Consider the following 144,179-nt stretch of genomic DNA (forward strand, 5'->3'; position numbering starts at 1 on the left):
GAATAGAAGCATTTTAGCATGCTGCCTCACTGTACATGGAAAACTGGGGCATCTTCAGACACTAAAGCTAGGGAAGAAAATGGGTTAATGCCATTTGTTGATGGGTTTATGAATCACTCAGCAGTATTACAGGCTGTCTTCACCTGAAAGCAGAACTGTAATCACTTGGTCAGCCCTGGACAATTCTGAAATGCATGTCTACAAAGGTGTAACAGCAAGCCAGGGACAGATACCATGTCCCGTTCTGAAAAGATTGATCTGGCCCCTGGCTCAGCCCATTTTAAGAGCTGATATAACCATCTTAATCATTTGAGTTTCCCTTACCACATACGTTGGCATCAGCATAACAGAATTTCTGAAACATCAGCTGAATAAGTCTAGGTTTAAAAAACAGGCCATTTAACAATTGCTACTTTATTGTCCATTTAACAATTGCTACTTCATAACTTCTGCTGTTATCCTACAAAAACCCCTTATCTGATGAATTTCAGTGAAAGCCTCTAGCAACTGTAACAGACCCAGCTCTAGGTAATAAGTATGAGGGAAAAAGTGCCTGCGAAATGGATGTGTCCATGGAAAAGTGGCAGTGTTTCTATTGGAGGTAAGTGTCAAGTTTCCTCTTGATGTTGTCAAAGGAATCTGCTCCCATGTAATCAGCCTGGCCCTGTTCCCACCTCTCCTTCCGTTCTTCTGAGGATACAAAAGGCTGTGCCGTAGCCGGGGTCTCCCCAACGGACAAATGTGACATGGCTCCAGAGACATCTTCCTAGAAAGGAGAGCATAATCAGAGACTCCTTGAGAGCTGAAAATCAGTTTTAGAGAATGCAATAAACTGAAGGTGAGAAAAGCCAGGATGAATTATCATGCAAAGTAGCAAAAACTGAAAAGTATTACATGAAACAAACAAAAAAGGACACAAAAAATACAAAGGTCATATGATTTTTTTCCCTAACAAAATGAAGACTTCTTGACTCAGTGAAAACATTAAGAGAACAAAGTAATTAAGGTCAATGTTTAAGTTCTGCATACCTTTCTAGAGAAGCCACAAGAGAAAGCCAGTGTAGTGTATAGACCAAGTCTGAAAGCTGCAAACAGTTCATTAGAAAGTGTAAGATGATGGACAAGGGAACACAGTCTCATGATACATAAGTCTTGATCTGTTAGCTCAGAAAGGTTGAGAACTTAAACAAAATGATTCTTTAGGGCAGTGGTTCTCATAATGGTTGGTGGTCACCACAACATGAAGAACTGTATTAAAGGGTCACAGCATTAGAAAGGTTGAGAACCACTGCCTTAGAGGCTAAGCTTCAGAAAGAACCTAAACAGAGAGCTGCACCACATACACAAGTTGTCACATCATAAAAGAGAGCTAAATGGTTTGAGACCATGCACCAAACTCATCTGCTTATTCAAGCTTATTACCATGTAGCATCTAATCTTGTAGCTTCTGTACATTTAATTAGCTTAGTTTTGAACTACTGTTTCAATTCCCAGCGTCACTTTTCTTGGTTCATAATTCTTAGTCCTTGAGTTGTGAAAGGAACAAAATGAATGTCCAGGAAATGGAGCAAACCTACTCTATATTAGATTCTTATAACATATAGAGACACAATTAACTTCAATTGTACCATTAAGGCATATCAAAGCTATCCTTCAAAAAAAAAACTCTAAGGTGAGAAGGTACTGGAAATCTTGGTAGAGAAAAAGCAAGGCGGATGAATACATGTAGGTATTGCTTTTAACAGAAACTGGCAGAACAAAACTTTTGGATTATTTTTTGTTGCTATATCTATATGTATGTGTAAATGCAATGATTCTCTTTCATCACTGATGTTTCTATCTCTCTCTCCCTTCTCCCTTTATCCCTGAAATCAATAAAAATATATTTAAAAAAAAAGTAAGAATGTAAGCAGTGAGTTATTTTTCCCATTCTCCTTTTCATATTTTGTTACAAGTGCTAATAAGTGAAATGACTAAAATCTATAACAGAGCAAAGAGAAGTATCTAGAAGTATCTAAGAAGTATCTATATGCTATTTAGACTGGGAGACCTTCCAGACAAAGCCATGGTGGCGGGGCTGAGGCAGGTGGTTAGGGGTGATCAGGCCAAGAGGTAAGGGCAGTTGGGGGCAAGCAGGCCAGCAGGGGGGGAGGGGGCAGTTGGGGGAGAGCAGGCCAGCAGACAGAGTGGTTAGGGGTGATCAGGCAGGCAGGTGAGCCGTTAGGAGCCAGCAGTCCTAGATTGTGAGAGGGATGTCGAATTGCTGGTTTAGGCCCGAGGGGTCCCAGATTGGAGAGGGTACAGGCCGGGCTGAGGAATACCACTCCCCCAGCATGAATTTCTTACACTAGGCCACTAGTCTCTTATAACCTTAACTAGAGGCCTGGTGCATGAAATTAGTGCAGTGTGTGTGTGTGTGTGTGTGTGTGTGTCCCTCAGCCCAGTCTGCACCTTCTCCAATCTGGGACCCCTTGGGGGACATCCCTCTCACAATCCAGGACTGCTGGTTCCCAACCACTCGCCTGCCTGCCTGCCTGCCTGCCTGCCTGATTGCCCCTAACTGCTTCTGCCTGCCAACCTGATCGATACATAACTGCTCCTCTGCCAGTCTGATTGCCCCTAACTGCCCTTCCCTGCAGGCCTGATCACCCACAACTGCCGTCTCCTGCTGGCCATCTTATGGCGGTCATCTTGTGTGTTGGAATGGTGGTCAATTTGCATATTACCTCATTATTATAGGATAAAAAGGCAATTAACTGATCACTTAGACTTGATTGTAATTCAACCACAGTTCTATTCTTTATAGCTTAATTTGTAACATGCAGGCTTTACTTTTTTTAAATTTATTGGGGCGACACTGGTTAATAAAATTATATAGGTTTCAGATGTACAATTCTATAATACATCATTTGTACTGTGTGTTCACCACCTCAAGTCAAGTCTCCATCCATCACCATCTATCCCCACTTTACCCACATATAAACTCCCAAAAATTCCATTGCTCATCCTTTCCCAATTCCTCCAAAAGAGCAAACCTTAGAGGAAGAACTTTAAAGTCAGAAATAGATGCTAAGCACTTTTTTATTGTAAATGTTAATATGTCAATTATTACCTTGTAAATCTTTTTACAAGATTTCTTTTTTAAGATCCTATATAACCATATAGGAGTACAAACATGGTATATCAAAATAATCCTGGAAAAGTATTTATTTATATGTCCATGCTATAATTTTCACTGAAAATACATTCTTCTGAGCAATTGGCAAACGTAAAATCACTATGTTTAAATGTATGCAATTTTTAAAACATGAAACGTGGCATTCACTGTTTTAGGAATAATCATAGGACAGTTGGACTAAGAGGCTTATGGTTACAAAATGTGGGAATATAGTAAAACCTCTAAAACCCTTTATGTTTTCTGATTTGAGAAAATTTGCCATAAACTCTACTTCTGCGTTAGTCTTTGCTGGTAACATTTCTCTCCTCTAAGATGAACATTGTTTTCTATCCACACAATCTTATTACTTGTTAACATACCATCAAATACTCCATGTCTACTGGTACACAAAACTTTAAAAAATACAGCATTGCCCAGCCAGTGTGGTTCAGTAGTTGAGCTTTGACCTATGAACCAGAAGGTCATGGTTGATTCCCAGTTAGGGCTCATGCTCAGGTTGTGGGCTTAATACCCAGTGGGGGGTGTGCAGGAGGCAGCCGATTAATGATTCTTTCTGATTTCTGATGTTTCTATTCCTCTCCCCCTCTCCCTAACTCTCTGAAATCAATAAAAATATATTTAAAATAAACAAAATAAAAACCACAGCATTAAATTACCTGAAAGAAGAAACAGAACCTACCACATTGAGGTGCAGGTGGGTGTCTGAGATGAGGCCAAACTGCTGCAGCAGAGGTGAAACACTGGTAGTGAAGATGTCCCACCACAAGCTGAGAAACTCAGGGTGAGTCATGGTGGGATCATGGGACTCACTTTTGACACTTTTTGTTTTAGGATCGTAGGTATAATTCCATGGTTTGATTCGTCCCAGGAAATGCACAACTTTGGCATTTGCACCAAACCTGCCAAGTGAACACAGTAGAAATGGTTAGTGGATTCTGAGCTGCTAACAAAAAGATACACTGCACTTTGTTCTGCAGACTTAATAGTGCAGCTTTCATCCCACAACAGTAGCTGGAAAGAAAATTGAGTTCCCTGAAAATACTTAGGCATGCTTTTTAAATTATTCAACTGTATGTTAAATATACACAAAATCAAAAATATCAGTGGTTCAGTGCAAGAAGCAAAACACAATTTACTGTGCAGGGCAAAGGTACATGTGATACTAGCTATTCAAGTTGAAAATGCTCAGCTTCTAGGCTTGTACTCTAAAGAAACTCTCACAAATGTGTGACAGGAGACATAATTCACAGAAGCAGTATAGGTGTGAACTGGAAACAACCTGATGACCATAAGTTTGGTGAGATGATTGTTGAGTGTGTTCACTCTGTTTCCCAGCCTCTGTGAGGAGTACATGTCCCTACCTCATTGATGTTGGGCATGTTCAGATGATCTGCTTTGGCAACTTTATGTGGGCAGCAGTGAAACCTCTCTAAGAAGCTGCCACTTCTACAGCAGAGAATGTGGCCTGAGTAGCCTGCAGGTTCCAGACTGAGATGCCTGGAGCAGACAAGGATCAAGCCTGTGGCCTGGCTGTAAACCCAGCTGAGGTGGCCAGAGCTGTCCAGGCCTACCCACCAAAACATGAGCAAGAAATATGTGCTTAATGCTGAATGTCACTGAGATTTTATGCTTATTTACCCATTCTATATTATTTTCATTACAAATATTTATTAAATACTAGAGGCATGGTGCATGAAATTCGTGCATGGGGGAGGGGGTGTCCCTTAGTCCAGCCTGCACCCTCTCAAATCTGGGACTCCTCCAGGGATATCTGACTGCCCGTTTAGGCCCTATCCTATTGGACATCCCTCTCACAATCCAGGATTGCTGGCTCCCAACTGCTCACCTGCCTGCCTTCCTGATTGCCTCTAACTGCTTCTGCCTGTTAGCCTGATCACCCCCTAACCACTCCTCTGCTAGCCTGATTGATGCCTAACTGCTCTCCTGCCAGCCTGTTTGCCCCTAACTGCCCTCCTCCCCTGTAGGCCTGGTTCTCCCCCAACTGCTCTCCCCTTCAGGCCTAGGTTCCTTGCAACTGCCATTCCCTGCAGGCCCGGTCACCCCCAACTTCCCTCCTCTGCTGACCTGATCACCCCTAACTGCCCTCCCCTGCAGGCTTGATCGCCCCTAACTGCCCTCCCCTGCAGGCTTGATCGCCCCCAACTGCCCTCCCTTGCAGACCTGGTCCCTCACAACTGCCCTCCCTTGCAGGCCTGGTCCCTCCCAACTCCCCTCCCCTTCTGGCCATCTTATGGTGGCCATCTTGTGTCCACATGGGGGCAGGATCTTTGACCACATGGGGGTAGCCATCTTGTTTGTTGGAGCAATGGTCAATTTGCATATTACTCTTTTATTAGATAGGATAAGTTCATTAAGTATTCCCACTTTATAACTGATCTTTAAACTTTTTAGGCTTCCATCATTTTTCTAGAAACAGACCCACATTCTCAGTTGGTTGAAAGGGATGGACAGAGAGGCGAAGGCTCATATACCTGCATTTCCATTTCTCTCTGGTAAAAAATTAGCCATGGATACTTTCGCCTGCAATTTCAAAAGCAAGTATCACCCCTTCACTTTAAAACAAATCTGTCCTGTGTAATAAAGTTGATCTATGATATATGATCTGATCCTTCATATCCTTTTTTTTTTTTTAAAGGACAACTTCAGGTACATTTATATCATTGAATACAATTCAGCAGTGAAAATAAATTTTTTAAATATGTTGAATAAAGAAACATACAAATTCAAATAGAAATACATATGAACCACTTATATAAGGGCAAAACAAAAAGTAGTCTTAAAAGAACAAAAGACTGTAATCATTAAAAATTTCATTTGGTTCTCTGGCAGAGAGGGAAGCTGTGATGGGAAAAAGGCCAAAAGGAGCTTTTAAGGTACTAGTTGTGTTACATAAACTTCTCTCATCGATGTTTCTAACTCTCTCTCCTCTCTCTTCCTCTCTGTAAAAAATCAATAAAATATTAAAAAAAAAAAAAAAAAGAATTAAGAATGGTCCTATTTTGGCTTAGAGCAGTGGTCGGCAAAATCATTAGTCAACAGAGCCAAATATCAACAGTACAGCGATTGAAAATTCTTTTGAGAGCCAAATTTTTAAAACTTAAACTTCTTCTAACACCATTTCTTCAAAACAGACTCGCCCAGGCTGTGGTATTTTGTGGAAGAGCCACACTCAAGGTGCCAAAGAGCCGCATATGGCTTGTGAGCTGCAGTTTGCAGACCACGGACTTAGAGGAAATCTATGACTAAAACTAAATAATGCGGGTGAATACAACAGGTGGCAATAGGGGGGGTGCTCCAGGCCCGGAGCGGCCGGGCCCGGAGCAGCCGGGTTGGGAGCAGCCTGGCCCAGAACAGCAGCAGCCAAGCCCGGAGCAGCCAGGCCGTGAGCGGCCGGCCCGGAGCAGCCGGGCCCTGAGCAGCGGGTAGGGAGCAGCCAGGCCCGGAGCAGCAGCAGCCAGGCCGGGAGTGGCCAGGCCCGGAGTGGCCGGGCCCGGAGCAGCAGCCACCAAGCCCGGAGCAGCCAGGTTGGGAGCGGCCAGGCCCGGAGCAGTCGGGTCCGAAGCAGCCAGGCCCAGAGCATCAACAGCTAGGCCCGGAGCAGCTGGGCCTGGAGTAGGCGAGCCCAGAGCATCCGGGTCGGGAGCAGCCAGGCCCGGAGCAGCTGCCAGGCTGGGAGCGGCCAGGCCGGGAGCAGCAGCGGCCAGACCCGGAGCAGCTGGTTGTGGAGCGGACCAGAGCAACAGAGGCCAGGCCCGGAGCAGCCAGGCCTGGAACAGCTCACTCCTCGCCTGCCCACGCCCCAGGGCTGCCTCTCAGACATGGCTGGAAACTTTTGGGGGAACTTGAGGGTCTGCTGAATCAAGTGATGAAGGCTTAGATCTGGATGTGTTGAGTTAGTATAGCGCTGGGGTATTGATCTGTGAGTGCCTTGTGTGGGGTTTGGATGAGGTTGGTTGATCTATTTGGAAATGTCTTGTGTGTGAAGTGTATCCTTGGGCATGTGGAGGTATTATTTGATTTGAGAAAATGCTAAGTAACTGATTTACTACCTGAAAAACTTGAAGTTCTGAAAATTTAAGGTCTCTTGCCAAAAAGAGGTTTTAAAGCTAACACCTTAATTTTAATGGAGAAAGGGGAGGACAAGCCCTTCCCACCCAGAACAGGTAATCCAGTTCCAACCAGCAGCTATCTTTAAACAATGTGTTCATTTACATTTGAATGGCTACACCTTTTGATAGCCTAAGGGCAAGTTTACATGTAAACAAGTTTGCTTCTCAATTCCCAGGGCAGAAAAAACAAGGTTTAAAATTATTAGATTTTAAAATTTATTCTTAGAAGTGTAAAAGTTTATTAATTTTAAAAAAACAAAACAACAACAACAAAAAAAGGAGATTGAAAAACCTGATGAACAATATTAGCTGTTGATTGTAGTAGAGTCAGCGATATGGGAGGGAAGTGGGCTGACAGTTCTCGGGGAAAGGGGGAGTGGTAGATGCAGGAAGAGACTGAATATAAACTGGGCACCTATGGATGAGGACAATGCAGGGTGGGGAGGGGGTAGATGGTGGGGTGGGAACCTGGTGGAGAGGGGAAGAAATGAGGAACCTTTGTAATAATATGAACAATAAAAATTGATTTAAACATGATTAAATAAATAAATAAATAAATAAATGAATAAATAAAAAAGAGAGGGTGCTCTAGTAATTCAGGGGCAGGAGGTCACTGCAAGCTAGGGCATTGGGCCAAGGTGCTGAGATGGTGGATGTGACTTGAAGTTTGTACAACTTTAGAACAGGAGGAAGCTTTAATAGCAAAAAATAAAATGGGACAGAATCCCTGAGTGATGGACTCATGTGTTAAGATTTTAGTGGATTTATCCTACAGGCAACAAAAGGATTTGATCATAATACACAGATCAAAACAACGCAAACTATCCATGTAAGCTTTCCTACTGCCTAAAGATTTTTTTAAATGTCGGAAACCTATTACATAGCTGTCGTTATCTGTGAGTTTACTATATTCAAGGCTCAAATTATGTAAGGACATAATTGGAAATAACAGTCCACAAGGTAGACTTTCCTAGTGTTAATAGAGGCTCCTAGAGCCATACAGCTATTAAGTGATAGAGATGGTATCTCGCACATTCTCTCTCTCCTATGCCTGAGCTCTTACCATCCTACCATGCCCTCATTCCAAACTACTTAAGAAAAATAGAGGCCATTGTCAATTCCCCTCTTAGGGTGACTATCCCACCGTGCATTTCTTCTGAAAATGAAGGATACCTGATATCCCCAAGCTAACTATTCATTTTATATACACAGAATATTTTACACACATACACTCACTCAAACTCACACAAGAACTTGCAATTCTATCCTTAAAAGGACAAAAATAATAATGCTCAAATTAGGTATGTATAAGGCACTATGCTCAGTGCATGGTCCCAAGAAGTTTTTGTCCAAACAGGGAGATGAGTCACCCAATAAAAATAATAAAGGACCAAGCAGGCAGGCATTTCCACAAGAGTTTTTGTGCAGAAGTGGCCAGACAAGGCCAGGGGAAATATGCAGGATTATGATAACTGCCTTCAACAAGTGCCCCAATGGTGATGGGGAAACCATCCCAGCAATACACACACTAACTGAAATCAGACAGTACATAGGTGATGCAGAGGTGCTCCCTCACCTTCTCAGACTTTCATTCCCGACTCAAGGTCCCATCTGTTTGCTCCTCCTGTCTTAACTGAACAGGAAGTCTACCCTCATTATTTTCTTAAAGTTAATATAAATGTCATATAGTCATTACATAAGAAGTAGAAATACTCATTAAAACATAAATATAGAATAAACTCTATTCCTTTCTAGTCTGTTCTTGACACTTCGAAAATAATTAAGCAGTAGTAACAGTAAAAGGGTGGGGCAAAAGTAGGTTTACAGTTGTTTGTATTGAACATAATACAATAAATAAGTAATCCTAATATTAAAAAAAAAAAAACAGGGTCTGTAATGACCGATCAAGGGCTCCACCTATCACCAGCAGTCAGTCCTGCAGTCAGTGCTGGGTTGCCATGGCGACCCAACACTGACTGCTACTGGTATGGGCACTGTGATCCAGCACTGACTGCAGAGGGGGCTGCGGATCAAGCCCAGAGAGAGGCCTGAAGAGAGAGGGAGGGTCTGATCTCCAGCTTCTGCAGCAGGTGTTGATCAGCAATTGCACCTCTCTTCCTCTCCGGGCTTCCCCAGCAACCCTGACTCTGATTCTCTCTGGGCCTCTGTGGGGGCTGATGATCGGCCCAGCCTATCTGATCAGGCCCGGAGATAGGCCCAGAGACACTGACTGGCATAAAAACTGACCAATCAGAATAACCAATCCGAACCAAATCTGTGTGAACTGTGAGGAACTAATGGCTGCCTAGGAGGCGGAGCTTTTGAAGCTGACTGGCATAGAAACAACCAATTAGAACCAAATTGGATAGCAGGGGAGGGCTGTTGGGGGTGAGATCAGGCTGGGAGGGGAGGGCCATTGGGGCCAAGATCGGGTCATCAGGGGAGGGAAGTTGGGGACAAGTAGGCCAGCAGGGAAGGGCAGTTAAGGGCAAGATCAGGGGAGGGCAATTGGGGGCAAGATCAGGCCAGCAAGGGAGGGTCATTGGGGGTGAGATTAGGCCAGCAGGGGAGGATAGTTGGGTGGTGAGATGAGGCCGGCAAGGAAGGGCAGTTAGGGGTAATCAGAAAGGCAGTCAGAGGCAGTTAGGGGTGATCAGGCAGGCAGGCAGCGGTGGTAGGGGTAATGAGCAGGCAGGCAGGTGAGCAGTTAGGAGCCAGCAGTCCCAGACTGCAAGAGAGATGTCTGATGGAAAGGGTGCAGGCTCTGTATTAGTGGCCCTGTGCACAAAATTTGTGCACCCTCTCCATGCACAAATTTTGTGCACTGGGCCACTAGTATAATAATAAACTGTTTTGCATACCATGACTGTAAACCTACTTCTGCCTTCCCTGTAAAGTGCCTCACACATGGCAGGCACTGCTAACATTTGCATGACCTGTCTCAGTTAATCTCCAAATCAGCTTTGTGAGGAAACCAGAGTGTGAATAAATAGCTTGTCTAGGATCACATGGCTGGTGAGTGGCAGAGATGGGATTCCACCCATGCCATTGCTCCAAAGCCAAGGTCCTTAACCACAACTAGGCTGTTATTAAAAGGGAACTACCAGAGTTATAAGGACACTAATGGCCCAGTGCACAAAATTCATGCACGGGGGTTGGGGGGGGGGTATGTCCCTCAGCCCAGCCTGCACCCTTTCCAATCTGGGACCCCTTGGGGGAGTCACATCCCTCTCACAATCCAGGACTGCTGGCTCCTAACCACTCTCCTGCCTGCCTGCATGCCTGACTGCCCCAACTGCTTTTGCCTGCCAGTCTGATTGCCCCCTAACCATTCCCCTGCAGTCCTGATTGATGCCTAACTGCTCCCCTGCCAGCCTGATCACCCCCAATTGCCCTCCCCTGCTGGCACCTGGAGAGTTTCTTAAGTGGAGGCACAGCTACTTCAACTAAGTGTATAATGTTGAATTAGGCCACCCGGAGTTCAGATACATAAGTTACTTCAAATAAACATTTTTGGGGTATGTGTGGAAATTTAGGTCTCTTGATATTGAGAGGAAAAAACTATTGCTTTAAAATAATTACAAAACCTATTTTAAATATTGTAATGAAGTATTTGGGGGTGGGGGGAGAGAAACCCTCATATAAAAAGGCTGCAAAAATGTTATTTTACACCAAAACTAGTTTGGCTCAGTGGATAGAGCATTGGCCTGCGGACTGAAGGGTCTCGGGTTCAATTCCGGTCAAGGGCATTTACCTTGGTTGCGGGCACATCCCCAGTGTGGGGTGTGCAAGAGGCAACTGATTGATGATTCTCTCTCATCGATGTTTCTAACTCTCTATCCTTCTCTCTTCCTCTCTGTAAAAAATCAATTAAAAAAAAAAATATATATTTTTAACGTTATTTTACTTTGAAAACAGTAATAATTGAAAATAACAGGTTTCTTTCAGGCCTTTTTTATATCTTTGGCCTATACAAAGGGCTTAAAAGATCCCTGACCCTGCCTTCTGAAGATTTTAGGTTGACATGTTTGTCTTAAAAACTATGAGGTGCCTAATTTTTAGAAACAACCGGCCACACCCCCTTCCTCAATTATACTATCACATCATCCAAGTTATCTATATATATAAAAGGCTAAGTGACCATTGCATCCAAAACCACCGAATGGACGACTGAACAGGCTGTGTGGGGCTACCAGGCCGTCAGTGGGATTAGTGAGGGGCAACCAAACAACTGAGCAGCAGGCTGCATGGGGTTACCAGGCCTACAGAGGGGACAGTTGGGGGCAACCAGACTGGCAGAGTGACCAGGCTGGTGTAAATGACTAAGGAGTGACCAGGCCAGAGGGGAGGGAGGCAGTTGGGAGCGACTACACCTGCAGGAAGGGCAGTTGGGGGTGACCAGGTCGGGTGGGGGGTGGGGGGGTGGGCGTTAGGTGTAATCAGGCAGGCAGATGAGCAGTTAGAAGCCAGTGGTTCCAGATTGTGAGAGGGTATAGGCTGGGCTGAGGGGACACATCCCCCCCCTCCCTGTGCATGAATTTCATGCACAGGCCTCTCGTATTTTATAAACAGCCTTGATGTGCTACACTCATGCAAAAACCTTTTGTGTGTGTGTTTAGTATCAAAAACCTTTTGTGTGTGTGTTTTCCCTACAGATCCCTTGCTCTACATTGCATTTTGAAAATCACCTATTACAAATAAAGGACTTTTCCAGGTACACTTCTGAGAAACAGATGTATTTATGCACACAAAGGTGTGTGCACACCTTTCCACACATAAATGTCCATATAATGCCTGTGCCATGCTCTCAGCACATGCCTACTGCATCTGTGTGGCCAAGCATCCCGAACACGCCAGAGCTGTCCCCAAACATGCCAGAGCCCCAAACATGCCAGAAACTTTTTTCCCAGCAAAAATTTTTTTTTAACTTATTTTGAAATAGTTTTACTGGCTCATAAGACCTCTGCATGTATATTAAAAAAAAAAAAAAACAAAAAACCCAGAACCCTATGCAGTATTAAATCACAATTACATTTTTTTTTACCAATTATAATAAAACTACCCAGAATATACATTTTTAAAGGGGAAAAAAAATCCTACAGAACTGAATTCTGAAATTATGAATTAAATCCTGTAACAAAATAAATAATTCCCTATAACATTAATTCATTGCACAAAGCTGCCAGACTCTTCCATACACATAACCATTACAGAGGGCAAATGAACCCAGTTCAATATTACACACTTAGCTGAAGTAGCTGTGCCTCCACTTAAACTCTCAAATTTCTGGCACAAAAAGTTGTGGTGTTTTAACTTTTACCTGGAAACCAACTTCACAATCCATTTACTCTCTTTCTGGCCATTTCTATTTAAAAAAGAAGAAGAAAAGAGAAAAGAAAGTAATATCCTTCTGCTGTCATACCCTCAAAGAGTCAGCATTGCCTCTGCTTGAAGAAATTTCAGAAAGGATATATGTACCCCTATGTTCAAAGCAGCACAACTTACAATAGCTAAGATTTGGAAACAGCCTAAGTGCCCATCAGCAGATTATTAGATTAAAAAACTGTGGTACATCTACACGATAGAATATTATGCTGCTATAAAAAGGAACTCTTACCATTTGCAACAACATGGATGGAACTGGACAGCATTATGCTAAACGAAATAAGCCAGTCAGAGAAAGATAAATATCACACCATCTCACTCATATGTGGGATATAATGACCAACATAATTTGATGAGCAAGAATAGATTGATCCAGAGACAATTGGTGGTGGGGGAGGGGGGTTTAGAGAGAGACCAAAGGACTTGAATGCATTCATATTAGCATAACCAATGGACACAGACATTGGCGGTGGGGGTCAATTGGGGAAAAAGGATACATATGTAAAACTTTAGATTAGGGGTGTCGAACTCAATCAGAGAAGGGGCCAAAATCTAAAATCCAGCCTAAATCGCGGGCCGAATGGTTTACTGAACAGTCATAAACTGTCATTGTGATGGAAACGCAGCGGAGTGCAGTGATGACAGCGCAGTGCGGGCCACATTGCAAGGCCTGGCGGGACGGATTTGGCCCGCGGGCCTTGTGTTTGACACATGTGCTTTAGATAATAAAAAATAACAGTAATTTTTAAAAAAGAAATCCACTCCTCTCAATTCTTCGGGCAGATATTCCTGGTCCACAGGCTCGCTGTACATGGGGTGGTATTTGTAGCCTTTGTCATAGCCCAGGTCCTTCATAAGCTGGGTTGGTGAGTTCCTCTGGTGCAGTGGGACAGGGGCAGCAGAGGCTCCGCAGGCAGGTTTTGACGTTGTTGTAGGTGCTATACATCTCAACAGACTTTGGAGCTCTGGCAAAATAGACTACAGACGGCCAGAAGCACCTCACATTCGGGCATGCCTATGAAGTGACAGCCCTGGTAGGCAGCCACTGCTTGTGGTAATGCGGATGGGTCTGCCAGACCTATGTCTTCCCTGGCAAACCTCACCAGTCTCCTTGCCACATACAGTGGGTCCTCTTCTCCTTCGAGCATGTGTGCCAGGCAGTAGTGGGAGGAGCTCGGGTCTGAGCCCTGCATTGAGTTACAAAGAGCAGAGATGCAGTTGTAGGCTCTTCTCCAGCTCCGTCATGTAAAATGTGAGACTTCTGGAGGCCTCCCTTCACATCATTCTCAGCTATCAGAACTCTTCGGGGAGAACAGGTTTGCCCACTCTTCATACAAAACATCTTCCTTGAGCTTAACCTGACCAGCACCACCAGCTGCGGTCCATTCAGTCCAACTTGGACTCTCCACAAAGTTAAACTGCGTTGCTACTCTGGTTGTGGCGTGAACTTCTCCACCCCCACGGGGTCTGGGACTGCGGCCCACACCCACCTGAGCTGCTCAGGGCAGCCAGTGCTGGGAGGTGCCTCAGAGTGCCAGCGGGTCTTTATTTTTAAAAGACTGCATCGCACATGCAGGGCCCCCAGCACCACACTGGCCTGGGCTAGGGGCCAGCGACTGTTTGGAGGCTGGCTATGCCCCCAATCATGGTGGGGGTCCCCTCTGGGGCACTGGACTGGCCTGGGCTAGGGGCCATCAGTGGTTTAAAGGCTGCCCTTGATCCAGGCAGGGGTTCCCTCAATGGTGATCAGTCATCTGGCCATTTAGGTTGTGACACCTCTTGGCCTTTTATTATTACGACTGTCTGAGGATACAACGTTTGTTCCTCCATGCATTAACTCACTGCCTAATGATACACCAGCTGCATGCTGGCAAACACCTCCTCATATGGCACATCTTCCCCTATATCAACAGGAATGCCATTTGGGGACAGTCCACACCCTGGGTTGTGCTGTGACTCGGGCCTGGGCTCCACCTTCATGAGTCTTCAAGCATCTCTTTAATGATAAATCAATGTTGCCCTCCCGGCCAGAGGGAGAACGCTTCTTTTTAAAAATTACTTTCTTTACCCATTCTACCCTAACAATGTGAAAAATTATATCCACTAGATCAAGCATGTCAAACTTGCATCCAGTGGGCTGCTACGAGGCATGTGACCCATTGGACGTGAGTTTGACATGCTTGCACTGATAGTCCTTTCATAGGCAGGGCAGTCCTAGTTTTAAGAAAGTTCTTAATAAGCCTGTTTGACACAGAAACCAAGATCTTAAGGGGCCCTAAATGTGGTTGGAACTGCCCTTTCCGCCCCTAGGTGAGGAATTCCTTGACTGCTAGCAAGATGGGGACATGTGGGAGGAACAAGAGACAAGCAGGACTGTGGGAGGTGCACAGTGTGAGTACCCTCACAACAGCTGCCCAAACTCAGCAACAAAATAAATCACAAATACACGATATAAGTAGGTTTCTTGAAAAAACGGGAAGACCAGAAAGCACTCATGAGGACCCAGAAGTGTGATGGCAGAGATGCATGAGAAGAAGAAAGAAAGGTACTGGGACATGTAGCAATCACGAACCAGCTTCAATGTTCTGGATTGGCTTCTGTCAGCCCTATATCCGTACAGTTAAGAAAAGGGAACTCTGTTTTGAGGAATGGAGGTATTACCGCCACACATCTAACAGATCTATAGAAATGAGTGGGGTATAGGAGGAAAACAGGTTTTCGAGCAAAGACTCTATAGAAAGGACCTGGACGAACCATGAAACCAGGGCTTTTTGAGAGTAAAAGGAGTGGGGAAAGGTGAGAAGTGAGGCAGCTGCTAACTGGGAAACATGGGTCAGGAAGGTGGGAGGGGAGTGGAGACAGGCTTGGAGGTTTTGCACAAGGCAGCCACCATAGCAGATCCCTGGGAACATGAGTGGGACTGGCAGGCCTCACACTGGCTACCTTACGTAAAGTTTGTGGTTATACAGTTAAGACTCACTAGGAACTAACTGTACAAACAGAGCAGTATTTATTCACATGGTGAAGGAGCCTGAAGGGCCAGCTCTCTTACCTTTCATAATAAAACATTTAGCAAACATAATGAGCAAAAGGTCTCAAATACTGTTTTTGAGTCTAGGATTTCAATTAAGTAGATATAAATTTCATGTAATCATTTTTATGTCTCAATCATATTGCCTGAGGAATGTTTTAAAAATTCATTTTCTATTATTTTAATCAATTTACTCCTCAGTCATTTATGAAAATCCAAATTACCATGTCAAAATAAGAGCTCCAATCATAAATATAAGAGGAAATTACTTACTTCTTACTTAAAAGAATATTTTAGCCTAAATACAAATCTGTGAGTATTCCTTATTGAAAGGTAAGCCATGATAATTTTCTGAAATTCTCTCACTCACCAAAGGCAACAATCAAGTATCTGCTGGAACTTATGTTGGCTGGCTAAAACCAAAATAACTGATGAATAAGAAGGGGAAATGTTGATGGCAGAAGATAGTCTTACCTAGCCTCGACCCAGAGCAAGGATAACCAGAAGATTCACTGACTCACTGCTGCTTAGCCATCAAAATACCAGCCAGGAACAATAAACAAGTTGGGAACATATCACAATTGTCTCCTAATCTCTGAGAGGCATTCATTCTGACCCAGTAGTGGGGATTTGTCTCAGTTTGCATGCATCTCTTAAAATAAGTATTCTAATTTTAACCAGCTAGAATCTCAAAAGAGACTTCCAGATCACAAGACACAGCCTGAACCCAAGCCAGCAACAATACTGCTTATGTTAGCCATTAAAATAATCCCAGTGACCTGATGTTACCAAAAGATCAGATAGAATTTTCTTGATTACTTAGCAGTTGAGAAATGCAGCTGGTAACGTGTGGACGAGACTACAGAACTATTCAGAATGGAAAAGGAACTAATACACACAGTGCCCACAGTAAGCTCATATGTGCAGCAGTGCTCAATTAGGCATGAGAGAGAAAGTACAGCTTGGGCAGCCTTCTCTGGAAAGCGCAGAGGCAGGTGGCTACCCTGCACCCACTTCAGCGACACATATTCTCTGGTGCACGGCCATCCTTGCAACTTCTTAGACTGATTCACACACAACAAATTAGTCACCTCTTCTTGCTCCTTAAAATGTCTCTTCTTACCCACTCAGTCTAAATCAAGAGTCATAAACCCAAGTGCCCAAGGACTGGGCTGATCATGCGGCAGTGGACCTGGTGGTGTAGGACTGGGGACCATGAGTGAGCGCATGTCTCATCATTTGAAGACAGCTGCTTCCCAGCAAACAATTGTGGCCATCAGGAATACACCAAATTTTCCCTTGCCTTTCAAGCTAAATAAACCTCCAAATCATGTTCTAGAAATCAGAACATGAGTACTCAAACCCAGTCTAGGACCTAGTTATCTATACTACCTACCAGCTGGCCACTCTTCACAAAGTAGGCCAGGAAAGCCCCAGAGGGGCAGGCCATCAGGAAGACTTCCTGGGCATTGTATGTAATTTTTGGTCTCACCTGGCTGATTGCTTGCACATTCACTCATTTATTAATTCTTTCATTCAACCAACACACTCTGCCTTCCTTCAGAAGCATTGTCCCAGTTCTTATCTGAAGCTGATCTCTCCACTTGTGCATGATGACATGTCCCCTTTCATCTACTCAGGACATCACTCTGGCAAGTCTCCCTTCAGTGTTCTGCATGATTAGTGTTTCTCTCTCCCTTCTTGATCCCTGCCACCAAAGAAACATGTTGTAACTTCTCATCTTTACAAAACCACCCTCACTGGCTCCTATATTCCTGTCCAGCTACCAACACATTTCCCTGCTCCCTTTTAAAGAAAATGCCAGCAGAGCTGTCTACATTCAGGATGTCCCATTATCCATTCTCTGGGACCCGCTTCAGCAGGCTTTCCGCTCCACTGGTCCACCAGAGGAGTTCTTGCCACGACATCAGTGACCACCACATTCCAGGTCCAGTGCCAGTCCTCAGCTGTCCTCTGCCTGACCTGCCATAGCCTGACACAGATGCATCGCACCCCTCCTCCTCTACAGGGTTTCTTTGCTTGGCTTGGACAATACCTCACTTTGCTGGGCTTCTGCTGTGCTGTTCTGACTTTTGTCCCTACTACTCCAAATTTTCCTGCCTCGGGGCTCAGTTTTCAGGACTTTCCTCATAATCACCCTCCTGGTCATATCAGCTTGTCTCATGGCTATAAATATCACTTATATGCTGACAACTCCTATAATTATATCTCACCAGACCTCTCCTATCTCCCAACTCTTACATCTATTTACTTATTCTACATTTTCACCAGGATGTTTAATATGTATCTCCAACCTAATATATCCAAAACTTAATAAATCTCTAGCAATCTGTCCACAAACCTGATTCACCCATGGTCTGTCCCATCTCAGGAGATGGCAACTCCTTTGTTCCAGCTGTTTAGGCCCCTAGTCATAAAAGTCATCTTTGACCTTTTTCCCCCTCATCCCACTGAATATCTGATTTTTTTCATAACAAGCTGGAAATCGGGGTTTCATGTGAAATTCCCTAATTTTTAAGCATTGACAACTCAAGAAAAACAAAACACCTAAATGAAAGAAACAAGGAGGCCACTCCATGGCTTCTCAATCCACCTACCATCGCCCTGCTGTGAGAGGGAAGGCCAGCCAACCCCGGGGCTTCTTGTCTGGAGACCACCACGGTTGTTCTGAGCCCAGCAGAGGGATTTTAATTCATGCTGAGCTCCCAGAGGCCCACAGGCTCTTTGGGAAGTATAATGGCCTGAATGTCCAGGATAGTCTATTTCAGCTTAAAAATCTGGATCACTATTTTACATGAACTTGAAACAAAAAAGAAATGTAACTATCTGCCTGAATTTTCAGCCCTTCTTAATTGTAGGGGGGGGGGGGGGAAGTAAGAAAAAAATGTTTCTAGAGATGGATCTCTGAAAAAAAAAAAAAAAATCAGAAAACAACCCAAAAATAAACAAACAGAAAAACCCACCAAAAGCATTTTCTGGCAGAGGGAAGGTAAAAAAATGCTCTATGATCTGGTTTCAACATTCCTAAAAAGGCAGCAAAGGGCTGAGAGAAGGCATTTCTTGGAACAGTGTTACCACAGAACAATAGCCCTGCTACCCCCAGGGGTGAGCTGCAAGGACACAGCACTAACTCCTGCCAGGCTGCAGGCCAACTGACTAACTGTGGAGCTGCTCCCCAGTTCCCCCTTCATCACATACTCTAGGACTATGCTAATAAACTAATGACATTTCCAAAATAGCACTATTTTGTTGAGCGAGGAAGACAGGACCATCCTAACCATTTTGATAATTTAGATCTCAAACTTGTTTTCTGAGAAATGTATTTAGGGAATATTAAAAAACAAAACAAACAACAACAAAAAACTGGGTTTCTGAGAGAGGAGCCAAGGTCTAGCAAACAAGTCTATCTTCCCCCTAAAAACTAACTGGTCTCCATCTGCTTGTTTTTCTTTGTCAAATAAAACAAATGTGAGAAGTGCCTGTGCAACCAGGCTATGACTGAAAAGGACAGTGTACTCAGTTGGGTAGTAAGGTAAAAGTCAGAATCCCAACGAACCAAGGGGATTTCTTGGCACTGGGGACCATGTTACAAGAAAACACGAATCTTTAAACACGAGGATGACCCTGTTTGAGAAGTGAAACCAACTGACAGGATGTCAGATTCTTATGTCTTAACATATTTATCCCAGGAGGAGTGCTCACTGTGCAGAACTCAGTGGGATGGTGGGTAGAACTGCTCATACTATTTTTTAAAATAATACTTTATTAAAAAAAATATATATATATAAATATATATATATATATATATTATTGATTTCAGAGAGGAACGGAGAGGGAGAGAGAAAATCATTGCTCAGCTGCCTCCTACATTACCCCTACTGGGGAGGAGCCTGCAAGCCGGGCATGTGCCTTTAACTGGAATCAAATCTGGGACCCTTCAGTCTGCAGGCCAACACTCTATCCACTGAGCCAAACTGGCTAGGGCTGCTCACACTATTTTTTAAAATATATTTTTATTGATTTCAGAGAGAAAGGGAGGGAGATATAGAAGCATCAATGATGACAGAGAATCAATGACTGGCTGCCTTCAGCATGCTCCACACTGAGGATTGGACCCTTAAGTAGGGCATGTGCCCTGACCAGGAATTGAACTGTGACCTCCTGGTTCATAGGTCGACACTCAATCACTGAGCTGAACCAGCCTGGCTGCTCACACTATTAACGATTACTTCGCCTTTGCACTCTCATCTTCTTGCTTGCTTAGCTGGATCCAGTCAAATTAAGCCACTGCCCTATTACACACAAATTCAGTTCTAGGGGTCAGCTATCATAGTTTGCCGGAACATGGTTCAAACAGGCAGGGTTATGAGACATTATTAAAATGAATCAGGCCCACATTGTCAAGCAAGACAGGTTACTTCATAAGGCCAAGGACTGAGAGGCAATTAATGCTTCTCTTATTCTATCCCTTGACAATGATACCTGTTGTTTGCTTTCCTCAAACCACAGTTGGTATATTTTTGAGTTTGCCTGTATTGTGCTATAAAGAGGAGAGAATCAAGAGACTACAGTATGTTGGAGAAACATGCCAAGATAATAGGTAGGGAGGAAAGCACACAACATACTTATAATCCTTATCTGGGGCCATGACAGAGTCTGTACAGAAAAGGAAACATTTCTACCATGAAGTCCATCCTCATTCCTGTGGTGCTAGACTATCGGGAGGACTTTGGCTAAGGAACCATGAAGAGCAAGTTTTCTGCTCACTCAGGAATGCTCTGGCGCGACAAACTGGAGAGCCAAGCCCAGCTCAGTGGGAGCTCGGCTGCTCATGGCTACGTTTCAGGATCAACCTGACAGCTTGGCCTCTGCTCAGGAAACCTGAGTCATCTTTCTGGTTCAACACAGTGAGTCAGAGGCTGAAGGATGGGACCCAAACACTCACAGTGAGACAAGTGTTGCAACTTGGCTGCATTGGTTGCTGAATTAGAACAGCACCAGGGACAGTGCCAAACAAGCACATTGCCAAAACAATGCCCTCCACTGAGCATGACTGAATTCACTTCATGACTGAATTCACTTCATCCTCATGACAACACTTTGAGGTTTTACTTTTCTCCTTATTTTGCGTATGAGGAACTAAGGCACAGAGCCTAAGCTAGACAGCAGGTAAGAGCAGAGTAAGCCACACACTCACCTTTCTTGCTTCAGAGATTATTACTTGAGATATTCCATCTGCACTCAGGTCTGTTCCTCCCACTTTACATGATTACCTCTCATACTGCTCACAGTATCCTCTGTGGACATGGAGGCAGAGAAGTCTAACTTCTGCTGAACCACAAGTTCAGTAACTATCAATCATCCAGGAAGTGGCTATTCCAGGATGTGACTGAGGGAGTCCACTCTTGGCCATGCCACCACACTGCTGTTAGCATCTTAACTCCCAGCACCACATGGAAAGAGCTATTAAGACCCTCATTTACAAATGAGGAAGCAGAAACTAAGCTAGCTGCAGAAGCTGGGTCTGTACCCAATCTGTTCCTGACTATGACATACAGATGGTTTATCAGAGGTCCAGGTAACCCAGGAACTGGTGGGTCCTTTCCCAATAGGCAGCTAAATGCCCTGAAGGTTATTCTAAGTAGAAAGGCATAGGGATCGATATCATCAAGGCCTCTCCCCATCACAGCCATGCTTCTTGCAAGAAAAAGACTTCCCTCAGTTTCCCATCTGTTACTGCCCTTAGACTGACCATGCACCCTAAAATCTTTTTTTTTAAATATAATTTATTGATTTTTTACAGAGAGGAAAGGATAGGGATAGAGAGCTAGAAACATCGATGAGAGAGAAACATCGACCAGCTGCCTCCTGTACACCCCTCACCGGGGATGTGCCAGCAACCAATGTACATGCCCTTGACCGGAACAGAACCTGGGACCTTTCAGTCCGCAGACCGACGCTCTATCCACTGAGCCAAACCAGTTTCAGCCACCCTAAAATCTTAAATCTACTCCCCTTCCCTTACCATCCCCATACTGTTGTTTCCACTTACGCTTTAAATGCTGGGAGGTAGGAGTATATAGAAATGCTGCTTAGGTTATAAATAAATGGCAGGTGTTTTCTGATATCTGTTGTTGCCCAGCTGCTAAAAAACATGTTCAGTAAACCCTGGTCCCCACCTGAAAGAAAAATAAAACAAAAACAAATTAAAGTCACAGACCCAAGGGACTATTCAATAACTTCATAGGACTACTAGGTGGACCGGTTAATAATGCAGATTTTGTAATTAAAAAACACATGATAATTTTAAGAGAAACATCAAAAGCACTTTACTCAAAGTAATGGCTATCGCTAGCTATGCATTTCCCCAATATTTCAGGTAATTTTTGGACACCATCCCAATAGGACTTTTCTTGTTTTGAGGCAAACTATTCAAAGACCCAATTTTCCACTTCTTCGTTTATTTTGAAGTGCTGCTCAGAAAGTGCATGTGCCATTGATCAGAACAAGTGGTAATCTGAAGGAGCAAGGTCTGATGAATATGGCGGGTGGATTAATACTTCCCAGGCAAGATCTTTTAATGTGTCTTTAACTGGTTTTGAAGTGTGTGACAGTGCATTATCATGAAGCAAAATTACTTTGCCATGTTTTCTGGCCCATTCTGGTTGCTTCAGGATCAAGGCATGGTTCAAATTGATTTATTTGTTGTTGGTTGTGATCTGTATTAATGGTTTTAGAAGCTCATAATACACCACACCTTCCTGATCCCACCAAATGCAGAACACTGTCTTCTTTCCGAAGTGATTTGGCCTTGCAGTCAGTGTTGATGGTTGACCTGGATCAACCCATCATTTTATGCGTTTGGAATTCTCAAAATAAATCCAGTGTTTACAAGTATCTTGAGATGAAGCATGTTCACCATAAGCTTCCCAAAGTATACAATAACTTTCAGCAGTACTTTTCTTCAAAATAAAGTAATGAATTAAAACTTTCTGCAAATGCTTTTTTGGCATGAAATTTAATATTTTTAAACATAAAAGTATGTATAATGTTAACACTTTCAGAAAATTTGACATATGAAGTTTTGAAGCTTGCTGTCAACACAACAAAACAGCATACACATCAAATTGTATATATATTAAAATATGTGTAACTCCATCTATTGAAAAAAAATCCACATTATTAACCAGTACATCTGGTATATACATAGACCTTTCAAAACAGATACTAATTCCATGTTAAACCTAAGGACATTTTAGGAAGTGGTCATTTCTCTAAGTTAATTCATTAATTCAACAAATATTTACTGAGCAACTACTATGTGCCAGACACTGCAGCAGGCACTGGAAAGTCATTATCTTCACCAGGATTTGGGAGGGGTGGGGTCAGGGGTACCAATACCAGCAAACCAAGAATTAATAAACATCATCAGAAACAGGGAAGAAGAAACAACCAAGATGGTGGCATAGGTAAACACCTCTTCTTGCTGCCTCTCACAATCACATCAAAACTCCAACTAAAAGACAAAACAAATATTCAGAACCATAGGAAAGCTGGTTGGGTGGAAGTTCTCAGGGGGATGTGGGAGGAGATTGGACAAAAATCTTACACCTATAGATGAGGACATTGTGGGGGAGGGTGTAAGGGCATGGTGTGGGAACTGGGTGGAGGGGAGTTATGGAGGGAAAAAAGAGGAACAACTGTAATAATCTGAACAATAAATATTTATTAAGCCCTAACAGGTTTGGCTCAGTGGATAGAGGGTTGGTCTGTGGAGTGAAGGGTTCCAGGTTTAATTCTGGTCAAGAGCATGTACCTTGGTTGCAGGCACATCCCCAGTAGGTAGTGTGCAGGAGGCAGCTGATCGCTGTTTCCCTCTCATTGATGCTTTTTTTGTTTTGTTTGTTTGTTTAAATATATTGTATTGATTTTTTTACAGAGAGGAAGGGAGAGGGATAGAGAGTTAGAAACATCGATGAAAGAGAAATATTGATCAGCTGCCTTTTGCACATATGGGGAATGTGCCTGCAACCAAGGTACATGCCCTTGACTGGAATTGAACCTGCAGCCAATGCTCTATTCACTGAGCCAAATGGGTTAGGGCAGGCAGAATACAGCTCTTTTGAAGTTCAAGGCTGGTGCACTGAACAGTTGTTTCTCTCCTCAGAATGCTTTGCCCTGAGACCCAATTTTCTTTGTAAACACACAGCTGGTCTCATTGGTTGGCATTACTATTTGTTTTTTCTTGGTTTTGAAAGGAACTTTTAAATAATGAGATTTATTTAATACTTGGAGCTAAGTAATAAGACCAGGGTATTAAGTTTAAAGTCCAACTGTCCCTTACCCATCCTCTGTGTGTTCCATCCTTTCCAAATGCCCTCAGTCAGCTCTTTGGATCAAGAGCATTTGTTCAACCAATGTCTATGGAGCAACCTCTTTGTACGAAGAGGCTCTCATAGGTCCTCATTCCTCAAGAGACAGACAGTTCAACAGAAAACTAGTTTTGCCCTTGTAACTTCTAAAGAATAATAAAGATGGCATCAGGATATATGCTCACTTGTTATTAGAACAAAAGAAGATTTTTAGATATATAGACAAATTAACATATTTTGAGAAATAAAATATTAAGGCTAAAACACCATATTCATTAGAAGCTCACTTTGGATTCCACACACACACAAAAAAAAGAGGTACAGAGACCTAAAGTCTTACTCATTTCCTTTAACACATAATCATCATAAATGACAAAATAACAGACATAGAATAGATGCAAAGTGGCAAGGGGTTAGATAGGGTGGCAGAGAGCATGAGGAATCCTGTGATGGACCTGCTCTTTACCCTGACTGCAGTGGTGTCATACAAATCTACACACAGGATAAAAATGCACAGAAGCACCTGTGAACACATACCAATGAATACATGCAAAACTGGTAAATCTAAATAAGGCTGGTGGATTGTATCAATGTCAAATTCCTGGCTCTGGAGTTATAATTATGTAAGATGTTGTTACCACTAGGGGAAACTGGTGAAGGGAATATGGGATCTCTATATTGTTTCTCACAACTACATGTAAATCTACAATTTGCTCAAAAGTTTTTGGTCTTTTTCTAAATCTAAGAGTTATGTTCTTAAAATGCAAAATGCAATCAAGAACTGATAGTCATTAGATTCTAAATTCCCAAGGACAGGGTGTATGGCTCTTTTTATTTAGCACTGTAAATTCGAGCAGCTAGCAGAATGCCTTACACATAGATAAAATATTTGTAGGATGAAAGTGAGAACCTTGAAGATATTCTGTAACAGTAGAAAAGTTGAAATAACTTAAATATTCCACCATAGAGGAACTGTTAGTACACTGTTATGCTAACCATTCATGGCAATATTATTTAGCCATTAAAACTAATGGGTTATAAAGATCACCATCCATCATGTAATATAAACAAATACTGTGACATACATCGCGATTATAATTAAAAGCATAAACATTCGTATGGGGGGGGGGGGAAAGTAAATACTATGTAAGAAGAATGGTATTACATATGTTCCCTCACCCTGACTTTTTCTTAATACTATTACATTTTTGTAATTTTAAAGTAACAATACAATCAGGGACAAGAATGAGAATTTTTTGAATTGTGTTAAGATCTTTCCTTTCTAAACATTCTTTGCTTGTTAATTTTTTCTTGTTATAAAGCATGATACTATCAAAGGAAAAATATATGTATATGTTATAAAACATATCCTACCTATCGATAATAAAAGAATAATATGCAAAAAACCAACATGGAGGCATAAGTAAACAACTAATCTCCCTCCTCACACAACAATTTTAAAACTACAACTAAAAGACAAAACATCTATCACTCAGAACCACGGGAAAGCTAGCTGAAAGAGAAAGGAGCACAAGCTCTGAAAAGCTGAAAAGCCTAGGTATGGAGGCACACGAATTGGGCTGGTAGCGGGTGACTGGGTGGTGGCTTTTTTTCAACCAGAAAGGAAACAAGCTTCCGATCACTTTGAAATCCAGTTTCTGGGGTGAGTCAGGGGTCCCAGATGCCTATGGGGAGAAGCTGGTCTGTCCTGTTGACCATTGGATCCAAAAGTGAGGGTGACTTTTTTGCAGAGATGCACACAGCAATCATTGTTTACTGCACTGGAGCGTGGGGACTTGGAAATACGGAAAGGCAGAGACAGCTGATGGCACCCATTGCTGTTTGCCACACCCCAGCCTAGTGACATCCTGAGGCCCCGACCCACACATTCTACAAACCTGCCCAGGCTCCACACAGCTGCTTTTGCATATAAATGGCCTATATTGTGGCAACTTAACAAAATAAACTGCAGCTCCAGCTCCAAAATGGCCAAATCCCAAGCAAAAAGGAGAAAACTGTAGTTCTTGCGGTAGCTCCTGCTGGGTGGCCTCAGGCAGTAGATGAATTGCACCCCATTGGAGATCCAGAAACTAGTGAATCTAGTGGTCAGTGTGAGTCGACACCAGTCAACTACTCTCATAAGGGAGACATTCAAGAGGCAGACTCAGTAAGCACCAAAGCCCTACGGGAACAAGTCCTCCTCCATAAACGTGGCTCTAACACAGAAATTCTTCCATTATAGACACAGCGGGTCCTCATAGCCAATTGGCCTAGAGGTCAATTCTACCCAGTGACACCAACAACAATCAAGACTTAACTACAACAAGGATGTACACACAGTCCACAAAAGGGTGCACCAAGAGTGTCCAAATCAGGCAACTGGAAGGCTGACCCATTGAACCATATAGGACACCCAGGCCCACAAAGCTACCCTATCAACTCAGGGAAGCAGCGAAAATGCCAAGAAAAGGAAGGAGATCTCAAACAAAAGAAATGGAGGAGGACAAAAGACTGGATATAGAGTTCAAAACCATGGTTATAAAGTTTTCCAAGAATTTCCTAGAAAAGGCTGATAAATTTAATGAGACGCTCAAGAATATGAAAAAGAAATTAAACCAACTAGAAATGAAACATACACTGACTGAAATAAAAAATATTATACAGAGACCCAACAGCAGACTAGAAGAACGCAAAAATCAAGTCAAAGATTTGGAATACAAAGAGGCAAAGGACACTCTTCCAGAAAAGCAAGAAGAGAAGAGAATCCAGAAATGAAGATAGTGTAAGAAGCCTCCTGGACAACTTTAAGCGTACAAACATCAGAATTATGGGGGTGCCAGAAGAAGAGAGAGCAAGACACTGAAAACCTATTTGAAGAAACTTCCCCCACCTGGTGAAAGAAATAGACTTACAAGTGTAGGAAGCACACAGAACCCCAAACAAAATGAATTCAAAGAGGACCACACCAAAACACATCATAATTAAAATACCAAGGGCAAAAGACAAAGAGAGAATCTTACAAGCAGCAAGAGAAAAGCAGTTAGTTTCCTATAAGGAAGCACCCATAGGATTATCAACTGATTTCCTCAAAAGAAACTACGAAGGCCAGACGGGAGTGGCAAGAAATATTCAAAGTGATGAATAGCAAGAACCTACAACCAAGATTACTCTACCCAGCAAAGTTATTCAGAACTGAAGGGCAGATAAAGAGCTTCACAGATAAGAAAAAGCTAAAGGAGCACATCACCACCAAACCAGTATTATATGAAATGCTAAAAGGTGTTCTTTAAAAAGATAAAAAAGAAGAAAAAAGTAAAGATAAAAATTATGAACAACAAATACATATTTATCAACAAGTGAATCTAAAAGTCAAGTAAATTAAAAATCTCATGAACAGAATAAACTGATGAATATAATAGAATCAGGGGCATAGAATGGGAGGGGATTGATAATTCTTAGGGAGAAAGGGGTGTCTGTGTGGGGGGTATGGGAAGAGACTAGACAAAAATCATATACCTATAGATGAGGACAGTAGGGGGGGAGGTAAGGGCAGAGGGTGGATGGGGACCAGGTGGAGGGAGCTACTGGGGGAAGGGGAGTGAAGAGAAACAATTGTAATAATCTGAACAATAAAGATTTATTTTAAAAAATTAAAAATAAATAAATAAGAATAATATGCAAACTAACCATCACTCTGCCATGCCCACAAGCCACGCCCACCAGCCCACAGAACAAATATGCAAATTAATCCCAACCAAGATGGCTGCAGACACAGGGTGCAGGAGAGAGGCTAGGGTTGCCCCTGGCAATAGAAGAAGCCAAACTTCTGTAGCCCTGGCTGGCCTAGGCCTCCACTCCAGGCTATCAAGTTTCAATTATAGAAAGTAAACAAATCCAAACAGAAATGGCGGCAGCCACAGAGCAAGCAGGAGGCTAGGCTCCACTCCAGGCTACAAAGTTTCAATTGTAGAAGGTAAATAAATTCCAGACCAGGGCTTCTGCTTGGGTCGCTGGGGGGCATGGCTGGCCTTCAAACCAGCACAGGCCCCTTGCCCAGGATGCCCCACGCCCCAAGGGAACCCCTACCCTGATCCGGGACACCCTTCAGGGCAAACCAGCTGGTCCCCACCCATGTACCTCTATCCTATCTAATAAAAGAGTAATATGCAGATTGACCATCACTCCAACACACAATATGACTGCCCCCATGTGGTCAAAGATCCTGCCCCCATGAGGACACAAGATGGCCACCACAAGATGGCCACCACAAGATGGCCAGCAGGGGAGAGCAGTTGGGAGGGACCAGACCTGCAAGGGAGGGCAATTGTGGGTGATCAGGCAAGCAGGGGAGGGCAGTTGGGAAGCACCAGGCCTGCAAGGGAGGGCAGTTAAAAGGGACCAGGCCTGCAAGGGAGGGCAGTTGGGGTTGATCAACCCTGCAGAAAAGGGCAGTTAGGGGTGAACTAGGCCAGCAGAGGAGGGAAGTTGGGGGCAAACAGGCTGACAGGGGAGCAGTTGGACATCAATCAGGCTGGCATGAGAGTGGTTAGGGGTGATCAGGCTGGCAGGCAGAAGTGGTTAGAGGCAATCAGGAAGGTAGGCAGATGAGCAGTTGGGAGCCAGCAGTCCTGGATTGTGAAAGGAATGTCTGACTGCCCGTTTAGACCGGATCCAGTGGGATCGGATCTAAACGGGAGTCGGACATCCCTTGGAAGGGTCCCAGATTGAAGAAGGTACAGGCTGGGCTGAGGGACAATCCCCCCGCACCCCACACAAATTTTGTGCACCGGGCCTCTAGTTAATAATAAACCTCTACACTCCCAACATCAATTTAAGAACTGAAACATTACCACTATTGTTTAAGTTCTCTATGTGGACTCCCCAATCCAATCTCATTGTCCCCAATCCCAGAAGTAACAACTAATCATGAATTTAGTTTGCAGAATTGTTTTGATTTCCTTTATTTTACCAACATGTATTTAATCTGACAACATATGAAGTTTTGTTGGTTCATGAACTTTGTAAAAGTGTATATCGTATTTTTTCTACTTATTTTTTTAAAATATATTTTATTGATTTTACACAGAGAGGAATTGAGAGGGACAGAGAATTAGAAACGTTGATGAGAGAGATACTAACCAGCTGCCTCTTGCACACCCCCCACTGGGGATGTGCCCGCAACCAAGGTACGTGCCCTTGACCGGAATCAAACCCGGGACCTTTCAGTCCGCAGGCCGACGCCCTATCCACTGAGCCAAACCAGTCCCGGCAACTTCTTATTTTCTTATGCCATACTATAATACTTTTGTTAAGCAATTCTAGTTTTACTATTTTCTATACGTAATCTAGTGAAGAAATCCATCTAATTTCAAGGAGTCAGAATAGCAATTGCAGAATATTAAACTCCACCCAGACTACAGAATCAGAATCCACATTTAAATCCCCAAATAGAAAATTGCAGAAGAAGCAGGCCTGCCAAGAATCTCAACTCAGGGCCAGGCTGAAAATATCACTAAATTGGAGAATATTCACCTGGAATTTTCAACTGTGGTCCAGCTGAGGAGGTGACTTATAACAAGGAAAAACAGAAGGAATTTAAGACCAGTAGGAAGGGCAAGGTTGAGAAAATAGGGAAGCCCAGAGAGTAGGGAACTAAACTACGGGAAGAATTGTTCCAGGAGCACAAGCAGGGCTCCATGCACCAGTGGCAGCAACCTGACTAGGTGTGCTTCCTGACATGGCGGTGTACCCTGAAGTGCCATTATCATCCAAACAGCTGTGAAAGATAACAGGCCTGCAGTGGAGTGTATACCCAGCAAACCAGAGCCAGTGTGGGAGAGAGCTGCAGTTTCTATTGCTTTTTTTTTTTTTTTTTTTTTTTTAATCTCTAAACCCAGAGCAGCACAGTTTTCATTTGCAACTGCACAACCAAGGTATTGGTGCAGGGAGGGAGGCACAGAATTGAGGTGCCTGAAGCCAGGCAGGGTTGGGAAGCAGGGCAGAGATGCTTGGAAAAGCAGAGGACAGAAAATCCTGCATTGGACTGTTCATACACTTCCAAACAGAAATGGCCATTCTCTCTGGGAGGAGCTATCTGCTCTCAACACTCAGGGCAGATTATGAAAAAAAAAAAACACAAAGCAAAGCAAAGCAAAACAAAACAAAACCAAAACAAAACACCTCTGCCCTAGGTAATACAGCCTGCCACATCCTGGACTTTGAGCTTTGCAGGGATCAAACCTGCATCCAAGGTACGTGCCCTTGACTGGAATCGATCCTGAGACTCTTCAGTCTGCAGGCTGATGCTCTATCCAGTGAGCAAAGAGGCTATGGCCATTCCTCTAATTCTTTCACCTTATTTAAGCTCTGTTTCTACAGATCCTACCCCCATCTCCTTTTTTTTCTGGGTGATTTTTGCTTGAGCTTTTTAGTTTCTTTGTATTTTCTCCCATATTTTATCTTTCTTTTTCTTTTTTTTAAATCATTCTTGCTCCCTTTTCTCTTTTCTAATTCTCTTTCCTCTGGTGGTCACTTTTGTTGGGGCTATAGAGGTCTTGAGTACATTCTTATTCTGCTCCTTCTGTGTTGTGTCTCATTTAGTTGTATTTTGTGTAGTTCAGATAGCTCCTCCACAATAGTTGCACAACATGGTAGGGAGTGAGCCAGATAATCAGACACTTTGAGAGGAGACTCCATCCACAAATGGGACAATAACATTCAAGTCCCAACTACAACAGGAGAACACAAATATCCTAAGTAGAGGGCCTTTCTATAGCATGAGAATACCCAGGCCAGGAGACCTGAGAGTCTGCACTACTGGGTCCCACAAACATCTACCATATGAGACCAACCAAAAAAATGTGGGTGGCATAGTAGTTTGATTTAATACATAGAAACAAATGCAAAGAAAAAGCAAAATTGAGGAGACAAAGAAACAACCCCCAAATGAAAGAAAAAAGAGGAATCAACCTAAAAGGAAATAAAGAAATGGATGCAAATAATTTGTCAGAGAAAGAATTCAGAGTAATGATTATAAGGGTATTCAAACATCTGAGTGAGAATTACAAGCAAATCAATGAGAATTATAAGGAGTAAGAATCAAGAGAAAATGAAGAACAACATAGCTGCAATAAAGAACACCCTGGAGGTTTCAACAGTAGGCTAGAAGAATCTGAGGGCTAAATCAGTGAGTTAGAAGACAAGATAGAGAAAAAAAAACCACACCCAAGCAGAGCAGCAACTGGAAAAAAAATTAAAAAGCAGGAGAGTTTAAGGGAGCTTTGTGACATAACATCACATAATAGGGGTGTCAGAAGGTAAGGAAGCTGAGCACAGATAAAAAACCTGTTGGAAGAAATACTGACAGAAAACTTCCCAGACTTGGGGAAGAAAAAGTCACACACGTCTCAGAAGCACAGAGAGACCCAATTAAGATGAATGCAAAAAGACCTATATCATGACATATCATAATTAAGTTGGCAAAAGTAAAAGACAAAGAATGAAACTTAAAATTGGAAAGAGAGACAGAAAGTACCTACAAGGGATCTCCCATTAGACCACATGTGTCAAACACAAGGCCCGCGGGCCAAATCCGTCCCGCCAGGCCTTGCAATGTGGCCCGCACCGCGCTGTCATCACTGCACTCCGCTGCGTTTCCATCACAATGACAGTTTATGACTGTTCAGTAAACCATTCGGCCCGCGATTTAGGCTGGATTTTAGATTTTGGCCCCTTCTCTGATTGAGTTCGACACCCCTACATTAGACTATCAACTGATTTCTCAACAAAACTCATCAGGCCAGAAGGAAATGGCATGAAATAATACAAAATGATGCAAAGCAAGGGACTGTATCCAAGAATACTCTATCCAGCAAGGCTATCATTTGAAATTGAAGGGGAATTCAGGAGCTAAGCAGACAAAAAAAGGGTAAGGGAGTTTATTGCCACCAAACCAGCAGTGCAAGAAATGCTAAAGGGACTGTTGTAAAAAGAAGAAATAGAAAGGGAAGAAGGGACACAGGCATAAAGAATACAGATGGTGACAAAGAAGAACCTATCAATAATAACTTTAAATGTAAACAGATTAAATGCTCCAATCAAAAGACAAGGGTAGCTGAATAGATTAAAAATCATGACCCATATATATGCTGTTTACAAGAGAACCACCTTAGAACAAAGGACTCACACTGACTGAAAGTGAAAGTATGGGGGAAAATTTCAGGCAAATGAAAGTGAAAAAAACCCCCAATACTTATATCTGACAAAATAGACCTCAAAGTGAAGGCCCTAAAAAGAAATAGGGAAGGCCCCTTCATAATATTAAAAAGATCGATTAAACAAGAGGCTGTAACTCTGATAAACACATATGCACCCTATATAGGAGCATCCAAATATATATAAAAAAAACTTCTGGAGGATATCAAGGGAGAGATCAGCAATAATACAATCATAGTAGGGGACTTTAGTACCCCACCGACATTATTGGCTGAATATTCTAGACAATAATCAACAAGAACAGCAATCCTAAATGACATTCTAAAACAGATGGAACTAATTGACATCTTCAGAACATTCCACGCCAAAGTTACAGAATATAAATTCTTCTCAAGTGCACATGGGGCATTTTCAAAGATAGACCACATGTTAGGACACAAGCTAAGACTCTACAATTTCAAGACTGAAATCATATGAAGCTTCTTCTCAGACCACAATGGCATGAAATTAGACATCAATACAATAAAAATGCTCAAAAACATTTGGAGATATATATATATGGAGGCTAATAGTATGCTATTAAATAATGAATGGGTTACCAAAGAGATCAAAGAAGAAATAAAAAACATCCTGGAAACAAATTAAAAAAAAAGCACACACAACAATCCAAATCTATGGGCCACAGTGGAAGTCCTGAGAAGGAAGTTCACTGCACTACATGCCTACATCAAGGGGAAAAAAAAATTGTAATAAATTATCTAACACTACAATTTAAAAAATTAGAGTACAAGAAGAAAAGGCCTTCTAAAGTAAGTTGAAGGAAAGAAAAAACAAAAATCAGAGTGTATATAAATGAAATAGAAACAAAAACAAACAAAATCCAAAAAAATCAATAAAACCAAGAGCTGGTTCTTTGAAAGAATAAATAAGATTGATGAACTTCTAGTCAGACTCATCAAGAAACAAAAAGAGGATCCAAACAAACAAAAATTAATAGGTGAAATAACAACTGATGCCACAGAAATACAAAGGATCGTAAAAAATATATATATATATTATATATATATATAATATATATGTATATGTATATATATATGTGTGTGTGTGTGTGTGTGTATATATACATATATATAAAACGACTTTATTCCACAAACATCAAATTGCATTAAGGCTGCTTTCTTCAAATTAAGCAACAAGTGCATAAGTTTCATCACACCTGAGTGTGTGGAGCCAGAACTACTGATTAGTATCTATGTATAATATCATGACCTCTCCCTCTCACTGCTAACAGGTCCTGAAGTTAACCTTATCTTGTCACATTTTATAAAATGTTAGTTTACAGTTATTTCACAAAAGCTATTGTTCAACTTTCAGGAAAACATGTAACTTCAGTTGTGAAGTAAATGGCAAGACAGTTTGCAAATACAAACACCAGTATAGGAACTTAAGACACTTAGCTATGGGAAGTTAGGTGCCAGCCAGTCATGAATCAGGTATTTAGTCACTGGCTCTAAATTCTTTTTTTTTTTTAAATATATTTTATTGATTTTTTACAGAGAGGAGGAGAGAGGGATAGAGCTAGAAACATCGATGAGAGAGAAACATCGACCAGCTGCCTCTTGCACACGCCCTATCGGGGATGTGCCCACAACCAATGTACATGCCCTTGACCGGAATCGAACCTGGAACCTTTCAGTCCACAGACCAATGCTCTACCACTGAGCCAAACCAGTTTCGGCCTCTAAATTCTAATACTCTAGATTCTGGGAGGAAAGAAGTCAAGGTACCTAGCATGATTTGCTGTATCAGTATTCTCTTGGCCAGCACTGGTGTTTGGGGGTAAGGGTGTGTGACTGAGGACCAGTGATTAGAAGCTTGACAGCCACATTCTTTCCCATTAGAAGAGCCATAAAAGCAGCTGAAAACGCTCAGTCATTAGCAGCCTTGTCAGTGGACAGCAGGCCCCATCACTTTTTGTATGCAAGAAATTAAGACTTGCAAGATGTTCAGACTAAGATACAGTCATGTGCAAACCAGTTTCCTTTAACACCAGCTTAAAAATTCGGGGGCTTAAGCCCCGTGTTCAGGAAAACTGGGCAAGAGAGAGGGGTTGGGCAGATACCTGTGAATGTTAGAAAATGTATGGTACGGTGAAAAGTCTGAAAATGTTCATCTCGCCTGTGGCATAACACTTAAACAAAATTAGGCACAGTATGGATAAACCTGAGGCAAAACAAGGTTACTGCCATTAAACAGGTTGTAGCTCACAAAGAAATATTCTATTAATATTAAGCATAAGTCCAATAAGTCTTTATGTTACACAGGTTTGGATTCAATAAGATAGTATAGTAGTCCCTCCTTATTTGCAGGGAATACATTCCAAGACCCCCAGTGGATGCCTGAAACTGCAAATAGTGCCAAACCCTATATACTGTCTTTTCCTATACATACATACATACATACATGCATACGTACATGTACACTTTATGGCTTCTCTTTGGCATTTCTGAATTGCCAGTCTCACTACTCTTGCACTTTGGGGCCATTTTTAAATAATATAAGGGTTACTTGAATACAAGCACAGCAACATCGACAGTCAATGTGATAACCAAGATGGCTAAAAAAGGGAAGCATATACAATGGAGAGATGCTGGAGAAAGGGATGACTCAGAATGGACTAGAACAGAATGAGATTTCTCATACTATTCAAAATGGCATACAATTTACAACTTATAAATTGTTTCTTTCTAAAATTTTCCATGTTTACTATTTTTAAATCATGGTTGACCACAGGTAACAAACCACAAAAGCAAAAGTGTGGAAAAAAGGAGACTACTGCAAACCCCTCCAAATAGGAGCAGGCTCCCACCACACGAGTGAATATTCTCTGATAAGTAAAGCTTATCAACACATTCAGTGAAAACAACCTTGCAGCTGGGAGCTCCTATTAATTTAAACAACATATTGAGAATAACTATACGTTCCATCTGCATAGTTACAATTTCAACTGTCAATTAAGCAGCATTATTAAGAGAGAAAATTCAACCCTTCACCACCAAGAGCTAGCACATGGAACACCTTCAGAAAGGCCAGCTTCTGGAACACTGCAGCTGAGAAAGAAGCATGCTACAGGCACAGATAACCTCTCAGTGGGTTGATATTCTGGCTGCAAAAGCAGAACGTAGTGTCTAGTAACTAGACTCTAGTTGAACACTTTTACATGTCCCTGCTTTTTAATAAATTCACCTACCCTTCTAGCATCTGTTTGTTTGTTTTTTACAACTAATGCAATATGATTTTTAACCCTTTATTTTTTTTAATATTAATTTTATAATTTATTTTAATTCTATAGAAAAGGAACTTTCACAGGGGCACCCCAGGAACACTGCTATTTTTCTTGCAGCACAAAGTATAAGAAAATATACTAGAATTCCTTCCAATGTACTCATTTTTTATTTTATTTATGTTTAATCAAATCTTTATTGTTGAAAATATTACATATGTTCCCTTTTCCCCCCCATTGACCCCTTCTAGCCCACCCTTGTCCCTTGCCCCAGGCCTTTACCACCCTATTGCCTGTGTCCCTGGGTTATGCATATATGCATACAAGTTCTTTGGTTGATTTTTTCCCATCCACCCACCTTCCCTCTGAGATTCCACACTCTGTTCCATGATTCTATGTCTCTGGATCTATTTTGTTCATCAGTTTATTCTGTTCATTAGACTCCACATATGAGTGAGATCATGTGATACTTACCTTTCTCTGACTTGCTTATTTTGCTTAGCATAATACTCTCCAGGTCCTTTCATGCTGTCTCAACGAGTAAGAGACCCTTCTTTTTTACTGCTGCATAGAATTCCATGGTGTAAAATGTACCACCACTTTTTTATCCACTCATCTACTGATGGACACTTGGGGCTTCTTCCAGATCTTAGCTATTGTAAATTGTGCTGCTATGAACATAGGGGTGGATACATTCTTTGTTATTGGTGTTTTAGATTTCTAAGGATATATTCCTAGAGGTGGGATTACTGGGTAAAATGGTAGTGCCATATTTAATTTTTTTGAGGAAACTCCATACTGTATTCCATAATGGCTACATCAGCATGCATTCCCACCAGCATGTACTACGGTTCCCTTTTCTCCACATTCTCACCAGTACTTGTTATTCACTGATGGTAGCCATTCTTACAGGTGTAAGGTGATACTTCATTGTCATTTTGATCTGCATCTCTCTGATGATTAGTAATTTTGAGCATTTTTCATGTCTCTTGGCCATCTGTATGTTCATCCCTTTTGCCCTCTGCACTTCCTACCAGTCTCTATGCATCTGCACTTTCCATCCTTGGTTATCAGGGTGGTTTTTCTCTATTTTAGTTGTATTTCCAGTTTGGTCCTGGGAGAATATCAATGTAGCTTCCAATTATTCCTCTAAGACCCCTTCCAATTTACTATTGGTCCTGATTCCAAATCCAGAGTTCTTTTCATCAGAAAAACAACCCTGTACTGATAGAAAGAAGTCTGAACTTGGGTTCTGATACTAGGCCCAAATTTTAGATCTGCTTTTCTTTCTGGTACCTCTTGATTTTATTTTTTACTAGAGGTCTGGTGCATGAAAATTCATGCAGTAGATGGGGGTCCCTAAGCCTGGCCTGGCTCTTCTCACAGTCTGGGAGCCCGCAGGGGGGGAGGCGACCTCGCAATCAGGGGAAGGTGATGCCCCATCACACCTTTGCTGCTGCCACTGCCGACGTCACAAGCCTGGGCCGGCCCTGGTTACCTGAGCCTCAGATGGCCCTGAGCAGCTGCCATCCGAGGCTTGCCTATACCTCGGGCTGGCCCTGGGTGGCTGCGGGGGCTGAGGGACTCTGGAGGCAGGCATGCAGAGCAGCTGGACTCACCTACCACCCAAGCAGGGCTGAGGGGACTGGGCACTGCCGTCTTGTGGCTGTAGGCACCGCCGTCTTTGAGGGCATGTCAGCAATTAGCATATTCCTCTTTACTGGCTGTGGGCACTGCAATCTTTGCGACTGCATGAGGGTCAAATAGCATATTCTCTCTTTATTAGATAAGATTTAAAAAATGTATTTTTATTGATTTTAGAGAGGAAGGGAGGAGAGATAGAAACATTAATAATCATTGATCGGCTGCCTCCTGCAAGCTCTGTACTGGAGATCAAACCCACAATCCAGGATGTGTCCTGAGACTTGAACTGTGACCTCCTGGTTCATAGATCGACACTCAACCACTGAGTCACACTGGCTAGGTGAGCACCTCTTCATTTTAGAATAATGTATATAATCCAGGTTGGTCTCTACCAGGTAATTAGTTTACATTTTAAAACTATCACCATGGCACACTACTACTATCTAGTATCCAAACTCTTCTCTCCCAACACCACCATCTCCTGCTCTTCTACATTAGAATAGAATTCTCTTTACACTCTTTAAAATCATGTAGATTTCAAGCCACTGGGTCTACTTTAGAATGTGATTCACTTACTGAAATCGAGAATTTACACTGAATTTCTGACAGGATTACATGATTTCCTTCAAATTTGATGAGAGGTAAAGAAAGCTACACTCTTGCAGGAAGGTTAAGACAAACAGTGGATTTCTGCTAAATATACTCTCACCTTCCTTTTATGCAAAGACAACTTTTAGCATAAGCAGTAGAAATAAGGAATACATGGTTTGAATTCAAATATTAATACAGCTTTCATTCTTTATATGAATGGAGACAGTAGGAGCTAAAATAATAAGTCAGTAAAGTGAAGAGGTTACACTTGGCTCTCCCTACAATGAGCACTCAACACATTACTTCTTACTCAAGACTGATTAATGCCAGATGCTGCCATTTATTACAATCCAGACAGTTCTGCTCATTGTCCTAGAGCAGTGGTCGGCAAACCAGGGCTTGAGAGCCACTTCAGGCTCTTTGGCCCCTTGTGTGTGGCTCTTCCACAAAATACCACGGATGGGTACGCACATACAGTGCAACTAAAACTTCATGGCCCATGTGCAGAAGTCGGTTTTCGGCTTGGGCGAGTCTATTTTGAAGAAGTGGTTCTAACGCCAAGCCACACTCAAGGGGTCAAAGAGCCACATGTGGCTCGCAAGCCGCAGTTTGCTGACTACTGTCCTAGAGCATGTAATGTCCTGTACAGAGCAGTTTCTCAGTCTTAGCATTACTGACATTTTAGCAGTTTCTCAGTCTTGGCTGTACACTGTCTTCTGTGTTGTAGGATATTCAGCAGTAACACCTAACCTCCACTTACTGAATGTCAGTGGCATCTTCCCCACTCAGTTGCAACAACCAAAAATGTCTCCAGATGTTGCCAAATCAACCTAGGCTGAGAACTACTGGCAAAGAATATAAACAAACCAAATATAGTGAAATAAGATTAAGACTTAAATTTCCTTAGTCTTTTCAATAACATTTCAAATAGCTACATATGCCAAATCCTCAAATGACTAAAAAGAATTCAATTCCAGTGAACAGCAACATCAAAAAACCAATTTCAAGACAACCAAGACAGCAGCATAGGTAAACATCTGAACTTGTTGCCTTGCACAACCACATCCAAAATGCAACTAAAAGAAAAACCGAATACCATCCAGAACCACGAGAAGGCTGGCTGAGTGGAAATTCCACAACTAGAAGAAAAGAGAAAAGTGCATTGAGTCTTGTAGGAGGTGAGGAGGTATAGAAGTGTCAAGGTATGGAGGTGCACACAAAAGGGCTGGAAACTGGGTACACTGCTGACTTTTTCAATCAGGAGGGAGATATAAGCTCCTGACTGCTCTGAACTCTAGTTCCCAGTGAGACTCTGGGGATCCGGACTCATACAGAGACAAACTGGACTGTCTGGCATGGAGCCAAAACTTGAGGGCAGCTTTCTCTCAGAGGTGCTTGCAGCGATCATTGTTCCTGCATGGTGCCCCGGGACACAGAGACCTAGGGGCCTCTTTGGGGCAGGGCTGACTGGTAGCCACTGCTATTTGTCCACCCTGGTGATTCCGAGACCCCACCCCACACAATTTACAACCCCACCCAAGCTGTGCACATTGGCTTTTACAAATGAATGGCCTGTTTTTTGTTTTTGTTTTTTTGTTTTTTTTTTGCCTAAAAGTAACTGCAGCTGGGTTAGAGAGTCCCAGAGCTTCCAAAAAAAAAAGGCTCAAGGCTCCACAGCAGCTAGCATTGCTTCACAGCTGGGCCTTAAGTGGACACCTCCAAACCCCAAAGAGGAGGAATCCGCAGATCTCTCTGTAGCTCCTGCTGGGTGGCCTCAGGCAGTGGCTGACTTTGCATCTTCTTGGAGATCCAAAAGCCAATGTACCCAGTGGTCAGATGAGATCATCCAGATTACAACTCAACATCCCTAAGCGACACACTCAGGGGGCAGACTCAGTGAGCACCAAAGCCCCACTGAAGCAAGTCCTGCCTCATAAGGGTGTCTTCTGTACAGAAGTTCTCCCATTGTAGACACAGCTGGTCCTCACAGCCAATTGGCCTGGAGGTCAATTCCTCCCAGTGATACCAACAGCAATCAAAGCTTAACTACAACAAAACTGGGCACAGAGACCACAAAGGGGTGCACCAAGAGTGTCCACCTCAGGTAATTAGGGAGACTGAACCATTGGGCCCTATAGGACACCTAGTACACAAAGCCACTCTTATCAATTCAGGAAAGCAGCCAAAATGTGAAGACAAAGAAACAAGTCACAAATGAAAGAAATGGAGGAAAGCAAAATACTGGATATAGAGTTAAAAAAAAAAACATGGTTAAAAGGTTACTCAAGCATCTTCTAGAAATCTCTGAGAAATTTAGTGAGACTCTCAAGGATATAAAAAAGGACCAATTAAAAATTAAGCATACGCTGACTGGAAAAAAGAATATAGAGAGATCCAACAGTAGACTAGAGGATCCCAAGAATCAAGTCAAAGATTTGAAATACAAAGTAGAAAAGAACACCCAAGCAGAAAGAAAAAAGAATCCCAAAATATGAAGATAGTGCAAGGAGCTTCTGGAACAACATCAAGCGTACCAACATCCAAATTATGGGGGTGCCAGAAGAAGAGAGAGAGAGAGAGCAAGACACTGGAAACCTATTTGAAGAAATAATGACAGGAAACTTCCCCCACCTGGTGAAAGAAACAGACTTACAAGTCCAGGAAGTGCAGAGAACTCAAAGAGTCAAAGAGGACCACACCAAGACACATCATAATTAAAATGCCAAGGTCTAAAGACAAAGAGAGAATATTAAAAGTAGCAAGAGAAAAACAGTTAGCTACCTACAAGGGAGCACCCATACGATTATCAGCTGATTTCTCAACAGAAGCTATGAGGCCAGAAGGTGGTGGCAAGAAATATTCAAAGTGATGAATAGCAAGAACCTACAACCACGATTACTCTACACAGCAATGCTATCATTCAGAATTGAAGGTCAGATAAAGAGCTTCACAGATAAGAAAAAGCTAAAGGAGTTCATCACCACCAAACCAGTATTATATGAATGCTAAAGGGTATTCTTTATGAGGAAGAAGAAGAAAAAGGTAAAGATAAAAATTATGAACAACAAAGTGACAACAAATACATATCTATGAACAAGTGAATCTAAAAATCAAGTGAATACAAAATAAGATGAACGGAATAAACTGGTGAATATAACAGAATCAGGGGCACAGAAAGGGAGTGGACTGACAATTCTTGGGGGGAAGGCGGAGTTGGGGGTGTGGGAAGAGACTGAACAAAAATTGTACACCTATGGATGAGGACAGGCAGGGTGGGAACAGGGTGGAGGGAAAAAAAGAGGAACAACTGTAATAATCTGAACAATAAAGATTAAAAAAAAAAAAAAAACAATTTCAGTGTTATGTATAACTTAAAATGTTTTCACTTCCAATCTCTTAACTTCAGATAAACTTGCCGATTTAATTTTTTGATTTAGAAAGTCTAATTTTGAGATTTTGAGTTTTAGATTTATAACTATCGTGTTTCCCCGTAAATAAAATAAGACCTACTTATAGGTTTCCTTCTGAGTGAAATAGAAGGCATCCCCCCAAAATAAGGCCCCCCTAGGCTAAACATGAGAGATTTGGTCCACTGATTCTGAAAGAAATGGAGTCACAAAAAATTCACCAGGAAATTCAGGAATTGGATTGTTATGATGATGTTCCAGAAGATGATGACATGATTGTCATTGAATAAATGAGTAAATTCTTGATACTGTAGGATTCAGTTTGTCTGGTTTGTGTTGACAACTACCGTACTACCGTATACAGGTAATAAATTTCCTTTATTTTCATTTAACAATAATTGTGTACTGTATTCTTCTTCATGGAAAAATAAGACATCCCCTGAAAATAAGACCTAGCGCATCTTTGGGAGCAAAAATTAATATTAAGACTGTCTTATTTTCGGGGAAATAGGGTAGTTAATAGAAATGAATCATATCTGCACTGAAGCTAGAACCTTATGTTCCTGAGGAAAGCTGTTTCTGCTAGTTCAAAAGACCTACTTACTGAAAATCTCAAGTCTGCTCTAAGAGGGAAGTAAGGAGGAAAAATACCCTAGGGCCTGGTCTGCTCTAGAGCTCAGGCCCTGGACCAGCCCTGTGTTCCTGGCCTGGGCTTTTGCCACAATGTCAAGTATCTGACAGTGAGTCACTGCTGAAAGGGCTTCTCCTGAGGCATGTCTTTCTTCCTGGATACATGGGTCTTTCTTTTATTCAAAAGGTTCATCAACATTAATTTTTAAAAAGCTGCTTTTGCATTTAACTACTCATTTTGTCTTATTGTGTATGGTTTTGTTGTTAAAAAAACACACATAGCTTTTTATTTCAGAGACTGTCCTGAAATAAAAGCATACCTACTAATTCATTTGATCAAAATTCTCCAAAGAATGTGAGACCCTAATTCACAAGTAGTCAGAACCTTTCTACTACTGTATACACTTATCATGGAAAATGGGTGATGACTTTGCCAGTGATCACTCTTCAGCCTTACAGATGCCACTCTCTATACGATGCAAAGCCTTACAGAGAAAGAGAATATGGAGACAAAGATTATTCATGTAAACTGTCTATCTTCTTTTTTAATGTCTCCTAAGAGGATGAAGCCAAATTATTAGGTTTATTCCTCCAATTTCCCTGGAGACAACACTTGGTCCTGTCAGGTCTTGCATGTAAGTTTACTTGGGTTTAGCTAGTTGTTAAAGTTTTTTATTTGCCTCATACTCTTTTGAATTCTTGAATAAACATGATTCATTTATCAGACTCTAATTTAGACACAGGAAAACAAATAAAGGTAAGTCTGTAAACTGCCTGTCCTAGGTTAGGATACTCTTATGTATCTATAGAAAAAAGATACAGGTGCACACACAAACACACTAGTATTTCCAAAGTGTACAACATAAAAATCTTGCTACCCCTCAAGTAATGCTGTGTTCCAGGCACAAGGAACCACAACAACTATATCCCTGAGAAGAGTAATTCCTAGAATTTACTAACAGCTGATCAGATAAAGAGATAACATGATAAAGTGATATACATACCATCAAAACTACCTTGCTCGGAAGCAACGAGAAGCAGCTGGCTGTATGTTTCCACTGAAGGTTGAAACACAAAGACTCCAGAATTGAAGCAGTCAGGCCATCCAGGGTCTGGAGCCGCTGACAATTCTTCTCTCTCAAAAAGATCATCAATATTTGCTAGGACCTGATTCAAAGATGGGGAAGGAAAGCATTACAAAAATGTTCTAAAGCTCTCTCTAAGTCATCCAACACAAAAGATACAATCTGTTGCTGGTCTTAACTGTTCAGATGACAGCTGTAAGGCAGCCTGGGCCTGCTTTTCTTCATCACCTGACACTTGTTTTAATATGAACTTTACTGTGAAGTCTTGGCAGCATTCTGCTAATGCCTAACTGATCACAGCTGCCATATACATCCTTTTAGCCATCAAAGCCACACTCACCAGAGTATCTGCATCCATGAACACACATTTTGAATACTGTGTAAGTGACCAGCAGTGGAGCTTAGTTAAAGTAACACCCAACTCAGGCCTCTTCATTAAGGTCAGATGAGCAGAATCGCCACTGTCCAAAACATCTACCATGATGACTTCATCGAAGACTGTCTCTAAAACTTTCCTGTAAAAAAATTTTTTTTTAATTCAAAACCAGTGTTTAGCATCTTTTCAGAACAAGTAATATCTACCATAAGACTGCATTCTTATTAGTCAATCCATGCATTAGGAGGGTAAGCTATTACTTTGGCATAGCACAATCTCTTAAATATGTCCTCATTTAGTTCAGGACAAATTATGTTATTTTGCATGTGCAATTAACTTCACTAAAATAACTGCTTATGGTGAGCATGAAGCACTTGTCTTAAGACACTATTATAGAAATTTATTATTTTTTATTATACCACCAAACATCAGGCAAACTGCCGCAACAGCTGTGAAAGTGACTCACACGTGGTAATAGTGTATCTTTGCAACCGCCTATGTATTTACAATATCTTATTAGAACTGATTCTTTCCGACTATCACATATTTTTACAAATGATGCTGAGTTAAAATATATATAATGTCTGCAATGAATCCTGTAACTAATAACCTTTGCTAAAGCAGTTAACAGAGGATGGCCTGAACCTATCTCAAAGAAGTGCACAGGCTGTTATTCAGTTGCTCTTTTTTAGAATAGAATGTAACCAGCATTTACGATGTGCTTAGCACTCCTGGCATAAAGGCTCATTTTGGTTTGTGAAGTACAACACTTCTCCATGTCCCCAATTAATTAAATATTTTTTTTAGGAAGCAATCCAAAAGTGGTGAGAAGAGTATACTTAGTAAGACACTAAACTCAACCTAAGTTAAAACATGATAAAGCCAGGTCATAACAGAGTTTATAATATCAGACATGCACAACAAAACTGATGCTGTATTACTTGTCTCCAGAGCTGTCCAAGAATATGTTCTATTTTGCACAGTAAACTTGGTCTTATTGAAAAGAAATGGTCGATGGTACCATTTGCCACAGTAAAGGCGTAGGTATGGAGTGGGGGGAGGTGGGGATACTAAGACTACATCTATCCTCATATATATATATATATATATATATATATATATATATCCCCATAAATAAACTACAAATTAGGATATACACATTAGGAGATAAATTTTGTTTTTGTTAATTAATTTTTAGAGAATGAGGGAGATAGAGAAACACTGATGTGACAGAGAAAAATCAATTGGTTGCCTCAGGTCACGTCCAGACCTAGGTTTGTGCCCTGACTGGGACTGGAACCTGCAACCTTTTGGTGAATGGAACAACGCTCCAACCAACTGAGTCATCAGGCCAGGGCTAGGAGATAAACTTTCTTGCATTTTCCTAAAGTACCCTTTAGAAACAAGGTTTTATATTGGTTTTTCTCCTTTTCAGAGATCCTTAGCATGTGCTCATATATTTTGAAAAAAGTTTTTTCAATCTAAGAGGGATAAAAGAATGCCAAATAAACACAATACAGAGTAGCTATTGCGCCCAGATATTTTTTAAGTTCGTATTTGAAAGTAGGTAGTTCATTCAGATATTTCAAAATTTAATTCCAACAAATCAAAATGAAAAACCCAAACAACAAGCAGCTATGCCCTTTGTGCTGCTCTCCTAGCACAACCCCAAATTCAGAAAGTCCTTTGGCAACCATACCAAATTATTAATCTGTAAATAAAGATCTTTAGGTTACAAAAGTCAATGGCAGTGAAGAAAACTGCCATTTTCTTTGAAAGTCACCTGAGGTTTCCCTGGTTTGAAACAGGAAAGGAGTGCATGTGAAGTGTGACTACAGGAAGAGAATGCCTGTACAAAACCTACACCCAAAGAACTTGTTAAGGGGGAATCAATCTACTCCTCACATCACAGAAGGGAGCTTGACTGGAACATCTCCGGAAAACTTGACAGAGGTTTCATCCTGAAATTCTTCACTCAGCAACTTGAATCTTTTTCCCCCAGGTGCTCAACCCCTGTAAAGGGTATGGCCTCAGTGCCCACTGATGCCAGCAATGGGAGATGGGCATCAAAGCACCACACAGACACAGGCAGCGCAGTCCTCACCTCATGGAGTCCGAGACCTGCGGAGTGGCAAGCACCGCCAGCCTCCTGGTGGTCCTGTGCTGTTTCAGAGACAAGGCCAGCACCAGGGCGCCTTTGGAGTAGGAATCATTTGTGGTCAGTGTAACAAAGGCCTGATCTTAATACAAAGAGGGGGAAAAACACTCATTACAATCTCCTACTTATAAAGAGCCACCCCAGGACCCATCTCAACCAATAATTTGGTAAAAATCAGTTCCTCTCTCAATCTGTCCTAATTTAGAACCCAAACAAGCTACATTCTCAGACTAGCTTAACACTCAGAGGCAATTAACTGATGGTGATGAAGCTATTCAGAAGTGTGATTTCTGTTTCTCCTGGAAGATACCATAGACAGTATTTTCAGCTAAGCATAAATCCAACTAACAACTCCAATTGAGAGCTGAAAGCAGAGGCCATATTCTTCATCCTGGTGCTTCCATTTCTGCCAGGCCCTGGGCTTTTTATAGTTTTCTCAACCTGCAGCAGAGGCCTCCCACCACCCTCAAGAGTCACTTTGAATGTCTGCTCGAATGTCAGCTCCTCAAAGAGGCTTTGCCTCCTAAATGCTTCTATCTAAACAGGGATCAATGGCTGTTTAATTGACTTAAGAATCACTTCACAAGCTCATGAAGGTGCTTTGTTTTCTTTGGAAAAACAAGCAGTACCCCTTAACCTGCACTCTGCTCCCCAACATATTCATTCTTGTTTTTTTTCTCTCTCTCCCTCTCCCCACCCCCCCCCTCTCTCTCACACACGCGCGCGCGTGCAAACACACACACACACACACACCTGTCCCCAATAATCATCTAATTGCAGGGACCAAAGGCAAATAGAAGGATTATTTATTCTTCCTGCTCAACAAACCCACCCTGCCAAGACCACCAGCATGCCTTAGGATTTCCCGTTGTTCCTGCAGTGATTCTGGGACATACTGTTTCTGAGGGGGTTTCAACTGCAGTAAGTTGGTGGGTACCCAAGTGTACAGGATACTTAGGATCAAGCTCTGATAGGGGTCATTTGGGGTCACTGTTGCCCCACTGTTGCCCCAGGGAGCTGGGACATTTTGTCACAAAGCCATTCTGTCTTAGGTTTCCTCATTCTCCCTTTGCCATTTTCCAATGTGGAGGCAGAAGGCAATGGAAATTCCACTGAGGGGTGAGAGGAAAGTGCATCCCCAGCCTCTGACCTGAGGGCCATCTTCACACTTAGTGTCGGGCTCTCTTCCAGGCAACCCCACTATTCAGTTCTAGGATGACTGGTGGTCCCCATCCCTGGAGGGTCCCAGCGTCCCAGCCGGTGACACCTGTCCCTTGTCATGCCCATCACCCTCTACTTGTTCGTCCAACCCATCCATCATAATAAGGCAACATTTCAGCCAGCCCCAGAGGTACAATGAGAGATTTTCACTCAAAAGCGGTGCAGATTCCAGGGGACCAGGAAGAAAAGTTTAATAACGGGAAGTAGGATCCAAAGGCTTCGGGAAACAAGGTGTGGATGGTTTCCAGGATGGAGCACGGGGCAGGACAAACGCGTAGGAACGTGGACTCGCCAGCAGCACTCGCAAACATTACAAGGGACGGTAGAGGCCAAAGACGGTGGTGGGAGCTCCACCTGCCACAGACGCGTCGCACCTGCAGTCTTTCCGCAGGCCACTGTTCTCAGTGACATCCCCGCATTAGCCTCCACACAGAGGACCAGCGCCCTCCGCCCCGGGACAGGACAGCCAGCTACAAGTGGGCCGGCGGCCCCCCCCCCGCCCCCCCGCCGCTGCTCGGCTCCGGCCTCCCCAGGCTCGGGCCCGAAGGCCTAAAAATAGGCGCGGCGTGACCGCCAGCGCCGGGGCGGAGGCCCAGGAGCCGGGCCTGGCCGCCGGCGTCGGGCCTCGCGGACGCCGCTCCGGAGGCTCCGGCCCGCGGGCGGCGGGAAGGACGGAGAAGACGGGGCCCCGCGGGACCAGACTCCGCCGGGGGCCCCACCTCCGCGCCCCCGGGTGGCGGGGCGGCCGCTGGGGCTGGAAGCGCCGGGCCAGGCGGCCGCCAGTGGCAACTTAGGGGCGGTCCCGCGGCCGGGCACTCCGGACGGGGTCTGCGGGAGGCGGGCGAGGGCGGCGCGGAGCGTACCTGCCATGGTGCTGCCGGGGCCGCGGCCGCCGCAGGTCGGGGGCCGTGAGAACCAGGCGGGCGGAGCGGCTGCGAGGAGGCGCGGCGGCAGCGGCCGCCCGAGCGCTCTTATAGCTTCGGTCACGTGGCCGCGCCCGCCCCGCCCCCAGACCGCGCCCGCTCTGCGGCCCGGGGCGGGGCGAGGGGGGGCGCGGCCTGCGGGGCGGGACCGGCCCGCACTCCGCCTCTGTGCCGGGCTCGGGGCCCGCTCCTCGGTCCTGGCCCCGCGGGGCTCCTGCTGGGGCCGCGCGCCAGGGTGACACCCCGATGCCCCCGGCAGTCGGGGTTCGGATGGAGACTTTCGGGCGGAGGGTGGCATTAGCAGGGCAAACTGTCCAAGAAGTCAAGGGTTAGGAAACCTTAAAAATCAAAGGAGCAAATAACAAGATCACTGTAGTTATAGTAATTCATCTGAATTACACATAAATTTTAATTCCACTGTCCAAATTAGCCCCGAAAGCATTTTCTCCTGTTCTCACGATGGTTTTGTGGCTTTGACAAAACAACAACAAAAACAAAACAAAACAAAACAAAAACAATGAATTTTAAGAATATTATTTAGATTCTTGGGGCTCTCTACATCAATGAGATATTTAAGTGTTTCATTCAATCCTCATAGAAACTCACTGAAGTGGGTGTTATGTTCTTATTTTCACAGATGAGGAAACTGAGGCACAGAAAAATAAAATTAGTTATCTATGGTCAACTCAGGTAAGTGGAAAAGGTAGAATTTGAACGGTGGCAGTTTGGTTTACAGAATTGACCCTCCCACTGGCAAGGCTGTGACACCTCTGGTACACTGGTACCCTAAAAAGGTTAGTAAAATGATAGTAACTGTGGTTGGGTAATGTACTTGTTTTGGTTAATCTGTTTCACAAATAATGGAAGGTTGAATCAGTCTTTTTTTAGGAAGTTGAGAAATAGCTCTCTAATGTGGTCACATCCTACTCTTCTCATGCCTTCCACACAGTCCAAATGCACCAGGAAAGCAGAAAGTAGTACAATCCTCTGCAAACAATAGTTGCTTAGTAAATGTTGAATGGAACCAAACAGGAAGTCAACAACATCAGTTAAGAATATGAAATAGATGCCCTGGCCGGTTTGCTTCAGTGGATAGAGCCTCCACCTGCGGACTGAAGGGTCCTGGATTCTGTTCCAGTCAGGGGCACATGCCCAAGTTATAGGCTCAATCTTTCCTTTCCTTCCTCTCTGAAATCAATAAAGGACATGAAATAAATGTTTAAGAATAAATGATGTATTTGCAAAGGTGGTAATTGCTATTCTCAAACCAATTATATCACTTTTTCCTACATCAGAATTGCTTAGGGCAATTTATAAAATGCAAATAATTTGGTCCTCAGCTCAGACCTCCTGAATCAGAATCTTAAGGGTGGAAACCAAGAACTATTTAGCATTTTAAATATCACTCTTCAGGAGACTTTCTTGTTCCTTTCTTCCCTTTCCTCCCAAACTCACCATAGCATGGAGACCACTGATTTACTTGGAAAGACCTCCTGGTTACTTGGATTATAAACCACCTTTGCAGGAAGTGGGGATGTGGGGACAAAGGTGCAATGGATGGGTTTCCACTTATTCAACCCTGTAGGCTTAGGAGAGTTATAGCTCTTTAAGGAACATAAGGGCTATACTTGAATGGTATCTACCTGGAGAGAAGGAAGGTGTCTCTGGGTCTGGTCTGAATTGCTCCTTTCCATACAGATAGGTGGACCTGGAAGAGTAAGGTTCCCATATTTCACCCAGGAACCTTCCTGCCATCAGTGACCCTTAATCACCTGCTGCTTGAAGCCTCAGGGTCTAGGCTGGACTACCTCAGGGTGTGGTGCTGGAGCCAAAAGGGCAAAGCTAAGAGGTAAGGACACCTAGAGCAGCAGAAGCTTCCCTTAGGAACAAGGTCCTCTGTTTTCCACTCCCAGGGTTTAAGTAAAAGTTGTCGACATAACCTCCTTTCTCATTTCACGCATATTTACAGAAACACTTTGAATAAGTTAGGAACATTTTAACGTTGCTACAGTCTACTCTTTGTGTCTTTTGTTTTTACTTTCAGGACAGTTGAGTATGTTTATAATACTTTTAGCTAAAGAGGTTGACTGTGAAATAGGTTGAACTATCACAAATAACATTTGAAATGCCACCCCAAATTAAAGTCCAATGATTCTGTAATATGCTTAATAATTGAACAAAAGATCTGCATTATTTTCCAATGTCAGAGAACATGAATTAACTGTAGGAGAACATGAATTAACTGTAGGAACTGATTTGTAAATAGTGGTCTTATTGGAGCACATGAATCATCAATATTTACATACATGATGCTAACTTTTTTTCCCCTTAACCCATAACCAGGCAAAAAAAAAAAAAAAAAATCTTATGGATGACTGGAAACCAAAGAAAGATGAAAACTTGCAGTTTAATGCCTCCTAACAGAAAATAACTTCAAATAATTTTGCATATTGTTCAGAAGTCTTTACTAGGAGGAAATAATTGAAACTATAGGCTGTGCGGTACTATATTCTTTTAAAAAATCCTCACCCAGGATATGCTTATTAATTTTTAGAGAGAAGGGAAGGGGAGAGAGAGAGAGGGAGAGGGAGAGGGAGAGGGAGAGGGAGAGGGAGAGGAAGAGGAAGAGGGAGAGGGAGAGGGAGATAGAGAGGGAGAGGGAGAGGGAGAGGGAGAGGGAGAGGGAGAGGGAGAGGGAGAGGGAGAGGGAGAGGGAGAGGGAGAAGGAGAGGGAGAGAGAACATGGATTGTTTGCCTCCCAACCTTAACTGACAATCAAACTTTTAACCTTTTGGTATATGGAATAATGCGCCAGCCAACTGAACCACACCAGCCAGGGCTACAGTACTATATTCTTATTGGGATTCCTGCATTACTGGCACATGGGCTGCTTTATAACAAAACATTTTATTGTTTTCATTAGGACTTTTTTTTTTTCTTTTTTTCTAAAATCTATATTCAACAATGAATTTTAACAATAACACCAGTAGAGCAGATTTATATCTATTAAGTAAATGCAAAAAAGAATCAGTGTACTAATGAAAATATATTACAAAAGATTCATATTAAAACTAAAATGTTTGAGTTTCAGAAATAAAAATGAGAATATTCTGCTCTAAATTAGAAAAATTGTCTTGATATCAGAGTTCCAAGTAGTAATTATTCATTATTTACCAATTGCCAAAATCTGAATATTCTCCTGTATTTCTCCCATTATCATTTTTTCATTCATCATCTTCATTCCATATTCCCTGGCTGAATGAATCACACACCATCCATTCAGTTGCTTTATTGACATACCTAGAAATCATCCTTACGTATTGTGTTAGTTGACATTACCAATAACGACCCACTGCCCAGTTTTCTTGAGGTTGCTCTGCACTGAGCTTCAGTTAGGTATGAGAGCAAGGCTTCTGAATGTTTAATGTGCTCACACGTTGCCTGGGATATCTTGTTAAAATGCAGATTTTTGGGGTGGATCTTTCAGGCTGTGGACCAACTTTGAATATTGAGGTGTTCAAACAAACTGGATTTTAAGGCTTCTAAGATAGTGGATAGACATACTTGTAGTGAGACAAATGTTTGAGACTGTAATTTTTAAATCCCCCCCTCATTAAATTTAAACTATCAGAATTTCTGAACCCTGAAAGAAAGATTTACATTAAAAAAACTATTCTACATGCGTACCCATAACTCTTACTATTTAAACCTGTGCTAAAAGAGTATATGCAGCATGCTTGGTCCAAAATTAAATTTTAATTGGCTTTGGAATGCATTATGTAACTTTTTGGCAGCATAGTTACCTCCTAATTATGTTTTAAGATAATGCCATAATCAGTTTGCATTCCCTTGAGCACACACACTAAATCTGTGGTCGGCAAACTGTGGCTTGCAAGCCACATGTGGCTCTTTGGCCCCTTGAGTGTGTGGCTCTTCCACAAAATACCATGGCCTGGATGAGTCTATTTTGAAGTGTTAGAAGCAGTTTAAGTGTAAAAAATTTGGCTCTCAAAAGAAATTTCAATCGTTATACTCTTGATATTTGGCTTGTTGACTAATGAGTTTGCCGACCAGTGCACTAAACAATGGTAGGAACAACTGACCTGGAAATATATTCTGGAACAGAGGGCAATTTGCTGATCTAAGATGCAAATAGTTCCCATGGACAGTTCATGAAACAGATAAATCACAGTTGGCCAGACACAGGAACTAACTGATAAACTAATGACTTAAACTTTTACCCTTAATTGAGAACACATAAAATCTGTACACGTAATTGTCCCTAGTGATCACAGCCCTGTCCAATTCTAATCAGAAGCTCTGTTTCAAGAAGTATTAACCTTGGAGGCCTAAAGTAGCTCATTCTTCAATTGAGAGCTCAAGTCACAAACTCCACAAATTGCAGGGGCCTTGTCACTAGTTACATTGCATTAAAAATATTTATGGATATACTAGGGTCCCAGTGCACAAATTCATGCACCTTGAAAGAAACTGTGGGCCATGAGGCTGCTGTGGGCACAGGGGCAGGTCATGGTCCATCATTCGTGCCCCTGCCTGGCCCCTCCCCCTGCCTGGTCCCCTGTCTGCCAGCAGCTCTGCTCCCACCATCTCTGTTCCCACTGGCTGATGGCACTGGCCCCGCTCACACCTGGTGATGGTGCGGAGCAATTGGGGACATCACCGTTTGTGGGTGTGAGATGCAGCTGCTACCTCTTTTCCACTCATGTGTCCTGGTGGTCTGCGTGCATCATAGTGACCTGTTGTTCGGTTGTTCTGCTATTTGATCTATTAGCATATTATTATGTATAATAGGATAATTATTATGTAGGAAAATTAACATACCATAAAATTCATCAATTTAAAGTTTATAATTAAACTAGAGGCCCAGTGCATGAAATTTGTGCACGGAGGGGAGGGGGTCCCCTCAGCCCACCCTGCACTCTCTCCAATCTGGGACCCCTCAGGGGATGTCTGACTGCCAGTTTAGGCCAGAAATCAGGCCAAAACTGGCAGTCGGACATCCCTCTCACAATCCTGGACTGCTGGCTTCTAACTGCTCACCTGCCTGGTGGCGTGATCTCACATCACTGCCCTCCCTGCTGACCTGTTAACCCTCACTGCCCCCCCCCCCCAGCTGACATGGTTGCCCCTATTGCCCCCTCTTCCAGCATGTGTGTCCCCAATTGCCTCCCCACCCGGCTGATCTGGTCACTCATAACTGCTCTCCACTGCCATCCAGGTCAGCCCTAACTACCCCCTGCTACTGGCCTGGTCACCCCTACTGGATCCCCTGCTGGCCTGGTCACCCCTAACTGCCCCCCCACACCAGCCTGGTCTCTTCTCACTGCTCCCTGTGCCACCCTAATTGCCCCCAACTGCCCCCCCTACTGGCCTGGTCGCCACTAACTGCCCCCTCCCCCGCCAACCTAGTCATCCCCAACTGCCTCTACCACCAGCCTGGTGGCACCCAACCAGTCAGTCTGGTCTCCCCCACTGCCCCCTTCCCACCTCCCACCCCCGCTGGCCTGTTCACTCCATGCAGTCTACTATTTGGTTGTCCCTCACTGCCCCCTCATGCCAGCCTTGTTGTTCCATGCAGCCTGCTGTTTGGCCATTTGGTCATCCCTCACTGCCCTCCCTGCCAGCCTGGTTGCCCCATGCAGCCTGCTGTTTGGGGGGTTGGTTATCCTGAACTAATTCCTCTCCCTCCCTGGCCTGGTTGCCCCATACAACCTGCTGTTCAGTGGTTTGATTGTCCCTCACTACCCGCCCCCCCCCCCACCACCACCAGGCTAGTCTCCCCATGTTCTGTTGTCCGTCCAGTTGTTTTGGTCATGACGACCCCTGGCTTTTTATATATTAGGATGGTCTTGAGACATTCATAGAGTTGTACAAGTATCATCACAATCTAAGTTTAATATTTTCATCACCCCAAAAGAAACCTACACTTAGTTGCAATCCCTCATTCTCTTCTTTCCCTCAGCTCTCGACCACTACTTTCTGTTTCTAGATATGTCTGGAGAGATTTGCCTATATATGGTTTTTTTGTGATTGGCTTCTTTCAGTTAATATAATATTTTCATGCTCCTTCATATTGTGACATGTATTAGTATTTCATTCCTTTTTAATTGCCAAATAACATTTTATCACAGTAGGCAGATATGCCACATTTTGGTTATCCATTTCATGGATAAACATGTTAATGGATTTTTGCGTAGTTTCTACTTGTTAGCTATTATGAATAATACTGCAAAGAACATTTGTGTCCAAGTTTTACATGTATGTATACTGTTTTTCCTTCTGGTATATATATATACACCAAGAGTGGAATTATTAGATCTATACTTAACAATTTAAGAACTGTCAGACTGTTTTTCAAAGTGTGCATTATTTTGCTTTTCTACTAGTATGAGGGCTGCAATTTTCTTATTTCTTAGCAAATACTTATAACTGTCTTTTTTATAATAGCCACCCTAACTGGTTTGGAGAGATAGCTTATGGTGGTTTTGATTTGTATCTCCCTAATGACAAATGATGTTGAATATATTTTCTTACCCTTATTTATTGGCCATTTAAATATCATCTTTGGAGAAATATCTATTCAAACACTTTATTCATTTTTTAAAAATTAGGTTAGTTTTTTTATTATTGTAAGAGTTCTTTATATATTCTGGATATGTCTCTCATCAGATACATATGACATACATATATGTGATTTGTAAATATATCTTCCCATTTTGTGGGTTGACTTTTCACTTTAAAAAATGTTTTTATTGATTTCAGAGTGAAAAGAGAGAGGGAGAGATAGATAAATAGATCAATGAGAGAGAAACATTGATTGGCTGCCTCCTGCACAACCCAGGCATGTGCCCTGACCAGAAATCTAACTGTGATGTCCTGGTTCCTGTGTCAACCGACACTCAATCACTGAGCAACACTGGTCAGGCTTCACTTTTTTTATAGTATCCCCCCCCCCCCCCAGTAATTTTATTTATTTATTTATTTATTTATTTATTTATTTATTTATAAGATTCCATTTTTTTACTTAATAAATCTTTATTGTTCAAATTATTACAATTATGCCAAAACCGTTTTTGGCTCAGTGGATAGAGCATCAGCCTGCGGACTCAAGGGTCCCAGGTTCAATTCCAGTCAAGGGCATGCACCTTAGTTGTGGGCACATCCCCAGTAGGGGGTGTGCAAGAGGCAGCTGATCGATCATTCTCTCTCATCGATGTTTCTAATTCTCTATTCCTCTCTCTTCCTCTCTGTAAAAAAATCAATAAAATATATTTTTAAAAAAACCAAATTATTACAATTGTTCCTCTTTTTTTCTTCCATCACTCCCCTCCACCAGGTTCCTACCCCACCCTCTGCCCTTACCCCCATACTATTATCATCTATAGGTGTACGCTTTTTGTTCAGTCTCTTCTCGCACCCCTCACTCCTTTCCCCCCGAGAATTGTCAGTCCACTCCTTTTCTATGCCCCTGATTTTATTATATCCATCAGTTCATACTGTTCATCAGATTTTTTATTCCCTTTGTTTTTAAATTCACTTGTTCATAGATATGTATTTGTTGTTATTAATTTTTATCTTTACCTTTTTCTTCTTCTTCCTCTTCTTAGAGAATACCTTTTAGCATTTCATAATTCAGTGTCCCGACCCGAGGGACAACAATGGGGGGCACGCAGGAACCACCTAAGAGAATGAATCAAACAAGGAACGCGAAAGAATGGAGGCAAGACAAGGTTCTGATCAAGCCTCAGTTTTATTCTCTGAAATGGCTATATTTATACAGCAGAAACAAAGGGGGGTAGGGTTGCCTATGCAGGGGGGGTCTTTGGTATGGCAACACAGGATTGACTAATTGCCAGAGGTGGTGTGACATTCCAAGGTGCAACATTCCAAGGCTGGGCTATCTAGGGGGGAAGATCAGGAAGGGGAAGAGGCAGGAAGACAGGAGATGCTAAGCCCCAGGTTAATCTTATCTTCTGGCCAAGCCCTCAGGGCACCACATAACTTCTGCTAGAAGGAACTTAATTCTATTTCCTTAAGACTGAGTTGCTTGCCTCAACTCTGCAGGCTCCCAACAATTCAGGTTTGGTGGTGATGAACTCCTTTAGCTTTTTCTTGTCTGTGAAGCTCTTTATCTGACCTTCAATTCTGAATGATAGCTTTGCTGGGTAGAGTAATCTTGGTTGTAGGTTCTTGCTGTTCATCACTTTGAATATTTCTTGGCATTCTCTTCTAGCCTGCACAGTTTCTGTTGAGAAATCAGCTGACAGTCATATGGGTACTCCCTTATAGGTAACTAACTGTTTTTCTCTTACTGCTTTCAAGATTCTCTCTTTTTCTTTTGCCCTTAGCATTTTAATTATGATGTGTTTTGGTGTGGTCCTCTTTGGATTCCTCTTGTTTGAGGTTCTGTGCGCTTCTTGGACTTGTAAGTCTATTTCTTTCACCAGGTAGGGGAAGTTTTCTGTCATATTTATTTCAATAGGCCTTAAATATCCTGCTCTCTTTCTTCTTCTGGCACCCCAAAAATCCGGATGTTGGTACGCTTAAAGCCATCCCAGAGGCTCCTTGCACTATCCTCACACTTTTGGATTCTTCTTTCTTTCTCCTCTCTGATTGGGTGTTTTTTGTTTTCTCATATTCCAGATCTTTGATTTGACTCTTGGGGTACGTTGATCGAAGAGTTGAGTTTCTATATATTCTTTATTTCAGACAGTGTATGCTTAATTTCTGATTGGTCCTGTTCCATTTTTTTTTTTTTTTGTAATTCTCATTAAGGTCCTTGAAGGTGTCTTCAAGTTTCTCAGAGGTTTTTAGAAGATTCTTGAGTAACCTTATAAATGTGATTCTGAACTCTGTGTCATCCAGTAGTTTACTTTCCTCTATCTCTCCCATTCATGACATGCTTCTGTGTCTCCACATTTTGGCTGCCTCCCTGGGTTCATGGAATGGCTTTGTGTGGTAGGTGACCTATAGGGTCCAGTAGCTCAGCTTCCCCAATCACCTGAAGTGGTTGCTCTTTGTATACCCCTTTGTGGGCTGAGTGCAAAGTCTTGGTGTAGTTAAGCCTTGATTGCTATTGGTGGACTGGGAGGAATTGATCTCCATCCAAACTGGCTGTGAGGACCCACTGTGTCTATAATAGAACTTCTGCGCTGCAGACCCAGTTATGGTGCAGGCCTTGTTTCAGTGGGGCTTTGGTGCTCACTGAGTCCGCCTCCCGAATGTGACATTTATGGATGTGAGGAGTTGAAATCTGATGTCTCACACTGACCACTAGGTACACTGGCTTCTGGATCTCCAATGGGGTGCAGTTCAGCTACTGCTGAGGCCACCCTGCAGGAGCTACAGTGAGAACCAGAGTCCTCTCTTCCCTGCTTGGAGCTTGGAAGCTTTGGAGCTGTCTGCACCAGGTTGCAAGTTTGCTAGGTTAAACTGCAATGGAGAAGACCATTTATATGCAAAAGCTGCTGGTTGGAGCTTGGGTGTGTTCCTAGATTTGTGTGGGGCGGAGTCTCAGGGCAGAGTCTCAGGGTGTCACTAGGCTGGGGCGTGGCCAACAGCAATGGCTGCCCGTCAGCCATCTCTGCCTCTCTGACCGAGTCCCTGTGTCTCGCGCCCCACTACAGCAAACAATTATTCTTGCTTACAGTTCTGCAAGCAAGCCACCCTCACTTTCCGACCTGATGGCAGACAGTCTAGCTTCTCCCTAGAAACTGGATTTCAGAGAGTTTGGGAGCTTGTCTCTTTTTGGGTTGAAGAAAGCAATGCCCTCCCAGGAGCCAGGATCCACTGCCAGCCAGAATCCGCTGCCAGCCCGAATAGCACATTTGTCCCCGTACCTCAGTTTTTCAGCTCTTGTGCCCTGAATGCTCCTTTCTCTTTCAGTCTAGTTGTAGAGCTTCCTTTCAGCCAGCTTTCATGTGGTTCTGAGTGATAGATGTTTTGTTTTTTAGTTGTAGTTTTGAAATTATTGTGCACAGCAGCAGTTTAGGTGTGTTCACCTAAGCCACCATCTTGGATCTGGTGTGGTCCTCTTTAGATTCCTTTTGTTTGGAATTCTCTGCACTTCCTGGAGTTGCAAGTCTATTTCTTTCACCAGGTGGGGGAAGTTTTCTGTCATTGTTTGTTCAAATGGGTTTTCAATATCTTGCTCTCTCTCTCTTCTTCTAGCACCCCCATAATTTGGATGTTGGTACGCTTGAGGTTGTCCCAGAGGTTCCTTACACTATCTTCAAATTTTTGGGTTCTTTTTTGTTTTTGTTTTTCCAGTTGGGTGTTTTTTGCTTCTTCATATTTCAAAACTTTGACTTGATTCTTAGGATCCTCTAATCTACTGATGAATCTCTGTATATTATTCTTTATTTCAGTCAGTGTATGCTTAATTTCTGGTTGGTACTTTTTCATATCCTTGAGGGTCTTATTAAATTTCTTAGAGGTTTCTAGATGATTTTTGAGTAAGCTTATAACCATGGTTTTGAACTGTATATCCAGTATTTTGCTTTCATTCATTTCTTTCATTTGTGACTTGTTTCTTTGTCTCTGCATATTGGTTGCTTCCCTGTATTTGTTTCTATGTACTGGGTAGCTGATAAATCTCCTTGAGTTGATAGAGTGGCCTTGTGTGTCAGGTGTCCTAAAGAGCCCAGTGGCTCAGTCTCCCCAGTCACCCTAGGTGGTTGCTCTTGTTGCACCGTTTTGTGGTCTGTATGCACAGTCTTATTGTAGTTAATCCTTGATTGCTATTGGTATCACTGGGAGGAATTGACCTCCAGGCCAACTGGCTGTGAGGACAAGCTGTGTCTACACTGGAAGATCTGTTGTGCAGGAAACACCCTTATGGGGAAGGACTTGCTTCAGTGGGACTTTGGTGCTCACTGAGTCTGCCCCATGAGTGTGTGTCTTATGAATGTGAAGAGTTGTAATCTGGTATGGTCTCACTCTGGACCACTGGGTATACTTGGATCTCCAAAGAGGTGCAAGGTCAGCCACTGTCTGGGGCTGCCCAGCAGGAGCTACAGAGGCATCTGCAGATTCCTCTTCTTTGTATAGGGTTTGGAATTGCCCAGACAAGGCCCTGATGTGAAGCAAGGCCGCTGTTATGAACATAGGGGTGCATTTATCCTTTATAATTGGTGTTTCTGGTTTCTTGGGATATATTCCTAGAAGTGGGATCATTGGTCAAATTGGAGTTCCATTTTTAGTTTTTTGAGGAATATCCATATTGTTCTCCACAGTGGCAGCACCAGTCTGCATTCCCACCAGCAGTGTATGAGGGTTCCTTTTTCTCCACATCAACTCCAGCACTTGTCATCTGTTGCTTTGTTAATGATAGCCATTCTGACAGGTGTGAGATGGTACCACATTGTTGATTTGATTTGCATCTCTTGGATGACTAGTGACTTTGAACATGTTTTCATATGTCTCTTGGCTTTCCTTCTGTCTTCTTTCAAAAAGTATCTAGGTCCATTGCCAATTTTTTGATTGGGTTGTTTATCTTTCTTTGTTAAGTTGTATTAGTTCCCTATAAATGTTGGAGATTAAACCCTTATCAGTGATAACCTGGGCAAATAAGTTTTCCCACGCAGTGGGCTTTCTTGTTGTTTTGTTGATTTTTTTTTTGTTGTTGTTCAAAAGCTTTTTATTTTTATGTAGTCCCATTTGTTTATTTTATCTTTAGTTTCTATTGTCCTAGGAGGAGTATCAGTGAAGAAATTGCTTTGGCATATGTCTGAGATTGCACTGCCTGTGGATTCCTCTAGTATGTTTTCCCATAGTATGTTTAAGTCCTGTATCTGCTTTGAGTTTATTTTTGTGTATGGTGTAAGTTGGTGGTCTAATTTCATTGTTTTGCATGTATCTGTCCAATTTTCCCAAAACCATTTATTGAAGAGACTGTCTTGACTCCATTGTATGTTCATGCTTCCTTTGTTAAATATTAATTGAACATAGTGGTTTGGGTCAATATCTGGATTCTCTATTGTATTTCATTGGTCTATATGTCGGTTCTTGTGCCAGTACCAAGCAGTTTTGAGAACAGAGCTTGGAAGTGTTCCTTCCTCTTGAATTGTTTGAAATAGTCTGAGAATAGGTTTTTGTTCTTCATTGAATGTTTGGTAAAACTCTCCTGTTAAGCCGTCTGGTCTTGGGCTATTGTTTGCTGTAATACAGCTTGAAATCTGGCATTGAGATCCCTCCTACTTTATTCTTCTTTCTCAGGATTGCTGTGGATATTTGAGGTCTTTTTTTTTATTTTATTCCAGATGAATTTTTGGAGTGTTCTTTCTAGGTCTGTGAAATATGCCACTGGTATTTTAATGGGGATTGTATTGAATCTATAGATTGCTTTGGATAGTGTGGACATTTTGATGATGTTGATTCTACCAATCCATGAATGTGGTATCTACTTCCATCTGTTTACATCTTCCTCTATCTCTTTTTTTTAAGGCCCTGTAGTTTTCTGCGTATAGGTCTTTTACCAGTTAAGTTTATTTATATATATCTTATTTCTTTTGTTGCGATGGTAAATGAGATTGCTTTTTTAGTCTCTCTTTCTGTAAGCTCACTATTGGTGTATAGAAAGGCCATACATTACTTGACATTAATATTTTATCCTGCTACATTGATGAATTTATGTATTAAGTTTATTAGTTTTTTAATGAAGTCTTTAAGGTTTTTATGTACAATATCATGTCATCTGCAAATAAGGCAATTTTACTTCTTCTTTTCCAATTTAGATGCATTTTATTTCTTCTTCTTGTCTAATTGCAATGGCTAGTACTTCCAGTAATATGTCAAAGAGGAGTGGCTATAGTGGGCATCCCTGTCTTGTTCCTGTTCTTACAGGGAATGGTTTTAATTTATGCCCATTGAGTATGATGTTTGATGTGGGCTTATCATATTTAGCTTTCAGTATGTAGAGGTATGATTCTTCTATTCACACCTTATTGAGAAGTTTTATCAAAGAAGGTTGTTGGATTTTCTCAAATGCTTTTTCTGCATCAATTGATATGACTATGTGATTTTTATGTCTCAATTTCTTTATGTGATGTACCACATTTACTGATTTGCGGATTTAGTACCATCCTTGCATTCCTGGGATAAATCCTACTTGGTCATGGTGTATGACCTTTCTGATGTTCTGCTGGATTCAATTTGCTAGAATTTTGATGAGGATTTTAGCATCTATGTTCATGAAGGATATTGGCCTGTAATTCTCTTGCATTGTGTTGTCTTTATCTGATTATGGTATTAGAGTGATGCTTGATTCATAAAAGGAGCTTGGAAGTGTTCCTTCCTCTTGAATTGTTTGAAATAGTCTGAGGAGAATAGGTTTTTGTTCTTCATTGAATGTTTGGTAAAACTTTCCTGTAAAGCCATCTGGTCTTGGGCTGTTGTTTGCTGGAAGCTTTTTGATGACTGCTTCAATTTCTTCCATTATTACTGCTCTATTAAGCTGTTTAGTTTTTCTTTCTTATTGAGTTTTGGAAGGTTGTATTTCTCTAGGAATAACATTTCCTCCAGGTTGTCAAGTTCGTTGGAATAGAGTTGTTCATAGTATTTTTTTTTTTTAACAACGCTTTGTATTTCTGTGGGGTCTGTTGTTCTTTTACCTCTTCCATTTCTGATTTTGTTTATTTGGGTCCTCTCTCTTTGCTTCTTGGTGAGCCTGCTAGAGGTTCATCAATCTTGTTTATCCTTTCAAAGAACCAACTCTTCGTTTTGTTGATCTTTTGTATTGTTTCTTTGGTTTCTATTTCATTTATCTGCACTCTCATATTTATTATTTCCTTCCTTTTGCTTACACTGGGCTTTTCTTCTTGCTCTTTTTCGAAGTCTTTGAGTTGTAGGATTAGGTAATTTATTACCATTGTTTCTATTTTTTTTTTTTTTTTTTTGTAGTAGGCTTGTAGAGCTATGAACTGCCCTCTCAAGACTACTTTCCCTTTTTCCCATAGATTTTAGATGTTTGTGTTTTCATTGTCATCTGTTGCCATGATGTTTTTTTATTTCTTCCTTGATCTCTCTGGTAACCCAGTCATTGTTTAATAGCATGCTGTTTGGTCTATGTGTATTTTATTTCTTTGGATTTTTTTTTGTAGTTGATTTCCAGTTTTATGCCACTGTGATCTGAGAAGATGCTTGGTATGATTTTTATCCTCTTGAATTTGTAGATACTTTGCCTATGTCCCAACGTATGTTTTATCTTTGAAAATGACCCATGTGCACTTGAGAAGAATGTATATTCTGTAGCTTTAGGGTGAAATTTTCTGAAGATGTCAATTAATTCTATCTGGTCTAGTGAGTCTTTTAGGATTGATGTTTCTTTTCTGATTTTTTTGTTTAGAGGATTTGTCCAATGAGTATTAAAATCTCCTACTATTATTGCATTGCTGTTAATCTCTCCCTTGATGTCCTTCAGGAGGTTTTTTTTTTGTTTTTTTGTTTTTTTTGTATTTGGGTGCTCTTGTATTGGGTGCATATATGGTTACCAGAGTTATTTCTTCTTGTTGGGTTTTTCCCTTTAGTATTATGAAGTGGCCTTCATTATCTCTTGTTATGTCCTTCACTTTGAGATATAATTGTCAGATATAATATTGCTATTCCAGTCTTTTTTTTCATTTCTATTTGCCTGGAAAGCCTTTTTCCATCCCTTCACCCTCAGTGTGTGTGCGTCTTTCTTTCTGGGGTTGGTTTCTTGTAGACAGCGTATATATGGGTCTTACATATTTTCTTATCCAATCCATTACCGTATATCTTTTGATTGGAGCATTTAATCCATTTATATTTAAAGTTATTATTGATAGGTACTTATTTGTCACCATTTTTATTCTTTACCCATGTGTTCCTTCTTTGCTTCATTTACTTACTTAATTCCTTTCTTCTTTATTTATTTCTTTCTTTCTCTTTCTTCTTTCGTTCTTTCTTTCTTTCTTTCTTTCTTTCTTTCCTTCCTTCCTTCCTTCCTTCCTTCCTTCCTTCCTTCCTTCCTTCCTTCCTTCCTTCCTTCCTTTCTTTCTTTCTTTCTTTCTTTCTTTCTTTCTTTCTTTCTTTCTTTCTTTCTTTCTTTCTTTCTTTCTTTCTTTCTTTCTTTCTTTTTCAGTAGACCCTTTAGCATTTCTTGGATTGCTGGTTTGGTGTTGATAAATTGCCTTAATATTTTTTTGTATGTGAAGCTCCTGATTTCACCTTTAATTTTGATTGACAACCTTGCTGGATACAGTATTCTTGAATACATTTCCTTCCTTTACATGACTTTGTATATTTCATTCTATTCCCTTCTGGCCTGGTGAGTTCTGTTGAGGGATCAGTTGCTAGCCTGATGGGAGTTTCTTTGTATGTAACTTTCTGTCTCTCTCTGGCCACATGTAAGATTCTTACTTTGTCATTGGTGCTTGCCAATTTAATTATAATGTGCCTTGGTGTTGGTTATTTGGGGCTCATTTTGCTTGGGACTATGTGAGCTTCGTGCATTTGTGTGGGTTTTTTCTTCCCTATATCAGGGAACTTTTCTGTCATTATTTCTTCAAACAGGTATGTTTCCGTGCTCAGTTTCCTTTCCTTCTGAAACATCTATTGTACGATGTTGTTTTGTTTCATGTTTTTCCAAAGTTCCCTTAGGCTCTCCTCCTGCTTTTTAATTTTTTTCTCTAGAATCTTCTCTACTTGGGTATTTCCCCCCCCCCCCCATCTTTTGTTCTAGCTCATTGATGCAGTCCTCTGCTTCTTCTCATCTAGTTTTGATGATTTCTATTGAGTTGTTTACAGTAGTGATGTCATTTTTCATTTCTTCTTGGTTCTTCATTTCCTCTTATTCTTACTCATATTTTCAAATTTGTCTTCCATTTTTTTGAGCCACCCTATGACCATTTCTCTGAATTCTTTCTCTGATCTGTTACTTGATTCCATTTCTTTTACTTCCTTTTCTGGTGATGCCTGCTTTTATTTCATATGCAGGGTGTTTCTTTGTCTCCCCATGATTTCTCTTCTCAGGATGTCTGGATGTGTGGTTCTCTCTCTCCTTCATTGATTTAAAGGCACAAAGTACAACACAACCAGATACAACACACAAGGCTCTGGACAGAAATGTATTGATGATATTAATAACCTCCAATAAAGATGACCACCAAAGATAGGCAAATTAGTGGATAGGAGAGAAAGAAATGTAAAAGAAAGATAAAAAAGGATTGTCAAAATGAAATTGGGAAAAGAAAAAAAAAAGTAACAGAGACAATATCAAGATTAAAAAAGAAAAGGGGAACCAACTATATATATGGGGAGGAAACTCCAATAGAACAACAACTAATCCCAGCAAATACCAGCAACAAGTACCTGGAGATTAATACAAACTACAACAGCAACTAATATTAACCAAGGCAAGGGAAAACAGAAGTAAATAATAAACAAAAACAAAGCAAAGCAAACAAAAACAAAACAAAAAAAGGATAAGCAAAGCAATTTCACAGAAAAGCATAAAATTTCAATATAATTAACATTCAAGCAAACAACAACAAAAGAACTGAAAGAACAACAATTGTTGGATAGTTAAGATAGCGAATAGTGTTGTGTATGGAGTTGGAGCAGAGGATTGGGAATTACATATATAAATAGGGTGAAATTTTAGCAGGGGATAAACAGAAATAATAGGGAAAATCTAAAGCAGGAAAAGATTAAGATAAACAGAACACCAAAAGGGGAAAGATTCGGAAGAGAGTGATGTCATAAAGGCAGAGTTAAGATAGGGTAGCCAAAATCAGTTTGGCTCAGTGGATAGAGAGTTGGCCTGTGGACTGAAAGGTCCCAGGCTCAGTTTCAGTCTATGTACCTTGATTGTGGGCACATCCCCAGTAGGGGGTGTGCAGGAGGCAGCTGATTGTTGTTTCTCTCTAATCGGTGTTTCTAACTCTCTTCTCCCTTCCTCTCTGTAAAAAAAAAAAAAAAAAAAAAAAAAAATCAATAAAATATATATTTTTTAAAAGATAGAGTAAAATGATGCTAAAGGAAAGAGGAAAATAGAACGTAGAACACTAATCCCAAAGTCAAATAAAGAAAATAAAATTACAAATTACAGCGGGGAGGGTAGGGAGATCTGGGGTAGAAAAGAGATCAATCGAAGGACTTGTATACATGCATATAAGTACAACCAATGGACACAAAACTCTAAGGAGGGAGGGCATGAATGGGAGGGGGCGGCAACGGTATATGTACACAAATAATAATTTAATAAAAATATAAAAAAATAAAATAAAATAAAATTACACTTTAAAAAAGGTAAAATAGTGGTAGTAATAATATTGATTGAAAATAAAAATATAATAATTATATTATTATATTTAATTATTATATTAAAAATAAGTGAGGAAAAAAGGAAAAAAATTGGTTTCTTAAGTAAAAGATGCAAAAAATGAAAATAAAAAAATAAAATGTGTAGTAGTGAAGGTCATTCACTTCCTCTATTGTTCTGTTTTGCAAGCTTGTTTCCCAATCCAGACAGTATTGCAGTTCTCTGTGTTTCACTGATCCTCAGTGTTGTAAACCAGTCCTGATTTTTAAGCAGGCGGTGTTTTAGTTTCTTTAATTACTTTATTTTTGAGAACACAGGAGTCAATTTGTGATTCAGCCCCTAGGTGGCAGTGTTTCTGCATTAATTTATGGGTCTCTGTGGCCTCTCTAGCCTTCTTTCCCTGTGGCACTCAATACTGATTAGTGGAAGTGGACTGCCTTGGAGGGGGCTCTCTGATGCTCACTCCCCGCTCAGGTCCCCAGGTTCCAAAAAAACAACTTCCTCCTGCAGTCTCCCAGAGTATCCCCAACTAAGTTATTCTATGTATTGTGCTTAGTAATCAGAAGCAGAAAAAGCCCAAATGTGTGGACAGTGCATCCATGCAAGTCTAATCAGCCTGCACTCCTTTGAAATTCTTATGCTGTCCCTTCGTGTCAGATCAATAAGGGTTGCTTTTTAGAGATCCCTTCTGTTAGCAGCTCTGAGGACCCCCTCCCACATTCACAGATCACTCCAGCCCCAACAGCCATGGATTTTTCTAGGCAGAGATTTCCCCAGATGGTCTTCTAGCTCCTGCAAAGCGTGTGTTTTTCTCTCCCTCTTGGACCTAAAACCTCACCTTATCCCAGGAGAAATCTGACCTTTCCGTGGTGGAGTGAAGAGCTCCTTTGAATCCGTGTGTTTGCGCTGATTCAGGACTGGTGTTCTGGGCCTCACAGCTGTTCGGTGGTTGTTGCAGTTGTGGATTTTCAGGCTTCTGATAAGATGTACTTTCCCTTTTAAGATGGCGTGTTTTCACATTCGAACCCATCCATTTTTATTTTTTAAGGCTGTGTTCCTTCCTTCCTTTTTCTTTCTTCTTTTTACAGCATTCCCTTTAGCATTTCTTCCATTGCTGGCTTGATAGTGATAAACTCTCTTAGCCATTTTTGTCTGCAAAGCTCCTGATTTCCCCTTCAATTATGATTGATAGTCTTGCTGGTTAGGGTATTCTTGGATTCATTCCCTTGCTTTGCATCACTTTGTATATCTCCTTCCATTCCCTTCTATGTTGATGTGTTTCTGTTGAGAAATCATTTATAATCTGATGGGGGATCCTTTGTAGGTAACTCTTTTTCTTTCTCTTGCAGTCTTCAAGACTTTCTCCTTGTCATTAACATTTGCCATTGTTATGAGGGCGTGTCTTGGTGTGAGTCTTTTGAGATTCAATTTGCTTGGGACTCTCTGTACTTGTGTAACTTTTTTCTTTCCCATAGCAAGGAAGTTTTCTGTCGTTATTTCTTCAAATAAATTTTTTAATCCTTGATGCTCTTGTTGTCCTTCTGACATCCCTATTATACATATGTTATTTCATTTTACATTATCCTAAAGCTAACTTAGGCTCTCCTCCTACTTTTAATTTTTTTTCCTCTAGTTGCTGTTCAGATTGGGCTTGTTTCTGTACTTTATGATCTAACTCACCGATTTGGTCCTCTTCTAGTCTACTGTTGAAGCCTTCCATGTTGTTTTTTATTGTAGCTATAACATTTTTCATTTCTTCCTGGTTTTTGCAAAGGTTGTTGATTTTCTCGTCCATCCAGTGTATGAACTATATGATCATTACTCTGAATTCTTTTTCTGTCATGTTGTGTACTTCCATTTCAATCATTTTCTTTCTTGGTAATTCCTCCTTTTCTTTCCTCTGGGGATTGTTTTGTTTTCTTCCCATTCTGACTATTACCAGAAGGTTCAAGTGACGATTTGCCAGGGCCTGTGCCGTGTGTAGTGCCGAGTTTTTCACCCCTCAAGTGTCACTGTAGAGCTCTGACACCAAAACGTGAGGCTTCTGTGCATTGGTTGAAGCCATGCTTGCCCTGGGTCAGAGTTACAGGTGCTTAGTGTGGCCTTGTATGCGCACCGAGGATCAGGGACCCTGCCTGCACCACGTTGAAACAGAGAACCCTCTGGCATGTGCTAAAAATCAAAGATCCCCAGTGTGGGTCAGGAGTCAGAGGCTCCCTGTGTCTGCACCAAAAATCGAGTATCAGAGTCTCTGTTGCTTGGTGCTACCTCACGCTGAGAATCAGGGTCCCTGTGTGCACATGCACCAAGAATTGGATTCGTTGGCTCTTAGTGTGAATGTACTGGGAATCAGGGATCACTGGCACATGGAATTAGGGACAGTCTAGTCACTGGTGGTCATTGCTGCCTCTTGCATGGAAATTCAGGGTCCCCAATCTGCTTGGGAGATCAGGTTGCACAGTCACACTGTGTTTGCAGAAGGTTCGCTTCTGCCCTTGCAGTATAAAGCTTTCTGTGTGTACTTGCCCTGAATTAAAGTCAGGTAGAACTGTTGCTTAGTTTGGGTATGGGGTCCAGTCAGATGAGTTGCACTGTGGAAAAAAAATTTCCTGTGTCCATGCACCCAGTCTCAAATTCAGCACTGTACTCCTGTGTGGGTATGGGGTCTGGTTGTGAGGAACAAATTCCCTGGATACACATGCTCAGGTTCAACTTCAGTGCAGTTTCCCAGCTTGAGTGCAGGATCTGGTCATGGGAAACAAACTCCCTGGCTTCGCACCCCTGGCTCAAATTCAGTGCTGTCTCCCTGAGTGGGTGCAGGATCTGGTCGCAGAAAGCAATATCCCCAAGGTCCTGTGCCTATACTCAAATTCAGATCAGCCTCCCTGCCTGGGTGTGGAGCCTGGTTGCAAGAAACAAATTCCCCAAGACTGCACATCCAGGTTCACATTCAGTGCTATCTCCCTGCCCTGTGTGGGAGCAGGATCTGGTTGCAGAAATTCAACTTTCCAGGGATACGGATCTATGCTCAAATTTAGGACTAGTTGTGGGGACTAGTCGCAGGATACAAATTCCCCAAGTTCGCAAGTCCATGCTCAAATTCAGCACTGTCTCCCTGCCCTGTGTGGGCATGGGATCTGGTTGCAGTAAACAATCTCCCTAAGGATGTGCAGATAAGCTCAAATTCAGCAGTCTCCCTGCCTGGGTATGGAGCCTAGTCTCAGGGAGCAAATTGCCCAAGTTTGCAAGGCCAGATTCAAATTCAGTGCTGTCTCACTGCACTGCGTGGATGTGGGATCTGGTCGCTAAAAACAATCTTTCCAAAGATGTGCACTTAGGGTCAAATTCAGCAGTCTCCCTGCTTGGGCGCAGAGCCTGGTTGCAGAAAACAAACTTTCCATGTCTGACACTAAGGTTCAAAATCAGGTTGAGCTGTGGCTGCTGTGTCTGTGCAGGAAGCCCTATTTTGTGGCCAGGGTCTGGCAGATCCTTTGCTGCTGCCACAGAGGCGGCCAAGGAGGGGGATTGGCTTTGTGACTCACAGAAATCTGTGGCCGGGTGCCTGGAGTCTTGGTGTTCCTGGGTCTGCAGCTGTGGTGGCAGGTCTTCTACCAGAATGGCTGTAGGATCCTGGTTTGCTTCTGAGACCAGACTGGGTGGTGGCAAGTCTAGGATCCTAGTCTCAAGCAGTTCTGTTTTTCAAGATGGAGTAGTCTCTGTGCTGCCAGTGTCCTCCCTGGAGTGTTTGCGGTGGCAGTGGGGTTTTGCGGTCTAAGTCTTCCTGGATTGGCAGCCCCATGGAAGATCTGCAGGATCTAACTGTCCCTATTTCATCCCTCCTCCCCGCCCCCCACACCACACACACACACACACACACACACACACAAACGTCAACACACATCTCTATCACTCCTTTACTCTGTCACACACTCTCTCTTCCTACCTTTCTGCTAGTCAATATCTTGTACCTCCCACTTTTTCTTGCTTTTTGCAGTAGGCCTGTAGAACTATAAAGTCCCACTCAGGACTGCTTTCATTGTGTTCCATAGGTTTTGGATTAATGTTTTTATTGTCATTGGTTTCCAGGATGTTTTTAATTTCTTATTTGATCTTTTTGGTAACCCAATCATTGTTTAATAGCATAATATTCAGTTTCCAAGTGTTTGAATTTTTTTGAATTGTTTTTATTGTAGCTTATTTTATTTTATTTTTTTAAAAATATATTTTATTGATTTTGTACAGAGAGGAAGGGAGAGAGATAGAGAGTTAGAAACATCGATGAGGGAGAGTCATCGATCAGCTGCCTCTTGCACACCCCCTACTGGGATATGCCCGCAACCAAGGCACATGCCCTTGACCGGAATCGAACCTGGGACCCTTCAGTCCCCAAGCCGACGCTCTATCCACTGAGCCAAACCGGTTTCGGCTATTGTAGCTTATTTTTAATGTTATGCCATTGTGGTCCGAGAAAATGCTTGATTTGATTTCAATATTCTTGAATTGGGAGACTTTGCTTGTGACCCGTTATGTGGTCTATTTTTTAAAATGTTCCATGTGTACTTGAGAAGAACGTATATTCTGAAGCTTTGGGGTGAAATGTTCTGAAGATGTCAATTAAATCCCTCTAATCTAGTGAGTCATTTAGGATTGCTGTTTCATTGCTGGATTTTTGTCTAGAGGATTTATCCAGTAATGCTAGTGGTGTATTAACATCCTCTACTATGATTGTATTGTTGTCGCTTTCTCCCTTGATATCTTCCAGGAGTATTTTTTTTTTTTTAAATGTATTTGGGTACTCCTGGATTGGATGCATATATGTTTATCAGGGTTATATCCTCTTGTTGTATCGATCCATCTAGTATTGTGAAGTGGCCTTTTTTATCTCTTGTATGACCTTCTCATTGAGGTCTATTTTGTCTGATATAAGCATTGCTACCCTAGCTTTTTTCATTTCCATTTGCGTAAAAGGTATTTTTCCATCCCTTCTGAGGTGGGTCTCTTCTAGACAGCATATATATGAGCATGTTTTCTTTCTTTCTTTTTTATGAAGGTATTATATGAGTACATATTTTATCATTGCCTCCCCCTATCCCCCACCACACTCCCATATGGGCATGTTTTCTTATCCACTCAAACACTCAATGTCTTTTGATTGGAGCATTTAGTCTGTTTACATTTAAATTTATTATTGTTTGTAGTCATTTTTATTTTTTGTGCCTGCGTTACTTTTTTACCTTTTTATTTATTTCTTTTACACCAGTCTCTTTAGCATTTCTTACATTTCTGGCTTGGTAGTGATAAAATCTCATAGTCTTTTTTTTGGTCTGTGAAGCTCCTGATTTCCCCTTTAATTTTGAATGATAGCCTTACTGGATAGAGTATTCATGAATTCAGTCCCTTGCTTTGTATAACCTTGTAAATTTCCTTCCATTATTTTCTGGCCTGGTGTGTTTCTATTGAGAAATCATTTGATAATCTAATAGGAGATCCCTTATATATAACTTTCTGTCTTTCTCTCACAGCCTTTCAGATCCTCTCTTTGTCCTAAACATTTGCCATTGTAATTGTGATGTGTCTTGGTGTGGGTCTTTTCAGGTTCATCTTGTTTTGACTCTATATATTTGTGTGACTTTTTTCTTCCCCACATCAGGGAAGTTTTCTGACATTTCTTCAAATAGGTTTTCTAACCCTTGTTCCTCTTCCTATTGTTCTTGCACCCCTATTATTCATATGTTGCTTTGTTTCATGTTGTCCCATAGCTCCCTTAGGTTCTCTTCCTGCCTTTTAATTTTTTTCCCCCTCCGATTGCAGTTCAGTTTGGGTGTGTTTTGATTTCCTGTCTTCTAATTCACTAATTTGGTCCTCCTCTTCTAGTCTACTGTTGAAACTTCCATGATATTTTTTATTGCAACTATTGTATATCACTCTTCATTTTTTCTTCATTCTTACACAAGTTGATTTTTTTTCACCCATCCAGTTTATGAACTGTAGGACACTTACTCTGAATTCTCTTTCTGACATATTCCATGCCTCTGTTTCACTTAGTGGCTTTTCTGATGATTCCTTCTTTTCTTTCCTTTGGGAGTTTCTTTGTCTACCCATTTTTGGTCTCACTGACTGATCTAGATGTCAAGTAATGCAGGGGCTGATCCTTGGGTAGCAGTGGCTTTCCCCGCTGCAGTGCTCCTTGGTGGTCATCATGACGGCTGCTCCTCAGTTGGCAGCAGGTCCTCTGGTAGGTGCTTTTCATAGCAGTGGTGTCTCCTCTGGCTGGTGGAGGAGGCTGCTTGCACAGCTGCTATTCCTTGGACAGAGGTAAGCTGATCATGAGGCTGTTGCTTCTTGGATAGGTCAGGCTGTGCCCGGCTGCTGCTCCTCAGATGGGGTAGGCTGTTCGTGAGGCTGCCACTCTTTGGACAGTGCTTGCAGGGTTATTGCTTCTCATACTGATGGAGCTGCTCATGCAGCTGCTGCTCCTTGGACCAGGGTGTGCTGCTCAGGTGGTTGCTGCTCCTTGAATGAGGGTAGGCTGCTCTTGGCACTGCTGTTCTTCTGATGGGGCAGGTTGCTCTTGCAGCTGTGGCTCCTAGGACAGCTACAGGGTGTGTGCTGTGCACAGCTGCTGCTCCTTGGATGGGGGCGGGCTGTGCAGGGCTGCCACTCCTCAGTCAAGGGCGGGCTGCTTGTGTGGTTTTTGCTTCTCATACAGGGAGCAGGCTGCTCACACAGCTGCTGCTCCTTGGAGAGGAGCAGGCCATGTGAGGCTGCTGTTCTTAGGCCTGGGGCAGGCTGCTTGTGGGCTGCTGCTCCTTAGACAGAAGCAAGTTGCTCACATGTCTGGTGCTCTCGTGGTTGCAATGTCCTGGGCTAAAGTGTTGGATGGTCAGTGGGTTGTGCACTTCAGAACTCACAGGAGCCTGCGCCTGGTGTGGGTGGAGACTTGTTGACCATAGCCAAGATATCAGGTCCCTGGCAGGGTTGGCTGTAGAGTAACAGATGTATCTGAGGGCACCCTGGTGGAGATGAGGCTGGGATCCCAGTTACAGTAGCTCTTCCTTTCAAAAAGGTAGGCTCTGAGAATGAGCCAGCCTGTTTACAATGGTAGTAGGGGATGCCTAGTTAAGTGAGCCCAGTTAGACTGCCCCCAAAAGTCCTGTGGGATCTAACTGTGACACACACACACACACACACACACACACACACACATCCCACATGACCATACAGTCCTTTTTTGCTCCCTCACTCATGCTCTCTCCTTTACTGCTGCCTTCTTCCTGCCTCTGTAGTTGGGTCTGGGGTGTTATTGATCTGTTTGTGGTTGGAGTTTCCTCTCCAGGTGTCTGGTTATGTCTCTCACTCTCTAGCACATTGGCCAGACAGGTTAAAATTCACCTCAAAAAGACATGACAGAAAGGGAACAAAGCATGGATGTACTCACAACACCAATAACCCCAATATAAGTGACCCCCTGAGAAAAGGGAATTAGGGAAGAGAAAAGAGCACAAATTATATTGAAGAGAGAAAAAGGATGAGAGAAAATAAAAAGGAAGAAAAAGGATGCCCAGATTCTTGATTTTACCTTTCTCCAGGGGATCTCTACCCTTCCTGGCTTCAAACTGTCTCACCAGCTGAGTCTCCTTCACCAATTTGTGTTGGATGTTATATATTGTATATGGTTTACCTATAAAAAAAAAAATACATACACCAAACACTCAGCAGTGAGGGTGGGGGCAGAATTTGTAGAGGCTGAGCTTATGTACAGAACATAAGGTTAAAAATTGGATGAATATAGGGAGGACCTCAATTCAGTACAGAGGAAGTAGAAAGGGAATGAGTGGATAGGAAGAAAGAAAACAAGAAGAAAATAATTATAAATTTACAAAAATTTGATTAAAAAAATAAAAAATAGTAAATAAAAATAGAGTGGTGCAAAAACAATGCAAAAAGAAATAGAAAATAAAGCAACAAACAAAAACAGGAAAACAAAGGAAAAATAAGAGAAAAAAGAGATAACAAAATAATAATTAAAAAAATGAAAAAGTGAAATGTTGTTTTTTTGGCTGGCTTAAGTTCTTCTGTACTATACTGTTTCTCAGTTTCCTGTTGCTGGGACTAAAGGTCTCTCTGTAGGCCAGTCCCTGTGGACTCTCAAGGCCTATTCAGATTTTTTAGAATCCTTTGTACCATTCAGGGTGGGATCTGGGTGTGGCTGTATTGGTTGCCTGGAAACTGGAGGGATGGGGCTCTATCTTCAGGACAAAATGGCTGCCCAGGTCCCAGGCTCAGGTATGGCTCAGCATCAGACTCTCTGCCACTTCTCCTGGACCCCCTCTTTCCCCAGATTCCACAAGTCCAGTCCACACCTTCTTGCACACCTCAGCCATGGGTAAGTGTCTGTATTCTAACGGTTCTATGAGCTAGGTTCAGGGAAGAAAAGCACAGGCCACAGAGAGGGAAAAGACAACCTCTGTGAGCTTCTTTCCTGCCGGCACTGCGCCGTTTGATCAGCCCTTCAGGCTGCCTGCTCTGGGCTTAGCGTTTTTGTGACTGTGGACCTAGATCTAGAATCCCCTGCCTCCAGCAGTCCCATGGACCTTCTTTCCACAGTCAGACACTGTGCCTGTCCCCAGGGATGAGGCTTGGTGCTGTGCAGAGTCCCTCTGACCCCCTGGGCTCAGAGGTCTGGCAGACTCTCCTGCCCAGATTCTTGATTTTATCTTTCTCCAGGGGTCCTCTGCCCTTCCAGGCTGAAAACAGATTCACCAGCTGAGTCTCCTTCACCAATTTGGGTTGGATGTTATTTGTTTCAGCTGCTCATTTTATTTGCTCTGGTATAAGGCTTGGGACACACCCATCTATCCCACCCCATTTTGTCTCTCTGCTCCTTCCTTCCTTCCTTCCTTCCTTCCTTCCTTCCTTCCTTCCTTCCTTCCTTCCTTCCTTCCTTCCTTCCTTCCTTTCTTCCTTCCTTCCTTTATGTGCCTCAGGCATGAAACAGCTCTGTCCGCGGACAGAGGCATCAAGCTAAGATGAACTAAGGACCTGTACATCTGCTTTGCACCTGATTGATATAAGAGCAACACCACCAATCAGGTGTCTCCTTGCCCATTGCCAGGGTAACGCTCATTTCTTTTAAGCATGGAATAATAGTTCATTGTTTGGATGTAACACAGATTATTTATTCATTCACCTACTGAAAGATACCTTGTTTGCTTCCAAGTTTGGTGATTATGAATATAGCTGCTATAAACTTTCATGTGCTGGTTTTTGTGTGAACATAAGTTTTAAATTCCTTTGGGTAAACACCAAGGCAAGCGATTGTCGGATTATATGATAAGAGTATATTTAGTTTTATAAGAAATTGCCAAACTGTATTCCAAAATGTGTGTACCACTTTGCATTTCCCCAGGAATGAATCAGAGTACCTGTTGCTCCACATTCTCACCAATATTTGTTGTCAGTGATATAAATTTTGGCCATTCTGATAAATGCATATCTCATGTAGTTCTAACTTGCTTTTCTCTAATGACATCTATTGTGGGTTGTTTATCCTCTTACTAATTTCAAGAGTTCTTTATATATTTTGGATAACAGTCCTTTACCATACATGTCTTTTTCAAATAGTTTCTCCCATTCTATGGATCATCTTTTTTTAATCATCACCTGAGCATATGTTTTTTATTGATTTTAGAGAGAGAAAAGGAGAGGGAGAAAGAGAGAAATATGGGTAGGTTGCCTCCTGTACATCAGTATGTACCCTGATGAGGGATCAAATCCAAAACCCAGGTATGTTTCCTCACTGGCAATCGAACCTGAGACATTTTGGTGCATGGGATGACACTCCAAACAGCTGGGCCTCATCAGCCAGGGCTGTGGCTTAACATTTTATTCTCTTGACAGCAACTTTCACAGAGCAAAAATGTTTAATTTTAATGAAGTCCAGCTTATTAGTTCTTTCTTTCCTAGATTATGCCTTTGGTGTTTTACCTAAAAAGTCATTGCCAAACCCAGCATCCAGATTTTCTCCTATGCTAGAGTTTTATAGTTTTGTGCTTAACATTTAGGTCTATGATTTACTTTGACTTACTATTTGTGAAAGGTGCAAAATCTGTACCTAGAATCATTTTTTTTGTATGTAGATGTCCAGTTATTTTTCACCATTTATTGATAAAACTAGTTTTTTGTGCATTGTAATGCCTTTCATCTTGTCAAAGATAGATTGTCTATATTTATGTGGGTCTATTTCTGGGTTCTCTAATGTTCCATTGATCTATTGGTCTATTCCTTTGCCATTACCACACTGTTTAGATTATTATAGCTTTATAGTAAGTCTTGAAGTCAGGTAGGGTCAGTCCCCCCACTTTGTTCTTCTCTCTCCATAAAAAAATATGTTTTTATTGATTTCAGAGAAAGGAAGGGAGAGATAGAAAAATCAACTATGATAAAAAATCATTGATAGGTTGCCTACTGCATGCCCCCTACTGGGGATCAAGCCTGAAAAGTGGAGTATGCCTTGACTGGAATCTCCTGGTTCATAGGTTGACAATCAACCACTGAGTCATGCTTTCTGGGCTCAGTGTAGTTTTGATTTGCATTTCTCTTACTTTTTTTTTCATATTTAACTAGAGGCCCAGTGCACAGATTTGTCCTTCAACCTGGCCTGTGGGGACTGGGCTGAAACCAGCTCTCTGATATCCCCTGAGTGGTCCCAGATTGTGAGAGGGCACAGGCCAAGCTGAGGGACCCCACCAATGTATGATGGGGGCTGGGAAAGGACTGCGGGAAGGCTCCAGGTCGTGTCCAGCCTGTCCTCCCCATTCTGATCTGCCAGACCCCAGCAGCAAGCTAAACTACCAATCAGAGTCTGTCCCCTGGTATTGTGTGTCATAGCAACTGATTGAACAGTTGAATGGTCAGACACTTAGCATATAGGCTTTTATTATATAGGATAACTATATTTATTAATTATTATTTTTTTAGTATATGTAAAACTCCCCATTCTTTATTAAAGGTAGCACACCACATATGCTCTGTACATGCTTTTTCCCACTTTGGTGTTTCTACTTAGCAATATATTCAGAAAGTCACTCCATATAAATTCAGTATCTCTTTCTTTGTTATAGCTGCATTAACTATATTTATTTTATTTCTACATCTTTTAATCATTTTTCTATTGATCTTTTTCTTAATAGGGTATGGTAGCTCCTATCATATTATGAAGAGTGTCCATTTGTTTGGTATAAATTAAAATTTTGTGTATCTATATGGACTATTTTAATACAGAGTAGATTCTCTGCCCCAGAAGTATTCAAACACATCATCCATCACTTGGTAGGAGTATTTTAGCAGGTATTCTTGGATCAGATCACTACACCTTATAATTTTTAAAGTACATTTCCATTTTCAGCTTTTAGAATTCATTGATTAAACATTGCTTTTTTTAGAATAGAAAAATCCAGGTCTCCATATAAAATAGCTTAGTTTAACATAGTCTACTCAGCATCTCATTAGAGGACAGAGACTGAATGTTTGGCAATCATACATTTGTCAAGTGTCCAGTGACCTGTACCTTTGCACCCTTCCTCCTAAAAATAAAGAAGCAGCTGTAGCCTATTACCTTTGAGTATTTTGGCCAATAGACTAGCACCTTGGGAATTTATCCAGCATGCTTCTCAGAGATATTCAGACTCCTTTAAAAAGAAAGCAAAGGCATTAAAGGAAACCAAGAACATTAATGATTTAGGCCTTCTGTGTAATTTGACTGTAAGAAACAAAGCTAGTTTCTGTTCAACACACTGAAAACTGCAAAGAAACATGTTTAAAGATAATACATTTTTATAATATTTTGTCAAATCACTCACATCACACATTTCACAGGCAGCTTGGGAACATTTTGTAGACTCAGGAGCTGTGGAGATAAAAGCATGTCCTGGAGTACATGGAGGAATAAGTCATGAATTTTTTTAAGTCTCCAACAAATGATTCTGCATATATTGCACATAGGCACCAACTGCTCCCAATCAGCAAGGCCTCATTTGGGATTTGGACGTATTGAGGAACACTATGGGGTTGATTGAAGTGAATGGCAACACGAGGTCAGAAAATGCACAAGAGTTTTGTTCAAGTGCTTTTTTTTTTTTTTTTAACATTGCAAATTTATGATAAGTGCAAGATCTCACTAACTTAGAGTGCTAAATGGCAGACATTATCTAGAAGGGATGAAGTGAGTTTAGGTAATATCAAATAGTTTGATACATCAGTTTTCTTTTGCTTTTTTAAAAAAGTTTCTTCCTCTCAACTCTTTTTAAATTAGCTTTCTGATCCCTGTAACTCTGTCCCTCATGTTTCCCCCATTCAAATTCTAATCCTTCCTATCTTCAGCAGGTGTAATCAAAGGAATACCTTCTTTTTGTCTTCTTTCCTTGAAGGATTATTTATTTTATTTAGGGTCCACGTGACATATTCAAGAAGGATGAATTCTGTATATAAAAAAGGTGCCCAGTACAGCAAAGTGCAAAACTGTGAACACAACCCTCAGTTGGGAGGTGGCGTTCAGGGAGACCAAGAATGAACTTGGTCATTCTCAGCCTTGTTTGTGGCTGATCTGGAACCTGTTCAGATTATAGATAGAAGCTGATGCTCTGGGAAACTATGGATGAACCATCCCTACTAGGATTCATGCACGTCAAATAATTGTTGGACGCATTATATTTCACCAGCCAGAAAGAACACTCAAGAAATCTCACCTTAGGCTTTAGGCAGAAAGTCTTTTGTTTCAGTTTTAAAATGAGAAGGGTAGGTGAAAGGGCAGGAGTAGGCAGAGAGGGAGGGAGAGAGGAGGGACAGGGCAGGGAGACAAGGAGGGAGGGAGGGAGGGAGGGAGGGAGGGAGGGAGGGAGAGAGAGAGAGAGAGAGAGAGAGAGAGAGAGAGAGAGAGAGAGAGAGAGAGAGAGAGAGAGAGAGAGAGAGAGAAAGAAAGGGAGAGAGAAGAGAGAGAAAGAGAGAGAGAGGAGAGAGAGAGAGAGAGAGAGAGAGAGAGAGAGAGAATTAAAAAGGAGCAACATTTCTTTTTTCAGCAAAGTTGAATTTGTGGAAAATTTGAGACCTTCTGGTTGAATTCACAGTAATGACAGGGAAGAGAAAGTTAAAATAGGTATATCCCAGTCATGGCAGTACCAGGCAGTTTTGAAAACAATAGCTTTGTAGTATGGTTTGCTATATGGTATTGTGATCTCTCCAACATTTTTCTTTCTCATGGTTGCTGCATCTTTTTGGGTTCTTTTTTTAAAAAATTATTATTCCAGATTAATTTTTGGAAAATTTGTTCTATGTCTTTGAGATATGCCATTGGTCTTTTAATGGGGGATTGCATTGAATTTATAGATTGCTTTGGGTAATATGGACATTTTAATGATGTTGATTCTACCAATCCATGAACATGGTATATTCTTCCATTTGTTCATGTCTTCCTCTACCTCATTTTTCAGTGTCCTGAAATTTTCTAAGTTCAGGTCCTTTATCTCCTTGGTTAAGTTTATTCCTAGATATCTTAATTTTTCTGTTGCAATGGTAAGTGGGATGGCTTTTTAAATTTCTCTTTCTGTGAGTTAATTATTGGTATATAAAAAACCATAGACTTCTGAGTGTTAATTTTGTATCCTGCTACATTGCCATATTCATTTATTTTCATCATTTTCTATTTTATTTATTTATTTATTTATTTTTATTTATTTTTAGGATTTTATAATGTATATAATATTTTATTTTACCCATTTTATTTATTTATTTATTTAATAAATCTTTATTGTTCAAATTATTACAATTGTTCCTCTTTTGCCCCCTATAGCTTCCTACACCAGTTTTGTACTCAACCCTCTGCCCTTACCACCGCCCCCCCCCCCCCGCCATCCTCCTCCATAGGTGTACGCTTTTTGTTCAGTCTCTTCCCTCACCCCTCACTCCCCCTTTCACCTGAGAATTGTCAGTCTACTCCCTTTCTATTCCCCTGATTCTGTTATATTCACCAGTTAATATTGTTCATCAGATTTTTTATTCACTTGGTTTTTAGATTCACTTGTTGATAGTTAAGTATTTGTAGTTCATAATTTTTATCTTTTTCTTCTTCCTGTTCTTAAAGAATACCCTTCAGCATTTCATATAATTCTGGTTTGGTGGTGATGAACTCCTTTAGCTTTCTATTATCTGTGAAGCTCTTTGTCTGCCCTTCCATTCTGAATCATAGCTTTGCCAGGTAGAGTAAATCTTGGTTGTAATTTCTTGCTATTTATGACTTTGAATATTTCTTGCCATTCCCATCTGACCTGCATAGTTTCTGTTGAGAAATCAGCTGACAGACATATGGGTGCTCCCTTGTAGGTAACTGTTTTTCACTTGCTGCTTTTAATATTCTCTCTTTGTCTTTTGCTCTTGGAATTTTAATTATGACGTGTCTTGGTGTGGTCCTCTTTGGATTCCTTTGTTTAGGGTTCTGTGTGCTTTCTGGACTTGTAAATCTATTTCTTTCACCAGGTGGGGGAAGTTTTATGTCACTATTTCTTCAAATAGGTTTTCAGTATCTTGCTCTCTCTCTTCTTCTGGGACCCCCCATAATTCTAATGTTCGTTCGCTTGATGTTGTCCCAGAGGCTTCTTACACTATCTTCAATTTTTTGGATCCTTTTTTTTTTTTTTTTTTTGCTTTTTGCTTTTCTGGAGGGGTGTTGTTTGCTTCTTGGAATTCCAAATCTTTGACTTGATTCTTGTGATCCTCTAGTCTGCTTTTAGGTCTCTGTATAATATTTTTTTTATTTCAGTCAGTGTATGCTTAATATTTAGTTGATCCTTTTTCATATCTTTGAAGGTCTCATTTAATTTATTGGCTTTTTGTAGGAAATTCTTGAAAGACCTTATAACCATGGTTTTGAACTCTATATCCAGTCTTTTGCTTTCTTCCATTTCCTTCAATTGTGGCTTGCCTCATTGTCTCCACATTTTAGCTGCTTCCCTGAGTTTGTGGAGTTGCTTTGTGTGCTAGGTGTCCTAGTTGGTGCCAGTAGCTCAGCCTCCCCAGCTACCTGAGGTGGACACTCTTTGTGCACCCCTTTGTGGGCTGTGTGCACGGTCTTGTAGTTAAGCCTTGATTGTTGTTGGTATCACTGGGGGGAGTTGACCTCTAGGCCAATTGGCTGTGAGGATCAGCAGTGTCTCTGCTGGGAGGGCTTCTGTGTTCAGCTTGGATGGGGCGGAGTCTCAGAGTGGAGTAGAGAAGACTTGGTTTCCCATCAGCCCCGCACTAAGAGGGCCCTGTTCTCAGTGTCCCTTGGCAATGGTTTCGTGCACCTCTGAGAGAAGGCTGCTCTCTAGTTTCACCGTCTGCCAGACAGTCCAGTTTCTCCCCAATCAGAGTTGGATTTCATTGCAATTGGGAGATTTTGTTTTTCTCCCAAATATGAAAGCTAGCCACTGGGAGGGCTTCTATGCTTAGCTTGATGGGGCGGAGTCTCAAGGTGGCACAGACAAGCCTTGGTTTCTCATCAGCCCCATCCTAAGTGGGCCCTGTGTCTCAGTGTCCTGCAGCAATGGCTGCATGCACCTCTGAGAGAAGGCTCCTCTCTAGTTTTGGCTGCTGCCAGACAGTCCAGTTTCTCCCTGACTGGAGCTGGATTTCAGTGCAATTGGGAGGTTTTGTTTTCATCCCAAATGAGAAAGCTATCCACGCATTTGCTGCCCACACTCTGCACCACGAGTAAGCCAGCTGCTCATTCAGTCACCCGCCCTTTCTGTGCTCCCGGGTCTCCGCACCTCCACAGCTCCTGAGTCCCAGTATCCTTTTATCTTTCCTTCTAGCTGTAGAATTTCCACTCAGCCAACTTTCCAGTTGTTCTGGACGATGTCCACTCTGTCTTCTAGTTGCAGTTTTAAAATTGTTGTGAGAGGCAGCAGTATATATGTTTACCTTATGTTGTCATCTTGGTTTCTCTATCTATTTTTATCATTTAAAAAATTTTTATTTCTATTACATTGATTTTTAAAAATATATATTTTCTTTCTTTCTTTTTTTACAGAGAGAAAGGGAGAGAAATTGAAAGTTGGAAACATCGATGAGAGAGAAAAGCGATCAGCTGCCTCCTGAATACCTTCTACTGGGGATGTGCCTGCAACCAAGGTACATGGCCTTGACCAAAATTGAACCTATGACCTCAAACTGGCTAGGGCCAAATTCACTTATTAAGTCTAGTAGTTTTTTTTTTGTTGTTGTTGTTGTTGTTGTTTTTTGTTTTTTTATGAGTCTTTGGGGTTTCCTATGTACAGTATCATGTCATCTGAGAATAAGGACAGTTTTATTTCTCCTTTTCCAATTTGGATGCCTTTTCTTTTTTCTTTTTATCTGATTGAAATGGCTACTACTTCCAGTACGATTTCAAACAGGAGTGGTGAGAGTGGGCCTCCCTGTCTTGTTCCTGTTCTTAGGGAAAATTGTTTAAGTTTTTGCCCATTGAGTATGGTGTTTGCTGTGAGCTTGTCATATATGGCTTTTATTATGTTGAGGTGTGATCCTTTTTTCCCCACCTTGCTGAGAGTTTTTATCTAGAACACATGTGTCAAACACAAGGCCCGCGGGCCAAATCCGTCCCACCAGGCCTTGCAATGTGGCCTGCACCGCGCTGTCATCACTGCACTCTGCTGCGTTTCCATCACAATGACAGTTTATGACTGTTCAGTAAACCATTCGGCCCGCGATTTAGGCTGGATTTTAGATTTTGGCCCCTTCTCTGATTGAGTTCGACACCCCTAATCTAGAAAGTGTGTTGGATTTTGTCAAATGCTTTTCCTGCATCAATGGATATTATATGTTTTTTAGGGAACTGAACAGAGAACCCAGAAATCAACGCAAACAATTATGCTCAATTAATATTTGACAAAGGAGGCAAGAGTATACAATGGAGTCAAAACAGTCTCTTCAACAAATGGTGTTGAGAAAACTGGAGAGATACTTGCAAAAACATATAACCAGACCATCAACTTACACCATGTACAAGTAAACTCCAAATGGATAAAGGACTTAAATGTAAAATGTGAAACCATATAAATCTTAGGACAAGCCATAGGCAGCAAAATTGCAGACATTTCTCATAGCAATATATTTAAGTAGGGGCTTTGTGCACAAAATTCCTGTCCCTCAGCCCAGCTTGCTCCCTCTCTAATCTGGGACACTGTTTAGGGCAGTTGGACATCCCTCTCACAACCCAGGATTACTGGCTTCCAAATGCTCACCTGCCTGCCAGCTTGATCACCCCCTAACCAATCACATGTCAGCCTGATTGATGTCTAACTGCTCCCCTGCCAGCCCGTTTGCCCCCAACTTCCCTCCTCTGCCGGCCTGGTCACCCATAACTGCCCTCCCCTGCAGGGTTGATTGCCTTGAACTGCTCTCCCTTGCAGGCCTTGTCCCTCCCAACTGCCCTCTCTTGCAGGCCTGGTGCCTCCCAACTGCTCTCCCTTGCTTACCTGACCACCCCCAACTGCACTCCTTTGCAGGCCTGGTCCCTCCCAACTGCTCTCCCCTACTGGCCATCTTGTGGTGGCCATCTTTTATCCACATAGGGACAGGATCTTTGACCACATGGGGGCAGCCATCTTGTGTTTTGGAGTGATGGTCAATTTGCATATTACTCTTTTATTAGATAGGATAGAGGCTTGGTGCATGGGTGGGGACCTGCTGGTTTGCCCTGAAGGGTGTCCCAGATCAGGGTGAGGGTTCCTTTGGGGTGTGGGGCAGCCTGGGCAAGGGGCCTGTGGTGGTTTGCAGACTGGCCACACCCCCCAGCAACCCAAGTGGAGGCCCTGGTATCTGGGATATATTTACCTTCTACAATTGAAACTTTGTAGCCTGGAGCAGAGCCAACCCTCTTGCTCGCTCCATGGTGGCAGCCGTTTCTGCTTGGATTTGTTTACCTTCTATAATTGAAACTTTGTATCCTTGAGTGGAGGGTTACGCAGGCTAGGGCAAGCAGAAAGCTTGGCTTTCTCCGTTGCCGGGGAAACGCCTCCTTTATGCTCTCTGTGGCTGTAGCCATCTTGGTTTGGTTTATTTGCATACTTGCTCTGATTGGCTGATGGGCATGGATTGTGGAGTAAAGTGATGGTTAATTTGCATATTACTCTTTTATTAGGTAGGATGATACAGCTCCTAGTGCAATGAAAACTAAAGAGAAAATAAACAAATAGGACTACATGAAAATAAAAAGCTTCTGCACAGCCAAAGAAGCCATCAACAAAACAAGAAAGTCTATGCATGGGAGAAAATATTTGCCAATGTTATATTTGACGAGGGTTTAATCTACAACATTTACAGGGAACTCATACAACTTAACAAAAGGAAGATAAACAATCCAATCAAAAAATTGGAAAAGGACCTAAATAGACACTTTTTGAAAGAGGATATTCAGAAAGCCAAGAGACATATGAAAACATGTTCAAAGTCACTAATCATCTGAGAGATGCAAATCAAAACAACAATGAAGTACTATCTACCACCTGTCAGAATGGTTATCATCAATAAATCAACAAATGACAAGTGCTGGAGATGATGAGGAGAAAAAGGCACCGTCCTTCATTTCTGAATGAAGACTGGTGCAGTCACTGTGGAAAACAGTATGGTGTTTCTTCAAAAAATTAAAAACTGAACTGCCATTTGACCCAATTATACCACTTCTAGGAATATATCCCAAGAAAACAGAAACACCAATCAGAAAGGATATATGCATCCCTATGTTCATAGAGGCACAATTTACAATAGCTAAGATTTAGAAACAGCCTAAGTGCCCATCATCAGATAGTGGATTAGAAAACTATGGTACATCTACACAATAGAATACTATGCTGCTATAAAAAAAGAAGGAATTCTTACCATTTGCAATTGTGTAGATGGAACCGGAAAGCATTATGCTAAGTGAAATAAGCCAGTCAGTGAAATAAAAATACCACATGACCTCACTCATTTATGGATAAAAAAGAACATTATAAACTGATGGACAAAAATAGATGCAGGGACAGAGAAGCATTGGACAGACTGTCAATCTACAGCAGAAAAGCTGGGGAGGATTGTTGTGGGGAGGAAAGAGGTCAACCGAAGGACTTGAATGCATGCATATAAACATAACTAATGGGCACAAGACACTGACGGGGGGAGGGGAGAGGGCATGTGCTGGCGGGCCGCGGAGGTTGGGGGAAGGTCAATGGGGGGAAAAGGAGATATATGTACTACTATTTTTAATAATTTAAACAATAAAATAAATGCAACAATAAAAGTGGAGCTTGCGTATATGCGAACTGCATGCTCTGAGGTGAGGGCTAAGCTCAGGCTCTGGGATAAGAAAAAGCTTGTGCTGAGAAACCATCTGGGAAAACTCTTGAACCAAGCAGAGACCTTAAGCATTTGTTTAAAATGAGATCCAAGCTAAACAGTGATATAAACTGATGTTTACTTGTGGAGATGCCCACAAATACTCCCCTAACAGCTGTCATGATAAGTCCATGCTGCTCTTGAAAGTAGCATAATAAACTACTGTTTGCTTTGAAGTCCAAGGAAAGCTGCTTCCCACTGAGGTACATCTACAACTTCTACAACTGCCAAGCAGTTGTTCAGTGCCTCGACCACAGTCCCACTAACTCCTTTAGATGTGCAGGTTTCTCAAAGGTATTCAAATCCCTGAAGCTGTACTATGAGATCTTTGAAGAAAGATGTTTAAAAAATATGACTTATTTTTAATCATTAGATTATTAGGTTTACCAAAAACATGACTATAAGTCATGGATGTTTGTAGCTTAAAAAAAAAAATATTGAGGGAGAGCTTTTTTCAAAGGGATCAGATTTGGGAGGAATCCTATATCATAAAAGGGTAATATGCAAATTGACCCTAATGGTTGGGAACGACAAGTTGCTAAGACGTGCACTGATCACCCGGGAGCACACGCTCAATGCAGGAGCTGCCCCCTGTGTGCTTCCACAGGGGGAGGCCTGCTCAGCCAGAAGCTGGATCATGGCTGGTCACCACTGTGGCAATGGCAGGAGCCTCTCCTGCCTCCATGGCAGTGCTTAGGGGAGCAGGCCTAAGCCATCAATTGGACACCCCCTGGAGGTCCTAGACTGTGAGAGGGTGCAGTTCCGGTTGAGGGACCCCCCTGAGTGCATGAATTTTTGTGCATTGGGCCTCTAGTAGATACAGAATTGTTAAATCAATACAGTTGTCTAGATAGTAGCATCACACTAAGAAACAAATAAAAATATGCTAATTAAAAAAATCTTAATAAGGAAGTCAATTTCAATTTTCTTAGAATCTTCAAAATAGGCCTTGGGGAAAAATACATTAATAAAAATATTCAGGCTTAAGATTCAGAACAAACATAAGTTTAAACTAGTGTATATGTTGAAGGTAACAGGGAGTAAAAGACCACTGAATGAACAATCTGATTTGTGTTTCATATGTAGCTCTCTGGCAATGTGACAGTTGAATCTCTGTAAGGGACTTTGGTTTCTGTATCTTAATCATCAAGCCAAAATGGATATAATTTTACTTGATTATGCTGCAAAGAGAATATTATTAACATGATATTTTAAAAGATAATATTTCACAGCATAATTTTGAAATAGATTACTAAGACTGTTGTAAAAACTATATACATTACATTGCAGTAAGAAGAATGCAAGTGTTTTCATGCTGACATTATTTGATAGGGTTAACAAAGGTAATTGCCAGTTTGGATTTATCTTTGTATTAAAAATTTAAATGTGGACTGCACTGAGATAGAAATTCAGGACTTAACCTGTCCTTTGAAAATCATCTGCACTTAGTGAAGCTTCAGTTACTTTTCTTTTGCATTTATGTTGTTTCGCCTTTAGGGAGTTGATGGAAAGGCATTATGAGTGTTTTTGTGGCTAAAGTTAAAATTGTTTCATTAAATGATAATGGGATTAATAATCCAGTTAAAAGGGCCAATATATTAGCCTGTTTTCAACATTTAATGCTGACGTGGCTTATGTTCAGGAATTGCATTTGAGCCATAGCACTGAATAGCATATGTGAGCATAGGTTAGGAATAGTTTTTGTTCTTTTGCTATAAGGAAATAACCATTCTGTCTATAAATGACTCTGATTTTTAACAAAGCAGTTATTTTAGATGCAACCAATTGGTTTATTTGTCCCAGAGAAAGACCCAGATGTCTATTTGAACATTAGGAACACAGCATGGTTCACTGGACTCAATAAGAGAATATAACTTAAGTTATATAAAAGTACATAATATACCTCTAACTTTATTGAGTATCTATATTATAAAATGAGATAACAGTGCATTTGGAGGAATTACTGATTATAAAGTATTTTGCAAGTGTGCAGGAGATTTTTGCTGATTTTTTGGAAAGGGGACTATTATGCTATAGTAAAGATGTGTCTAGAAAAATTAATGGGTTCTTGGCTGATATAGATTTAAAGTTGTGCTATTCCCTCCAGATTAGATGAGAATATGTATTTTTTTGCAGTTTTGAGCACTCAAAACTATATTCTGTAGAGAGAAGAAGGAAGACAGGCTCAGCTTAGCCCACAGTTCCACAGGACCTCCCTCATTCTTGTCTTCAGGAGTCATCAAATCATGTGGCTTTAGATACATCTTTGTCAGCTCTTTTGAAATTAAGCAACACTCATTTTAATATAACCTTTATTTATTTATTTATTTATTTATTTAAAATATATTGATTTTGTACAGAGAGGAAGGGAGAGAGATAGCAAGTTAGAAACATCAATGAGAGAGAGTCATCGATCAGTTGCCTCTTGTACACCCCCTACTGGGGATGTGCCCGCAACCAAGGTACATGCCCTTTACCGGAATCAAACCCGGGACCCTTCAGTCCCCAAGCCAATGCTCTATCCATTGAACCAAACCAGTTTTGGCACATTTTAATATAACCTTTAAATATTTAGAAATAGAAATACTTCATATCTTCATAACACATGGACTACATGTGGTCATGAATCAGATGGACTCTATGTAGGTTGAGAATATGACAATATGTGAGGGTCTCCATTCTCTTTTACATTATAAAATGGTGACAAATTTACAAGTGAGGTCATAAGATTGTATGAAGTAAAAGCTGAAAAAATCCATTCATTCAACAACATTTTTGGAGCACCAACTATTTTCTTCTTCTATTAAAAGAAATATAAAATTTACACAAAAGTTTATAACTGTCTTTAGTGCAACAATTCTAGAATTAGAGACATGGCCTCATCCAAAAGAACTCAGAATAAACAATATATGCAAAATGATGACAGGTGCAGGGGCAAACAGAGAAAGAGCTGAGATTAACCAACATGACCTCAAGGAAATGACTGAATTCTCTAGGCCACATGTGTCAAACACAAGGCCCTCGGGCCAAATCCGTCCCGCCAGGCCTTGCAATGTGGCCCGCACCGCGCTGTCATCACTGCACTCTGCTGCGTTTCCATCACAATGACAGTTTATGACTGTTCAGTAAACCATTTGGCCCGCGATTTAGGCTGGATTTTAGATTTTGGCCCCTTCTCTGATTGAGTTCGACACCCCTACTCTAGGCCATGCTGTCTTCTGAAATAAGGATTATTGAGAGCTTCCTTTTTGCTCTACTATTCTGAGGGTCACACAGAAATTATTGTGGTAAATTATCCCAGTATGGAAGGAAAGATTGACAATTGGTCCTCCCAATGGAATGAAGTTTTCTAAAATTCTTTCTTGTTTTCATCTTCTTCTAATGTATATTTTATCATTCTATAATGGTCCAGTGCTCTGAAAGCTGCCAGGTCCTTGATAAATGCACGGAATATTTATTAAAATATCACATATCTTCTGTATATATAAAAACCTAAGCGACTGAACCACCGGTCAACCAGTTGTTCATGCACTGACCAACAGGGGGCAGACGCTTAATGCAGCAAGCTTACTGAATGGCGCAGTGGCAGGGGCAGCGGGGCCGAAATGACCAGATTGGTGTGGGCTCCTCCCCAGCAGCCTGCCACTTTGCACACTACTATATATCTCTCGGAGGATGTTGGACTGCCAGTTTCAGCCCAATTCCTGCAGTCCAACATCCCCCAAGGAGTCCTAGATTGTGAGAGGGTGCAGGCCAGGCTGAGGAACCTCATTGGTGCACAAATCTGTGCACCAGGCCTCTAGTTAGAATATAAAATATCATCCATGAATAAGTTTCTAATCTCCAGTCTCAACTTTGAATTTCTTTTATAGACAAAAGGGGACATTAGCTGATAGAAGGAACATAAGACATAAATAAAAACTAGTCAAAACAAGCATCCATAGACAGTAATCTGTCTCTTGAATTTCAGTAGCTAAGCACCTTTAGGAATTCATGACGAAGCTATTGCTTTCTGACTTGATAGTATTTGGACCTTCAAAAGTTTTTACATGTTAATGGTAATTGTTATCAATATTCAGAATCATAAAGCCAGTCAATTGTGGGGACATAACAGGACAAAGTGATGGTAATAGCTAACATTTATTTCTTACTGTTGCCAGGCACTTTTCTAAGCCCTTTACATACATTACTTCATTTGACCCTCACAGCAATCCTCAGATAGTTACTATTATATTCCTGTTTCAAGGAGAGGAGATGTAGCCACCAAGAGGATAAGTGCCCTGCCTGACATCAGTTAGACTGTAAGCATCAGTGCTGGGACTTGAACCTATATGATCTGCTTCTAAGGCCTGGCTAATGTCCACAATAATGTCCACATGACTACCTCCCAATGTGACCACTGATTTTTATAGTGTCTCTTACTAGTAGCTGATCACCAAGTGTTTTCACCCAGTGTTTAAGCCAAGAGCTGCTGAGCCGGAGGCAGGGCCTGCTTTATATCTTAGACATAATAGGCCAGGGCCTAGAGCCCATGTCACTTTTAGGGCCCAAGAAATGTTTTGTTTTGTTCTTAAATCAGAAAAAATATGTAAATATAATCTAGCCTGGATCATATTCATCTTTATATTGTTATAGTTGGAGTTTCTAGTTTATATATGTTTAAATGTGTTCAGGGACATCATTATGTGCCTCAATTAGAGGGCAGAGAAGTAGCTGGGGATGAATAAGCCTGCTGCTTAGAGGCCCTTCCGAGGCTCCTTCTCTCTGCAGGTTGGTGCCCAGGTGAATGGCTGCAGAGCCCACCTAGGCAAAGCTTCTCACTTAACTGTCAGACCTTTCTCCATGAAGCCACCCAATCCTTTCTCGCCTTAATCACCAGGTTACCTGGCTTACCTTTTATGCACTGTAATGAGGCAAGCTTGCTAATGTGTTTCACTGCTGGCCTGCAGATGGGTTTGGTCTGCTTCATACAATTTTTAACAAATCAGAGTTAGTTGCAAACATTAAAAAGAAACTGGGAGATTCTACTTAAAAATCTGGAGTTCTGGCATCTCTTGGAAAATCAGAAATCTGGTAGCTTTGGGCCCATGTTACATGATTCCACTCAGTGGGGAACTGAGGAAAACTATTTGTTTCAGTCCTCTTCTAGCCCTACCTGTCCCACTGAACACTAGAGTTTCAACCATCGCATAAGGTGTAAATGACAGTTTAAAGTATTATGTTTCCTCAAAAATCCTTGTAGGTTCACAGAAAAGGAATAAAACTATGGAAATCATAGTTTGTGATGATGGAATTGCAGGCTTTAGCCAGTGTGAATACCTGGAGGATATCAGGGACAAGCATACCGAGGCCTGTGAGGCCTTTGCCTACTTTCCATATGAGCAGAGTTTATCTGTGTCTCCTCATGGATGGTGTAACCAGGGCAGCCTGGTTTTTCAGGGATAAAGGGAGGTGGAAAATGAGTCAGGACAACCAGCTGGAAGTTGATTAGCACCCACCCACCCAACTCCACTCTCCACTTCCCTTCAAGTGCCTGATGCTGCTGAAACTAGGTAAAATATGAATGGAATTCAGGACTCCTGCAACTCTTATTTTTAATTTATTTTTTAAAGAAAAGCCCGTTTATTTGAATTGAATTTTACTTCAAAATAAAATGCTTGATAGGGTAAAAATAAGGACAAGATTATAGTATTCAGGTTTTACATCCTACTTTTTCTCAAAGTATATATAGTCTTTTTGATATTCTTGAAATCCCTGTACATTCTATATTTTGTTACTTTCATTAAAATTTTTGTTTTTCCATGTATTAATATAGTCCATGTTCTAGTGATGTTAATGGTGTCACAGTATTCTGTCTTTTATTTTTAATTTATCACCCTTTTTTTCTTATTGAATTTATTAGTGTGGCATTGATTAATGAAATTATATAGGTTTCAGGTGTACAATTTTATATTATGACATCTGTATATTATATTGTGTGTTCACCAGCCCTAGTCAAGTCTCATCAAAGTTTCCTTCTGGAGAAACCAAGATGGTGGCATAGGTAAACACCTAAACTGCTGCCTCACACAACAATTTCAAAACTACAACTAAAAGATAAAATGGACATCATCCAGAAACATAGGAAGGCTGGCTAAGTGGAAATTCTACAACTAGAAGGAAAAAGAAAAGCACACTGATACTCAGAGGAACTGTAGAAGGCAGAGGTACGGAGGTGTGCACATGGAGAGGGCTGGCAACTGAGTATGTGGCTGGTTTTCTCAATTAGGAGGGAGACAAAAGCTCCAGACTGCTCTGAACTCCAGTTCCAGGCAAGTCTCTGGGGACCCAGACTCATTCGGGGAGAAACTAGACTGTCTGGCAGTGGGCAAAACTCCAGGGTGGCTTACTTTCAGAGGTACTTGCAGCAATTACCATGGGACACTGCGACCCAGGGGCTTCATAAGGCAGGGTGACAGGAAGCCATTTCTGTCTGCTTTGCCCTGAGACTCCTTCCCATCCAATCTGAGTACAGAAGCTTTTGCATGCCTCATAAAGATGTCTCCAGCACAGAAGTTCTCCTAGCATAGACACAGCTGATCCTCACAGCCAATTGGCTTGGAGGTCAATTCCTACCAGTGATACCAACAACAATCAAGGCTTAACTACAAGACTGTGCTCACAGCCCACAAGGAGGTGCATCAAGAGTGTCCACTTCAGGTAACTGGGGAGGGTGAGCCACTGGGCCCTATAGGACACCTAGCACACAAAGCCACTTTGTCAACTCAGGGAAACAGCCAAAATGCGGAGACAAAGAAACAAGTCACAAATGACAGAAATGGAAGACCGTAAACTACTGGATATAGAGTTCAAAACCATGGTTATAAGGTTTTTCAAAAATTTTCTAGGAAAGGCCAATAAATTTAGCAAGACCCTCAAGGATATGAAAAAGTACCAACCAGAAATTAAGCATACACTGACTGAAATAAAGAATAATATACAGAGATTCAACAGTAGACTAGAGGATCCCAAGAATCAAGTCAAAGATTTGAAATACGAAGAAGCAAAAAACATTGAACCGAAAAAGCAAAAAGAAAAAACAATCCAAAAAGTTGAAGATAGTGCAAGGAGCCTCTGGGACAACTTCAAGTGTACCAACATCCAAATTATGGGGGTGCCAGAAGAAGAGAGAGAGCAAGATGTTGAAAATCTATTTCAAGAAATAATGACAGAAAATTTCTCCTACCTAGTGAAAGAAATAGACTTACAAGTCCAGGAAGTGCACAGAACCCCAAACAAAAGGAATCCAAAGAAGACCACACCAAGGTACATCATAATTAAAATGCCAAGGGCAAAAGACAAAGAGATAACATTAAAAGCAGCAAGAAAAAAAAAACACAATTAGTTACCTACAAGGGAGCACCCATACGACTGTCAGCTGATTTTTCAACAGAAACTATGCAGGTCAGATTGGAGTGGCAAGAAATATTCAAAATGATGAATAGCAAGAACCTACAGCCAAAAATACTTTACCCAGCAAAGCTATGATTCAGAATTGAAGGGTAGATAAAGAGCTTCATAGGTAAGAAAAAGCTAAAGGAGTTCATCACTGCCAAACCAGTATTATATGAAATGCTGAAAGGTATTCTGTAAGAAGAGGAAGAAGAATAAAAAGGTAAAGATAAAAATTATGAACAACAAATACATATCTATCAACAAGAGCCTGGACAAAAATCGTACACGTATGGATGAGGAAAGTGGGTGGGGTAAGGGCAGAGGGTGGGGTGAGAACTGGGTGTAGGGGAGCTATGTGGAGAATTAGAGGAACAATTATAATAATCTGAACAATAAAGATTTATTTAAAAAAAAGAAAAGGATGATTATTAGTAAGGAAATCCTATGTAATAAAAGAGTAATATGCAAGTTAACCATCATTTCGTGACAAAATGGCAGCACCCATAGCTACAAGATGGCGTCGCCCAGTCCTCTTAGCCCTGCTGTAGTCCTCAAGTCCATCCTGCAGGGGCAGTCCAGGGTGTCTAGCTGGAAGGAGCCTGCCACCCATGCAGCAATCCCAATCCAGTGGTGGCAGCCAGGGGTGTCCCGCTGGGAGGTGCCAGCGCCCGGCACAATCCCAGCCGATCCCGGCCAATGGTGGCGGCCTGGGCTGGGGTCTCAGACCTGCAAGGCCTTGCACCAAAGTCGTGGTGGCAGCATGGGCTGAGATCTCAGGTCTGCATGGCTGCCCACCCACACTGTAAGATCACCCGACCAGAGGCCCTGGGCTGAGGTCTCAGGTCATCAGGGCCTAGCATCCAAGCTGCAGGATACCCTGGCCATGGCAGCAGCCTCAGTTGGGGTCTCAGGCTGGCATGGCCATGCACCCCCACTGCATGATCAACCGATCATCGACTAGACGCACATGTGTCAAACACACGGCCTGAGGGCCAAATCCATCCCGCCAGGCCTTGCAATGTGGCCCGCACCGCGCTGTCATCACTGCACTCCGCTGAGTTTCCATCACAATGACAGTTTATGACTGTTCAGTAAACCATTCGGTCCGTGATTTAGGCTGGATTTTAGATTTTGTCCCCTTGTCTGATTGAGTTCGACACCCCTAGTAGAGGCAGCAGCCTGGGCTGAGGTTTCAGGCTGGCATGGCCATGCACCCACACTTGGTGATCACCTGATCAGTGACCAGCAGTGGCAGCCTGGGCTGAGGTCTCAGGCTGGCAGATCCACACATCCCCACAGCGCGATCTTCAGGCCAATGGCAGCAGCCTGGGCTGGGGTCTGACACCAACACTGAGCTATCCTCTGGCCACAGAGACAGCTTGGACTGGGGTCTCAGACCAGCAGAGCCTCACACTCAAGCTATGTGATCCCCTGGGCTGGGGTCTCAGAGGCAGCCTGGGCTGGGGTCTCAGCCTGGCCAAAGCACGATCACCTTCAGTGGTGGCAGCTTGGGGTTACACCAGCCAGGCAGATATGGAAGAATTTTAAATGTTTCTTTTTAAAAATATATACTTCATTGATTTTTTACATAGAGGAAGGGAAAGGGATAAAGAGCTAGACACATCTACGAGAGAGAAACATCGATCAGTTGCCTCCTGCACACTCCCCACTGAGTATGTGCCCCCAACCAAGGTACATGCCCTTGACCAGAATTGAATAGAGACCCCTTGAGTCTGAAGGCCAATGCTCCCTCCACTGAGCCAAACCAGTTAGGATTGTCCAATATGCTAAAGAAAAAACCCTATCTAATAAAAAGGGAATATACAAGGGAGGGCATTTGGAGGTGACCAGAGTATCAGGGGAGGGCAGTTGGGGATGATCAGGCTGGCAGGCAGAAGTGATTAGAAGCAAGTTGTTGGGAGCCAGCAGTCTTAGATTGTAAAAGACATCCCTCAAGGGGTCCCAAATTGGAGAGGGTGCAGGTTGGGCTGAGGGGTAACCCCCTCCCATGCACGAATTTCATGCACTGGGCCTCTAGTGGTTTTATAAGTGACTTGAACATTGCAGGTACATAATCTTAAAGTGTCTGAATTGATCAGATATTTTTACTCCAAAATCTTGACATAAATAATGGCCTGTACTTTCTGAATCTCACTTGTGGAAGATATTCTTAGTTACTTATTCCAATTTTTCTATTGGCATTTTAATCCTACAATTTTGGGATTGCTTCAAATAACTTAGAGCTAAACTTGCCCTCTGACTTTTAATACCTTAAAATTAAGATATTTAGTCACATAATTTTATGCTATTTAAATATTATCACATTTACCAATAACAGCAATTAAACTTACAAGTTCTCTTCATAATTTCCTGCCAAACAGACTGATTATAAGCAGGTTCTTTGAATAGTTTCTGAAACTAGGACTTTCAGAATAGTTGAGACTAATCAACTTTTTAAAATTAAAACTGCTTGCTAGCTATGAATAGTGGATAGCTTTCCCAGGAGTTCCTACATTTTATGACTTATCTTGTCAACCCATTGAGGATCTGTGTTTAGGGTGGAGGGCATATGTTTGTATGTAGAAATGGAGATGGACGTGGGATAAAACTGAGAAAGCAAGTAGGAGAAAGTAAAAAAAAAATAGTTTTAACTTTAGTAATTGGGGAAGGAAGATATTTTTCTCCAAATATGGTACAAAATCAATGTTAATGCCTATGGAAAAGTTCATAGTTGTGGTATAGAGGGAGTGGTATATGTAATGAGAATTATGGAATAAATATAATGGAAACAAACAAACAAACAAAAAGTCTCCTTCCACCACCATTTATCCCTTTTTTACTCTATCCTACCTCCTCCCTTTTCTCTTGTAATCCCCATACTGTTGTCTGTGTCTATGAGTTTTTTTCTTAATCCTTTCACCTTTTATTTTTACCCAGCTTCGAAAACCCCCTCCCTTGCAACAGCTGTCAGTGTGTTCTATGAGCCTATTTCTTTTTTGTTTGTTAAATGAGACTACATCAAGCTAAAGAGATTTTGCATAGCAAAGAAAACCATCAACAAAATGACAGATAATTCACTGAATGGTAGAATATATTTGCCAAGGATATATCTGGTAAGGTGTTAATATACAAAATATATAAAGAACTTACAAAATGCAACACTAAAAATAAACAATCTAACTTAAAAATGTGCAAAGGTTCTGAATATACACTTTTCCAAAGAGGACTTACAGATGGTCCATAGACATATAAAATATGCTCAACATTATTAATCATCAGAGAAATGCAAATTAAAATCACAATAAGATATCACCTCACACATGTCAGAATGACTATCATCAGTAAATAAACAAGTGTTGGTGAGGATGTGGAGAAACAAAACCCATATGCACTGTAGATGGGAATGCAGATTGAAGAAGTCACCGTGGAAAGCAGAATGGAGTTACTTCAAAAAATAAAATAAAAAATTCAATGACCTCAAGACCCAGTGAATCCACTTCTGGGAATATATCTGAAGAAATCCAAAACACTAATGCGAAAGAATACATGCACCCCTATGTTTATTGCAGCATCATTTACAAAAGCTAATTTTTGGAAGCAACTTAAGTGTCCATCAAAAGATGAGTGGATAAAAAAAAAAAAGTTTGTGGTATATATATATACTATATATTCATATATATGTATATATATATATATATATATATATACACACACACACACACACACACACACACACACACACACACAATGATACTATTCGGCCATAAAAAAGAGGGAAATAATATTATTTTGAAGGATAGTAGGTTTTTTTTTGGTTTTGTTTCCCCCTCCCCCTAACCCCCCTTAATCCCTTCACCTTTTTTGGTACATTTGGTACATTGTGGTACAAAAGAAGGAAATACTATTATTTTGAGAGAAACCAAGATGACAACATAGGGTAGACACCCGAATGCAGCCTACCACAACAAATTTGAATTTAGAACTGGAAAACGGGAGGCATTGCCCTGAAGCAATTGATGGCTGGCTGAGAGGAGGCTCTGCCACCTGGGAAGGAGAGAGAGGGGGTGCTGACACTCAGAAACTGTGAAGGTACGGAGAATTGTGCGTGCTAAAAGGCACTGGATTACTCCCAGCGTGTGAAGAGGGTGGACAGCTAACATGCAGCCGGCTTTCTTGTTCAAGAGGAAAACAGAACTACCCTATTGCTCTGATAGACAGCCCCAGTCAGGGAGAGGCCGGTCTGTCAGGCAGCAGGCAGAGATCTCTCGGAGGTGTGTGAAGCCAGTGGCCATTACTGCGGGACTTGGGGAGGGGCCAACGGGAAAACAAAGCTTGTCTGCACCACCCTGAGACTCTGCCCCATCCAAGCTGAGCACAGAAGCTCTCCCAGCCGAAGCCGGTTTGGCTCAGTGGTAGAGCGTCGGTCTGCAGACTGAAAGGTCCCAGGTTCGATTCTGGTCAAGGGCATGTACATTGGTTGTGGGCACATCCCTGGTAGGGGGCGTGAAAGAGGCAGCTGGTTGATGTTTCTCTCTCATCAATGTTTCTAGCGCTCTATCTCTCTCTCTTCCTCCTCTCTGTGAAATATCAATTATATATATTGTATAAAGCTCTCCCAGAGGCTGGCTTTCTCTAAGGAGGGACTGGCCGGAATCCAAAGCTTGTTGGAACCTTTACCAAAGAGGTGCGCGTACCTGCAACCAATCTTGCGAGACTCACAGCAAACAGGACTTTTCTAAGGTGAGACTGACAGGGAACCAAAGATTGTCTGTGCCACCCCAAGACTCTGCCCCAACCAAGCGGAGTACAGAAGCCCTCCTAGCTGAAACACTGCTGATCCTCAGCCAACTGGCTTGGAGATCAACGCTTCCCAGTGATAAGCAAGGCTTAACAACAAGACTGCACACACAGCCCACAAAGGGCTACACCAAGACTGTCCACTGCAGTTAACTGGGAAGGCTGTGCTACTGAGCTCTACCAGAACACCTAGCACACAAAACTATTCCATCAAATCAGAGAAGCAACTCAAATGCAGACAAGAGGCAGGACACAAAGGAAGGAGATGGAGGAAAAGAAAAGAATGGACATTGAGTTTAAAACTAGAGTTATAAGGTTTTTCAAGAATATCCTAAAAAAGGCCGATAAAATAAATGAGACCTATGAGGATATGAAAAGGGGTCAACTAGAAATAAAGAAAACATTGTTTGAAATAAAAAATATTACACAGAGTCCTAAAAGCAGACTAGAAGATTGCAAGAATCAAGACAAAGATTTAGAACACAAAGAGCCAGAGGACACTCCTCTGCATGAGCAAAAAGATAAGAAAATCCAGAAAGTTGAAGTTAGTGTAAGAAACCTCTGGGACAATTTCAAGCATACCAACATCAGAATTATGGGGGTCCCAGAAGAAGAGAGAGAGCAAGATATCAAAACATACTGAAAGAAATAGTGAAAGAAAACTTCCCCCACCTGGAGAAAGAAATAGACTTACAAGTCCAGGAAGCTCACAGAACCCCAAACAAAAGGAATCCAAAGAGGACCACACCAAGACAAATCATAATTAAAATTCCAAGAGCAAAAGACAAAGAGAGAATATTAAAAGCAGCAAGAGAAAAGCAGGTAGTTACCTATAAAGGAGCATCCATAAGATTGTCAGCTGATTTCTCAACAGAAACCATGCAGGCCAGATGGGAATGGCAAGAAATATTCAAGGTGATGAATAGCAAGAACCTACAGCCAAAAATACTCTACCCAGCAAAGCTATCACTCAGAATTGAAAGTCAGATAAAGAGCTTCACAGATAAGAAAAAAAAGCTAAAGGAGTTCATTACCACCAAACCAGAATTATATGAATTGCTGAAGGGGGTTATTTAGGAAGAAGAAGAAGATAAAGATAAGAATTATGAACAACAAATACATAACTATCAACAAGTGAAACTAAAAACCAAGGGAATTAAAAAATCTGATGAACAATATTAACTGGTGAATATAACAGAATCAGGGGAATAGAAAGGGAGTGGATTGACGATTCTTGGGGAAAAGTGGAGTGGGGGTGCGGGAAGAGATTGAACAAAAACTGTGCACCTATGGATGAGGACAATGGGTGTGGGGAAAGGACAGAGAGTGGGGTGAGAACCTGGTGGAGGGGAGAAATTGAAGGGGGGGGAGGAAAGAGGAACACATTTGTAATAGTCTGAACAATAAAGATTGATTTAAAAAAGAAAAAAAACCCAGAAATACTATTATTTTGAAGGATAGGGCTTCAAAAGAGATGGCAGGTATTACCTTCAAAGAATGCATATAAAGCACTGTCCAGATAGTTCAGTTGCATTGGACAAAACTCTGCAAGGCCATCAGGTACTCAAAGGTGAAAATAATTTCATTTTAGCTTCTTGTTGGAAAACTTTTTACAGTATTTAAGAATGTGTTTTTAAATTCTCCCCATAACCATGCAGGTTTTATAAACTTTGTCTACGTTTTCACTGGCACCCATGTGAGCTTTTTATGTGGCCAAAACATTGCTCATGCCCAGCCTTGACATTGGCTCCTCAGATGTAATAGCATTAGCGGTTGCCAGCCCATGGAGGTGTGCATTGGTCTACCACATTGATGATATTTCTCTAGAGAGTTTTTAGTTACATACACTTAGTGCTTAACATAAATATGTGATACCTGATTTGATAGCCAGTTACTGAATATAGGGGGTGAACAAAGTAAGATTTTTTTTGTGACCATGTGGCTGAGCTTAACTATCCCTCCTATAAAGAAGAATATGACTTGCACTGAAAAGACCTTTTGCCTGCAGAAAAAGGAGGGCTTTGTAGATACAATATGATCAATTATATTTCATTTTTCTTACCCAGTTCAATTCCTGACAACCCAGAAATCCCTCTTTGTTAATATATATTGTTTACAGATTGTATACGTTATGGCTGGTACATAAATGGCATCAAATGATGTGCAGGATGTAGAAGACATGGTTCTTGCCCTCAATTAATTTAGTCTAATTGGTGAGCCTAAAGAAAGAACAGTGGGCCTTCTCTATTGCTATATATTAAGCACTAAATTGGGTGGAGGTATAAATGAGTTAGTCCACCAGCTATTCAACAGAGGAGACATTTGGTTTGGGTTGGGCCACTAAGAGTAGGTTAACATGGGTCTTCAGCTGGACTTCAAGGGTGTGAGTGAGGACATAAGGTATAATGTAAGGGTGGACGTCACTGGAGTTGAGGGGGGCGGGCAGAGTTAGAGAGCAATAGAGTTTAGGCCAGATTGATGCAGGGACAGGTGAGGCACAGGTTAAGGAGCTTCTGCTTTAACCTACAGGTAATGCTAAACCATTTTTATGCGAGGGAGAAAAATGTATGACAAAAGTAATGCTCTAGGAAGATTAATGTGGGAACTCAGAGTAAAGTGATTAAAGGAATAGAAGCTCAAGAGCCTGAAAAACCAGTTAGGAGGCTCTTGAATAATCCAAGCATCAAGTGAGTGGAGCCTGAATTCAGGTGAGAGGAGGGAGAAGCAGAGAGAGTGATTTCAGAGAAATCATTCCCTAGAAAATATAACTGAGTATGGCTGGATTAAAGAAAGTATCTTCAAAGTTCTTGCAGATACACAGAAACAGAAGGATTAAGCTATAGAGATTGTTAAAGTAGCTTCATTAGAGTGGCCTTTCCTGACTAGTCCATCTTTCTTTTCCCCTTTTCTGCTTGTTTTATCTTCATTGCATGTTTCCTCAATGACAGTATTTAGTTATTTGTTTGGTTCTTTTTTTCTTCAAGAAGTAAGGGTATATGGACCAAGACTCTTTCATTTTTAACTCATCACCTAATATAGTATCTGTCATATAGTAGGTTTTCAATAGATATATGTTAATTAAATGAAACAGGAAGGTTAAAAAAAGTATTTAATTTGGGGAAAGGAGAAGGAGAAATGTGATGAGCTAGTTTTTTGTTTGTTTGCTTTTGTTTTTAACAACCCACAAACCTGTATTTACTATCAGTTCAGAGAAATTTGCCTCCTGGGTGCCAGGAAGCATCTTCCTGTAAGATCTCTCAGTGTAATGGAAAGGCCCAGTGAGAGGAACAGGAGCCGGCAGGATACTCGGGGGCCGGCAGTGCCGGGGTGATGAGTTAGATTTAAACATGGATCATCTAGAAGAGACAACACTTGATGGTGACTGGCAGGATTTAGCTCAGCACCTTCATATGTTTACCTTCTATACAAGCATCCTCGCAGCCTCTTCTAGAACAGCCCCTTCTCTGTGTTGTTGTCTACCTTACTTTAGAGGTCAACTATCCCCAATCTCATGTGACTTATCTTTTCTCTGGGAGAAAGGAGCAAAACAGCTTTGGAACAAAGGAATTACCTGGAACCTGCCGAGTCTCTGAGAGGACAATCTAGGAACCACGTTTTCTCCCTTAAGCTGCCCATCAAATAAATACCCGATTCTTTCTAGAAACTCTGAATCTATTTAGATGATCTACCACACACTTTGAAATATATTTGATATAGCCTGTAACAATGCAAATGAGACCAGATATAAAAATAAGGCTCACCTGTAACTCGTTTGTTTCCACTTCTTCAGTTGCTCCAAACCCCATTATTGGCAGGAGCATCTGAGGATCACCTGCCAAACTTACTTATGATTTAGTGAAGTGTCTCATGTGCATTCATTTGGTTCTCCAAAACAATCTTTGTAAGAAAACACGTTCTCCTTTTCAAATGCACTTCAGTCTTTCTTGATATGAAGCACTTTTTAAAAAATATATTTTATTGATTTTACACAGAGAGGAATTGAGAGGGTCAGAGAGTTAGAAACGTCGATGAGAGAGAAACATCGACCAGCTGCCTCTTGTACACCCCTCACTGGGAATGTGCCCGCAACCAAGGTACATGCCCTTGACCGGAATCGAACCCGGGACCTTTCAGTCTGCAGGCCGACACTCTATCCACAGAGCCAAACCGGTCCCGGCATGAAGCACTTTCTAACATCACTACTGACTGCATTGAAATGAGTGAGTACATTATAAAGCATTTTGTCTTGTTGCTGCCTGAAGTGATCCATAGAGAGTATAATTACCAGCAATGTATCGGCACATAATTCCATTACTGGGCTCTGATGGAGCCATCAGTATTATGGAAAATCCTCTGTTTGACAAACCAACCTCACATTCCAAACTTACCTTCATGGCAAGTGCCCTCTGCAGCTCGGGCCATGCAGCCTGAGCACAACGGTGCTACCAGAAGCCTGGGTGCCTGGGCTATTCTTAGAGTTTTCTCAAAAAGCCCATCATGCATCTGATATCTCAAGGTACAGCTGCTGATCAAAGGGTCCCTTCAGGATGATTTTTGACTTATGATTCCTGAGACTGTACATAAACATTCTTAACCAGCAGTAAACCTAATATGAAATCTCTCGCCATGTTTGTGTGCAGGGCAGGGCCAGCCACCATTCAACTGTGGGTAATAAGGAGCCTCATATTGTTTTGGCCTTTGGGTATGCACTGGAGTGATCCAGTTTCTCCAGTATCTTTAAGTATCACCTGGAGATTAGTTGAGTAGGGGTGGGAGTGCTTACAAAAGCTGTCCTGCCAGCATGCAAATATACTCTGGGTTTACACTAGCAGGGGCAGGGAACCTTTTTTCTGCCAAGTATCATTTACATATTTATAATATCATTTGAGGGCCATACAAAATTATCAACTTAAAAATTAGCCTGCTATATTTGGTCAAACATTTAATTAACTCACCCCTAATGCCTTAGCAGGGCCAGACCAAATGATTTTGTAGGTCTTATGCAGCCCTCCGGCTGGATGTTCCCCACTCCTGCACTAGGCTATGCATTTCTGTGGAATCCCAGGAATTTAGAGGTAACCTTGTTCAGAATTCTCATTTCATAGGTGAGGGTTGAGAACTCCCATAACTGAGGCCTCCTGAGTATCTAGTACAGCTAGGAGGTTTTCATTCATTCTCTCAGTTGATTGGTGTGAAAACTGCTGATGGTTTTGTCCTAGCACAAAGCAAATATTCCAATCCTGAAAGAAAAAAGTTTTGATGAAAGAGGAGAGGGTGAGAAGAGTAACTTTGGTGTGGGGCAGAGGATGATGCAGGTGGGTAGGTTTTCTGTCAGTAGGAGGAAGACTCAGGACACCAGGTGATGGGAGGATATAAAGAGCAGATTGCCCAGGACACACTGAACACACCTCTGTGTCTCAGAGGAAGACACTGCAAGGACAAGCACTGAGTTAGTTCCTGGGCTGCCTTTGCCACAGAATTCCAGGTTGCAGATGTCCCCTTTCAAGGTAAGTCTGGTTGACTGGAATGTAGAGATGTGCATTTAAGAAGATTACAGAGTGAAAATTTTGTTGTTATTTTAATGGTAATAATTGTTACCACCTGTCCAAAAATTAATATGTTCTAAAATTACTATTTTTGTTATGCATCTTATCTAAATTAATTCTTACAAAAACATCAGGGGTTGATATTCTTATTTTAGGGATGACATTTCTTGGCTAAGTTTTCACTGCAAGTGGCAGATCTGAGTTGAACTTAAGCTTGTTTGGTATCACATTTCTGTGACAGAATTCCTAATGAGCATTTTAATCTCTGCTCATAAAACATGGATTCAATGTCCTCATCCCCCATTTTTATGCTGTTCAAGCCAGTTCAAAACATAAGCACTGAGCATAACCTATAGCACTGAGCATGATCTACAGCATTGAGCCTGACCGAAGGCACAGAGCGTGACTGATGGCACTGAGTATGGCCAGTGGCACTGAGCGTGACCAAAGGAAGTGAGCATAACCTACAACACTGAGCATTGCTGAAGGTACTGAGCATGACCGATAGCACTGAGCATGACTTAAGGCACTGAGCATGACTGACAGCACTGAGCATAAAGCACTAGAAGAAACAATAGCAAGAAGATAAGTTGACCCTTTAGCTATTTCCAAAGTCAAGGTCTGCAGCAAATCCTCTTCACATGGGTCAGCCTTGATGATTCCTGGACATCCCTAACTCCAGATATCCGGTAACAATTTATGGCCTATAATTTAATGGGCTACCCTCCCCTTTTTAAACCATTTTGGTAAAGTTTTTTTTAAATTTAATGTTACCAATTATTCTTGTTCTTATTAATAATAATTAGTCCAATTAGACTATGATACTAAGAGCCTTTAAAATTCAACAGAAAAAAATATATAATTAGGTGATATTAGAATAAAGAAATAATTTTGATAAGTGATAGAAAGGAGAGAGGTTGTTTGTTTATATATAATAACTATGTAATTATATGTTTATCATCCTTCCTCATTTATTGGATAAAACCTAGCTTTCTTGGTATGTTACTGGAAAGTGTGCAGTGGGGAAAATATGGCTGTTTATAGCCCTCTATGGCCTTGAGCATATTACCAAAGTTTTTGGGTTTCTTTTTAAAAAAATAAATTTTATTGATTTTTTACAGAGAGGAAGGGAGAGGGATAGAGAGTTAGAAACATTGATCAGCTGCCTCTTGCTGGAGATGTGCCCACAACGAAGGTACATACCCTTGACCAGAATCGAACCTGGGATCCTTAAGTCTGCAGGCCGACGCTCTGTCCACTGTGCTAAACCAGTTAGGGCTCCATTTTCTTCCCTTTTTCTTTTCTTATACTTTTTTTCCCCTGATTTTCTCTTACTAAAATATATGTTTCTCCATGATCTTTCTTTTTTCTTAATTTCTTATTTCCTTTAATATACCGGTATTTTCTTCCCTTATTCTTTTTTTGACCTTTATTATTATTTTTCTTTTTTCTAATATTACACCTTTTTTAGTGTTGTTGTTAGTTTAGTTTTATTGTCTCATTTTTTTTCTTTTGGTTTGTTTTATTGTGTCAGTACCTGTATAACAACTTGAATGACATGGTCAGGTTGAGCCTCACAGACATCCAATTTGAGGGTTAATCTCACACATGAATGGGCCAAGAGAAATCAAGACTCAATTACAATAGGAGAACCCATGTAATCTACATAAGGAACATTCTTAGAGCATCCAGCTCAGGAAAGCAAGGAGAATGCTCCACAGGGTCTCACAGGACACTTACTACATAAGGCCACCATATGAAGATTGTGAGGCATAGCAGTTCCATTTGATACATAGAAACAAACACAAAGACATACATAAAATGGGAATACAAATAACTCCAAAATGAACAAAAGGAGGAATCTCTAGAAAAAGAGCTAAATGAAATGGAGGCAAGCAATTTATCAGCTTGAGTTTTAAGTAATAAATCACACCAACCATCTTCTCAGATCACAATGGAATGAAACTACAGATTAACTTTAATTAAAAAAAACCCTCAAAACATTCAAGTACATGGAGGCTAAATAGCATGTTATTAAACAATGAATGGGTTATAAATGAGGTCAATGAAGAAATAAAAAAACTTTCTAGAAACAAATGAAAATGAACACACAACAATCCCAAATCTATGGCACACATTAAAAGCAGTCCTTAGAAAGAAGTTCATAGCATTACAGGCCTACCTCAATTAACAAGAAAAAAATCAAATAATCTAACCCTACAACTAAAAGAATTAGAATTAGAACAACAAGAAAGTCTTAAGGTAGGTAGAAGAAAGGAAATAATAAAGATCAGAGCAGAAATACATGGCATAGAGACAAAAAAAGAAAAGTACAAAAGATCAATGAAGCCAAGAGCTGGTTCTTTGAAAATATAAACAAAATTGATGTAATTTTTAACTATACTCATTAAAAAACAGAGAGAGGACCCAAAGCAATAAAATAAGAAATGAAAGGTGACAGAACAACTGACATCACATATACAAAGGATTGTAAGCAAATACTATGAACAACTATATGCCAATGAAATGGACAATGTGGGCTAACTGGGACAAATTTCTAGAAAAATACAATCTTACAAAATTTAATCAGGAAGATTCAGAAAACCTGTATAGGCTGATAGCAATAATGAAATTGAAGCAGTAATGGGAATAAAAAAACTCCCATCAAGCAAAAATCTTGGACTGGATAGATTCAAAGGCAAATTTTACCAAAAATTCAAAGAAGAACACTTATCCTCCTCAAACTATCCCACAAAACTGAAGAGGAAGGACAACTTACAATATCTTTTTATGAGGCCATCATTATTCAAATTATAAAACCAGATAAAAACACTACAAAGGAAGAAAATTGCAGACCAATATTACTGATGAACATAGATGCTATACTATCAATACTTGCTATACTACTCAACAAAATATTATTAAATCTGATTGAGCAATACATTGAAAAGATAATATATCATGACCAAGGGGGATTTATTCCGGGGATGCAAGGCTGGTACAATATTCACAAATCAACAAATGTCATACATCATATAACCAAAATGAAGGATAAAAATTACATGATCCTATCAATAGACACAGAAAAAATTATTTGACAAAACCCCTAGCACCCATTTTTGATAAAGATTTTTAGCAAAGTAGGAACAGAGGGTTCTTAATCTCAACATAATAAAGGCAATATGTGACAAACCTATAGCCAACATCCTACTCAGTAGGCAAAAACTAAAAGTGTTTTCCTTAAGATCAGGATCAAGGCAAGGATGTCTGCCTTTACCACTCATATTCAACATAGTGCTGGAAGTGCTAGCCACTGCAATCAGACAAGAAGAAAATAATGTCATCTTAATTGGAAAGGAAAAAATAAAGCTGTCAATATTTAATTGGTATGATATTGTGCATAGAAAACCCTCCACCAAAAAACCGATAGGTTTAATAAATGAGTTTAGCAATGTACCAGGATACAAAATGAACACCCAGAAATCAATGGCATTTTTATATACTAACAATGAAGTCTCATAAAGAGAAACTAAAAAAGCAATCCTATTTACCATTGCAATACCACCAACAAAAATGGTACCAAGGAATAAATTTAAGTAAGCAGGTAAAAGATCTGTACTCAGAAAACTATAGGACATTGAAAAAAGAAATAAGGAAGATACAAACAAGTGGAAGCATATAGTGTGTACATAGATTTGAAGAATTAACATCATTAAAATGTCCATACTGCCCAAAGAATTCTATAGATTCAATAAAATCCCTATTAAAATACCAATGGAATATTTCACAGATCTAGAAAAAAATACTCCCAAAATATATATGGAACCAAAAAAGACCCCAAATAGCCTTAGCAATCTTAAGAAGAAAGAACAAAGTTGGAGGAATCACAATATCAAATATCAAGTTATAGTACAAAACCATTGTAATCAAAACAGCCTGGTAGTAGCACAAGAACAGGTTTATAGATCAATGGAATACTACAGACTTAGAAATCACCCACACCATTATGACAAATTAATATTTGACAAAGGAGGCAAGAGCATACAATGGAATAATGATTGTCTTTTCAATAAATGGTATTGGGAAAGTTGGACAGGTACATGGAAAAATATGAAAGTAGATCACCAACTTACACCATATATAAGAATAAACCGAAATGGATAAAAGTTGTTTGTTTTTTTAAAAATATTTTTTAATTGATTTTATACAGAGAGGAAGGGAGAGAGACATAGAGCCAGAAACATCGATGAGAGAGTCATCGATTAGCTGCCTCCTGCACACCCCCCACCGGGGATATGCCCGCAACCAAGGTACATGCCCTTGACCGGAATCGAATCTGGGACCCTTCAGTCCCCAAGCCGATGCTCTATCCACTGAGCCAAACCAGTCCCGGCATGGATAAAAGTCTTAAATGTGCTGTGAAATCATAAAAATCCTAGAAGAAAACGTAGGGATCAAAATTTCATACATCTCATGTAGCAATACTTCTCCTAGGGCAAGAGAATCAAAGGAAAAAATAAACAAATGGGACTACACCAAAATAAAAAGTTTCTGCACAGCGAAAGAAACCATAAAAAATGAAAATGGAACCTATTATATGGGAGAACATATTTACCAAGGATACATAAGGAGTTAATTTCCAGAAAGTATAAAGAACTCTTACAACTTATCACCAGGAAGACAAATAACTCAATAAAAATGGGCCAAGGACCTGAATAGAAACTTCTCCAAAGAGGACATATGGATGGCTAATAGATATATGAAAAAATGCTCAACATCACTGATCATCGAAGAGATGCAAGTTAAAACAACAATGAGGTATGACCTCATACCTGCCAGAATGGCTACCATCAATAAATCAATAAAGATACAAGAAGGTGGCTGACAGGACATCAGATTGCAAGATAGTGTGTGAGTGAGAGAGTTAAAGGAGAGTGTGTAGATGTGTGGGTTTTTTTTTGTATTTGTGTGTGAGGGACAGCTATATTCCACAGGTCTGTTGGGGACTGGCAGACCAGGTTCCCCTGGCCCGGCCGCCTCAACTGCTGCTGAAATCTCTCCTGGAGTGGCCGGCTCTGCCACAGAGACTTCGCCATCTTGAAGGGGAGAGTGGCTGTGATTGGAAGCCCAGTCATACTTTCAACCCAAGAGACCTGGGATATTTCCTGGGATCCTACAGCCACATGCCCAGGAACCAGCTGTATCAGCTTTGAACCCACAAAGACTCCAGACTCTCCAGTCACGGGCACCTAAAAAGTTTCCCCAGGGGGAGACAAAGCGGCACCAAGTACATAGATGGGTCCTGTGCCTTCTCACAGAACAGACAGAAGGAACAGCTGAACCGATAACATCCACCTGGAATTGGTGAATTAAACACAGCTGGTGAGACAATCTATGGACAGAAAGGTCAGAGATTGCCTAGAGAGAGCTCAGCCTCCTCAGATTCATCTGAGTGTTTGTTGTTTGCATTCATCTCTGGGTGTTTGTTATTTGCATTTTTTGGATTAGTGGATGGTTTTTAGAGTTTTCTCTTCATATGCATATATCCCCCACCCTTTCATTTTTCTTCTCTCTTTTTTCTCTCACATTTTTTCCTTTTCTCAATATAACTTTTCCACTATTTTATCTACCCTAATTCTCTTTTTTCTCTGGTGGTCACCATTATTTAGAGTTATTGGTATTATGAATACATTTGTGTTTGGTGCCCTGCGCATTGTGTCTAGTCATGTTGTATTTTGTGCCTTTAAGTCAACACAGGAGAGAGAGAGAGCTGCATAACCAGTTACCCTGAGAGGAGTGACAATGGGGAGACAAAGAAACAGACTGCATACAAAAGAAAAGGAGGAATTACTGGAAAACAAAGTACACGAAAGGCAAGCAATATGTCAGAGAAAGAATTCAGATCAATGGTTATAAGGATGCTGAAAAGGATGGAAGGCAAATTCAACAATATGTGTAAGAACCAAGAGGAAATGAAAAGAACCAATAAATAAAAAGTGACATTGCTGCAATAAAGAACACAATAGAAAGCCTCAACAGTAGACTAGAAGAAGGGGAGGACTGCATCAGTGAGCTAGAAGACAAGGTAGGAAAAAATACCCAAGCAGAGCAGCAACTAGGAAAAAAACTAAAAAAACAGGAGGAGAGCCTAAGGGAACAACAGGAAATGAAACAACATCCATATAATGGGGATACCAGAAGGAGGGGAAAAGAAGCAGAAAATAGAAAACCTGTTTGAAGAAATAATGACAGAAAACTTCCCTGATATTGGGAAGAAGAAAAAATTCTCACAAGTCCAAGAAGCTCACAGAGTCCCAAACAAGGTAAACCTAAAAAGGCCAAGACACATTATACTTAAATTGCCAAAAACCAAATGACAAAGTAAGAATCTTAAAGGCTGCTAGAGTGAGACAGAGAATTACCTACAAGGGATCTCTCATCAGACTATCAACTGATTTCTCAACAGAAACACATTAGGCCAAAAGGGAATGGAATAAGATGTAAAAATTCATGCAAAGCCTGGGTCTGTATCCATTTTGAGTTTATTTTTGTGTATGATGTAAGTTGGTGGTCTAGTTTCATTCTTTTGCATATATCTGTCCAATTTTCCCAACACCATTTATTGAAGAGATTGTCTTTACTCCATTGTATGTTCATGCCTCCTTTGTCAAATATTAATTGAGCATAGTGGTTTGGATCAATATCTGGGTTCTCTATTCTATTCCATTGGACTATATGTCTGTTCTTGTGCCAGCTTGAAATCTGGTATTGAGATCCCACCTACTTTATTCTTCTTTCTCATTTTAATGATGTTGATTCTACCAATCCATGAACATGGTGTATTCTTCCATCTGTTTATGTCTTCCTCTATGTCTTTTTTTTTAAGTGTCCTGTAGTCTCACACTTATTGGTCTTTTACCTCCTTAGTTAAGTTTATTCCTACTTAACTTAAGTATCTTAATTTTTTTGTAGCGATGGTAAATGGGATTGCTTTTTTAGTCTCTCTTTCTGTAAGTTCTGTTGGTGTATAGAATGCCAAAGATTTCTTGGCATTAATTTTGTATCATGCTACCTTGCCAAATTCATTTATTAAGTATAATAAAATTTTTAAAGGAGTCTAAAGTTTTCTATGTATAGTATCATATAATCTGCGAATAAGAACAGTTTTACTTCTTCTTTTCTAATTTGGATGCCTTTTATTTCTTCTTCTTGTCTGATCACTATAGCTAGTACTTCCAGTACCATGTTGAACAGGAGTGGTGAGAGTGGGCATCCCTGTCTTGTTCCTGTTCTTAGAGGAAATGGTTTTAGTTTTTTCCCATTGCTTTGCTTCCCAGGTTCGTTTGGGGATGGTGCTCCTGGTGTAATCTCGAGAGTTCTCCTGGGCTTGTTAATCTAGGGTAGCTCCCTACTTGAGCTATTTGGGTTCTCTTGATGTAGGTTGAGAAGCACAACTGCGGTGTCTAGAAGTCAGCCGCTGTGAAGGAGAGTGTCCCAATTTTTGGTGTCTTAAACCCTTAATTGTAATTATGCGTACCCAGCATAGACTCTCAGTGGCCCACAGCAATTGTATTTTGGGGTGTTGAGGCTCAGGGGACTTGCTCTTTGGAAAGTTGTGACTGTGGTGCCCAGAGTTCTGCACTTGTGAGGTTGGCAGACTCAGCTTTTGCAATTGCACCTGTGGTAGATAGGCGCTTACTCCCAGCGGTGGCTCACAGGAGCATCCTTGGTATGTTTGCCAGAGAGACACACTGAAGGACTCTGAAGGGCCCTGGCAGGTGCCTGTGGGCCAGTATCCAGGCTAAGTAAATTCAAAGCTTCTACTGCAGGAGTGGAGTGTGCCCCTGCTTGTTCAAGATCACACCCAAGGAGAGCTCAGTGGCTCCCACTAGCACCCTGTGTGTGGGTAGTTGGGTTCAGTGTTCCTGACTGCTGGAACCTTGCATCTGCAGAGGTGCGCTCTTCGGGCGTAGAGCTCCAATGCAGTCCGAGTGGTCCCAGCACCATGGGTGAGCAGCTGGAGTGAATGTGGAAGAGGGAATTCAGAATTTCCACTGTGAGGCCATGGTTCTGGGTGGTAAACTTTTTGTTTTTTAGTTGTAGTTTTGAAGTTGTGCATGGCAGCAGTTTAGATGTTTACCTAAGCCATCTTGGATCTCCCTGTCCTCCTGTTTATTATTTTTTTTCTTTTTTCTTCTTGGTGCTCTGATTGATATTTTCAACTCTGTCTTATAATTCACTGATTAGATTCTCAGCTTCCTTATGTGTATTCCTTCAAATGTGTTCTTTATTTGTGTTATATCATTCTTTATCACAGACTGTTCTTTCTTCATAGTTACTATATCTTTTAACATACTGTTGAGCATTTTTAAGTCTGTTTCAGATAAGTTTCTCATCTCTGCTTCATTCATCTCTTCTTCTGGAGAATTCAATAGTTCTTTCATTTGGAGGTTGTTCCTTTGTATCCTCATTTTGGTTGTCTGTTTGGGTTTGTGACTATGTATTAGGTAGATACTCTACAACTCTCAATTTAAATAGAAAATATCACTGGAAAGAGCTCAGCCAAATTTCTCAAGAGCTATCTACATAGCTATCTCCATTTTCTCACTGCTCAGGTCAAGGTACTCTTTCTTTGAGTAAAAATGTAACTTTAATATTCTTTGTATTGTGAGCGTAAATCAGTCCAGATTTCCTATCAATAGGACATTCACTTTGTTTGGTTTCCTTAACTAGTAGTCATAAAAACTCTTACCTTGTGCCCCATCCAGGTAGATCAGTTGGTTAGGGCATCATCCACGGTTGTGGGTTTGATCCCCAATCAGGGCACATATAAGGAACAACCAATGAATGAATGCATAGATAAGTTGAACAACAAATGTCTCTTTCTCATTCTCTGTTTCCCTTCTACTCTCTCTGTCTCAAAATCAACAAATAGAAAAATTAAAACAAAACAAAACACAAACCTCTTACCTTGTGAGGCAATTAAAATGGCAGTCTTATTCTTACTAAAATTGGGACCATCTAAACCACTGTGGAAGTAGATAATCCTCCCCATAGTTTTTCCTCCATTGGTTATGCTTATATGTATGCATACAAGTCCTTTGGTTGATCTCTTATATCCCCCTCCCTGCCCTCCCCGCTGTAATTTGACAGTCTGTTTGTTTCTTTACTGTCTCTGTATCTATCTTTTTGTTCATCAGTTTATAATGTTCCTTATTATCCATAAATGAGTGAGATCATGTGGTGTTTTTCTTTCATTGACTGGCTTATTTACTCAGCATAATATTCTCCAATTCCATCCAGGTTGCTGCAAATGATAAGAATTCCTTCTTTTTTAAGGCAGCATAGTATTCCATTGTGTAGATGTACCATAGTTTTTTGATCCAGTCATCTGTTGATGGGCACCTAGGCTGTTTCCAAATCCTAGATATTGTAGATTGTGCTGCTATGAAAATAGGGGTGCATGTATCTTTTTTGATTGGTGTTTCTAGTTTCTTAGGATATATTCCTAGGAGTGGGATTACTGGGTCAAATGGGAGTTCCATTTTTAAGTTTTTTGAGGAAACTCCATACTGTTCTCCACAGTGGTTGCACCAGTCTACATTCCCACCAGCAGTGCACAAGGGATCCTTTTTCTTCGCATCCTCGTCAGCACTTGTCATTTGCTGATTTGTTGATGATAGCCATTCTGTGAGATGGCACCGCATTGTCGTTTTCCTTTTCATATCTCTGATAATTAATGACTTTGAGCATGTTTTCATGTGCCTCTTGGCCTTCCTTCTGTCTTCTTTTGAGAAGATTCTATTAGGTCCATTGCTCATTTTTTAATTGGATCATTTATCTTACTTTTATTAAGTTGTATAAGCTGTCTGTAGATGTTGGAGATTAAACCTTTATCAGTGATAACATTTGCAAATATGTTCTCCCATACTGTGGGCTTTCTTGTTGTTTTGTTGATGGTTTCTTTTGCTGTAAAAAAGCTTTTTATTTTGATGTAGTCCCATTTGTTTATTTTCTCTTTAGCTTTCATTGCCCTAGGGGCAGTATCAGCAAAGAAGTTCCTTTGGCATATGTCTCAGATTTTGCTGCCTGTGGATGCCTCTAGTATTTTTATGGTTTCCTGTCTTATGTTTAACTCCCGTATCCATTTTGAGTTTATTTTTGTGTATGGTGTAAGTTCGTGATCTAGTTTCATTCTTTTGCATGTATCTGTCCAATTTTCCCAACACCATTTATTGAAGAGACTGTCTTGACTCCATTGTATGTTCGTGCCTCCTTTGTCAAATATTAATTGATCATAGTGATTTGGTTTGATATCTGGATTCTCTGTTTTATTCCATATGTCTGTTCTTGTGCCAGTACCAGGCTATTTTTAGAACAGTAGCTTTGTGATACAGCTTGAAATCTGGTATTGAAATACCTCCTACTTTATTCTTCTTTCTCAGGATTGCTGTGGCTATTTGGGGTCTTTTTTTGTTCCAGATGAATTTTTGGAGAGTTCTTTCTAGATCTGTGAAATATGCCTATTTCAATGGGGAGTATTTTAATGGGGAGTAAATTGAACCTATAAATTGCTTTGGGAAGTATGGACATTTTGATGATGTTGGTTCTACCAATCCATGAACATGGTATGTTCTTCCATCTGTTTACATCTTCCTCTATCTCTTTTTTCAATACCGCATATTTACCTCCTTAGTTAAGTTTATTCCTAGGTATCTTAATTTTTTTGGCGCGATGGTAAGTGAGATTGCATTTTTAGTCTCTCTTTCTGTAAGTTCATTATTGGTGTATAGAAATGCCATAGATTTCTTGGCGTTAATTTTGTATCCTGCTACATTGCCAAAATCATTTATCAATATTTAATCTATTAGTTTTTTAATGGAGTTTTTTGGTTTTTTATGTACAATATCATGTCATCAACAAATAAGGCAATTTTACTTCTTCTTTTCCAATATGGATGCCTTTTATTTCTTCTTCTTGTCTAATTGCAATGGCTAGTACTTCCAGTACTATGTAAAACAGGAGTGCTGAGAGTGGACATCCCTGCCTTGTTCCTGTTCTTAGAGGAAATGGTTTTAGTTTTGCCCATTGGTTATGATATTTGCTGTGGATTTATCATATATAACTTTTATTATATTGAGGTATGATCCTTCTATTTCCCACCTTGTTGAGAGTTTTTCTTTTTAGAAAGAAAATTATCTTTATTTATTATTTTTTAATATATTTTATTGATTTTTTTGCCCCCCCTCCCTCCCACACATCCCCTCCCTCCCCAGAGTTTTGTGTCCATTGGTTGTACTTATATGCATGTATAAAAGTCCTTCGGTTGATCTATTATCTCTCCCAGATCTTCCTCCCCTCCCCGCTGTAAGATATACTGTCTCTATATCTATCTTTTGGTTCATCAGTTTATAATGTTCTTTACCATCCACAAATGAGTGAGGTCATTTGGTGTTTCTCTTTCATTGATTGGCTTATTTCACTCAGCATGATGTTCTCCAATTCCGTCCAGGTTGCTGCAAATGATGAGAATTCCTTCTTTTTTATGGCAGCATAGTATTCCATTGTGTAGATGTACCATAGTTTTTTGATCCAGTCATCTGCTGATGGGCACCTAGGCTGTTTCCAAATTCTGGCTATTGTAGATTGTGCTGCTATGAACATAGGGGTGCATATATCCTTTCTGATTGGTGTTTCTAGTTTCTTGGGATATATTCCTAGAAGTGGGATTACTGGGTCAAATGGGAGTTCCATTTTCAGTTTTTTGAGGAAACTCCACACTGTTCTCCACAGTGGTTGCACCAGTCTGCATTCCCACCAGCAGTGTACGAGGGTTCCTTTTTCTCCGCAACCTCGCCAACACTTGTCGTTTGTTGACTTGTTGATGTTGGCCATTCTGACAGGTGTGAGATGGTACCGCATTGTTGTTTTGATTTGCATCTCTCGGACAATTAGTGACTTTGAGCATGTTTTCATGTGCCTTTTGGCCTTCCTTCTGTCTTCTTTTGAAAATATTCTATTTAGGTCCATTGCCCATTTTTTAATTGGATTATTCATCTTCCTTTTATTTAGTTGTATAAGCTGTTTGTAGATGTTGGAGATTAAACCTTTATCAGTGGTATCATTTGCAAATATGTTCTCCCACACCGTGGGCTTTCTTGTTGTTTTGTTGATGGTTTCTTTTGCTGTAAAAAAGCTTTTTATTTTGATGTAGTCCCATTTGTTTATTTTCTCTTTAGCTTCCATTGCCCTAGGGGTAGTATCAGTGAAGAAGTTCTTTTGGCATACGTCTGAGATTTTGCTGCCTGTGGATGCTTCTAGTATTTTTATGGTTTCCTGTCTGATGTTTAAGTCCTGTATCCATTCTGAGTTTATTTTTGTGAATGGTGTAAGTTGGTGATCTAGTTTCATTCTTTTGCATGTGTCTGTCCAATTTTCCCAACACCATTTATTGAAGAAACTGTCCTGACTCCATTGTATATTCGTGCCTCCTTTGTCAAATATTAATTGAGCATAGTAATTTGGGTTGATATCTGGGTTCTCAATTCTATTCCATTGATCTATATGTCTGTTCTTGTGCCAGTACCAGGCTGTTTTGAGAACAGTGGCTTTGTAATACAGTTTGAAGTCTGGTATTGAGATCCCTCCTACTTTATTCTTCTTTCTCAGGATTGCTGTGGCTATTCGGGGTCTTTTATTGTTCCACATGAACTTTTAGAGAGTTCTTTCTAGGTCGGTGAAATATGTCGTTGGTATTTTAATGGGGAGTGCATTGAACCTATAGATTGCTTTAGGAAGTATGGACATTTTGATGATGTTGATTCTACAAATCCATGAACATGGTATATTCTTCCATCTCCTTCCATCTTCCTCTATCTCTTTTTTTAGTGTCGTGTAGTTTTCCTCATATAGGTCTTTTACTTCCTTAGTTAAATTTATTCCTAGGTATCTTAATTTTTTTGGTGCGATGGTAAATGGAATTGCTTTTTTAGTCTCTGTTTCTGCAGTTTCACTGTTGGTGTATAGAAATGCCATGGATTTCTTGGCATTAATTTTGTATCCTGCTACATTGCCAAATTCATTTATTAAGTCAATTAGATTTTAATGGAGTCTTTTGGGTTTTTTATGTACAATATCATGTCATCTGCAAATAAGGATAACTTTACTTCTTCTTTTCCAATTTGGATGCCTTTTATTTCCTCCTCTTGTCTAATTGCAATGGCTAGTACTTCCAGTACTATGTCAAACAGGAGTGGCGAGAGTGGGCATCCCTGTCTTGTTCCTGTTCTTAGAGGGAATGGTTTTAGTTTTTGCCCATTGAGTATAATGTTGGCTGTGGGTTTATCATATATAGCTTTTATTATGTTGAGGTATGATCCTTGTACTCCCACCTTGTTAAGAGTTTTTATCAGAAAAGGGTGTTGGATTTTATCAAATGCTTTTTCTGCATCAATTGATATGACTATATGACTTTTATCTTTCAATTTGTTTATGTGATGTATCACGTTTATTGATTTGCAGATATTGTACCATCCTTGCATTCCTGGAATAAATCCTACTTGGTCATGGTGTATGATCTTTGTGATGTTCTTCTGGAGTCGATTTGCTAGAATTTTGTTGAGGATTTTGGCATCTATGTTCATGAGGGATATTGGCCTGTAATTCTCTTTCATTGAGTGGTCTTTATCTGATTTTGGTATTAGGGTGATGCTGACTTCATAGAAGGAGTTTGGAAGTATTCCTTCCTCTTGGATTTTTTGGAATAGTCTGAGGAGGATAGGTTTTAGTTCTTCCTTGAATGTTTGGTAAAACTCCCCTGTGAAGCCATCTGGCCCTGGGCTTTTGTTTGCTGGAAGCTTTTTGATGACTGTTTCAATTTCTTCCCAAGTCACTGGCCGATTGAGTTTTTTAGATTCTTCCTGATTGAGTTTTGGAAGTTTGCATTTTTCTCGGAATATATCCATTTCCTCCAGGTTGTTCAGTTTGTTGGAGTAGAGTTGTTCATAGTATTTTGTAACAATCTGTTGTATTTCAGTGGGGTCTGTTGTTATTTCACCTCTTTCATTTCTGATTTTGTTTATTTGGGTCCTCTCTCTTTGTTTCTTGGTTAGCCTGGCTAGATATCCATCTATCTTGTTTATCCTTTCAAAGCACCAGCTCTTGGTTTTGTTGATCTCATGTATTGTTTCTTTGGTCTCTATGTCGTTTATCTGTGCCCTGATTTTTGTTATTTCCTTCCTTCTGCTTACACTGGGCTTTTCTTGTTGCTCTTTTTCTAACTCTTTGAGTTGTAGAGTTAGATCATTTGTTACCCTTTTTTCTAGTTTTTTGCAATAGGCTTGTAAGGATATGAACTTCCCTCTCAAAACTGCTTTTGCTGTGTCCCATAGATTTTGGATTGTAGTGTTTTCATTGTCATTTGTTTCCAGGATGTTTTTAATTTCTTCCTTAATTTCTCTGGTAACCCAGTCCTTATTTAATAGCATGCTGTTTAGTCTCCATGTGTATGATTTCTTTGGATTATTTTTATTGTAGTTAATTTCCAGTTTTATGCCATTATTTTCTGAGAAGATGCTTGATATGATTTCTATCTTCTTGAATTTGAAGAGACTTTGCCTATGTCCTAAAATGTGGTCTATCTTTGAGAATGTCCCATGTGCATTTGAGAAGAATGTATATTCTGTGGCTTTGTGGTGGAATGTTCTGAAGATGTCAATTAATTCCATCTGGTCTAGTGAGTCATTTAGGATTGATATTTCTTTGCTGATTTTTTGTTTAGATGATTTCTTGAAGGGTGACAGTGGGGTATTAAAATCTCCTACTATGATTGTATTGCTATTAATCTCTCCCTTAATGTCCTCCAGCAGTTTTTTTTTTATGTATTTGGGTGCTCCTGTATTGGGTGCATATATATTTACCCGGCTTATTTCTTCTTGTTTGATTGCTCCCTTTAGTATTATGAAGTGGCCTTCATTATCTCTTATTATGTCCTTCACTCTGAGATCTAATTTGTCAGATATGAGTATTGCTACCCCAGCTTTCTTTTCATTTCCATTTGCCTGGAAAACCTTTTTCCATCCCTTCACCCTCAGTCTGTGTGCATCTCTTTTTCTGAGGTGGGTTTCTTGTAGACAACAGATGTATGAGTCTTGTTTTCTTATCCAATCTGTTACCCTATGTCTTTTGATTGGAGCATTTAAACCATTTACATTTAATGTTATTAATGATAGGTACTCATTTGACGCCATTTTTATTCCATATCCCTGTGTTCCTTCTTTGCTTCCTATTTCTTTATTTTTACAGTAGACCCTTTAGCATTTCTTGCATTGCTGGTTTGGTGAGATAAATTCCTTTAGTCTTTTTTTGTCTGTGAAGCTCCTGATTTCCCCTTCAATTTTGATTGATAGCCTTGCTGGGTACAGTATTCTTGGATTCAGACCCTTTCTTTGCATGACTTTGTATATTTCATCCCATTCCCTTCTGGCCTGATAAGTTTCTGTTGAGAGATCAGTTATTAGTCTGATGGGGGTTCCTTTATATGTAACTTTCTGTCTCTCTCTGGGTGCTTTTAAGATTCTTACTTTGTCATTGATGTTTGCCAATTTAATTATAATATGTCTTGGCCTCGGTCTTCTGGGATCCATTTTGCTTGGGACTCTGCGAGCATCTTGGATTTGTGTGGGTTTTTTCTTCTCTATCTCAGGAAAGTTTTCTGTCATTATTTCTTGAAATACGTTTTCCATGTCTACCTCGGTTTTCTTTCCTTCCTGAACCCCTATTATTCGAATATTGTTTTGTTTTGCATTGTCCCAAAGCTCCCGTAGGCTCTCCTCCTGCTTTTTAATTTTTTTTTTCTAGAAGCTGCTCTAATTGGGTATTTTTTTCCATCTTGTCTTCTAGCTCACTGATGCGATCCTCTGCTTCTTCTTGTCTGCTCTTGATGCTTTCTATTGAGTTCTTCATAGTAGCAATGTCATTTTTCATTTCATCTTGAGTCATCTTCATTTCCTCTTGGTTTTTTTTTTTCATTTCCTCTTGGGTCTTACTCATATTGTCAAATTTGTCTTCTATTCTTTTTAGCCATCTTAAGATCGTTACTCTGAATTCTTGTTCTGGTAGGTTGCTTGCCTCTAACTCGTTTACTTCCTTTTCTGGTGATGCCTGCTTTTCTTTCATTTGTGGACTGTTTCTTTGTCTCCCCATGGTCTCTCTTCAGGATGTCTCTCTCCTGTGTTGATTTATCTCTCCTGCGTTGATTTAAAGGCACAAAATACAACACAACCAGGTACAATACACAAGGCACAGAACAGAAATGTGTTTGCAATATTAATAACTTCCAATAAAGGTAACCACTAGGGAAAGGCAAATTAGGAAATAGGGGAGAAAGAGGAAGAGTAAATAGATAGGAGGGAGGGAGCAAAAGAAAAAGATAGGAAAAAGAGTGTCAAAATGAACTTGGGAAACAGGGAGGGGAGAGAGAGAGAGAGAGAGAGAGAGAGAGAGAGAGAGAGAGAGAGAGAGAGAGAGAGAGAGAGAAGGGGAACAAACTATATATATGGGGAGAGAATTTCAATTGAACAACCACTAACCCCAACAAATGGTGTCAGCAGTACCTGGAGAATAATACAATCTACAACATCCCCTAATTTCCAACACAGTAAGGGAAAACAGAAGTAATAAAATAACAACTAACAAAAACCAATCAAATAAGAAAAACTGAGCACCAGGAACAACAAAAGTTTAAAGAAAATATTCTCACTTAAAAAGCATAAAAATATAATTTAATCATCATTCCCCCAAGCAGCATCGAAAGAACCGTGAGGAAAACAATTTTTTTTTTTTTTTTTTTTTTTGCTAGTTAATATAGCTCATAGAGTGGTGTATATACACTTGGCACTAGGGATGGGAGATAAGATATACAAGTAGGGTAGAAATTTTAGCAGGGGCGATACAGAGAGAGTAAAGAAATCTAAAGCAGGAAAGGGTTAAGATAAACAGGATAGCAAAAAAGGGGGAGGGGTAGAAAGAGAATGATGGTGTAAAGGTTGTGTTGAGTTAGGGTTAAACAATGTTAAAGGAGAAATGAAAATAAAATGAAGAATGCTAATTCTAATTGTAAAATAAAGAGAAAATAAAATGGCACTTAAAAAAATTAAAATAGCAGTGTTAAAAATGCTTATTGAGCCTAAAAATGTAATAATTAAAAAGTTAAAATCTAGTGAGGAAAAAAGGAAAAAAATTGTTTCTTAAGTAAAAGATGCAGAAAATGAAGGAAAAAAAATTAGCAAAAAAAAAAAAAAATAGTCCAGTTGTGAAGGCCATTCACTTCTGTTATTCTATTCGACACGCCCATTTCTTAGTCCAGCCCGTATTGCAGTTCCCTGCATTCTGCTGCACCTCAGTGGCGATTCCTTAGTTTCTTGGTTTTTGATCAAATAAAACTAATAATAAACACAGTCAGATTGTACTCCAGACCCTAGGTGGCAGTGTATGTGGATTGATGTCCCTTCTTTTTGGTTGCTTTAGCCTTGTTTTTCTGTGGCCCTGAATACCAGTTTTTTAATTTTATTTGTTTATTTTTATTTATTTATTTATTTATTTATTTATTTATTTATTTATTTATTTATTTATTTTTGCCTCGGAGCTGAATCCTGGGTGATTTCTCCCTGCTCTGCTTCTCAGTTTCCAGAAAAGCAGATTCCCCCTGCTGTCTTTTAGGGTCAGCCAATCTGGGTGATCTCTCCTTTGTAATCAGAAGCAAATTGTTGCAGGGGAACCAGCCCAGGTGCGCGATGGGCGAGTCTGCACGCACTTACAAACAGACTGCTTTCCAACTCCTATGTTCTCCCTCCATGTGGGATCAGAATGGGTTGCTCCCTAGAGAACCCCACTAGTAGCAACCTTGGGGACCACCGTCCACTCTCTCGAATCACGCCAGCCCCAACAGTGGGGGGCTTCTGTGGACGCAGATTTCCAGGGTCCCAGCGCGCGCTTTTTTTTTTTTTTTTTTTCTCTGCCGCCCCAGTGGCTGCCGCTGTTGTGGCTGCTGCAGCTGCTGCTGCTTTCACTTTCGTTTTCGTGACACAGACACCCCGCGTTATCCCTGCAAAATCCAACCTTTCTGTGGAATCCGCCTGTCCGCTCAGGTCAGACTGCCTCGATTCTTAACAATCTGTTCCGTGTCCCTTGTCGTTTTATAAGAGTGCCGCTTCTGGGGTAGATTACACCAGACCCAGACCCGGCACTGGGTCTCCCCAGGCAGGATATTTGCTGCAGCCAAGTCTTCTTATGGCGCTGCTCGGCGCGGGCGTGGTGGCTGCAGTTGCTGCCGGCGCAGCGGGGCCCCGGATCCCTCACGCTATCCCCGCAAACTCTGACCTTTCCATGGATGATTGAAGATCTCCCTTGAATCCACGCGTTTGCGCCAATTGGGGTTTCTCAGCTGCTCAATGGTCTCCTCTGCGGTGGTTTTTCCAGGCCTCCTGTTCCAGTCTTACCAGCGTAAGGAGATTAGGCTCACAAGCTGGGAACTGTGGCGAAACAGAGACAAGCCGCCATCTTTTTTTGTGTGTGTTGAGAGTTTTTATCAGGAAAGGGTGTTGGATTTTATCAAGTGCTTTTTCTGCATCAATTGATACGACTATATGATTTTTATCTCTCAATTTGTTTATGTGACATATCACATTTACTGATTTGCGGATATTGTACCATCCTTGCATTCACGGAATAAATCCTACTTGGTCATGGTGTATTATCTTTCTGATGTACTGCTGGAGCCAATTTGCTAGAATTTTGTTGAGGATTTTGGCATCTATGTTCATGAGGAATATTGGCCTGTAATTCTCTTTCATTGTATTGTCTTTATCTGGTTTTGGTATTAGGGTGATGCTGGCTTCATAGAAGGAGTTTGGAAGTATTCCTTCCTCTTGAATATTTTGGAATAGTCTGAGGAGGATAGGTTTTAGTTCTTCCTTGAATGTTTGGTAAAACTCTCTCCTGTGAAGCTATCTGGCCACTGGCTTTTGTTTGCTGGAAGCTTTTTGATGACTGTTACAATTTCTTCCAAAGTCACTGGTCTATTGAGATTTTTAGATTCTTCCTGATTGAATTTTGGAAGGTTATACTTTTCTAGGAATGTGTCCATTTCTTCCAGGTCTTCCAGTTTGTTGGAATAGAGTTGTTCATAGTATTTTGTAACAATCTTTTGTATTTTGGCGGGGTTTGTTGTTATTTCACCTCTTTTATTTCTGATTTTGTTTATTTGGCTCCTCTCTCTTTTTTTCTTGGTTAGTCTGGCTAGAGATTCATCAATCTTGTTTATCCTTTCAAAGAACCAGCTCTTGGTTTTGTTTATCTTTGTATTGTTTCTTTGGTCTCTATGTCATTTATTTCCGCTCTGATTTTTATTATTTCTTTTCTTCTGCATACACTGGGCTTTTCTTGTTGCTCTTTTTCTAACTCTTTGAGTTGTAGAGTTAGATAAGTTGTAGAGTTAGACCATTTTTTCTTGTTTTTTTTTTTTTTTTTTCAATAGGCTTGTAGAGATATGAACTTCCCTCTCAAAACTACTTTTGCTGTGTCCCATAGATTTTGAATTGTTTTGTTTTCTTTGTCATTTGTTGCCAGGCTATTTTTAATTTCTTCCTTGATTTCTCTGGTAACCCAGTCCTTGTTTAATAGCATGCTGTTTAGTCTCCATGTGTTTGTTTTCTTTGGATTATTTTTACTGTAGTTGATTTCCAGTTTTATGCCACTATGATCTGAGAAGATGCTTGATATGATTTCTATCTTCTTGAATTTGAAGAGACTTTGCCTATGTCCCAACATGTGCTTTATCTTTGAAAATGACCTATGTGCACTTGAGAAAAATGTATATTGTGTGACTTTGAGGTGAAATGTTCTGAAGGTGTCGATTAATTCCATCTGGTCTAGTGCTTCATTTAGGATTGATGTTTCTTTGCTGATTTTTTGTTTAGATTATTTGTCCAAAGGTGATAGTGGGGTATTTTTTAAATCTCCTACTATGATTGTATTGCTATTAATCTCTCCCTTAATGTCCTCCAGCAGTTTTTATTCATGTATTTGGGTGTGCCTGTATTGGGTGTATATATGTTTACCAGGGTTATTTCTTCTTATTGGATTGTTCCCTTTAGTATTATGAAGTGGCCTTCATTATCTCTTATTATGTCCTTCACTCTGAGATCTAATTTGTCAGATATGAGTATTGCTACCCCAGATTTTTTAAATTTCCATTTGCCTGGAAAACCTTTTTCCATCCCTTCACCCTCAGTCTGTGTGCGTCTTTTTTTTTTCTGAAATGGGTTTCTTGTAGACAGAAGATATATGGGTCTTGTTTTCTTACCCAATCTGTTACCCTATGTATTTTTATTGGAGTGTTTAATCCATTTACATTTAAAGTTATTATTGATAGGTACTTATTTGTCACCATTTTTATTCTATACCCCCTATGTTCCTTCTTTGATTTCTATTTCTTTATTTTTACAGTAGACCCTTTAGCATTTCTTGCATTGCTGGTTTGGTGGTGATAAATTCCCTTAGTCTGTTTTTGTCTGTGAAGTTCCTGATTTCACCTTCAAGTTTGATTGATAGTCTTGCTGGGTACAGTATTCTTGGATTCAGACCTTCCTTTGCATGACTTTGTATATTTCATTCTATTCCCTTCTGGCCTGATGAGTTTCTGTGGAGAAATCAGTTGCTAGTCTGATGGGGGTTCCTTTATATATCACTTTTTGTCTTTCTCTGGCTGCTTTTAAGATCCTTACTTTGTTGTTGGTTTTTGCCAATTTAATTATAATGTGTGTTGGTGTCGGTCTTTTGGGATTCATTTTCCTTGGGACTCTGCGAGCTTCTTGGATTTGTGTAGGTTTCTTATTCTTTATCTCAGGAAAGTTTTATGTCATTTCTTCAAACTTTTTTTATATGCCTTCCTCATTTTCCTTTCCTTCTGGAACCCCTATCATTTGAATATTGTATTATTTTGTATTGCCCCAAAGTTCCCTTAGGCTCTTCTCCTGCTTTTGAATTTTTTTTTTCTAGAAGCTGCTCTAATTGGGTATTTTTTTTTTCCATCTTGTCTTCTAGCTCACTGATTTGGTCCTCTGCTTTTTCTAGTGTAAATTGATGCTTTCTATTAAGTTCTTTACAGTAGTGATGTCATTTTTTCATTTTTTCTTGGTTCATCTTCAATTCCTCTTGGTTCTTCTTCATTTCCTCTTGGTTCTTACTCATATTGTCAAATTTGTCTTCCATTCTTTTTAGCTATCTTATGATCATTACTCTGAATTCTTGCTCTGGTAGGTTGCTTGCCTCTAACTCTTTTACTTCCTTTTCTGGTGATGTCTGCTTTTCTTTTATATGTGGGCTGTTTCTTTGTCTCCCCATGATCTCTCTTTTCAGGATGTCTGGTTATGTAGTTCTCTCCCTATCTTCGCGAAATCTGACCTTTTTGCCGTGCAGTGGAGTGCTCCTTTGAGTCCAAGTGTTCGTGACACTTGGGACAAGTGTTCTGGGGCTCACAGTTGCTCTGTGGTCCCCATGGCTGTGGGTATTCAGGCCTCTGAAAAGATCCACTCTTCCTTTAAAGATGGCAAGATTTCCCCATCCAAGCCCGTAGGTAGCTCCAGGAGGGGACCCAGCCCCGCCATGGGTGCTTCCCTGTCAGGGACATCCTGATCAGCAGACCCCCACTTTCTCCTGGAGTTTTCCTGTCTCTTAGCTTGCTAACAAACACCCCCCACGCGACCCTCAGCTGCTCTCTCTTTCTGCTTTGGGAAAAAGCTCAGACCCTGACCATCTATTCTTTCCCATTTTGTCTCCTTTGTGATCCATTCTTATTTAGCAATCCCACCTCTAGAAATTGATCCTAAGAAGATAACTATAGATGTACACAAAATCTTTGATAGGGTGATGTTCATTACATAATTGATTATAAACACCTATGTGAAAGGTTCAGAGTGGGTCTGGGTTGCTTACCTATGACATGAGGCTATAGTGTATTAAAAACCTTTTATTTTAGGCTTCTGGGTACAGATTGACCGAGTCTGACAAAGGGGAGTCAGATTAGAGTGTAAAAAGGGGGGAGACTTTTATCAGCTATTGCTGGCTGCAAGCGGTTTGGCAGGCTGATGTAAAGGTCTGGTCTTTCATTCCTCCCACCACCAGGTGTCTTCTGGTTATCTGAACTATGCAGTGCTCAAAGCTGTAAGCTTTCTGCAAGTTATATGCTAAGCGCAATAAGTATTTTTTTCTGCCCCATTTTATTCTCTTTTACACTTTCAACATGCACACAAAGGAAAACATTGTAGATGTCAAGCAATAGCGGAATAGTTAAACATGCATGCTCACCTGCAGGATAGAAGTCCATTTTTTAAAGAGATGTAATGAATCCTGGCATGTAAAACTTTTGTCAATGGGTCCCTAGGTGAATCAGATTACTGCACAGTATGTGTAGCCTTATATTTTAAAATTATGCATGTGCACACGCACCTTGGTGTTCACTGGGCTGAGAGGAAGCTTCCCTGGTGGCTGGACCATGCTGCTTCCAAGTTAACATTAGCTGTCCAGAGTACAAACAATGCCTAGACAGGTCACGCTGACCATGTTTGGGAAAAGGTAAAGATAAAACACTCTAAACCACAAAAATGACAAATACCTTTCTCTAACACAGGGGTGGGGAACCTTTTTTTTCCTTTTGCCAAGGGTCATTTGATATTTATAACATTATTCAAGGGCCATACACAATTATCAACTTAAAAATTAGCCTGCTATATGTGGTCAAACATTTAATTAACTCACCCCTAATGCCTTGGCAGGGCCAGACCAAATGGTTTTTTGGGGGGTCTTATATGGCCTGCGGGCAGGATGTTCCCCACAAGTGACTGCTACTTTCTTTGTTTTCAAACTAATAAAACTTTTACTAACTTTAGTTCTTTTCCTCGAAAGATAAAAATCAAGAGATTATTACCTAATTGCCTCTTCTTTTTATAAAAATTAAATCTTTATTGTTGAAAGTATTACATATGTCTCCTTCCCCCCCTTTCCCCATTGACCCTTCCAGTCCCTCCTCACTCCCCACCCTAGGCCTTCATCACCTTATTATCTGTATCAGTGGGTTATGCATATATGCATACAAGTTCTTTAGTTGATCTTTTCTCACCCACTCACCCTTCCCTACCTTCCCTCTGAACACAGTCTGTCCCATGCTTCTATGTTTCTGGACCTATTTTGTTTATTAGTTTATTTTGTTCATTAGATTCCACATGAGTGAGATCCTGTGATACTTGTCTTTCTCTGACTGGCTTATTTTGTCTAGCATCATACTTTCTAGGCCCCTGCATGCTTTCTCACAGGGTAAGAGATCCTTCTTTTTTACTGATGCATAATATTCCATGGTATAAATGTACCACAACTTAAAAAAATTATTGTGGAAAGTATTACATAGGTCCTCCTTTTCCCCTCAATTAATCTCTTTGAGCCTACTTTCATCCTTGCTCCCCCAGCTCAGGTCCTTACCACCCCATTGTTGGTATCCATGGGTTATGCATATATGCATACAAGTTCATGGGTTGATCTCTTCCACCCACCTTCCTCTGCCTTCCCTCTGAGGTTCAACAGTCTGTTCATGCTTCTGTGATTCTGGGTCTATTTTTGATAATCAGTTTATTTGGTTCATTTGATTTCACATACCAGGATGAGCAAGATCATATGCTTATTTCACTCAGCATAGTGCTCTCCTGTACCATCCATGTTGTTGCAAGTGGCAAGAGTTCTTTCTTTTTTATTGCCACATAGTACTCCATTGTATAAATGTACCATAATTTTTTATCCATTCACCTGCTGATGGGTACTTAGGATGTTTCCAAATCTTAGCTATTGTAAATTATGCTTCAATGAACATAGGGGTGCATATACTATCATAGTATCCTTTCTGATGAGTGTTTCAGGTTTCTTAGGATATATTCCTAGAAGTGGGATGACTGGGTCAAATGTGAGTTCCATGTTTAATTTAAAAAAATATATATATTTTATTGATTTTTTTACAGAGAGGAAGAGAGAGGGATAGAGAGTTAGAAACACTGATGAGAGAGAATCATCGATAAGTTGCCTGGGGATGTGCCCGCAACAAAGGTACATGCCCTTGACTGGAATCGAACCTGAGACCTTTCAGTCTGCAGGCCGATGCTTTATCCACTGAGCCAAACCGGTTTCGGCCCATGTTTAATTTTTTGAGGACACTCCAAACTGTTTTCTCTAGTAGTTGTACCAGTCTGCATTCCCACCAGCATTGTACTAGGATTCCCTTTTCTCCACAACCTTGCCAACACTTGTCATTTGTTGATTTGTTGATGACAGCCATTCTGACAGGTGTGAGGTAAGCCTGTAGTGCTATGAATTTCTTCTCAGGACTGCTTTCACTGTGTCCCACAGGTTTTGGCTACAGAGTACACATTCTTCTTAATGCATATAGAACATTTTCAAAGATAGACCACATATTAGGACACAAGCTAAATATCTACAAATTCAAGATGTTTAAAATCATATCAAGCATCTTCTCAGACCACAATGGCATGAAATTAGAAATCAGTTACAATAAAATTCTCAAAACCAATCAAATACATGGAGGCTAAATAGCATGTTATTAAACAATGAATGGGTTACCAAAGAGATCAAAGAAGAAATAAAAAAAAACATCCTGGAAACAAATGAAAATGAACACACAACAATCCAAAAACAGAACTATATATATTTATTTTATAGAGTATTAGAAAAGACATATCAAAGTCATAATTTCACAGTTGTGATACAATTTAAAAAACCCACAGATTACATTTAGGCAAGAATGTAAGCCATTTAATACACACATCTTAGGTAAATTGCAGTGCAGGCAAAAATCAAGATGAGTGAGATGCATGGCTTTAGGCTGGTAACATAGGCAGAAGTTGCTTTATCAGGCCTTTCTGAAAGAGGTGAGGCCTGAGCTGTGATTCAGAGGCATTTTCAAGTAGTGGACTGAAAACATGCTTGTGGAAAACAGATTCCTGGTCCATGCCTGGAGATTTTAGTTTAAGGCATCTGGGAAGGGTTCCAGGCTGTGTCTTTGCATGAAGCTTTTCTGTCGTAGCCAGGTCTGGGAACCTTGAAGATGGAAATAGTACCTCCTTGGGCCCTGAAGATCAAAAGTTCTTGGTAATTAAACTTATTTTAAGTATGTGCTGGCTGTGAAGTCTATTAACTGCTACTGATTGCCATAAGCATGGCTTTGAAAATTTTTAATGTTTAAACTGCCTCCTGATCTCAGCTTCGTGTGTGTGTGCGTGTGTGTGTGTGTGTGTGTGTGTGTTAAAGATACCAACAGGTGAGCATATTATATTCTGACCCAAACCACATTTTAATCTGACTCAATCAATTAAATAAACAGGAATGAATTATGCTAGCAGGCTCAACAGGGTTGCCAGGGAAATTAATAGCATGGGGCAGAGCAGGCAGGGATTAGTAAAGTTCATGTTTCTGGGAAAGGGGGCACTGGAGTGGCAACTGTTTCTTGGCAAAGTGATATTTACTCAGTGGGTTTCAGAGAAGTCACTGTGGGGCAGCTGGGAGAGAGGCCCTGTTTGGGACAACTCAGATGGAAACTCTGGGTCGGGCTGCGCAGTCCTGTGAGAGGGCAGTGGGGAGGAGTGTGGATGAGAAAACTGCAATCACACCAGGAAAGGATGAGCAAATAATAGAAAGCTGGGAGCACCAGAGAGGCACAGTGAGTTTACTGAGGGGCTGGTAAAATTCTTCCTTAATAACAGCAAATGGTTGTTTCTGGGGTGGAGTAGAGGAAACAAACTATTATCCCAGAGACATTAGGAAACAAAATAAATTCTTTATGAAAGTCAAACAGGACAAATACTATCTATGTAGTTATAGCAACTGAGTATCTTGAGTTTCCTGGAGTAGTTTCTGGATCTGTTTTATTGGACTGGTTTTAGGTTATATGCCCTAATTTTAGGGTCAGAAAAAAATGGTGAAAATATCTGGAATTAGAAGCCCAAGGTGGCATCCACATGGCTCTGCTCGGTGTAAGCTGTGACATGTGAACTGTAGAATCTCACAGATTCTGGGTAAGAGTGGACCCACAAGACTGAAACCCACAAGACTAAGGGACCAATTGCCCTGGGCCAGGCCATTCAACAGGGTTTCTAGAGGTAGTGGCCCCTGGTTTTTATCTGATTCCAACCTGAAAAATCCTCACAAATACACTGTAAAATTCAAATCATTCTCTCTCTATCTGATACAAAAATTTTATACTGTGCTGAAGAAATTGGAGACCAAGATTTGTCTTTACTGTTCCTTTCTTAGTCAGTTTCTTTGTACATATATGTTTTAAAAATAGTTCCAGTCTGTCATTCCCCTTTGCTGTCACAGAGATTGAAGTTACAGGACTTTTGGTGTGAATTTCAGACATTGGCATTGGCAATCCTGTGGGAAAATTTTATAAATTAATTTTGTTGCTGGTGGGAGAAGGCCTTGTCCCCACCTGTTGCTCATGGGACTGGGCTTCTTGAGATGTCACAAGAAAAATAACTTTCTGAGACTTGCACAGGAGAATGAGATATCATAGAAAGATTTATTTCTGTGGACTTATGCCCCTGAGTTCCAAGGTCCCATTTCCTTTTGTCCCACCAAGGAAGAAGTGTAGCTAGGGCTTAGTGGGGCTAGAATCAGAGGCAGCATCCAGAGTTTCCTTTCCATGTGGAGCCAAGTCCCATCCAGCATCAGGCTAGCTCAGCTTGTCCTGCTGCAGTCTTTCAGCCCATTATAGTGCACAGGGCCACAGGCTAGGAGGAAACACAGGTGAATGCAGAAAGTAAGTACAAGACAGTCCCACGAGCCAAGAGCCAAAGAAAGTGAACTCCTTTGTTTAGGGAATTAGATATCCCCAAAATTTCCCATTCTGGCCAATGATCTCTGTTTCCAAGTTTGACTGGTAAGCACCTTCCTGGGTCACTCCAACTTCATTGCACATATGTCTATCTCCCCTTTGTTGGACCCCATCCCCCAGTTATCTGTAGGGAATGGACCAGTGATTCCTCGGGGAGTGTGAAGATGCCAAAAATGCTCCTTTCCTATTATTAATAACTCGCTAATTACAACAGCATCAATATGATTTTCGGGGGACAGGAATGGAGTTTAGCAAAGCTTCTCCACTAGGTGTCACTCTTGATCCAACTAAACCTAGCTGGTGGTGTTTAAAATAGAGAACATTTATAAAATATTTATTTCCTTGGTTTCATAAACATGAATAACAGAATGTCCCCACCTGTGTTTCTTAAGTTCTTTCCTGATGAGCTCTGTCATGAAAGGGGACCAAACTATTTCCTATCCCAGAGACACTTTTGTTCTGAGACCTCTTCCCTGGTACAGGCAATTAGGCCACCTCTAGTCACTGATTTCTTTTTATAACACAGGACTCAGCCCCTCCAGGAAGCACATTGGACTCTCTGGTGATTAGAGTGAAAGTTTCCAAAATGCCCCATTTCTGCTTGATGCCACCTGAAGTGCTATCTCTTGGTGTTTCTGGGCAGCACTTTCACTCTCAGAGGGTGAGGAGGGAGGGCTGGGTAGGGCCAGAGGCTGCCTCTTCACCAAGGCCATTCTAGGGCAATGCAGGCAAAATCTCTGCTAGCAATTTTGAATTTCAGAATATGGAATTATTTGGTATGAGTATTGGTAAGTTCTATTTGTTTCTCTTTTGCACTGTTTTCAGGAATAAAAATGGATGTACAATTTAGAGTTTATAAGAAAGTAACAATCTGATTCAGAGAGATTGTCTGTGGCTATAATTAAAAATAGATTGTATTATTACATAAACAACCATCTTTCTCCAAAATATAAGGAGTTCATCTTAGAGAAGAAATGGGACAATAATAACTAATATTCATACAGCACTTTCCAGTTCAGGAGGTTGTTTCAAATGCATTACCTGATTCAGCACAATCTTGGGAGCTGTGTGTTTTTGCTGTCACATTTCTGACAGGCCTGCAGCTGTAATGCCAAGGCTTGCCCAACTGGAATTTTAATCCAGACCACCTGACTCCAAAAGCTATACCACCCATGACATCAGTGTTCTTAATCAGGGCGTGCATTGGAATCTCCTGGGGGACCTTTCAGCATAGGGACCCCTGGACCTACCTGTGCCCTCTCCATCAGAATTCCTGGAGGGATATTGCGTTCATTTAATTTAAAAAACACGAAGTAGGTCAGGAAGTGATAGATGTTTTGAGAAGAAAGAACAAAGCACAGTGAGGTAAGAGAGACAGGAGTTGATATTTTAGAAAGGGTCAGCTAGGGAAAAGTAACCTCTCCTGACCCTAATGAAGTAGAGTGGTAACTTTTGCAGAGGTAAGTGGGAAGGTTGCTCCAGTGGAGGGACTAGCAGATGCAAAGGCCTGAGCAGGAGTGTGCTTGGTGTGGAGACACAGCAGGGAGACCAGTGTGGCTGGAGTGGAATTGAGGAGGAGAAACCCAGCTTGGAGCCAGATGTCAGGCCTTCAGTTGGTGCGCACAATTTTTGAAACAGGTTCAGGCACAAGTTCTCATTCCTCTAATGTTCTTTCCCCGCCCCCCCCCCCCCCCCCCCCCTCTATTACTTTGCCAAGCAGTGAAAAGGAAAAACAGAAAAGATAAAAGCACAGCTATTGTAAAATACAGCCCTGATGAGCTGCCGCTGTTGCAATCACCATGAAGCTGTAGTTCAGGGCTATTAAGACCAAGACGACTGAAAATGGTTAGTGGTGAATGAGTAGCTGCTAATTTGATAATCACCGTGAATCCGAGTGAAGCAGATTTGTTCGCCTCACTGTCTACAATTTACTTTTATTTGTGATTGAATTGTAATTTCCATTTAAAATCATTATAAGGAAACAATACATTCCTATCATGCTCACTTAACTACCATCCTGACGTTTTTAGTTTTGCTTTAACATTAAATCTGGTCTTGCTGTCTGTCTTTCAGTCCTACCACCAGGACTTTCTCTTAAGTGGCTGCTGTTCTTTTCCTTGTGTGTTTATAACATGGACACATTGCACACGCTAGGAGAGATGATAATCATGTGTGGTTTCTAAGACAGGTCAAATTTACATTTGAAATTTTCTCTCCAGAGTGTTAAGTATCTCCCATAATTTTAGGGGAAAGTATTTCATACAGATATAATTTTAAAATATATATATTAGAGCAGGGTTAGGAGAATGCCACATCCACAAGTTTAAATCCAGTACTGTCATGGGTCTTAAACAATTAAATCATGATAAATACAGTTACTTTAGTTGGCATTAATGTTAATTTCTGTTCCATAAGGTCACATTTATTATTTTAAGTACCATATGGAAAAATAAAAGTGATGTACTATGATTGGTCACTTGCTTAAGCCAGCTGGAAAAGTCAGACGAGGGCTCCACTCAGGAATGTAGGTGCGGTTGCCTGTCCCAGCACTCTGAGTGCCTGGAACAGGTGGTGAGGAATGACTTCAGGAAACATGCACCTGCCATAATCTGGGGCACCTTGGGGAAGTCATGGGTTGTGGACACAAAATATGATCCTGTTTGTTAAAATGAAATATGTGTTTAATAATATCTAGAATGACATCTTCACAGTATTGTCAGTGGTATTCCTTTCATGGAGGGTGGTTTCTGGGTGATTTCATTTTTATTTCACTGCTTATCTGTACTTAAAAATTATCTATTGTTGAAAATGTTATATGTCCCCTTTTTCTCCTGGTCTAAGGTTTGATTTCTTAAGTTGAATACATGCTTGTGTAATGAAAAACTTATACAATAAAGTTTATATACTTTTATATTGTAGGAAAACAACACTAAGTGTTATTCTTTTTTTAAATGACACGTTTGTTGCAGGGTGTGAAGACCATATCCTCGTTTCCTCCCAGGCTCACTGGTTGCTTTATAATGCACCAATGAATCATTTACTCCTACTTATTTACTTCAACATGAACTTTGCCTTCTACAAAAGAAAATCATAGTTTGATTACTCTGTATTTCACCCCCCCCCCCCCCAGCTTTAATTATAAACACTCCAACTCAACACCACAATGGAAGGGGCAATCTTTCTCTGAGTTAACTGTTTTATTGAAGTTAGGCCTCAGGGAGCTCTGGATTCTGAACCACACTGTCTGTTATATCCCTTCTGTCCACTAGAGGACAACAAATGATAGGACCATTAAGGTTAACTTTCGTGTTGACAGCTTTTGGGGAGACAAGTGAGAAATGGTCCAGTTGTAGCTGGCTGGGTGTCACAGTGACTCCGTCATTCAGAAAGCCATACAGTTTATTTTCATTGGTGAAAATTAACAACAGAATGTTTCCCTCTCCTATGAACTATGGGATGCAGAAAATTAACTGCTGCCACAGTGTTAGGAGGTTATGAAGGTGCCCCAATGACTCAAATCTACACACTTAGGAATAGTACTTGCACCAAATAAGGGTTCTTTTATGACTTTTACACTATACACTATATATTCTTGGAGGTTCTGGTAATTGAATTGAGGCAAGGGCTCTATCAAGTTGGGATATAAAACATAGATACATTGTTTTTGCCCTCAAGGTATATACAATACAATACAATACAAAAGTCAGATAATAAGGTACAATATGCAATTAAGAGGGTTTAAGGAGGGATTATTAGTAAAAAATAATAATAATAGAGAAATAAATTTGACTTTGTCAGAATTTGAAGAAGTAATGTCTGCAGATTAGAATTGAGACAAGGGTTAAAAACTAGTGTCTTGCCAAATCCAGGTTGCAGAAGTATTTTGTTCTATTAGTAGAAAGCTTTAAAATTTTTATTAAAATTTGAATTTGTTTAGGCGGGGCATGTCCTTTATAGTTTGCTGCACTCCACCATTTCCTATCATTGTGTACCAAGCACTTCAGAGATTTCTCTTGCCTTCCAGGTCCCTGGATACATTTAGGATTGTAACCTGTGGTTTAGAGGATACCAGGAAGAGAGGCATAGGAGGGAGGAGGCAGAATGCAGGAATATTGGGCCAGAACTAGGAACAGGAAAGTCACACGGGTGTGTGTGGGGGGTGGGGGGGTGGGGAGGGTGAGGTGGGACCCCTATATACAGACCAGACTGGTTCAGATCAAAGGGCCATGTTAGAAAATAAGTTCAAGAGGTTGAGGGTGGTGGTGGTTTGAAGAGTAGTTTAGTCTGATACTGTTATAGAGAGTTCTGTAAGTGCTTGGGGATGGGAGAGCAGGGAGTTCTGGAATAAGATGCAGAAGTCAGCCTGAAGAAGTGCTGGAAAATCTGTTTCCTGTTCATTCCACTATGTGTTTTGATTACTAGAACTGCTCTTCTGAAAAGAAACTGAGCTCTGAAGTCAAACATTATGACATGTGGGGGTGCTGCCCTGCACCACCACTCTAGGCCTTACCACTTACATGAGTGTCCTCAGAAAAGTTGGGGGCTTGAGGTAATCATCCCCCACAACTAGGACAGGAGTCTCTTCCTGCAGGATCTTGTTAGCACTGTGAGTTGGTGCTGGACCTGCCCTTGGCATTGGCTCATGGGCTCACTAGGGCACAATGACTTAATCACTGCTTAGTTTTCTCATAGTAAACTATAAAAGAAATTGCACGAGGCAGCCTCAGATGACTTGCTCAGCATTAGTTTCCGATGATTGTCACTCAGAAAAAATGCCAAGACCCAGCTCTTAATAAATAAACCAAGCTGTCATCCAAGCACTTGTGTTGGTCGAATTGCATTATGGGAGGAATGAGTGAGGGGAGGAGTGAAGAGGGCAAAGAGTGTATTATGATTAGACATGAGTTCCAAATCTAACTTCACGTTTTTCTAATTGAGTATCTTAAGACAGCCATTGAACTTCTGTGAGTATCTATTTCATCAGTGAAATGATACTGGGATGTCTGTGGTAGGGTTGTTTGAAAATTATAGGAGACTATAAATTTCTGGCACATCTTCCTTCATACTTCATCCACATAAAAGTCTCTCCTGATGTCTGAGACACGTTCTCCCTCTGAGTGAGAAGGAGCCAAGTCTGAAGGAAATAGCATCCAAGACAACCGGGTGGGAAGAGCCATGAAGGGCGTATGTACTGAGTGTCCCTAACCATTTAATATGCTCTGTTGAGGCAGTTTCAATTGCCACAGCATTTTCTGTTGCTTCACTATCAAAAGATGCAAAGGAAGAGTTGTGTACAGAATGGAGAGGTCACTTCCTAGGAAGCAGAAATGTTCATGCCTGAACACTGAAGAGGAGCTTTGATCTTGCAACAGCTGAGGGTTCATGGAGCTCGGTGCCCAATGGCTTTGTCATCTGTTACTCCAAAGTCATTTGGCCACTCCAGCAAGAAACCATGCTTTCAACACACCTGAGAGATATAACGTGTCCTGGTCCTCAAAGGCCCATTGTGGTGGGGAAGGAAGAACAGGTGGATGGCTCAGTGAGTAAGCAGCCCCTACAGGAGTTCTGTAATATCACTGTTTCCTCAAGAAAATCTCTGTCAGAAACCTGAACAAATAATTTATCTATCTATCTATCATCTATCTATCTATCTATCTATCTATCTATCTATCTATCTATTATCTATCATCTATCTACCATCTATCAAGAGCCAGGGTCTGTAATGTCCAAAACATTGAACACCAGAAGTCAGATCTGCAATCAGTGAACATAGGGTCAATTAATATCTCTTTGAGAGGAGTTGAGAATATAAAGTACAGTGTAAAGGAATTACTTATATTATTTAACATAAAACTCTTTTCAACTAAGATATTTTCATTTATTTAAAACTAGAGTCATGGTGCATGAAATTTGTGCCTGGGGGGTGTCTCTCAGCCCAGCCTGCACCCTCTCCAATCTGGGACCTTTCGAGGGAGGCCCAATCCTACTAGGCGAGGTGAGGTCTAGAGGTCAGTCTCAGGTTAGGATTAGGGTTTAGACTAGGTTTAGGGTTAGGATTAGGGTTCAGGTACGATTGGGCCTAAATGGGCAGTCGGACATCCCTCTCACAATATAGGACTTCTGGCTCCCAACTGTTCACCTGCCTGCCTTCCTGATTGCCCCTAATTGCTTCTGCCTGCCAACCTGATTGATGCCTAACTGCTCCTCTGCCAGCCTGTTTGTCCCTAACTGACCTGCCTTACAGGCCTGGATCCCCCCCAACTGCCATTCCCTGCAGGCTCGGTCTCCCCCAACTTCCCTCCTCTGCTGGTTTGGTTACCCCTAACTGCCCTCCCCTGTTGGTTTGATCACCCAGAACTGCCCTCCCTTGCAGGCCTGGTCCCTCCCAACTGCCTTCCCCTGCTGGCCATCTTGTGGCAACCATATTGTGTCCACATGGGGGCAACCCATCTTGTGTGTTGAAGTGAGTCAATTTGCATATTACTATTTTATGAGATATGCTAGAGGCCTGGTGAATGGGTGGGACCAGTTGGTTTGCCCTGAAGGATGTCCTGGATCAGGGTGGGGTGCCTTTGGGGTGGCCTGGGCGAGGGACCTGTGGTGGTTTGCAGACCGGCCAGGCCCCCCGGCCAACCAAGTGGAGACCCTGGTATCTTGGATTTATTTATCTTCTATAATTGAAACTTTGTAGCCTTGAGCAGAGGCCTGGGCTAGCCAGGGTGTGCAGGAAGCTTGGCTTCCTCCATTTCCTTGGAAACCCAACCTCCTGTTCACTCTGTGGCCACAGCCATTTTTGTTGGGATTGATTTATCTTCTATAATTGAAAGTTTGCAGCCTTGAGTGGAGGCCTGAACTGGCCAGGGTGTGCGGAAAGCTTGGCTTCCTCCATTGCCAGGGAAACCCAAGCCTCCTGTTCAATCCATGGCCACAGCCATCTTGGTTGAGTTAATTTGCATACCCACTCCTGATTGGCTGGTGGGCGTGGCTTGTGGATGCAACAGAGGTACGGCAATTTGCATATTACTCTTTTTAAAAAAACATATTTTTTATTGATTTTTTACAGAGAGGTGGAGAGAGGGATAGAGAGCTAGAAACGTCGATGAGAGAGAAACATCGACCAGCTGCCTCTTGCATACCCCCTATCGGGGATGTGTCTGCAACCAATGTACATGCCCTTGACCAGAATCAAACCTGGGACCCTTCAGTCCGCAGACCAATGCTCTACCACTGAGCCAAACTGGTTTAGGCTGCATATTACTCTTTTATTAGATAGGATGTATCTTTATTGTTGAAAATATTACAGATATTTTTTGTTTTAGTTTTTTTATTTTCCCATTGATCTCCTCCACCCTGCACCTGCCCCTTCCAGACCTTCGCCAGACTATTGTCTGTGTGGGCTATTCCTATCTAATACATAAAAATCTAGAAAGATTTAGAAAAAATAAAATAAAAGATATGCCAGGTAAATATTGAACAGAAGAACTGAAATTGCTGCATGAATACTGGATACAGGCTTGAAGCCAAAACAACTCATGAGATAAAGTTAGTAATTGTAACATAGCAAAAGGTTTCTTTCACTAAAGTGATAAGATGGTTCCCACTACTTATACATATAATAGAATAGTGTGGGGGTTTAGAATGAGCCTCACCAAGATGTGTCTCAGTGGTATGCAGATTTTTGATCTAAGGGCAATTTTAGCTTCAGGCTCAAGTGAAAAATCTGCTCCTTCCTTTAACTGCCTAAAAAAAAAAAAAAGAAAAATGAATTGCCCATAAGAAGATATTATCTTATATAATAAAAGGCCATTATGCAAATTGACTGAAGAGCAGAACAACTGGTTGCTATGACATGCATTGACCACCAGGGGGCAGATGCTCAATGCAGGAACTGGTGAATGGGTGGAGACCAGCTGGTTTGCCCTGAAGGGTGTCAGTGTTCTCCCACAGGGGTAGCACTGCTAAGCCAGAAGCTGAGCTCATGGCTGGCTAGCACAACAGTGGTGGTGGGAACCTCTCCCACCTCTGTGGCAGCTTTATGGATGTCCGACTGATGGCTTAAACATGTGGCAGCACTAAGGATGTCTGACTGTTGGACATCTATGAGGGCTCCTGGGCTTTGAGAGGGTACAATCCAGGCTGAAGGCATGAATTTTGTGAACTAGGACTCTAGTCCTATATAATAAAAAGGTAATATGCAAATTGACCATCACTCCAACACACAAAAATGGCCACCCCCAAGTGGTCAAAGATGACTGCCCCCATGTGGACACAAGATGGATGTCACAAGATAACTGGTAGTGGAGGGCAGTTGTGGGCAATCAGGCCAGCAAGGGAGGGCAATGGGGAGGGACCAGGACTACAAGGGAAGCCAGTTTGGGGTGATCAGGCCTGTAAGGGAGGGCAGTTGGGGGCATCTAGGACTGCAAGGGAGGGTAGTTGGGAGGGACCAGGCCTGTAGGAGAGGGCAATTGGGGGAGACCAGTGTCCTGCAGAGGAGGGTAGTTGGAGGCAACCAGGCTTGCAGGGGAGGGCAGTTGGGAGTGACCAGGCCTGCTGGGGAAGGAAGTTGGGGGAGACCAGACCTAAAGGAAGGGCAGTTGTGGGAGGGGGGGACAGGCCTGCATGGGAGGACAGTTGGGGCAAGCAGGTCTACAGGGGAGGACAATTGGGGGAGATCAGGCCTGCAGAGGAGGGCAGTTAGGGGTAACCAGGCTGGCAAGGGAGGGCAGTTAAGGGTGACTGGACCGGCAGGGGAGGGGAGTTGGGGGCAACCTTGCCTACAGGGGAGGGCAGTTAGGTGTTAATCAAGCTGACAGGAGAGTGGTTAGGGGGTGATCAGGCTGGCTGGCAGAAGCAGTTAGGGGAAATCAGACAGGAAGGTCAATGAGCAGTGGGGGCCAGCAGTCTTGGATTGTGAGAGGGATGTCTGATTGCCCGTCACACATCCCTTGAAGGATCCCAGATTAGAGAGCATGCAGGCTTGGCTGAGGGACACGCCACCCCAATGCACAGATTTCATGCACCGGGTCTCTAGTCTGATCAATAACCAACTAGAAAGGCCCTGTTAGATTTTGTCTCATCCTTAGATAAAATCTGTTTTGGATAGAACTTTGGGTGCTGTGTGAGGTATGTCACCAAATGTGGTTTCAGAGTTTCATAGCATAACAAAGAACATTTTTTTGACAGATTTTTTCCTTTCTTCTTCTTGAGATGAGGCCTAGAACTTATTATCCTCTAATATTTTCCATGGTTTGTTTAAAACTCAGGGAGGCAGGAGCAAGGCTTGGGATGGTGTGGGGAGGAGTGGAGGCATAGGGTGGAGATTCAGGAAAAGACCATAGTACCTGCTTTTGTGGAAATAAGAGGAAAAGCACTGAGATCATATCCAGGCAGAGGAAGGAGCTGGGAGGCACAGAAGGAGCTGGGGCAAATGCGGTAACTAAATTTAAGAAGGCACTCATTATCAGGCTCATGTGAGTGCAGGCTGGCACCTGAGAATGTCTCCTTAAATTTTGCATCAAGGATGTTTGGTTTTCTCTTCCTGGTCCAGGCCCCCCACTAAGATGGAAAGGCATTCTGGTTTCCCCTAGACAGTTTCAAATTCACTTCTTATTTTGGTTACCCAGAGGTTCTGATAAAAAATCTCAACTGCACACTTTGGGGAAGAAAGTATCAGATATTAAAGTAAAGAGAAATCACAGCTTAACAATGTAAACATTGATCATTTAAGGTAAAAAGTAGAAAAAAAAGTCTTTCTTCAAATGAGTGTCCATTTATATTTTAAGTACAGGCACACATAGCTTTATTGCACTTCACAAGTGTGTGTTTTGCAAACCAAAGGCAAGACCCACCAGCAAAACGATGATGACCTTTCGCTAAAATATATATATATATATATATATATATATATATATATATATATGTAAAAAATTGATTTTTTACAGAGAGGAAGGGAGAGGGATAGAGAGTTAGAAACATTAATCAGCAGCCTTCTGCACACTCCCCACTGAGGATGTGCCTGCAACCAAGGTACAAGCCCTTGACCGGAATCGAACCTGGGACCCTTCAGTCCACAGGCTGATGCTTTATCCACTGAACCAAACCAGCTAGGGAAACCTTTCGCTTTATTGTGCTACTTTCTTGCAGTGGTCGGAACCCTGGAGCTGAACCTGCAGTATCTCCAAGGTGTGTTTGCATCTGGCTGGGAGCTGAGATTTCCTTCCTTCCTTTTCTCTTTCAACTCCTTCTTTCTCCTATTTTTCTCCTGCTCTGTGTGACACTGACATGATTGCTCTTCCTTTTTTTTTTTTCTTCCTCCTTCCTTTGCTTCTGCTGTTCATAACAGATTCAGAGGGAATAAAAGAATCAAATATCTGTTTCACAGCCATTTCATAAACAATACAGGTTCCTTTCTTTCAACATCACCAGGCAATAAAAAGCACCATAGGAGGACGTTTGTGACAGTGGAGTGATGAATTCATGACGACTAGCAGTGTAATCTTGAGAGAGGTCCACTGTGTTTCTCTGCTTTTAGCAAGACCAAACCAGAATGAATGCCCATGAGTGCTCAGCTGGAGATGCGAAACAAAGAAGTTTTCTAGTTTGTGATGAAAGGAAAATAAGTTGGGGGGAGGACAAAAAAAAAAAAAAAACCCCTACCCCAAACAGAAGTTTAGTTTCTTAGTTTCAGCTAAATTGCTTCAAGCCCTATCATATACTTCTGTGGCCCTCAGTTGTTGCAGAAATGTTTTAAAGCCTTTCATGAGTCCTTAAACCTCTATAGCACTTTATTTCAAAATGAAGGTGTTATTAGTGCAGCTTTTCCAAAATTAGATTATATTCAACATTCTTTACTTTTAAACAACTGTAATTTTTTGAACTAAGTTCCTTTTATTCAAATTCCATTTTGAAGCAGTCACATCTCAAATGAAATGGATTTCAGAAATTTATCTTAAAATCTGATAAGGATTAAATATTCTAGTCTACCACAGCGGGAGGAAGGATTAACATAGCTCCTGCCATTCTCCTTTGTTTAATGATAAAGACTGCGGCGTATTGCTTGAAGAGGAGAAGAGAAAGTATGTAGCAGAGCTGGAAGGCTGGAATGTACGGCTTGTAGAACACATGCTACAGAGTGATGGGGACTTCCTTTTCATCAGAGCCATTGAACATTTGTGTATTTAGCACAATAATTTCCAAGCCAATCACTTGGAAATATTTTGGGGAAGGAATTTCCCAATTTGCAAAAGATATCATCTGGGAAAGCAGTGATCCTAATGCTGAGTTAATATTTAAAAGGTTTATTTTTGTTCCTTTGGTCCTAGGCCTCTAACTGAATTAAAATGATTAATCTGGATTAGGACCTTTTCCTCAATTTGCCAATCATTCCAAAAACAATCAATCAATCAATCAATGAAACAAACAAACAAACAAGGAGTGCGCTGGGCTTTCTGTTTCCCTTGTTTGTATTTGCCTTCTCCTGGGCCTGAATGCTTCTTGCCTGGGTTCCTCTCCTTAGTCCTTACTTTAAGCCAGATGCTATTCCAAGCTGTTGATGGATGCTAACTCATTGAGTCCAGTGTTGTTGATCCTTTAAAAAGGATGAGGAAACTAAGGCCCAGAGAGGACAAGTAATTGGCCTATGGTTACATAGCCAGTCAGGGGCAGAATCAGGATTTGAATCCAGGCAATGTGGCATCAAAATTCCTAGTCTTAACCCCTCTACTCTTCTGCCTCTCCTGAGTTGGTCTCTTTTCCCCAAACCTGTGTCTGAAGTCCCATTTTAAACTGCTATGGACATCCACTATCTGACAGTGGCTATCCCTGTCCTCTATTGTGCCATTCAATTGGATCTCTGGGCACTGTCATTTGGTGCCTCACCAGGCCTCCTTTGAATCAATTCCCTTAGCCCCAGTTACTTCCAATTCCAACTTTCTGCCATTTTCTACTAATAAAGACCAACAGTTGAGATGCCAGTATGCCTTCTGTGGACCCCAGTCACCTGGTGAGGACAGAACTGGTAAATTGCTGTTGAGGGCTATAAGATTCCTGGGTATTTTTTACCTGCCAAGAATGGCAAAGCCTCAGGAGTTATAATGTGCTGCTTGGGTGGAAGGGGGTGGTGTGTGTGTGTGTATGAAATCTCCTTTGTTGATGGAAAGATATATTGGTGCAGCCTCTGTGGAAGGTAATTTATTTATTTATTTATTTATTTATTTATTTATTTATTTATTTCTAAATATATTTTATTGATTTTTCGCAGAGAGGAAGAGAGAGAGATAGAGAGTTAGAAACATCGATGAGAGAGAATCTTCGATCAGCTGCCTCTTGCACATCCCCCACTGGGGATGTGCCCGCAACCAAGGTACATGCCCTTGCCCAGAATCAAACCCAGGACCTTTCAGTCCAAAGGCCGACACTCTATCCACTGAGCCAAACCGGTCCCGGCTGTGGAAGGTAATTTGGTAACCACCCAGGTCTGAGCCACCATGTTGCTCACCTCCTCTATGATCTCCCTGTTCTACTACTCTTCCCTCCTCTGCAAAATCTATTCTCAGCACACTTTCAAATTATTTTAAAACAAAAAAAACTCCACAAAAGACAGATCATGTCACATGATTTTCTCAGATCCCTCTATCAGCTTCCCCTTTCACTGAGAGCAAATGCTAAAATTCCAATCATGGACTACAGGGCCCTACATAAGTTATTCTGAGCACTCCTTTGATCTATCATTATGTCCTTCTGGCTCCCTCTGCTCTAGCCACATTGGGCCTACTTGCTATTCCTTGAAGGTGTCAGTGATCTTTCCATTCCAGAGTCTTTGCATGAGATGTTTCTTCTGCCTGGGACAGTTTTCCCCTAGATATCTGTAGTGTCAAATCCCTTTCCTTCTTTAGGTCTTAGATGAAAAATCCCACTTTCCCCTTGGAGCCTTCACTAACCACTCAATTTAAAATTGCAGCCTCTTTATCCCCTTCCCTTTTACTCTTCTCTATTTATTTCTATAGATATTATCATCTTCTAATATACTGACTTATTTATTATGGTTTTATCTGTTTCTTTCCATGAAAATGGAAGTTCTTCAAGGGCAGAAATATATACTTTTTGTTTCATTTACTGACAGTGTCTGGCAAGCTATCATATAAATATTTTTTATAAATATATTTCTAAAATATTTACTGAATATATTTTGAATTTATTGAATGGCATTTGACTCAGCAATTCCACTTCTAAGAATTTATTTTATGACACACTCATACATGTGCCCAAAGCAATGTATATACTGATATTATTGAACATTGTTTATTGTACAAAAAGACTGAACAGTTTTTCCAATAGATTACGCATTACCTAAAGGGGATGTTTAATGGATTGGCCAAATCTTAAACTGGATAGGGATAACAGTTGATTTGTGTTCCACTACCTCCTAGAGAGAGGGGGCTGGTGTTGAAGATTAGATCTGTTATAGTCAAAACTTCATTGTCCCTGTACCGCTGAATAAAACTTGAAATATATACATAAATGGAGTTGTACTTTCCCCCTTACTCCCTAGATGGTGAATACGTTTCAAAGTTGAAAACAAAAATATGTTCTGTTTCTATATGCTAAGGAAAAGTGCCAAAAATTAAGGTCAGGCACTTCCCTCAGGCTTACCAAGAGGTGCTAAACTGGTGCTGTCCCTCAACCATCTTCTCTGTCCTCAGGTGCTTATGTAAAAAGATTATGAAATAAGTCCAATGTTCAAGATTCAGTCTCCAAAGATGCAGTGAAGGGATTCCAGAAGACTCAATCTTAGGATCAGAGCTCCTGTAAGAAAGGGGGAGGAGACTGGCATTTTCTTTCCTGATGGATGCAGTTCTACCTGGAGACTTGTTGTAGTAGTAACACTGTAGTGGAGTTTACTTCTTGGGAAACTTAACTGGTGCTCTTGGTGTTTGGAGGTAATCTGAATCCAGGGACTACTTCTTATCTCTGGATTTCTGCAAGCAGGAGGCCTGTGGGAGTCATCCACTGCCAAGAAGTAAGAAAGGATGGGGCAGTTTGTGTGGGAAGAGAAAGGAGGCAGCCCCACATGCAGTTCCCCAAGTCCTTTGGAAAAAAGGAAGATGAATTCACAGAGCACTAGATATACCTTTACGTAAGAGAAAATGAGGGCGAGAAAATGAGTACAGGCCACGAGTTTGTCCAGGCAGCTTCTTGTTCAAGTGAGTGTATAGGATTTAGGAACTGTATTAGTTTGCTAGGGATGCCATACCAAAATACCACAAATTAGCATGGTTAAACAATAGAAATTTATTTTCTCTTAGCTATGAAGGCTAGAAAATCAAAATCAAGAGTGTTGTCAGGTTTGGTTTCTTCTGAGGCCTCTCTCCTTGGTTTTCAGATGACTGCTCTCTTACTGTGTCCTCACATGGCCTTTCCTCTGGGTGAGTGTAGCCATGGTGTCTCTTTGTATGCCGGAGGCTAATTTCAGCAAGTCATAAATACAAGAAGCTCATCAAAATGTTGATGAACCTTGGGGCTTCAGCAGGGCTGAAGATCTTTATATATTATTACCTACTGCTAGACAGCTGAGGGCAGTTCCCTCAACCTGATAATACTTTATTGTTTACCAAACTTTACCTTTGATATGTATATCTGCTTTGCTAGAGGGAAAAATGTGGGACTAAAAAGCCCTGGTCCTGAGATTTGGAGAGCTTAGTCACCAGAATTAAGTTTCCATCTGGTTTTCCCCAATGCCTTCCAAATTCATATTTCTTCTCTAGTCTCTTCATTCATTTATTCCCCTTTTCCAGATTCTTGAACCCTAGCAGACGCTGAGAAAGACCCCAGCATTTGTATGTCTAAATTTCCTCTTTGTAAATGGACAATGGTCAGATTGAATTAGGGCTCTTGTTAATGGTTTCATTTTAACTTAATTGTTGCTTTAAAGACCCTGTCTCTAAATGCAGTCACATTCTGAGTTTTGGGCTTCAATATATGAATTTTTGGTGAATAGTGAGGTTTTCGACGTAGGAAACAAAACACAGAGTTTTGTTTCCAGGTGATTAAAAGTAGGGAGGTTTTGCTGAAAGTGGTTTGGCTCAGTGGTAGAGCA

The 144,179-nt window shown here is 41.1% G+C and overlaps 1 protein-coding gene, 1 long non-coding RNA gene and 1 pseudogene across 2 annotated transcripts; 1 reads left to right on the top strand and 2 right to left on the bottom strand.

Annotated features, from left to right (window-relative positions):
• Positions 1-575: 575 nt before the first annotated feature.
• Positions 576-47,152, bottom strand: GYG1 (glycogenin 1). The gene is given in 9 exon segments (XM_045584107.1): positions 576-766; positions 1,030-1,062; positions 1,065-1,085; positions 3,858-4,077; positions 21,798-21,924; positions 42,891-43,053; positions 43,312-43,486; positions 45,452-45,587; positions 47,101-47,152. Coding segments are annotated over 9 exon segments (1,086 nt in total). The 5' UTR covers positions 47,138-47,152; the 3' UTR covers positions 576-592.
• Positions 42,770-59,811, top strand: LOC118722868. Its single transcript, XR_004989153.2, has 3 exons — positions 42,770-42,781; positions 51,036-51,045; positions 59,703-59,811. It is a non-coding gene; the product is annotated as an uncharacterized LOC118722868 (long non-coding RNA).
• A 14,114-nt stretch (positions 59,812-73,925) lies between these two features.
• On the bottom strand, positions 73,926-74,070 carry LOC118725163 (annotated as a pseudogene).
• Positions 74,071-144,179: the final 70,109 nt, after the last annotated feature.

This window comes from Pipistrellus kuhlii, unplaced genomic scaffold (genome assembly GCF_014108245.1).
Source record: "Pipistrellus kuhlii isolate mPipKuh1 unplaced genomic scaffold, mPipKuh1.p scaffold_m20_p_2, whole genome shotgun sequence".
Classification (NCBI taxonomy): Eukaryota; Metazoa; Chordata; class Mammalia; order Chiroptera; family Vespertilionidae; genus Pipistrellus; species Pipistrellus kuhlii.